The sequence below is a fragment of the Cyprinus carpio genome, chromosome A2, assembly GCF_018340385.1.
Source record: "Cyprinus carpio isolate SPL01 chromosome A2, ASM1834038v1, whole genome shotgun sequence".
In the NCBI taxonomy this organism is placed as follows: Eukaryota; Metazoa; Chordata; class Actinopteri; order Cypriniformes; family Cyprinidae; genus Cyprinus; species Cyprinus carpio.
In genome coordinates this window covers 17979256-18104423 of record NC_056573.1, presented here as the reverse complement: position 1 = coordinate 18104423, position 125168 = coordinate 17979256, and the positions used below count along the sequence as shown (strand labels likewise).

General features: G+C 32.9%; 1 protein-coding gene and 12 gene segments (V, D, J or C); 12 read left to right on the top strand and 1 right to left on the bottom strand.

Moving 5' to 3' along the window:
* The first annotated feature begins 4388 nt into the window (after positions 1-4388).
* On the top strand, positions 4389-4995 carry LOC122147031. The segment is given in 2 exon segments: positions 4389-4447; positions 4613-4995. Coding segments are annotated over 2 exon segments (426 nt in total).
* A 1936-nt stretch (positions 4996-6931) lies between these two features.
* LOC122146984 lies at positions 6932-7577 on the top strand. The segment is given in 2 exon segments: positions 6932-7055; positions 7200-7577. Coding segments are annotated over 2 exon segments (366 nt in total).
* Positions 7578-19421: 11844 nt separating this feature from the next.
* Positions 19422-20182, top strand: LOC109100160. The segment is given in 2 exon segments: positions 19422-19661; positions 19764-20182. Coding segments are annotated over 2 exon segments (489 nt in total).
* Positions 20183-22729: 2547 nt separating this feature from the next.
* On the top strand, positions 22730-23966 carry LOC122148778. The segment is given in 2 exon segments: positions 22730-23097; positions 23396-23966. Coding segments are annotated over 2 exon segments (414 nt in total).
* Positions 23967-35786: 11820 nt separating this feature from the next.
* On the top strand, positions 35787-37189 carry LOC109099462. The segment is given in 2 exon segments: positions 35787-35857; positions 35978-37189. Coding segments are annotated over 2 exon segments (399 nt in total).
* Positions 37190-38070: 881 nt separating this feature from the next.
* On the top strand, positions 38071-38870 carry LOC109099471. The segment is given in 3 exon segments: positions 38071-38256; positions 38437-38767; positions 38858-38870. Coding segments are annotated over 3 exon segments (387 nt in total).
* A 6011-nt stretch (positions 38871-44881) lies between these two features.
* LOC109099503 lies at positions 44882-45789 on the top strand. The segment is given in 2 exon segments: positions 44882-45271; positions 45408-45789. Coding segments are annotated over 2 exon segments (393 nt in total).
* Positions 45790-49882: 4093 nt separating this feature from the next.
* On the top strand, positions 49883-50578 carry LOC122147030. The segment is given in 2 exon segments: positions 49883-50031; positions 50181-50578. Coding segments are annotated over 2 exon segments (438 nt in total).
* A 1359-nt stretch (positions 50579-51937) lies between these two features.
* On the top strand, positions 51938-52638 carry LOC122148770. The segment is given in 2 exon segments: positions 51938-52015; positions 52119-52638. Coding segments are annotated over 2 exon segments (408 nt in total).
* A 12776-nt stretch (positions 52639-65414) lies between these two features.
* On the top strand, positions 65415-66297 carry LOC109106886. The segment is given in 2 exon segments: positions 65415-65815; positions 65915-66297. Coding segments are annotated over 2 exon segments (387 nt in total).
* Positions 66298-73209: 6912 nt separating this feature from the next.
* Positions 73210-73968, top strand: LOC109099549. The segment is given in 2 exon segments: positions 73210-73312; positions 73420-73968. Coding segments are annotated over 2 exon segments (471 nt in total).
* A 1048-nt stretch (positions 73969-75016) lies between these two features.
* LOC109099569 lies at positions 75017-76058 on the top strand. The segment is given in 2 exon segments: positions 75017-75138; positions 75249-76058. Coding segments are annotated over 2 exon segments (372 nt in total).
* A 16278-nt stretch (positions 76059-92336) lies between these two features.
* LOC109056711 lies at positions 92337-122179 on the bottom strand. Of its 2 annotated transcripts, none has more exons than XM_042776200.1 (5): positions 122092-122179; positions 93442-93606; positions 93297-93341; positions 93001-93108; positions 92337-92508 (listed from the first exon to the last, which is right to left on the bottom strand). In XM_042776200.1, exons 1-4 carry the CDS (start codon positions 122162-122164, stop codon positions 93002-93004), a joined length of 390 nt encoding a protein of 129 aa, XP_042632134.1. In that variant the 5' UTR covers positions 122165-122179; the 3' UTR covers positions 92337-92508; position 93001. The 2 variants fall into 2 exon arrangements, with proteins under 2 accessions (XP_042632134.1, XP_042632141.1); XM_042776207.1 differs by lacking the exon at positions 122092-122179 and adding an exon at positions 109569-109656.
* Positions 122180-125168: the final 2989 nt, after the last annotated feature.

Here is a 125168-nt window from a genome sequence, read left to right as displayed (position 1 = left end):
AAGGGATTTTCCAGTTTAGGTTCAAATTCCATATGTATAATGGATAAGAGAAAGATAAAATATAATGTACTTGTGATGGATCACCATTTTCTTTAAGTTTTTGCCAATTTAATCATTTATCTCAACAGTTATCTCACTATTTTTTTTTTTTTAACAGCCCTGTGGTGTAACAAATGAAATTTAAAAGTGGCAAATATGCCATGCCTCCCACTTAATATGGGTCATAAACACTGCATGCATAATTATGCCTTATTAAAGAGTTTTAGAACAGTATGGGCTGCATGTCCCCAATCCACTGGATGTGTTATATTCCCAAGTATACCATGGTCAAACTCCAGCTTTGTGTTTCACATGTTACATCAAATGATGTATTTTTTCCAGTTGATGGAAAAGATTTCCATAATATAACGTTGAATTGCTAACGGTTCTGTTGAAAAATAGGTCAACATTGTAAATTCTTGTTTGCATCCAAATGGTGGAATATTTTGTACAGTCCATGTATGTGCATAAAACAGAAGTCTTTGCCAGATTAAACAGTTGCTGGAGGCTTAAATTTTACCCCTGTTAAACTCAAAAGACTGGGATAAAAAACAACAGAATCTAATGTCAAAAACACTGTCTGCCCTCAGTCCAACTAGTATTAATAATTTGGGGAAAATAATTAGTAAAACAGTAACAAAAATGTACAGCAGATTATTTATTTTTATTTATTTATTTATTTTGCAGTGGGAATAAAGAAATGACAATTTTTCCCCCGATTTCTAAAACCGCAGCAAGGATCCCCAAACCCCTTTGGGGGGGACTTGTGAGAAGGTTACAACCCCGAAGGGAGTCCATGTTTTTTTCCCCTCTCATTTAGTATATATCTCCCATAGTCAAAATGATTTTTTTTTCCTTAATGTTTTGGGGCCCCCTAACAGGTATGCAAATTTTTTATTTACATTTTTTTCATATATTAATTTTTCTAGGAGACTATTACCCCTTTTAAAAACATATCAACGAACCCGATACAGTTTAAATGAAGGTGCACATTATTACTGTTTTTTCTGTTGTTATATTTTCCCCCAAAAAGTGTTTTTTTTCGAAAGCAAAAAACACCCCCCTTTACTGAAAGCATCTTTTGAAAGGGGGAAAAGGGGCTCTTTCAGGGAACTCCCCCGGGAAATAACATCAGGTTTTCATGGGGACAGACCAGTATCCCCAAAACCCGCCCCCAGAAATTTTTCTTGGCCCAAAAATTTTTTAAAGTTTGGGGGCCAGAGCAAAAGGGGGCCGTCATGTTGCTAAAACCAAAAGGACAAAAAACATCTGAACCCCGGGGGATCTCCGGGAAAACCAAAAGTGGGAGATGCGCAATATACACGGGCCCTGGTGGGCCCCCCGTAACAGGAAACCCCCTTTAACACGTAAATAAAACCTTTGGGTTTAGGAGGGGAAAAAAAAGAAAAAAGAAGAAAGAAAGAAAAAAAGAAAGAAAGAAAAAAGAAAGAAAGAAAGAAAGAAAAAAAGAAAAAGAAAAAAAGAAAAAAAGAAACCAATAACATAAAAGGCATGATAGCTGTGAAAGAGGACGATGTCAATTTCTTTCAGGTCTTTGTTTTTGAATTTTAAATTTTTATGCTTTAAATCAAGGTTCAAAGAGCGCAGACGACATCCACACCATACAGTGATTATCAGTTTGCTGATGGGGTGAGAGTGTGCCCATTTAGCTACACTGGTTCTGTTCAAGGTCTCAATGGTATCGGCAATAGGCAGGTTCACCACCCAAAGTTCTCAAATGGATTATTGCGGTTACTTTAAAAGCTGATCCCCAGTTGCGGAATCTAATCCATCACAGAATACACAGGGAGTAAGTGAGGCCACAGTACATACTGTGGAAAAGTGCACGGACCAAATTAGTGGAGTACTATCCAGATCTCATTTTGAATCTTGGTCTACAAGCAGAGAACACCCACTGAAACTGAATTATTAAAGCAGCCTTACTTCTGACAGATTCAGATCTCTTTTACTGTGCTCTTTTTTTGCAAGACCCAGTGATACAAAGTTTCTGAGAAGCTTTACAATAACAACACACCGACTTTCAACTCAAAAGCAGCAAATATCTGTTCCCAAACCATTACTGTCTGTGGGAAACACCTGCAACTGATACAGAGCCAAAACCAAGAGCTTCATATATTTTTTCACAAACGCGGCAATTGTGCAGTGTACAACAGAAAGCTGGGAAAATGCAGAACATGTATATATCCAGATATTGCTGTATATAATATCTGGATTAGGTAACTTAACCGCCAAGATACATAACAAACATCCATATAAATTACTCAGAAAGATACATTTACCTCTAAAGTGTCTATATACATTTCTATAACATAAATCCAAACGTTAAAATGGTTATAAAATAATTGTTTATTTAGCATTAGATATTAAAACCATATCTTTCAATATTTAGAATCTGTCCACCAAATTTAGCTACTTATGTGAATTTTATTCTAGTTTTGGTGATGGGTTTTGAGATAAGTCTGATTCTGTTGTATAATAAAATATAATATTCAATTTAATATTTCTTATGTTGATATGTTCTGTAAATAATTTGAGAGGCTGTTTTTTTTTTTTTTTTTTTTTTTTTTTTTGAAAGAACTGGACCCCCAACTCTAGACCTAAAACATTTGTTTGGGGTCAGTAGGAGGGGCTTCAGTGTTCTGAAACCATCTAAGCCGGAGGGTCACAACCAAAATACAAAACCATAACAAAAAGATATTACACTTTACAAATACTAATTTCGCTCTTTTTCAGCTGGCCGCTGTGGAGATGTCATCACTCCTGTCCAAACTGAGGTGCATGGGAAGAGTGGGGATAAAATAACACTGTCTTGTAACTACTCCCCAGCCCTTTCTTTGTACTGGTATCATCAATATCCAAGATCAGCTCCAGATTTCCTTGTTCTGATAAAACAGCGGGGAGTCTGAAACCATGCAGCCTGGAATGTCCCTGAAATTAAATGAAAAGAAAACCTCTGTGGATCTGCCGATCTCCTCTGAAAAAGTAACAGATTTGGCAGTTTACTACAGTGCATTGAAGCCCACAGTGAAACCCAGCAGCACCGTACAAAAACTTAAATCTGCCGTAACAAAGCACGTTAAAGTACTGAACAATATACTAAAACCATAAAAACACTGCATCCTCATGAATCTACAAGTTTCACATCTATTCTGATTCACACAGTAATTATACTGTTCAGGACATTATTATTATTATTAATGTACTGTATTCATTATTTAGTGTTGAACTACTGTATGGCTAACCAATCAAAGTAAATGAACTGCCATTATTTTATTAGATTAAAATGAGGTAGAGAATAATTTTTTAGAAGACGATGTATTATTATTAAAGAGAGTAAAATTATGTTCTTAAAAAAAAAATCATTGTTTATTTCAGAAAAACGGGATCCCTGTGAAAAAGGGTGAGTAAAGGTTAACGGGTAAATAAATCTGACAAATGAATTCCCTATCTCATATACATAAGAAGAGATTATAACAACAATACGCAAAATATTACACATTTTCATAGGATTCACATCATATCAAATTCATATGAAATCACCACCTTGTAAAATTGCTCAATTTTTTGATGCATGCAATTAATATCTAAATCCCCACTGCAGAATTTAGTCACCAATGACTTTAGTGCATAGCTCTTTAGAATTATACTGTAGGTGAAGACTAATTTTTGCATGTGCAGTTATTTTTTTTATTTTTTTTACATTTATTTTTTGTTTTTTTTTTTTTTTTACAAAATATATCGCAGTATATTGCATGTCTTTTAATTATATAAAGAGTGGATCAGGACTGGAATTTCTGCTCCTTGTCGTTGAGTCACCCAAGTAAAATTGTAGTATATGCAGATCCCCCTATTCCTAGACTGGAAGGGGAAATGAGTATGAAAGATGCATTTCAGAGATTGGAATGAAAAAAAAAAATATTGATAAACCATTAATTACTAAAGCATGAACTAATCTGTGATCTAATCACTTGTACTTTACCTCCTTAAGTTTGTTGTCAAAAGTTGCCATTTTGATATGATGCCAAATGTTATGATGATAAATCTACCAGCCTCTACCTTTTCTCATATGAAAAACTACATATTAATAATCAAGATGGGTTTTCACATGTACACTCTCCGGAAGAAAAAAAAGGTACAAAAGTCCTTACTGGGTCAGTATACTTTTAAAAGTTTTTATATGTATACCTTAGGCACTAATATGTACCTTCAAGGTTCTAATGGTGGCACCTCTTTTTTTTATGTAAACAAAATCACAGAGAGATAATGTGGGTGGGGCTTCAAGATACTGGGTTGGCATACATCTCTTATATGACTTCAGTTCTTCAGTTCTTCAGCAAAGCAAAAATGACTTCTCTTTTTTACTTGCTTGTAATTTTAGCCATACAGGGTAAGTAGGTTTCATTTAATTTAATTTAAATTCTTAAATAAATACATCTACAAAAAAATAGTATTTATGTAAATTACTTTATAAAAATTGCAATTTTTCATAACTTTTTACTGTAGACAATGGCTGAACATTCTATGCATTTTTTTTATGCTCTATTTTGCAGAGGTAAATCTTTTGCCCAGTCAATAGAACCATTGCAGACCACAGAACGTGCCACTGAGAGAGAGACAGTCATTCTTTCATGCAAATATGATAGCCAAGCACGTAATTTACAGTGGTATCAACAATATCCTGGATCCAGACCTGAATTTCTGCTTCTTGTTTATGAATCCAACAGCGTACTGCATGCAGAACCCCCTTTCCCAAGACTGAATGCCAGCGTGAACAAGGAGGGGAAGCAGGTTTATCTGGAGATATCCTCTGTTGCAGTCACAGATTCAGCTCTGTACTACTGTGCTCTGGAGCCCACAGTGACAGGAAACACAAGAACACTGTACAAAAACCTCTATGGGAAGTCCTTATCATTTGGGGGTAAGTGTCCTGTATGACAATATATAATTAAAACATACAATGTGTCCTTAAAACCTTTCTAATAGCATTGGTTTACCTTCACTTTGACAATATGCTTAAAGATTTAAAAAGATTTATGGTCAGTTTTATTCAATATTTGAATACATTATAATATATAACATAATATATATATTTATATATGTGTGTTATATTTTTATCTTATTACAGTGGTGGTGTGTGTGTGTGTGTGTGTGTGTGTGTGTGTGTGTGTGTGTGTGTGTGTGTGTGTGTTGTTTTTTGAAGGAAAACATTTTTTTCAATATTGAAAAAAAAAAAAAACATAAATTTGCAAAGCTTGGCATTGAATTCAGTTACAGAATTGTGTCCACAATTTTTTTTTTTTTTTTCATTTTTATCATATCATTCTTCAGTTAATAAAAATATTCAAACTGAATCTGACACACTGAAAATGATATCTCTCAATGTTTTCATTTATACATGCTATGGGTGCAGCTTTTAAAGGATCTCACAAAATTTCACATCTGTATGCAGTTTTCATTCGCTATTTGTGGTGCAAAGATGATGCTTCTGTGCTGTCTGCCTGTGTTTTCAGTAACAGAATGTAAGTGACATACAGTAGCATATAGCTTTGTTTAAAGATGTAATAGTTATTGTATTAACAAGCTTTTATAGTAATTAATTAAACATTTCATCATTTGCAATTTACATTTTATGAAATTTTTCATCTTGTTATTCTTTCTATTCTATGCAGATACATTTGCACAGTCAATAAGAGCACTGCAGAATGACATTCATGTCACTGAAAAGAAGCCGGTCATGCTCTCATGCAAATATGATGGAAGTGTAAACAGTCTGCAGTGGTATCGACAGTATCCTGGATCCAAACCTGAATTTGTGCTCCTTGTCATGGAGTCATCCAGAAACATGTAACATACGCAGATCACCGTATCCCTGGAATGGATGGAAAAATGAGTATGAACGATAAGCATGTGGATCTGGCAGGAAACACATCAACACCGTACAAGAACCTGAAGTGAAAAAAAAATACAACAACTACTGAATCTCCATTCTTTTTGTCATAGCCTCATGATTTCTGCTTGCAGATTGAACACATAATTGAAATTCAAACAATATATTTCATAAATGATGTAAACAAATATTGGATATTTCAACACAATTATTTATCAAATTGCCTTTAAAAGTGATTTCCATTTTAGGTTCAAATTCATATGTATAATGTATAAGAGAAAGATAAAATATAATGTACTGTGATGGATCACCATTTTCTTTAAGTTTTTTGCCAATTTAAATCACTAGTTAATCTCACTAGTTTTTTTTTAACAGCCCTGTGGTGTAACAAATGAAATTTAAAAGTGCAAATATTCCATGCCTCCCACTTAATATGGTCATAAACACTGCATGCATAATTATGCCTTATTAAATAGTTTTCAAAAGTATAGCATGTCCCATCACTGGATGTGTCATATTCCCAAGTATTCCATGTCAACTCCCCCTTTGTGTTTCATTTTACATCAATTATGTTATTTTTCCAGTTGATTGGAAAGATTTCCATAATATAAAGTTTAATTGCTAAAGGTTCTGTTGCAACATAGGTCAAAATTGTAAATTCTTTATTGCAGCCACATGGTGGCATTATTTCCAGTCATATGTCTCATAAAACAGAAGTCTTGCCAGATTAACAGTGATGATGCTTAAGTTTTACCCTGTATAAACTCAAATGACTGGTATAAAATCAACAGAATCTAATGTCAAATACACTGTCTGCATCAGTCCAACTAGTATTAATAGTAATGTAAAGTAATTAGTAAAGCAGTAACAAAAATGTACAGCAGATTATTTATTTTTATTTATTTATTTATTTTGCAGTGGGAATAAAGAAATGACAATTTCCTCAGATTTCTAAGCAGCAGGAGGGTATCACAATAATTTTTTTGGAGCTTGATGAGAATGGTTACAGCAGAAGGCAGTCCTATGTTTCTCCACATCTCATTTAGTATATGATCTCCCATAGTCATAATGATTTTGTTTTACCTTAATGTTTTGGCACTTCTAACAGGTATGCAAATTTTATATTTACATTTGTTCATATATCTATATTTGCTAGGAGACTATATACCCCTGTAAAAACATATCAACGAACAGATACAGTTACTGAAGGTGCACTATTATTACTGTTCTTCTGTTGTCTATATTTTCTCAGAGAGTGTTTTTGCGAATGCAATAACACCCCTCTTTACTGAAAAGCATGCTTTTGAAGGAGAAAAGGCGACTCTTTCATGCAACTACAGTGGAAGTAACATACAGGTTTTACAGTGGTACAGACAGTATCCCAACACTGCCCCCGAATTTCTCTTGCAAGCTTTTGAAAGTTTGGGTCCAGAGCAGAAGGACCGTCATGTTGCTAAAGCTCAAAAGGACAAAAAACATCTGAACCTGGAGATCTCCGAAACCAAAGTGGCAGATGCTGCAATATACTACTGTGCACTGGTGCCCACAGTAACAGGAAACCCTTCAACACTGTACTAAAACCTGAGATGAGGAGGAAAGAAAGAAAGAAAGAAAGAAAGAAAGAAAGAAAGAAAGAAAGAAAGAAAGAAAGAAAGAAAGAAAGAAAGAAAGAAAGAAAGAAAGAAAGAAAGAAAGAAAGAAAAAGAAAGAAAGAAACCAATAACATAATGGCCTTTTAATAGATGTGAAAGAGGATGTCAGTTTCTTTCAGGTCTTTGTTTTTGAATTTTAAATTTATGCTTTAAATGAAGGTTCAAGAGCGGCAGAAGACCTCACACTGTACAGTGATTATCAGTTTGCTGATGAGGGTGAGAATGTGACACTCTCTTGTAGCTACATTGGTTCTGTTCAAGGTCTTCACTGGTATCGGCAATATGCAGGTTCACCACCAAAGTTCCTCATACTGGATTATTGCGGTTGCTGATTATTATAGTTGATTTTCTGGTTTCTGGATTCTTAATCCATCACAGATAGTACAACAGTAGTGTGGATCTGAAGATCTCCTCTGCTGCTGTCATTGCTCTGTATACTGTGCTCTGGAGCCCACAGTGGAAGGAAATCCACTGTATGCTGTACAAAAAGCTGTTTAAATAAGACTGGCAGAAAGAAAGCGAGAGATGGGATGAGGTTTTATGTACGGTGAAAAATCACATAGAGACTAAGGATATTCTTATAAAGTTCTTATATTAGTAGATCTTTAAGAAACTGTCATACTGTGAAAATTCAATTCAATTCAGTTCAAGTTTATTTGTATAGCGCTTTTTGTGATACAAATCATTGCAAAGCAACTTTACAGAAAATGTTCTGTGACTGAAAGTGGAAGATTATCACTTCTATGAGGACATAAATCATTTATGCATAACATGTGTAAGCACAACCATCATGATTGTAAATATAAACAAATGTCAATAAAAATAACTCAAACATATTTACCATTTTAAAGCACACAGTAAAGCAACTGGATAAAACATGCTGTTTTGAGCTTCAACAGAAGGGGGCAACATTATCTCACAAGCTGTTTTATTCACACAAAACAAGCACCTGACATCTATAAGAGACACATTTAAAAGCACAGATCATGTTTCATATTTCACTAACCCACACCCACATTATTCATACACAACAGAAGTTCACTCAGTCTCAGTACTTTCATTCAACCATCAGCTACTCTCTTATTTTTATTCATTTTATAAAGCCACATTCAGCATAATTTGGAACTAATAAATCGGTATGTTAATAAATTTAATAAGTACTAGAAACTAAAAATCTGATCTCTTTAAAGTGGACTTCAGTTAAGATGGAGGAGAGGCAGATGATACTCATAATGCTCATCACAGTTTCAGGTAAATATACTTTTAATCACAATTACTTATATTTTGTGAATCAAATAATTCAATCAAATATAATGTTAATTTTTATTAAACACAAAATTAAATCATGGCATTTTAAAATATGATTCACATTTCAGGCGTTTTTGCTGATAGAATTGGACCAAGTGAAGGAGACACTAATATAATCAGAGAAGAAGGAGAGTCTGTGACACTGAGCTGCACATATGAAACAAACAGCAATGATATTTGACTCTACTGGCACAGACAATATCCAAACAGAGAACCAGAATATATACTGTATAAAGGCGCTCGATCACGGAGCAGTGAGAATATACCAGATGGGTTTCAGTCAACTACATCGCAGTCATCCACTGAACTTACTATTGTAAAAGCAGCTCTGTCAGATTCAGCTCTTTATTACTGTGCACTTGAAGTAGCCCAGTGGTACATAATACCAGAGAAGCTTTACAAAAACTTACATGAAATTAATGCTTTGAAGAGTCTTTAATCAATCAGTATCAAAACACATCCTGTTTTTATAAACCACAAACAGTGAATGTGGTAACAGCTGTGAATTTAGAAGGTTAAAAAGGTTGCATAAGTGCATGTGAATACAATTTAGCATGCATTACATGGTTCTCATGTCTCATGCCATCTCTTTTCTCATTTGTATACATTACTAAAGTGACAAAAAAGTGACGTGACATACAGCTAAGTATGGTGACCCATACTCAGAATTCGTGCTCTGCATTTAACCAATCCAAGTGCACACACACAGCAGTGAACACACACCCGGAGCAGTGAGCAGCCATTTATGCTGGTGACCCCGGGGAGCAGTTGGGGGTTCAGTGCCCCTTGCTCAAGGGCACCTCAGTCGTGGTATTGCCGGCCCGAGACTCGAACCCACAACCTAAGGGTTAGGAGTCAAACTCTCTAACCACTAGGCCACGACTTTCCCTGACTTCCCACGACTTCTAAGCATGTCATTAAAATGATCTATAATCAATTAAAGTCTCATGAAAAAAACAACAACAAAACACAAAACATGTTTACTTCAGTAACTGTTGGTGATGCAAATAAACTGAAACATCATCCTGGAAAATAATGTTTTTTTTTTTTGCTTTTGCTCTATTCTCTTGACTGTAAGTATTTAATATAAACTCTTTTTCTATTGTTTATTGAGGCAAAAGTTGTAGCCAGTGGTTTGTTAATAGCAGGAATTGGACCTTAAAATAAAGTGTGGCCGTAAGCTTTTCCTTCATGAGATTAAAAAATGATTTCATCTGCAGGTGTCAGTTTTGTTTAGGTAAGATTTTTATTCATCTTTTTTTTTTTTTGGATCAGTCCTTCAGAACACATATTCTACTCTCCAGTAGGCTCCACCACTATATTCATCTATCTATTGTAATATCTCACCAACATGGATGTTACTCGCCCTTTATGTCAATGTCCTTCTGAGGAGGCCATAACACTAGAACAGTATGTTCTCTTATGAATTACAAAAGCTGGGCTGCTTTTAAATTGAGTGTTACACTTGTCACTAACCACACCCACAATATTAGTACACAATGTACTGGATGCCACCAAAGAATCATTTACACTATAGCGATATTCAGGTAGTTTTCCAAATCTAACAGTAATAGAAATACATACTACATCTGGACTGCCTACATGGAGAAGCAGATGCTATTCATGATTCTCATTGTGCTTACAGGTAAATAATACTAAATCACACTAAACACAGATGTAGGCTGAACAAACTCTATCCCAATTTAATGCAAAGCCAACCTCATCATGATGTTTTTTGCTTTGTTTTGTTTTGTTTTTTTCTTTTTTTTTTATGTATTGAAAGGACACATTGGTGACATGTTTTATTGAAATAATCCTGATCAGAGATTTCAGAACATGATGTATAAGAAATGTATTTAATTTCAGGTGGATTGGCAGACAAAATTGGACCAAGAGAAGGAGATACTAATATAATCAAGGTTGAAGGAGAGTCTGTGACACTGAGCTGCACATATGATGTTAGCAGCAATAATGTTTGGCTTTACTGGTACAGAAAATATCCAAATGGAGAACCTCAGTATTTACTGCTCAAAGGTGCTCGATCAGAGATTGGTGCTGAGGATAAATCAGACCATCGGTTTCAATCAACTACATCCCAATCGTCCACTGTCCTCATTATTGAGAAAGCAGCTCTGTCAGATTCAGCTCTCTATTATTGTGCTCTAAGAGTAGCAGCCCAGTGATACAAAATGTCTGAGATGCTTTACAAAAACTCAAATGCACAACATGCTTTTAACAGTCTTTAATCAAATAGCATCAAACCACAATTGATTATTTTTTGTAAACCACAGCTCTGGAAATTAGAGTATGGCAACAGCTGTGAATTTTGGAGATTATGAAAGGTTATATAGGGGGCATGTGAAACTATTACTTAGCATCTTTTTTTAGAAATAAGTTATTTCAAATTAGTCTAGACTCTGTTATCTGTAGTTATCTGGCCATGATCCTTTAAAGACCAAATAAACCTGCATAGCTGTCATGTATATAATGGCAAGAGGAGGAGTTAAACAGACCCTAGCGTACATACAGTATACAGATAAGTAACAATCAAACTCTGTGTGAAGAAGCTTCTCTTTGTTTAGCCTGTTCCTGGCAATTTGTTGAGTGAACATATTCATCTATATTATCATACTGATGTCATCAACACAAGGTATATTTTCGAAAAAATACTGAAACATTTTAAGGAAATACACTGAAATGCATCACATAAAATGTAATTGTGCTCTTTTTAAATTGTTTTGTAAATTTACTATATAATATATTACTAATGTACTATACTTCATAATATTATATAATATACTACAGTATATAAAAGATTAATATATCAGTGTTATGTACTTACAAGATGTGTGCATGTTTGTGTGTTACAACTGATGTCACTTTCATCTGCAGGTTCCAGAACCTCAGAAGTCATCACTCCAAAAAGAGAGAAAGAATTTGCTCTTGAGGGTGACAATGTGACACTCTCCTGTAACTACAGCGGTTCTGCTCGTGGTGTTCACTGGTATTGTCAATATGCAGGATCACCACCACAGTTCCTCATACTGGAATATTCAGGGGTAACAACTCCAGCTAATCCACCCATTCCAGGAATAAGACACAGAAAGTGAATGAATTCCGTAAAGTCTGTCATTGCAGTGTCTCTTATTATTCCTGCAAACATGATTTGGCTTAAAACAAAATAAATTACTTGAAATATTAACATGGAAAGATGTCGACTGCTGATTCTCATGACAGGTCATTTTTTTAAGTGTCATTTATATACATACACTACCATTCAAAAGGTTTAAATCTTGATTTTTTTATTATTTATTTATTTATTTTTTTTGTTTGTTTGTTTAAAAAAATAATACTTAATTTATCAAAGATCAAAAGTGAAAGTAAAAACATTTATAATATTAGAATAGACTTCTATGTCAAATAACTGCTGTTTCTTGAGCACCAAATCAGCATATTAGAATAATTTCTGAAGTATCATGTAGCATTGATGACTGGAACTTTCATTGTAATTTTGATCATTCTACCATCATTTTTAAGCAAAATTAATTTCTGTAGGTATATATAAGCAAAAATAATGTTTTGCTTTATTGGTACAGACAGTATCCTAAAAGTTCTTGCTTGTCCCAATTTTGTTTGGTTGCTTAGATTTTGTGTGCGGACTAGTTTTAAAGCTGAGACTGCTTGTGTTGAAAAGCAACCATTCCACAAGACTACTAAATCAGCACATACTGGGGTTAGGTATTAACTGTAAATAAAAGCTCCATGATTTGTAAGATATATATCTGTTATCTAACTCCTGAATCCTAATTTAACCTAATTAAGAAAAACTAAGTGACAATAGTAACAGTAGCAATAGTATTCCTACAGTGAGATTAGATTGCCATCTGGTGGGCTGGTAAGATATGCGCTGTTAATGATTAACTTTAATGTTTTTTTCTTTCTTTCTGTTCTTTGTTTAATCGTGAAAATCTAGTTTCTGATTTCAAAAGTAGTCTGAATGATTCCTAGCTGGTGAATTTTGCTCTTTCAAGAGACAAATGTTATTGTAACTAATAGATTAAACAATGTACCTTACAGTTTATTGTTTTAGCTTGAAGTATAGAGCATTGATCAAAAATCATTCCATAAGAGTTTCTGGTTTTGTGTTGAAAAATTTCTGATATTTATAAAAGAATTATGTTAAGAGGCGGAGCTTAACACAGGCCTGTAGGACACAGACTCATTCAGTGAGGCGAGCAGAAGCCAGTTCATCATGTTCACTTGTGTGCTTATACTGCTGTCTTTAACTCAAGGTAAAATCTTACATGTACTCATAACATTACAATATTGTCATTTTAAATATGCTCAACAATCCTTATATTATTATTGTTATTGTTATTATTATTATTATTATTATTATTATTATTATTATTATTATTATTATTATTATTATTATTATTATCACCCCTTACCGTGATGCAGTATTTACCTGTGAGTGTGAGTGTGTGAATTTTCTGTTTTTGTTTTTATTGTTTTCTGTTGTATGGGATATGTGGGTTCTTCACCACAAATTTTTCTTTTTGTGTTTTTATGTGTCAACTACTCATGCTTATCCTCCAGTTTCTGGAATATCCATCATTCAAAGAAAAGGAGAGAACAGTATGGATCTGATCATCTCCTCTGCTGCAGTATCAGATTCTGCTCTCTACATACAGGCAGCAATTATGTCGATCTCTACTGGTACAGACAGTATCCTAATAGAGAACCATAATATTTACTGTTTAAAGGTGCCCGGATATGGAGCAGTCATTTAAACATACCAGACACCTGCTTTCAGACAATTACATCAGAAACACCCACTGATCTCACTATTACTAATTTAACTCTGTCAGATTCAGCTCTCTATTATTGTGCTCTAAGAGTAGGAGCCCAGTGATACAAAATGCCAGAGGAGCTTTAGTTTTTGCCTTTAAAATATGATAAAATAAAAAATAAGCCTCAATCATATCTAGTGTAAAACCACAACACATCACAAACACAATACTGTAACAAAAAAAAATGTGTGCTTAGGTGGAAGGTATACAGGAAGATGATAATTCATTGTTTTTGTCATGCCATAATAAACCTTCCTACAAAATAAACTCTGAAAATATTGTTTTCAATGGGGGATTTTTTTTTGTTTTTTTTTTGTTTTTTGCTGTCAGCAGAAAGTATGTAATGGAAAAAAGTATGGAACAACTAAAGTTTCAATGTCTCTTTAATACATTCAGACTGCAACAAACCTCAGGCTATTAGTGGTACTACAGACCTGCATGTTCATATCTGTCATATCTAGGCCTCAAATGTTATATTATCTATAATAGACTGCAACTTTAAGGAGATGAGTTAATCTGAGATGTCCTCCTTTACGTGCCAAAAAATTAATAATTTGTTGAACAACAGTCTGTGCTGAATACACTGTGCAAAATGATGCTCTGATTGCAAGTTTTGCTTTGTTGTTGTGTGTACTGTATATTTTCCAAATTAACCCCTTTTAACTGTGATAAATTAAAGTATAATTGTTTCATTAGGTAATTATTGGTATGAAAAAGGGTACATTAAAGTGCCCATTTATTTGACTGATTTTTTCCTGTCAGTTAATTTTTTTTTTTTGGATAAGACACGTTGATGTTTTTAGCACCTCAACGGACTAAACTATAGTGATATTTAAAGAAGGTGATAAATAAAACTTACTGATACTAAGAAAAAAAAATCATAAATTTCACTATTATAGTATATACTTGAATACGAAGACTGTTTCTTTAAGGGGAGGTGCTTGCTGAAGACATGCTCTGCTAGACAATGAATGAATCTAACTTCAGTAACAGTTTTTATTGCAGATGAACTAAAACATCACCCTGAAAAATGATGCTGCTTATTTGGGCTTTGTTCTGTTGTCTTTCAGGTAAGTATCCCATCTCATCCCTCTTTTGTCTGCTTATTTGTATGTCTTTGTTGTCAAAATATAGTCAAATGTTCATAATCTCATCTGCAGGTGTCAAAACTGACTGTCATCACACCAGTCCAAACAGAGGTGTTTGGGACAGAGGGGGTCAATATAACTCTGTCCTGTAACTACTCCTCAGCTATTAGTCTGCAGTGGTATCGCCAATATCCCGGTTCAGCTCCTGAATACCTTTTAGTCATATTCCATGCTACAGGGAAAGTTTCACAAAAGTCCAAAATTGTAGAACTAGATCCTTGATTCTCTGGAAAACTGAACGCAAAGAAAACTCATGTGGAACTGGACATCTCCTCTGCTAAAGTGACAGACTCTGCACTGTACTACTGTGCCCTGACGCCCACTGTGACATGAAACCACTACACATCATACAAAAACCTGACTGACTCTTAAAATGAGATGTTGCCAAAAACAACAGGATCCATACAAATGAATATGTCAGTTAGATTCTGATGTTTCAGATTCATATTTAACTACACATTTTCTGTCTGGTTAGTATTTCTGTACTTCTATGCATTTATTTAGTGAATTCTAATTACTGAATGAGATCATTTTAAATGAACAATGATGGCATATCAAATGTATATTTCATTTTCAATTTATCATTTTTTAGATTCACAAATGTTTCACTGTAATTAGAATTGTGGATGTTGTCAGTTGGAAAAAAATGTTATACCACCACTGTGGGGTGCTGTATACATTTCAGAGAGGATACCCAACTGAAAGCTAGCGGAGGCTTGTAACCAATGCAAGATAAAGCAAATTATAAATAACAAGTGGAGAAACATCACAGACGATTATGCTTAAACATCAGAAGAAACAGAAATCATGATCACAGTTAAAATATAGATCACTGTGCAGCCACACAAGACTACAAATACAATGCTACAAGCACAAACCTCACTATCAAATACTGAATATTTTAACTCCACTAAATAGCCTCTATTTTGTTTACCTTTGAATGATTTTATAGTAATATATTCATAAAACTGAATTAGTGGATGAAGATAATTCCTCAACAGTTACTCAAGTAATTTTGGATTTAAAAAGGTCCTATTATGCTTTTTCACTTTTTCAACTTAGTGTGTAATGTTGCTGTTTGAGCATAAAAAAGATCTGCAAAGTTCAAAGTCCAGTTCAAAATGAGATATTTTATTTAACAGAAATCACTTTTTAAAACTACAACAAATGACTTGTTTGGACTACAACGCATATTTTTCGGGATTTGCGATGTCACAAATACCAACGAATGAGACGACACCTGGATGAGCTGCACTAGAGAAGGCAACGAGGGTTATCACTATGTCAGAGATGCGCTAGCCTTCCAAAGCAGATGAACTTAGAGTGGTTACAATCATCCGGGTTTAAATCACGCTCAGATTGATTTGATTTTGACGCAATATTTAAACTGAAGCAGGCAGGCGGCTATGGTAAGGGGCATGACATTTCCCGAACCAGGCGCCGAGTGCTGCCAATCACAACAGACACTAGCCCAGCTAACCAATCACAGCACATTTCATATTTATTTGAGAGTGTGTGTGTTTTATTTAGGATATGTTAAATGTTTTAGTGGTTGATTTGTGAGAGAGATGTTGTAATAATGTAAAATACGTGAAAAATAATGTATGAGAGCCTGTCCTAGTACGACCCCAAAACAAAATCAAGATTTTGTAAAAGAGCATAATAGGACCCCTTTAATAATTAATTTTTGTATTATTAGTACAATGAAGGCACTGTCGTTTTAGTTTCTGATAATAATAAGGGATGGAGGTGTAGGTGGTCTAAATAAACAATGCAGTTTCTGGAGTTTATAGTAAAGATACTACAATCATACATTACTTTTTACTTCATTCCATAAAGCAAGTTTGTAAACCTTCCCAACATGGAGAGATGGTTTCTACTGATTCTAATATTCACACCAGGTATAAAACATGTAATCTGAGCAGACTCAAATGTAATGTTCAAATGTTTTGGCCATGCAAACTTTGTTTTAATATTACTCTTTTACAGTAACGACATCACATTTGTTGAAGAAACTGTTTTTATTATTGTCATTTTAATTTTAAATGTGTTGAATTTTTGGACAAGCCAGCTGACCTGTTATAAAATCGCTCCAATTCTCTTGCAGGTATATCATCTGACAGCATTCAACCAAAAGACAAGGAAACTACTATTTACAGAATAGAAGAAGAGCGTGTAACGCTGAGCTGCACTTATGATACAGGCAGCAATTATGTCTATCTCTACTGGTACAGACAGTATCTTAATAAAGAACTGGAATTTATACTGTATAAAGGTGCCCGATCATGGAGCGGTAATGATAATATACCAGACACTCGGTTTCAGTCGATTACCTCACAAACATCCACTGAACTCACTATTAAGAGTGTAAATCTGGCAGATTCGGCTCTCTATTATTGTGCTCTAAGAGTAGCAGCCCGGTGATACAAAATGCCTGAGAAGCTTTACAAAAACTCACATTTAGTTTTTGCCTTAAAAAAATGAATCAAATAAAATTTTAACCACAATCATATCTTGTGTAAAACCACAACGCTTCTTTCACAATATGATATTTGTAACACCTGCTGGAAGAAAAGGAAATGTCTGCTTAGGGGGAAACTATACAGGAAGATGATAATTCATTGTTTTTGTCATGCAATATTAAATCTTCCTACAAAAGAACTTCTGAAAATATAGTTTTTTTTAGGTCAGCACATAGGTCTACACCAACTTAAAGTAAGAGACCAAAATACAGAACATCAAACGTTTCCATGACTGTAATCTCAGGCTATTAGTGGTACTACAGTAAAATTTCTGACCTGTATGTTCATATCTGTCATATCTAGGCTTCAAATGCTATTTCATCTATTATAGTATGCAGATTTGAAAGGGAGGAGTAAATGTGAGACCTCCTCCTGTACCTGACAAGGAATGAATGATAGTTGAACAACAGTTTGTGCTGAATACAGCAGTGTGCAAAATGATGCTCTGCTTGCAAGTTTTGCTTTGTTGTAATTTGTTTATTTTTTCCTTGTTGAATTTGCTTTGTTGTTTTTTTTGTTTTTTTTTTTGTATATACAAAATTTTTTTGATGTTTCAATACATTTTACATTATTTTGCATGAATTTTGATTCTTGCAGGTGGCACTTTTGCAACTGACATCACTCCAGTCCAAAATGAGATGTTCCATTCAGAAGGAGCAAATATAACTCTGTCTTGTAACTTTTCATCTGCATATACTCTACAGTGGTATCGCCAGTATCCTGGGCAAGCTCCTAAATATCTTATAGTCATTCTATATTCTACTGGGAAAGTTTCACAAAGGTCAGAAATTGTGGATCAAGATCCTCGATTCTCTGGAAAACTGAATGACAAGAAAACCCATGTGGATCTGGAGATCTCCTCTGCTGCTGTATCAGACTCTGCTCTGTACTACTGTGCCCTGCAGCCCACAGTCAAAGGAAACACAACAACACTGTACAAAAACTAAGATAGATCACACATTACATCACTGTCAAAACAGTATCAAACAATTGCATTTGACAACTGGATTTGCAAGCCATAACATTCAGAAGCTTCTTTTATATCATAAGCTGCAAAAAGGTTTTAAATGTCATTTTTGCCAAAGTACATGCAAGTGTAAGTGCAACTGTTTTCCCGACAAAAAGTTGTCCTCAGTCCTTGATAAGTAAAGAGTCTCTTATGGAGTGTCATAAGCTTTAACTCAAGTTTTCTTGATCAGCTCTACGACAATTCTTCTGACCTGTGTGTTCATGTTGACTCCATACTTATACTATACTTTTGTTCATTCTATGTTTTACATTACTGTTTCAGTTACAGCTTTTAGGGGAGGAGTTTGCTTGACACATCTTTTGTGTGACAAGAAAAGAACAGAAATTTTAGTATAACAACAGCTTGTGCTGAGCTAGAACATCATCCTACTCAGCATCAACATGTTGCTCTGCTTAACTGGTTTGATTTGTTCTCTGCTATTCCTGGTTTGATTTTGTTATTTGTTCTATTTTATATGTAAGTTTTCCATTCTAGTTTTAATAAGTATTTTGTGTTAGTTTACTTTTATGTTAAATTTTATTTTTACTGTTATTTAGGTAGTTTTATGTTTTCTGAGGTTTATTATTTTGTCTAGTGCAGTGAGATTCAGTATCTAGCTCCTGAATTTCTTTTTTCAATCAGGTCACATAAAGTCAGAAATGATCAATAATTTTATCTGAATCATGGAAAAAAATGTGAATGGAGATATACTCTTAAACTGAAACTACTGAATGTGCTTTTTGAAAACAGCAACACTGTTCCAACAGTGAAATACAGTACCATATTTTGGACAAGTAAAAAAAAAAATAATGTGATATTTTAAATATATATTGGCAATTCAATAAATAATGAAAATAATTTTATCTGAATCATACAAAAGTATAACTATGATGTTTTTACAGTAAAATTATGGCTCATGCTGAAGTATATGAAGAAGTACATTGATATTTCATCGCCGACTGCTGGAAGTCTTAGAAACTGTTAACCCTTGAAAATTAGCTCTTTTTGGGACCTACAAGTCTCAGAGCAATGCAGATGTTGTGTGACAAGCAGTCAAGAGCAAATGTACTTCCTGTTTTTGTATCCACCCCCTGATATTTAAAGATCAACCTCTCAAGAAACTCAGCACATTAAGACTTATCTGATGTGATCATGGAAAAACTCCAAATGCTCAGTCAACAAATCGGAAAATATCTACTGCTGTTTTTACTTACAGCATCAGGTACAATCCACAAGTCTAATACATTTGTATGATTATTCAGATCTTTAAATATATACACCTTAATAGTGAAACTGTATCCTATTGAAAAACATTTCCTTCCAGGTGTTATCTGTCAAGATTGGATTCGACCAAGTGACCAGAGGACCAGTGTTTCCAGTACAGAAGGAGAATCTGTAACACTGGAGTGTTCATATGACACAAGCAGCAGCTATGTTATCCTTTATTGGTACAGGCAGTTTTCTAACACACAGCCAGAATTTGTGCTAGCAAAGGGTGGAAGATCACAGACATATGAGGATATACCAGACCCCGAACGATTTGGAACAACTACGTCCCAGAAATCCACTTCACTGACCATTAAAAGTGTAACTCTGTCAGATTCAGCTCTCTATTACTGTGCTCTAAGAGTAACAGCCCAGTGTTACAAAGTGCCTGAGAGGCTTTACAAAAACTCACTTAGAAAACTTGCTTTGAACAGCGAGTTATCAAATGAATATCAAACCACATTTGTGTCTTTATAAACCAGAGTCAAATTGAAGGATATGGCAACACCTGCAGCAAATAAATAAACAGCTACATATAGCCTACAGTAAACGAGAGCTGATGTAAACTGGTTAATTTTAGTGATTAAATAATTATTAAGCTTTATATATTATCAGCACATCTCTTTAGTATGGATTATTAACAGGACATTAATATTAAGTAACTTACATCTTAGACACAATATTTCCAGTTGTTTTTGATCTTTTGCTCTGCCAACTCAAATAGCTCCAACTGCGTCTCCCAGTAACACACAGTTAGGGGTGTTTGTGTTTTTGAACAATTCAATTGAGTGAATGATTCAGTTCATATTGAGTGTCTCAGTAACATAAAGTTATTGGTTTTTGTTTTTTCCTGAATAAATCCGAGCTTTTGAATGAATGAATCTAAAGAATGTAGCTCTAATGCTTTGCTCTTCTGGGGTAGGCTGATCACAGGACAGGCACCTGAGTTTCACAATTAGAGACACGGTTTCATCAAACAGATATGATTCCGCAACTTCAAAGACATGCACTTTTCTGTTTCTTTTAATTGGAAATCTAAAATTGTTGGTAATAGCTGTTTGTTATTGGAGATGTGTGTTAGAAGATGTATTTGTTAGGATGTATTTATTATGATATTCAAAACTGTGGTGTTTCAAACCACAAAATACTTCCTTCCCTGCAGTAAATAATATTCTTAGCAGCAGGAGATGCGGTTACACCTGGCAAATGAAGAATACAAATATAATATGTAAGGCAATATGTGACTGGCCGGCTACATTATTGTACAAATTCCATTCTGAGGAAAGAGGCGGAGCTTCCAGTGGAGACTTCAGTTTGTCACTTGTCATGATATATTATTTTGTACTGCCTAGTCTCACAATGTTGCTGTACATAGTTATTTGGATGTTAACCCTTGCAGGTGGGTATATTTTTCTTTAACAATTGTTTGTGACTGTATTACTGAAAACCGTTTTATACTTCAATATATTTCTCTTATTTTTCATTTTTAAGATATAACTCATGCAGAAGCTATTACTCCAGAATACACAGAAGTGCATGTATTTGAGACCAGGAACATAACACTATCTTGTAGTTATTCCTCAGCATACAGTCTCCTTTGGTATCGACAGCATCATACTTCAGCTGCTCAGTTCCTCATGCTCATCCTACAAAGCTCTGGAAAAGTAATACAGATTTCAGATGAGCACGTGTCAGGAAAACTGAAATCCACTCTTCCAGAGTTAAAGACTCTGAACTGTATTTCTGCACTCTGCAGACCACAGTGACAGGAAATTAAATGTTACTGCACAAAAAGCTGACAGCTTGAGATCTCATGGAGTTAGGAGGAGTTTCAAGCAGCTGTAAAAATCTCAAGTGCCATCATAGATGCACTATTTCAGCATGATGCTACTCATCACAATTATCCTGCTCTGTGCTGTTGGGAGTGAGTATAACTTAATATTACATAAAAGTCAAGTATATTTTTTTATTTTTACTATGGTGTCTTAATAATATACCATATTTGAATATAATTACACTGTAAACTTCCTAAATGACTTCCTAAATGGCTTAATTAAAACAAAATTTGTTATAGTTCAGGGTCTATCATTACAATATCTAATTATCTTTATCCAAATTTTCAGGTGGAAAGTTTGAGAGTCCCATTAGATCAGACCAAACTGAGGTCTTTGATGAGGAGGGTGCCAATATAACTTTGTTCTGTAGCTACTCAACTGCAATTAGTTTGTATTGGTACCGCCAATATCCAAGATCAGCTCCTGAAAATCTTTTATTAATTTTTCAAACCTCTGGACGGGTCCAGAGCGCAGAGAATCTGGATTCTCGGGTTTCTGCAAGACTGAATGAAAAGAAAAACCGTGTGGCTCTGATCATCTCCTCTGTCAAAGTGACAGATTCTGCTCTGTACTACTGTGCTCTGGAGCCCACAGTGACAGGAAACCTTTACGCACTGTACAAAAACTTGCCTATGAAAACATGTTCTCCTGGACACCTACCCTGTAAACTTCCTTCAACAAGTTAAGATACTGTAACAACTAAACAGTGTAACAGCCCTAATAAGAAAAATATATATGTCATTATAAAAAAAAAAGGAAAATATCATGACCTATCTTTTTGACTTTACTAGAATTAATCTGCCATCTAGTGGTCCTTTAGGCTCAGTACACTGGCTGTATTATTTGTGAAATATTTATAGTGACAATTTAATATAGCACTATTTTTTTTTTTTTTTTTTTTTTTTTTTAATAATAGACTGGGAATATAAGTATACAAGTTTTCTTTTGTCTGTTATTTTTGCATGTACTGTACATGTATATTTAATAATAATACATCTAACTGTTCTGGATTAACACAATTAATTTCCCTTGAAAAAAAAGATGAAAATAAACATTAAACTGAAAATCAAAACTAAAACTTTGCCATAGATCAAAACTTCTCTCTTTTGTCTTACCATTTTGAAATTAACATAACAATAAAAGAACAGAGGCCAGTGACACAATACAAACCTGACTCTGTCGCATTTGATTGTGATGTTTTGTTTTGCTGTATAGACAGCACTTTAAACTATAAAATGTTCTCAAACTGGTAAACATACAGTACATACAGTGGATTTTTAAGTCATTGAGCTGCATTGATTTACATAACATTTATTTAGATTACTGGAGATCACAAGAACATCCATTTATGAGTTTGTAACAGCCCCTCGAAGTCTATAGCATCTGTGACACCTGCCAGAGACATCACTGCATTGTGATTGGCTGTTGAAAACAGTGGCTGGGAGCTTCAGTTGTCTGTACAGAGGCTGTTATGATAGTTCTGCAAAAGCTCAGTGAGGAAAACATCATTTTAAACAATGGGCTTCTGTTTGCTACTAGTTTTAATGGCATTCATTGGTAAGATTTCAGTTCTATAGATGAATTTCCTTTCTTTACACATTAACAGTACATATCTGATGCTAATGTTTAGATGCTTTTCAACTTTAGAAAAGTTACTGAACAGAACTGATTCAACACTGAACTGACTCAAGCTGACACAAGTTGACAGTTTGACATGTCAAAACTGATTCATTATTGAACACTGTTATTTTTCTGTTTATTTCTGTTAAGCTGCTTTAAAACAATCTTTATTGTATACTGAGCTATACAAATAAATGTCAGATGATTAGACTTGCTAATTTAACATTCTTCTCAGGTGGCAGTATACAAGACAGCATTACCCCAACATCTCCTGCAATCCATGCAATGGTCAATGAAAAAGTTACGATCTCTTGTAAATACCAGTACACTCTGTCAATGAATAATCTTCAGTGGTATCGACGTTATCTCAACTCTGCGCCAGAATTCCTGGTTCTAATTATGGAGTCGGGACAAAATCAAACGGCTACACCTCCTCACCCTCGGCTGACAGCTTCAGTCAATAAAGAAAACAAGACTGTGAATCTGGAAATCTTTCCTGCAGATGTGAAGGATTCTGCAGCGTATCACTGCGCACTGCAGCCCACAGTGGGAGGAAATGCATGTACACCATACAAAAACCTTCTCAGAGCTAAACGGAGAAGAAAATGATTTAAATCAACCTATGAGACCAAAGAGTCTGCACACATGCCACAAGGAGGCAGCACTTTTTTACCCCACTCAACAACATCAGAAGCATGCACATATGTTGACATGTGACAATTAGTACTAGACTGCTCAGAAAAATAGCAACACCTTATGTTAAAGGAGTGTGAACAGAGGCATAGCTGATCAGTAAATTCAGGATGAGGAGATCAGTGTCATTAATTCTCATAGCTGCATCAGGTAGGCTATTTTTGTAAATTTATATGAATTTTTAATATGAATGTATAATTTATATATATATATATATAAACAGATTTTTTTATATATGTTTTATTATTTAAGTCTTCACATACCACTTTTTACTTCCTTTCCAGTTGCTCTTGGTGATCGCATTCAACCAGATCAAGCTGTTATTATTAGAGATGAAACTGACCGGGTGACACTGAGTTGCTCGTATGAAACAAGCAGTGAATATGTTGATCTTTATTGGTACAGACAGTACCCTAACAGTGAGCCACAGTACATACTGTGGAAAAGTGCACGACAAAGAAGTGGGAGTAATATACCAGATCCTCATTTTGAATCTTCTACAAGCAGAACATCCACTGAACTGATTATTAAAGCAGCTACTCTGAAAGATTCAGCTCTCTATTACTGTGCTCTTTGGAAAGACCCAGTGATACAAAGTTTCTGAGAAGCTTTACAAAAACACACATACTTTGAACTCAAAATCATCAAAGTATTAGCCAAACCAAAATGTATTATCTGCCAAAACCATTACTGTATGTGGGAACACCTGCAACTGATACAGTAGCCAAAGCCAAGAGATTCATAGATTTAATGAAGCAGCATTGTGAAGTGTACTGTGAACACAGAAGAGTAAAGTATGTAGATTATGTTTTATTATTTATTGATTTTTATTTTCTATATATGTATGTATATTCATTTTTATTACTTAGATACAAAACTGGTTAAAATGGTTAAAAAATTTTTTTTTATTAGCATTAGAGTTTAAAACCACACTTTCAAATATTTAGAGTCTGTCACAGAGTTTAGTCACATTATGTGAGATGTATTCTGTTTTGGTGATGAATTTGGGTTTTGAGTTAAGTCAGATTCTGTTGTATAATAAAATATAATATTCAACTTAAATTTATTATGGGTCAGAGGCAAGTTAAATACACATAAGTAAATACATACAGTAATACATAATTATTAATAAGAATTATTGTAATAATAATGAGACTTATTCATGTTTCTTTTTTCTTTATCTTTATTATAACAAATTTTATATTACATAAAAGGAAACAATGTGGTGCATGTGGAACATGTAACAAGAAATTTCATGTACTTGAAGTACATGGAAACACCTTCTGTGTGGGGTGTTATGTTTCAGAATGATCTTCATCCTCCTCCTGACGGGGTGATCGGGCGTTTATAGGGAGGTCTATCGGGTGTTTTTTTACTTTAAGAAGTGTGGCCCACGTGACGACCTGACGTGACGTCAGCGTCTTGAAATTTGCAGCTTTTTAACCATACAAGTATACAAGCTGATGTGTAAAGGCTATAAATGGACATGATAGGCACTAAATATGCCTACAGATGTTATACCTAAAATAATACTCAACCATTTCCTGCACTTCCCTGAATAAGCCTATTGTAGGCTAAGTGATGAACTGACCAAATTACCACCTGTAGGCTATATCATGACTTTCTGTGTATTTAATGACTCTAATGTTTCAAACACCAGACTCACCTATTGTAACTGTATAGGCTACAGTGGTAGGCTTTTAATTGATGTTGTTGTATTTTTCCTTTTTTTTTTTTTTTGTCAAACTGATTAATTGTATATTGTCTGATATGTTGTTTTACAAGTAAGAGTTAAAAGTTATAAGATAAAGGGTTTTTTAATTTCAAAGTCTTCAATGCCATGGAGCATGTTGTCATTAGTTGGCCATTGACTTTTCATGGTAATAACACACTGAGAAAGACACAGTTAATATTATCCAATATAATCTATTGCCTAGGCTACTTTGTTCATTTTTAACCATGATTTCATCTTCATTCTGAAATTTACTTTGCTGACTCCGCTGACTCTTTTTTACTCTGATGAACTCTGATATATAAATTCTGTCATAGAGAGAGGTCATGTAAACAGTAAACACTGTTTCTAACATGCATTTTCACTGTCTCTTGTGTTCTCATTTTGTAAACATATTATTAAATAAAGTGTTAAAGGGGCATAAAGGGGCGTTTTCTTATGTAGTAAATGCATCTTGATTTAAGAATGTTTAGATATTTTGAATGGATAAAAGGCTAAGTAAGAAAATCATTTTTTTTAAAGTAGGCCTACATTCATTTATTGCACTTTTTTTTTAAAATGTAACATCGGAGATGCAGAGCACATTAGTAAGGCAACTGTATCAGAGCAGGAAGGAAAGTGTGCAATTGCTCTCACGCTCTTTTGGAGAGTTTTTGTGTTGTTTCCTGAACACAAACCAGTGAGATCCATCAAAGAGGAGATTCACAGAGTGCAGGTCAGTGGTTGAGAAATCGGTTTAAATTAGGAAATTCCAGTGTGGTTGGATGCATCGATGACACACATAATCCCATCATCGCACCTTCCGAAAATGAACCAGATACTGGATGCCTGGATTAATGGGAGGATGCCAGATGGAAGGGTAGAGATATATAAGGACCGCAGCTGTTAAATTAACACAAATTATTCACAATGTATTTGGTCATTTTTATTTACTACAAATACAAAAGCAAAATTACAAAAGCCATTTTAATATTCTTCCAATATTGAGTGGTGGGACAGGTCCAACCTCTGTTAGAAGTCAAATGTTAATTTAACTAACCTGATTAAAACATTTAACAGGTTGAAGAGAGCATTTAATTGTGTGAAAATAGATATAGGCTACTACATAGAAACAGCGAGGCACATTGAAATAGAAACTGAATTATATTTATTTAATATGTGAAATGTTTGTAAAGTCATGTAGTCTAGTCATGTAACTGATTGAGTTATCTGATTTAATTTGATGAGTATAAGTCCACTAACTTACCTTTATGTGCAATAATAATAATAATAAAAAAAAAAATTATAATAATAATAAAGGAAAATTGTTAAAATTGAAAGTAGATTACATCTGGTCTAGGCTATTTTTTTTAATTTGGCTTTGTTATTTATTTTATTCATGTCGGTGAGGTCATCTAATTTGTAACTTTCTTAATATAAGAATGGGGTAGGAGTTTATAAGTTTTTTTTTTCTTCATCCTACTCCTGTTCTTCTTGTCATGGAATGTATTTTTTGTTGTGTTTGTGGATTGTTGTTGTGGGCATTTTGTGTTGCATTACCATGAAAAGAGAATAAATAAATGAAATGAACAATGAAATGAAATGAACTGAACTGTCAGTTTTCACCTGATAATATAACAGTGATTAAGAATAATACTTGTGTATTGACTCGGAAGTATGCAGACATCTTTTTGTCTGTGTTGACAGCTCCGTAAAAAAAAATAATTCACAATTTAATCTTCAAAGAATGTGGTGGTCTTAACTTTCTACTTGCTTGTGATTTTAAATGTACAAAACTCCTAAACAAAGTGGTCTAACTTTCACACACAAGCTTTGAATGCATGGAAAATATTTTACAAACACAATTTCTCTCCCTTTGTGGTCCGATATATATGTAATTCCTAATAAAGTCAAAGAAACTCACTTTAAAATAATAAACAGATACTATCCATGTAATGACTTTATTAGTAGCCTAAGTTTAAAGAAGGGTTCTCGCCATTATGTGGTTTCTGTGAAGAAGAAAATGAAACAATTGTACACTTATTTTTCAGTTGCAAGTATACTAAATTATTTTGGTCCCAAGTTCTTGGTTTCTTTTTTGAGTTATTTTATAAGTTTGTAACAATAACTGATGTAATGGTCTTGTTTATGGATTGTGATTCTGGCTTATTGGAAATGGATAATATAAATTACATTTCTTAAACTATTTGGAAAATACCATATACATAAACCAAAGTGTATATCGACTGTACCAAATGGTATTTCCCACTGATCTGAAGATTTTTATGACATAACTTCAATACCGGAACAATCGAAAAGCTCTAAAAGGATACTGAATGTAATAGAAACATGATTGATTTGTGATATAGAATGTAGAAGTTTGTTATTTGTGTTTGTGTTGGATTCAAATGTCTCTGTATTCCCCTTTGTTTTGTTATTTTGTAAAAAAAAAAAAAAAAAAAAAAAAAAAAACTCCGTAAAATAGACTCTGGGCCGCTTATATCGGATAACCCGATGTGATTGGTGCAGCTCAGATAGAGGGGCATATTTAATAAGCATTATACCAGAGCCCGTCTGATTATACCATAGGGATTGTACCAGGATTGTACACGACTGTCAATCATAGGCGGAGTTTCACTTTTATGTTTGGGGGGGCACCCACTGGCAGACGAGCCACGAACACATTTTTTTTTATTTGTTCTATATTTCATATATTTATATAATATATATTCGACAGTAAAATACATAATAAATAAATAAATAAATAAATAAAATTTTTTTTCCCGAGGGTGTTTGACGATTTTTTTTTTTTTATTTATTTTTTATTTTATCCTATTTAAAAAAAAAAAAAAATTATCCATTCAGCAAATGCTTTAAAAACAGCTTTAAAAACACTTTATTGCATTCCAGATGCTTTTAAAGCACTTTTCACTATAAATTTTATGGGCAGCTTGAATTTTAAATATTGTCATGAATTATTTGTATTCCAATTTGTAAAATAGCCAACAAATTAATTGTTGCGGGCTAACCCGATCTCATGATGAAATATAGCACGGTTTTCTGCTTCTATTTGGCGTAATATGTATATGAAGAAACTTACTTTGGCATGCAAATGACTGATAAATTCATAATTAATGGCATGTTCAGTCGACAGAAATGCGGGACACACGGGCCTATAATAACTGCTGAAATGTTTGCGGGGCAAATCTCAGGTCAGTCTGAGCGCTCATGGTATGCAAAATCATCTTTAAGTTTCTAAAGAGTAATCGACGATGCGATCGCACATTTCACAAGATCCACTTCAGCTGTCACTAGCCAAGGGTGAATAAGCTCGTGTGTATGTGGTTTAACTAAATACTGAATCACGCGCCACACTCAAGGCCATCGCTTCAATCGCCTGTCCAATTCAGACAGAAAATGACTCAGTCCACCACATTTTTATTAGCGAGTTTATAAAGAAAACAACGAATATTTGTTAACTTGCTAAAGCTGGAAAATAACGAAAAGAGAGTCCTCTCATGTCCTCTCAAGTTAAGAACCATCCGCGACTCGGGAGGATATGGGACTTAAATAATTCATTTAACCCAAAACGTACTTATTCTAACCACTAAAAATAATAAAATAATACAAATAAAATGAGAAAATGTTAATTATTTAATTTTTATATTTTATTCATAGCTCAGACAAAATCATTCCAACCTAAACTCCGCATATGCTGTCAATGGATTATACTCGACACCAGAACAACTCGCAACTTGTGCTCTCGTGAGAGCTTTGGATTCCAGGGTGCTCACTGACTACATAGATTTTAATTTCGCCAACAAAAATCCAATCAAAATGAACCAATCCAGTTCATCAGGGTAAGTTTTGTTACTTGTTTGGCGCAATTATTCGTCATTACCTGATACGATTATTCCTAATATTCCTTGTTCAAGTTGTTATGAGTGATCCCCAGCTGCAAAGTTTGGACCAGCTTAAACCCTTCATAAAAAATCCCATACTGTTAAATTGTGTGTGTGTGTGTGTGTGTGTGTTTGTGTGTGTGTGTGTGTGTGTGTGTGTGTGTGTGTGTGTGTGTGTGTGTTCTAGGATTATTATTTTGCATTCATTTTTGCCCCTTCGTTTCTATGTTCTATGTTCATTTCCTATTATTTTTATATTTAGGTAAAGCAGATGGGATACTGATTGCAGTTTTTGCTGCATTTGAATACGCTACAGCGTATTTCTATTCAATAAGATCTATTCCCGATTTAATGGGAGATGGAGAAAAATTATGTGGAATATCGTGCTTTTCCAAAATAACCGTTTAAGCATGTCAGGTTTGTCAATAATATTTAGCCTCTGCTATATTTAACTTTAATAATACACCATACATAACTTTCTAAATCACTTTCTAAATCAGTCATTGATTGCAGTAATCAAATGTGGACTAGTTAGAGGATACAACCGAAGAATAAGAAGTTAAACTAAGGTATATAAAAAAACGTGTTACAACGTGTCTTCACACGTAAACAACACGTTGGGAAGACGATCAGTTACTTGCGCTTCCGACCGGTCGCCATGGGAACGCGTTAACAACACGTAAGCACATGTAGGAACGTGTTACATATGATTTTATTTAAATATTTCACCAACAAGTTTTACTTGCTTGGAAACTGTGTTATGTGCACAATTTTTCTCTCCCCCCATAAAGAAATTCTGTGGAATAATTTGAACATTTTAATCCGAAACAAATCAGTTTTTATGGCTAAGTGGTATGATAGAGGTATTGTTTTTTGTTTTGGGTTTATTTAGAAATGATGGCAGCATATTGGAATATGAAGAATTTATGACTTTGTATAATTTTCCTCTGCCTGCTAGAACTTTCAATTTCTGTCATCAAAGCTTTGTCTCCAAGTTATGTGCATTTATTTAAAACACACCTTTTCTTTAATGAGAGAAAAACTATTTTGCCCAAACTTTTATTGGATGGAGTTAGTATTCTTGATAAAAAATGTAATAGTAAACTTTCATAGATGTAGAGTTATTGTTACATTACACTGTTTACACATTCCCTCGATGTAAATTTTTCTGGAATAATTTTTTGACTGTATTCACTGGAAGAAAGCGTGGTTACTCCCTGAGAAATATTTTATGTCCAATAAAATAAGAGAGGTACACTTTAAGATTCTTCATAATGTTTACCCAACTAACTCACAAATTTCCTCTTTTGTTGATATCTCTGACCTTTGTGTATTCTGTAAAGTTGAGAAAGAATCTTTGTTTCATTTATTCTACCACTGTAATCAGGTTAAGCCTCTTTGGCAGAGCTTGGGTCTTTATCTTTCTCATTTTGTCAAATGTGATTTAAACTTTTCATTGAAGGATTTATTCCTCTATTTTTCTGGGAATGACTGTGCTATTGATAGTGTTGTTAATTTCTTTGTGTTGCATTGTAAATTTTTTATTCACAAAAACAAATTTCTCAAGACTTTGCCTAGATTTGAGGCCTTTATTGCTGAGATTTCCCTTGTTGTTAGATCTCTTAAACCCATTGATAATAGTAAGAACAAGAAGTTTCTTAAGTACTATGTACAGTTTTTTCCTATTTGAGGAGGCTGTTGTCTTCTTTTCTTTTTTTTATTATTATTATTAATGTTTTCATTGCAGTGCTGTATGTTGTATTTCTTTGTTAAAGGAATATCAATAAAAAAAAAGAAAAAAAAAGATTTTATTTAAATGATCATTACATTTTTTTTGGCTCATTGTTTATAAGTTGCAGACATAAAAATCAACGAACCTTTGATATATTCAGCTGATCTTGTCTAAATATAAATATGTTTTTAATAAACCTTTCCACTTTAACATTTATGATGATTATTTGTAAAAGATTATGATAATTTAGTATTCAGCTGATCTTGCCGTAAGGGTTGAGATCTCTAAGTTCTTGAAACAAAAAAATCATGCTTGATTAGATTTACTTTTTATTAGGCCTACTTTATTTGTTTGATATTATGTATAAAAAATAATGCATGTTTTTAATCTATAGGACAGTTTTCCTGAATTGCTAAAATACATTTCTTGGAACCATTACCCACTTTCTCAAAAATTTAAATACAAAACCAAATCTTCAAACTACATTCAGAGACCATCTGACGCTTTTCAAATAAAGAAATTTACTCAACATACACAGCTCAATATCATAAACACTGCAGAGCATTCATTAGATCATTCAGTCCAAATATATAAATCTAATATGAAAACCTTCTGGATCAAAAAATAAAAAATAAAATAATAGACTACATTTATTTTGAGTGTTTTTTTATGGACTGTGGGAACATTGTACATTGGGCAATAAAAATTGACAATAAAAACTAGTTAAAATGATTATACTGGTCAAGACTATTTGAATGTCTGTAGCCTATATACTATAGGTAGTATTTCTGCTCTTTGAAAGTAAAACACATAGCCCCACAAGCACAGGATTCAGGAAAGTTGTTTTTGGGGTACAATATTTAGGCTATATGTATTGCCTATCATGTCCATTAATAGCCTTTAAACATCAGCTTGTATACTTGTATGGTTAAAAAGCTGCAAATTTCAAGACGCTGACGTCACGTCAGGTCGTCACGTGGGTCAGCCGTTTGAAAGTTCAAGACGTTCGGATAGACGTTCGGATAGACGTTCGATCGGTCGGTCGGTCGTTCGGATGTTTGATTTTGGCACGGAGTACCCGCCATACGGATGTTTGATTTTGGCACGGAGTACCCGCCATATTTGGCACGGAGTACCCGCCATACCTTCATGTTAAACGCTAGGAAACACCTTCATGTTAAACGCTAGGAAACACCTTCATGTTAAATACATGAGGTAAAGTACTTCATGTATTTAACATGAAGGCGTTTCCTAGTGTTTCTTACATCCAGAATTATAATTGTAAGTAGCAGACTTTGATAAAGTTTGAAATCGCGGATGTGCCCCTTTGTGCCTCCACAGCGCGATTGTGCCTTTGGGATTTATTGTGCTGCGTTACGTCGTTTTTCCCACCGTGTCTGATACTGAAATCAGTGCGACATAGCCTACTTTGCAAAAAGCGTGGGAATTGTCGATGCTGCTTCGTGATAAGAAATGAAATTCTTCTGACCAGCTGTTGTTATATTTGCAGCTATATTAAGTTTTTTTTTCTCCATAGCACCACCTGAGCTTTCTAATGCCATTTTTAGTGACGCTTGATTCAAATTCCCCCGTCTACCTGCGCAGATATCAACTGCGCAACAGTGCTGTAGGTTGGCAGGTTGAGGTCACAAATGGGTTCAAAATTGTATGATGTATCTATTGTGTGAGTAGGATGCGTTTCATACAAGATCTGGCAACTGGACAATCTTGGAATAATGTATTGATGTGATTATTCATATAACGAGGTAGGGCCATACAAATTACGGGAGTTTCCCGGGAGAAATAGCCTAACAGAACGGGAGGTGGGCGGGAGATCGGTGTGAAATACGGGAGACTCCCGGGAAAAACGGGAGTGTTGACAGGTATGGCTCCTCACTGCATAATTTAGTCACCAATGACTTTAGTGCATAGCTCTTTAGAACTATAGGTGAAGACTAATTTCTGCATGTGCAGTTTTTTTTTTTTTTTTTTACATTGATCTCTGATTCTTGTTCGCTTACACAAAATATATTGCAGTATATTGCATGTCTTTTAATTATATAAAGAGTGGATATTTTTAGTGCTTAGTCACTAAATGGTTTACTCTCATGCCATGTCATGTCAAAGCCATATTGACCCAGAACAGTGTCGGTGCATCAACTGTCAGAGTATCAACCAACATGTGCCTTCCTGTCTTTCTCATTTTGGTTCTTCATATAGGTGAGTTTTGATTCGTTTTTCTTAGAATTCATGACTTAAATTAAAGAGTAGATTGTGATTAGTGAAAATACTTTTATTGTCTGATTCAATGTCTTTTTCTTGTTTATTTAATTTATTCATTTTTGATTCTCATAGGTAACATCCTGACAAACATGATAACGTCCCATGACTCCCAAAAACAAGTTTTAGAAGGTAAAAATGTAACACTCACTTGTAACTACAGTGGAGTACCTGATAATCTCCATTGGTACCATCAGTATTCCAGATCTACACCAAAGTTCCTACTCTACATCTATGAAAGTAGGCTGATGAGTTACAACATACCACAGCGTTTAACTCCAAGAGTTAATAAAAACACAAAACAAGTGGATCTGGAGATGTCTTCTGCTGGAGTATCAGACTCTGCTATGTACTACTGTGCTCTGAGGCCCACGGTCACAGGAAATAAAGCTACGCTGAACAAAAACATGAAGCAGAGAGAAATGTATAACAAGTGAGGTGCTGTGAATATATATTAAGATATATGTTTCTCAACTTCTTTTATACATCACAATTTTAAGTATTGCATATACTCACTAACCACTGTGCTGAATCAGTTCAGTTGAATTTGTGTATTGCTGCGCTAATTTCATTGTACAAAGTAAAATGTTGTTAAGCCACAGCTTCTCATTTTACTAAGCTTAGGTTGTCACTGTGATTTGATGTCCAAGAATAACTAATTTCTAGCATTGTTCTGGTTTAATCTGATATTCATCTCTGTCTGTAATAGATAAAAAATAGCACTACTGTAAAAAACAAATACAGAATGTTTAAAGAAGAACTTCAGCATGATTTTACAATGTGTAATCACACCCAGATAAAATCATGCATTCTTTTGTCTTTCTTTATCTGCTGTTCATTCATTCTGGCCAAATTCATTTAAACATTTAAAAATCAGATAAAAAGATGTGTGCACCAAATAAATAAATAAATAAATAAATAAATAAATAAATAATAATGATTATGGACATTATCCATTATTTTAATGGACATTGTGCTAAAACACAATGCAATGCAGTGTAAAATACAAAATAAAGTTTTATTTTTTTAAATATGGAAAGTTTCTTAATTTTAATACAGAACATTGCTCTATTTTTACAGATTTTTCTAGATTGTGGGTGGAGCTTTGAAAGGGATTCAACAAAGACATTCATTTCTCAATTATGAGCTTCATTTGTTTATTACAGTGCAGTCATGATGTTCCTGTGCACTCTGCTTCTGCTGTCAATAATTCAACGTAAGCAAAAGACAAGTTTATCATATATGTATGTGTGTGTGTGTGTGTGTGTGTGTGTGTATACACGTTAATATCTGTCTGATTTTGCGATAATTCAACAGTATTTATTCCTGCTTATGATACTGTAGAAATTTTCATACTTTTTTATCAATATGTTCTAAACATTTTGCAGATGGATGCTTTGCACAGACAATAACACCACTGCAGGACAGAACACAAGTTACTGAAGGGAATCCAGTTAATCTGTCATGCAAATATGATGTCAGTGTACAGAATTTACTTTGGTATCGACAGTATCCGGGATCAGGACTGGAATTTCTGCTCCTTGTCGTTGAGTCACCCAAGAAAAATGTAGTATATGCAGATCCCCCTATTCCTAGACTGGATGGTGAATTGAGTATGAAAGATAAACAAGTGGATCTGGAGATCTCTTCTGCTGAAGTGACAGACTCTGCTCTGTACTACTGCGCTCTGAGGCCCACAGTGACAGAAAACATGACAACACTGTACAAAAACCTCCAATCGGTGGTCATAAAAGTATATATATATATATATATATATATATATATATATATATATATATATATATATATATATATATATACAATCGGTGGTCATAAAAGAATCGGTGGTCATAAAAATAAAGACACATCATGCAGAGGTGTGTTAGTAAACACAGAGGTATTTTTTTAAGGATAGATTTATCTAGGCTTAAATAAAAACATAAAATTTAATATAATATTAAGCTAAACAACACCATTATAAACTTGCTCAAAAAAAAAAAAAAAACAAGGTGGCACATTTTCCTGTTTTGAGTGTTTACTGTAAAATGTAATACAAACTACAGCCAGCTGATTTTCTTGTTCCTTAAGAAAGGAAAGTTAAAATATTCACAATTATCCTCGATGGATTTGATTCTATTTGACTATTTTACTGAAACGTGTTTCCCCTGGCCAGTGTATGGACACAGACACTTGTGATGTGATGGCTAAAATTATCCACAAGAGGGAGTTCTTCACTTAAAAAATTCTTTAAACGGCTAATAAGGGGAGGAGATACAAGGCAATTCATTCAGGCATGCAGAGGTTTCAAACAGTTGCTCATCTGTTCCTTGTCAGTAATGCTATTCCTATTTTGTCTGTGGTTTATCTCCCTCTTAACAGGTAAGATCAATGCAATTAATCAAACAAACTTAAGAAAAAAAACAATATAACATACTTTACTTCTGTAGTTCTGTTCATCTCCATTCATTATTCCCATCGTTCTTCCTCTCTTTCTCTTAGGTGATGCCTCTAGTGAGGGAATAGCACCAGTCTCTCCTAAGGAATTTGTCTCAGAAGGGAACGCAATCACCCTGTCCTGCAATTACAATGGATCAGCTAATATAGATGCTCTTCATTGGTATCGTCAGTACCCGAGATCCAGACCAGACTTCCTGTTTCTAGTTAATGAAGCTGCATTTATGCAAACAGCTGATCCTCCAATTGCTGGAATATCTGCTAGATTAAATGAGGAGAAAAATCGTGTGCATCTGGAGATCACTGGCACTGCATTAACTGATTCTGCTCTGTACTACTGTGCCCTGCAGCCCACAGTGACAGGAAACACATGTGCACTGTACAAAAATCAGACACATTAAAATAGAAGCTGTAATCTGTTTTCAGTGTCTGTGGTCAGTGGATGATTATGCATGTTTAAGTTTAAGCTTTTTGATCCAGCATTTGGGAGCCAATGATTAAGCTTGAGATTTTTAGTTTCAGTTGTCTTATGATTGTCTCGTTAGCAACTGACCTCAAGAAAACAGAATACTGAAATACATATAATCAGAATTTAAGGACATGTCATGCATTTAGTAAACCACTCTTAACAGTTCTCACTGGTATACAGTGTACATTTTGACACAATTTAGTCCTAATTTTGTCAGCACATCTAGCGCATTGCTAATATGTTATGCTGCACAATGATGACATTTTTCTTATTCTTCTCTTTACTGCATTTCAGAGATTGTCCTGGAGTATAAATACAAACATATTGATAAATCATTAATTAGTAAAGCATGAACTAATCTGTGATCTAATCACTTGTACTTTACCTAATCAAGTTTGTCAAAAGTTGCCATTTTAATATGATGCCAAATGTTATGATGATAAATCTACCAGCCTCTACCTTTTCTCATATGAAAACTACATATTAATAGTCATGATGGATTTTCACATATAGACTTTCCGGAAGAAAATAAAAAGGTACACTGGGTCAGTATCCTTTTAAAGGTTTTTATATGTATACCTTAGGCACTAATATGTACCTTCAAGGTCCTAATATGCACCCTTGTTTCCGAGAATATGACATTTTATGTAATTAAAATCACACAGAGATAATGTGGGTGGGGCTTCAAGATACTGGGTTGGCATTCATCTCTTATTTGACTTCAATCAGTTCTTCAGCAATGCAAAAATGACTTCTCTTTTTTACTTGCTTGTAATTTTAGCCATACAGGGTAAGTAGGTTTAATTTAATTTAATTTAATTTAATTTAATTTAATTTATATAATTATTTATTATAATAATTATTTTAGATCCTATATAGATTCTGACACATTTACATAGAAAAAATACTATTTATGTAAATTACTTGATAAAAAAATGTATCATAACTTTTTACTGTAGACAATGGCTGAACATTGTGTATTTTTTCATGCCCTATTTGCAGGTAAATCATTTGCCCAGTCAATAGCACCATTGCAGACCACAGAACGTGCCACTGAGAGAGAGACAGTCATTCTGTCATTCAAATATGATAGCCAAGCACGTAATTTACAGTGGTTTCGACAATATCCTGGATCCAGACCTGAATTTCTGCTTCTTGTTTATGAATCAAACAGCGTAATACATGCAGAACCCCCTTTCCAAAGTCTGAATGCCAGCGTGAATAAGGAGGAGAAGCGGGTTCGTCTGAAGATCTCCTCTGTTGCAGTCACAGATTCAGCACTGTATTACTGTGCTCTGGAGCCCACAGTGTCAGGAAACACAAGAACACTGTACAAAAACCACTATAGGAAATAATACACGTGTTCTTAAAACTTTCTAATAGCTTTGGTTTACCTTCACTGTGATATGCTTAAAGATGAAAAAATATATTTGAATACCTTATAATATATAACATTATATATATTTTTTATATTTGTGTTATATTTTTCTCTTATATATATTTTGTTGTTGTTGTTTTGGTTGTTTTTGAAGGGAAAAAAATCAACATAGGAAAAAAAAAGCATAAATTTGCAACGCTTGGCACTGAATTCAGTTACAAAATTGTAGTCAATTTTTTTTTATTTTATTTTATTTTTTTACATTTTTGTCATCTTCAGTTAAAGAAACAGTATTCAAACTGAATCTGACACACTGACAATGTGATACTGTATATCTGAATGTTTTCATTCATACATGCTATGGGTGGAGCTTTTAAAGGATCTCACAAAAAAATCACATCTGTTAGTTTTTATTCTCTGTTTGTGGTGCAAAGATGATGCTTCTGAGCTGCCTGCTTGTGTTTTCAGTAACAGAATGTAAGTGACATACAGTACTATTTAGCTTTGTTTAAAGATGTAATAGTAATTGTATTAACAAGCTTTTATGCCAGATCATAGTAATTAATTAAACATTTCATTATTTGCTATGCAATTTAGATTTTGTGAAAGTTTTCATCTTGGTATTCTTTCTTACTGAAAGCTTTCTATTCTATGCAGATACATTTGCACAGTCAATAAGACCACAGCAGAAAGACATTTATGCCACTGAAAAGAAGTCGGTCATGCTCTCATGCAAATATGATGTTAGTGTAAACAGTCTGCATTGGTATCGACAGTATCCTGGATCCAAACCTGAATTTGTTCTCCTTGTCATGGAGTCATCCACAAAACATGTAACATATGCAGATCCCCGTATCCCTGGAATGGATGGAAAAATGAGTATGAACGATAAGCAAGTGGATCTGGAGATCTCCTCTGCTGAAGTGACAGACTCTGCACTGTACTACTGTGCCCTGCAGCCCACGGTGACAGGAAACACATCATCACTGTACAAAAACCTCTATGAAATGAAAAAAAAAATAAAAAAAACTACTGCTTCTCCGTACTTTTGTTATAGCCTCATGATTTCTGCTTGCAGATTGAACAAGTAATTGAAATTCAAACAAAATGCTTAAGATATTTCATAAATAAAGAATTTAAATATATTGGATATTTTAACACAAATATGTTCAAATTGACTTTGAAACTGAATAGGCATGACTTTTGGGGCAAGATTATAGGTTCAAATTCATATGAATGTACAGTATAAGGGAAAGATAAAATGTAATGTACTGTGATGGATCACCATTTTCTTTCATTTTTTTGCCAATTTAAATCACCCTTTTTGACCTCACTATAGTTTATTTTAAACAGTGGTGTAACACATTAAATATAAAAGTGCAAATATTCCATGCCTCCCACTTAATATGGTCATAAATGCTGCATGCATAATAATGCCATATTAAATAGTTTTCAACACAGTATAGCATGTCCCATCATTGGATGTGTCATACTCCCAAGTGTTCCATGTCAACTCCCATTTTGTGTTTCATGTTACATCAATGATGTTATTTTTCCATTTGATTTGAAAGATTTCCATAATGAAAAGTTTAACTGCTAAAGGTTCCGTTGCAATAACAGAGGACAAAATTGTAAATTCTTTATTGCAGCCACATGGTGGCATTATTTCCAGTCGTACTGTATGTCTCATAAAACAGAAGCCTTGCCAGATGAACAGATTAACAGTGAAGATGCTTGGGTTTCATCCTGTATAAACTCAAATGACTGGTATAAAATCACCAGAATCTAAAGTCAAGTGTACTGTCTGCATCAGTCCAACTACTTGTCCTTAAATAGCTACTGCAATTAGTAATGCTAATTAATTAGTGAAGCAATAACAAAAACGTTCAGCAGATGATTTCTTTTTTCTTTTTTTTCTTTTTGCAGTGGCAATAAAGAAATGACAGACAATTTCCTCAGATTTCACTTGTGAGAAATATCACTGGTAATTCTAAGAAGCAGCAGAGGATCCCACAATCCTTTGGGTGGAGCTTGATGAGAATGGTTACAGCAGAAGGCAGTCCTGTGTTTCTCCACATCTCATTTTGTATATGATCTCCCACAGTCATAATGATTTTGTTTTACCTTAATGTTTTGGCAATTCTAACAGGTATGTTAATTTGATATTTACATTTGTTCATATATCGATATTTACTAGGAGACTATATACCCCTATAAAAACATTTCAACGAACAGATACAGTTACTGAAGGTGCCGATTATTACTGTTCTTCTGTTGTCTATATTTTCTCAGAGAGTGTTTTTGCGAATGCAATTACACCCCTCTTTACTGAAAAGCATGCTTTTGAAGGAGAAAAGGCGACTCTTTCATGCAACTACAGTGGAAGTAACATACAGAGTTGGCAGTGGTACAGACAGTATCCCAACACTGCCCCCGAATTTCTCTTGCTAGCTTTTGAAAATATGGGTCCAAAGCAGAAGGACCGTCATGTTGCTGAAGCTCAAAAGGACAAAAAACATCTGAATCTGGAGATCTCCAAAATTGAAGTAGCAGATGCTGCTCTGTACTACTGTGCACTGGTGCCCACAGTAACAGAAAACCCTTCAGCACTGTACAAAAACCTGAGATGAGGAGGAATACACAGAAAGAAGAAAGAAAGAAAGAAAGAAAGAAGGGAAGGAAGAGGAAGAAAGAAAGAAAGAAAGAAAGAAAGAAAGAAAGAAAGAAAGAAAGAAAGAAAGAAAGAAAGAAAGAAAGAAAGAAAGAAAGAAAGAAAGAAAAGAAAAAAAGAAGGAAGGAAGAAAAAGAAAGAAAGAAAGAAAGAAAGAAAGAAAGAAAGAAAGAAAGAAAGAAAGAAAGAAAGAAAGAAAGAAAGAAAGAAAATCTCCATAGATGTTGAATTTTCTTTATGGAACCATCAATGCCAATAAAGAACCTTTAAAATGTCCAACTAAATATTCTGTATTATGAATAATTACATTGTTATCTCATGGCTGATTGATTCAAATTAATTACTGCAGACACATGGTGGCATTATTATTATCTCTTAACACACTGTAGCTTTGTCAGCAGTGATGCTTATGTTTAATCTACTGACAAAAACTGGTATAAAATCAGCAGGATCTAAAATCAAGCATATCTTCTACATCATTCAGACTACTTGTCCCTAAATAACTGCTGCAATTAGTAATATAAACTAATTAGTAATCTGTGAAGTAATGGCATGAAATGTACAGAAGATGGCAGTGTTCACTCAGATTACAGAAGATTTAAATCTTCAGTTGGTGTAACAGTTCAAAAAAGGAAATGTGCACAAATTCAGTCAGAGTCTGTGAGTTAAAAAGTTTGAGCTGCTTGTGATGATCCATGATGTTTCTATGCAGTGTCTGGTTCATTCTTCTCTTTTCAGGTAAGATATGTGACACTCAACTGTAATCCTTTTAATTGAACTTCCCAAATATACTCTAAGTCATCAGACATTAATGATTTGTGTTGAATTGGTATTAAACTGCAATGCTCTGGCTGTTTCAGGTGATGCATGTGGAGAAGGAATAGCTCCTCTCTCCTCATCTGAGCTTGTTACCGATGGTGACTCCATTACTTTGGCCTGCAATTACAATGGGACTTACAATAGTGATTCTCTCCTCTGGTATCGTCAATTCAGCAGCTCCAACCCAGAGTTTTTGTTTCTGGTTAGTGAAGCCAAACTTGAGCAGCCAGCTGACCCTCCAATACCTGGAGTGTTTGCTAAATTAAATGAGGAGAAAAACCGTGTGGTTCTGAAGATCTCCTCTGCTTCAGTATCAGACTCTGCTCTGTACTACTGTGCCCTGCAGCCCACACTGACAGGAAACACAAGAACACTGTACCAAATTAAAGAGAAAACAACTAAACGAACAACCTGATGAACTACACAAAATATTGAATTAAACCTCTATATGACTGTGTCTTTGTTGCATGATGTTCTAAAAATATATTTAAATAATGGTGCAACCACAAAATGTACATAACCAGAAAGCTTAGCAGAAAGTCAAGAAGTTTTAAGTTATGCTTAAGCGGTTTCAGGTAAAAACATATAGATTTCACTATGATGTATTTCTTGAGGTTAGACTGTTATTTGTTAATCTAGTGGCAATACTGATGCTTTTTCATCTATTTGCAAAAGCTACTGTACAAAAGAAAAACATGTTGATAAATATCTACTATAGTGAAAAGACAGACCCTGGTCTCAAAGATACTAGGACAAGGAAATACTGTACTACAGACATTCATCTGACTCTTTGTCTCTTAATGGATCTCACAAAAGTGGAGGTGAAACAGACATCTTGATTTTGGCATCCAACATATCAACCATTATGTTTATCTTCACACTTATTAGTTTATGGATTCACCTGGGTGAGATTAACTCATGCAAACATATTTTACATGCATTTAAAATGAATATAAATCATTTTGAATTGAACCACGTATCATTTTATTTCGTTACTCCTGCTGAGCTGCTTCCCTAATCAAGCTGTTTGATTTTGTTAGGTGACACAGAGGCAAATGCAATCTTCCCACTATCACCTATTATTAGCACTGTTGTAGGTGGAAATGTAACCCTATCCTGTAGTTACAAAGGCTTCACTGGAAGAGTGCTAAATGTGCAGTGGTGCAGACAATATGCTGGATCAAAACCTGAGTTCTTTATCACAGTCTATCAACATACCATAAGAGCGTTGGGAGTGCTAACTCTAAACCTTGTGCCACACTTTTCAGGCAAAGTTGATCAAGACCTCCAACAAGTGGATCTAAAGTTCTGCGAAGTTGTTTGGAAATATTCAGCTGTGTACTACTGTGCCCTGGTGCCTCATACAAATATTTTATTTTATTTAATATTTATGTAATGTATTGTCACAGTTAAAAAAAAAAAAAAAAAAAAAAAAATCTCTTCTCTTTTTGGGGATTAAATATATTCTCTTGAACTCAATAGTCTTACAAATGTCTTACATAACAAATAGAGCAAAATAAATTAAATTTGTCCCAATTAAAGTAACAGCTCAAACTAAGTCATAAATGACATCAATAACATTTTCTTTTACAAACTAAGCAGGCAGACCATCCACACACTTCTCCTCAATTTACAGGAGCCCTTAAACCATATTTAATGGATACCTTTACTTGTTTAATAAGTTGAACAATAAACTAAGAAAATAAAATGTATAATTTCAAACAATATATAGAAAAATGTTTATTTAGTTTTGCTTCATTGTTTTGGTAATTCATAAAGATATCTAAATTTGTTAAAATTACAATTTTTGATAAATTATGAACAACACACATCTTAATTCAAATATGCCCTTACGACACATTTAAGATGCATATTGTGCAGATGTCTTTACTTGTTCATTTTAGTTGTTTTCAATGTCCAGTAAATATAAGAACATTTTCTAATCAAATATTATTTTAAAGAATTGCACAAGCTATATATGCATTTTGTGTGAAATATCTGTGTCCACTATTAATTTCTAAGAGTCAACAGATTCCCACAATCCTTTGGGTGGAGTTTGGTGAGAATGGGGGTACAGCAGTGGGAGGCCCTGTATCCCCAAAATCTCATTTTGTATATGATCTCTAACAGTCATAATGGTATTGTTTTATCTCACAGTTTTGGCACTTCTTACAGGTATTTACATTTGATATTTATATTTGTTAATATATCTATATATGTCTTTAAAAGTATATTAATGAAGATACAATTACTGAACATGCACTAATTGTTCTGTTGTGATTTTTTTCCCCAGAGAGTGTTTTTGCGAATGCAATAACAGCCCTGTCTTCTGAAAATAACGCTTTTGAAGGAGAAAAGGCAACTCTTTCATGCAACTACAGTGGAAGTAACATAAAGAGTTGGCAATGGTACAGACAGTATCCCAACATTGCCCCCGAATTTCTCTTGCAAGCTTTAGAAAGTTTTGATCCAGAGCAGAAGGACCGTCATGTTGCTGAAGCTCAAAAGGACAAAAAACATCTGAAACTGGAGATCTCCAAAACTGAAGTAGCAGATGCTGCAATATACTACTGTGCACTGGTGCCCACAGTAACAGAAAACCCTTCAGCACTGTACAAAAACCTGAGATGAGGAGGAATACATTATTTACATCTTTAGCAAACTTTCTAAAACTTTTAATGATATCATAATGATATTCTTCTAATGTCTTCTAACATCAGACAAAGTGTTCGCTACATAGAGACAGTATTTATCAGAGAATATGAAGACTCAGAGGGCGGAGCTCTCTCACTAAGATGCTGATTCAAAGTCTCTCTACTTTCACTGACTTTGTCATCGGTCCTTTTCTGAAGATCATCCATCATGTTTCTCTTTTGTTGGATACTTTCATTATTCTTCGGTAAGAGACATTCTAATTTTCAGGGTATCGTCCCCAGTACATGTGAACAAACTTAATTTTAGAGCAAATAATGCATGAGTTTTTGATGCTACATCTGTTTTTTGTTTTTTTATTAATAAAGATGCTTTTCTTTGTTTTTTGTTTTTTTTTTACAGGTATTTCTTTTGCAAACACAATACAACCATTGTCCTCTGAAAAGCATGTTTTCAGAGGTGAAAAAGTGATTCTTACTTGTAACTACAGTGGCGATGTAAACAATCTGCAGTGGTTTCGTCAATATCCTGGATCTCGACCAGAGTACCTCATTCTTGTCACAGAATATTCAGAACCTGATCTTTCACGTCGTCTGTCAGCAAAAGCAACAAAAGACCTAAAACAAGTGAATCTTACAATCTCCTCTGCTGAAGAAACAGATTCTGCTCTGTACTGCTGCGCCCTGCAGCCCACAGTGACAGGAAACCTGAGAACACTGTACAAAAACCTGGCATGTAACACATCAATTTGTTAACGTCGGCATGAAATAGTTAAGGTCATGTCATCATAGACAAAAAATATCTTTCCAAACCCTGGTAATCCAAAAAAAGAAAAAAAAAAAAAAAAGAAAGAAAAAATAATGTATTTTTTTTGTCTTATGTAAATTAATTTGCTTTGAAGAGGGTGCTGTGCACTAAGAACTGTTATGGTCCTCATGCACATAATGATCTCAAAATTCACCACACAACTTTCTGAATAATATACAGTACAGTAGATATTTTTAGTTGATACTACAGAAGTAAGTCAGCCTCAGTGCACAGCATGATGGATAATTAACACAGAAATCAAAATGCTGATCTATTCATTACGTTTTCTTGTTTTTGCTTCATTTATCCTACCACTGCAAGAACGTTGTATTTAAATGTGGTGCTGTTTATTTTCTTTCAATTAAAAAAAAGTGAATTAGATTTGAGAACAAGGAAGTCTCCTGCACAGAGCAGGGAGTCGTTCTTAGGGTGGGACTACAAAAGAAATACAGAAGGCACTTAAGTGAGGACTGCTTTTGCTCTTCCTGTGTCTCAGTATAACAATGCTGTTCTTTTACTTTACAGTCATGGCACTTCTTACAGGTGATTGATTTATATTTATATCATAGCTATATGTTGTTGCTGTTTTTTTTTTTTTTTTTGAGAATATATAAATACATTGCATAAATACATACTCATTCTGAATTAATGTAATCTTCTTCTCTTATTGTCTTTCCAGATACTGTTCTTGCAAATGCAATAACATCCCGCTCTACTAAACAGCATGTTTTAGAAGGAGGAAACATTACTATTTCTTGCAACTACAGTGGAAGCAATATTAACAGTCTTCAGTGGTACAGACAGTCTTCCAACACTGCACCTGAATTTATCTTGCAAGCTTTTGAAAGTGCGGGAGCACAGCAGAAGGATCGTTATGTTGCTAAAGTTCAAATGAATGAAAAACAACTACATCTGGAGATCTCCAAAACTGAGATGGCAGACGCTGCAATATACTACTGTGCCCTGGTGCCCACAGTAACAGGAAACCCTTCAACACTGTACAAAAACCTGAGATATGACTCTCACATTTGACTACAGTGCACTCTGATCCTGGTGCTAGATGTGAATTATTATTATTTTTTATTTTTTTTATTTTTTTATGTTGCACAGAATGATGGGTATTAATAGTTATTAATTCATTAATTCATATTCATGGTCATTAACACTGATAAAAATGTGATTTAAAAAAAATCAAAGCAAAAAGAGTAAGATTAGCCTCAGTCGTGGTAATGAGGGTGGAGAGAGCACTGTACATTCACTCCCCCCACCTACAATCCCTGCCGGCTCCAGACTTGAACTCGCAATCCAAAGGTTGCTAGTTCCCGACTCTCTACCATTAGGCCACGCTTCCCCCTTGTAGTGCCAGCTAGTCGCCCTCTTCCGCATATGTCCACTAGCATCCATAATACCAAAACGTGTGGATCTTATGCCTTTTCTTTAATATACACTGCCGGAGACTTTGAACCACAGATCACATTAACTGGTTTAAAGACTAAGGTATAAGAACTAAACAACTTTCCCATATGGCAGAGCTTAATATAAAAATGTAGAAGCATTTTAATCTGAGGGAGGATGTCAGAATTCAAAGACATCCAGTCTGAATGATACTCAAGTCTCTCAGAGTCTTCTTCAAATTTCTGCTGTCATGATTATTTTTACTCTCCTCACTTTTTTTTGGATGTGTATGGGTAAGATAAAGTTGTATTTTTTCTCTTTCCAATTAAGACCTGCTACTTTTGACTTATTTACTACTACTTTTTACCAGTGGTTTACTGTTTGATTTATTAATTAGGATTTTTACTCTCCATTACCAGGTCACACACAGAGGCAGACACATAATAAAACCCTTGTCACTGAATGAAAATAAACGTGTTGGTGACAGTGTTACTTGGTCCTGTAGCTATAAAGACTATACAGGTGCTGTAAATAATTTACAATGGTACAGACAATATCCCAGATCCAAACCGGAGTTCCTCCTTTACATCTTCCAACATGGTGCTATGAGTGAAGACAGACCACCCAGATTTACTGCTGCAGTTCATAAAGACAACAGACAAGTGGATCTGAAGATCTCTCCTGCTGAAGAGACAGACTCTGCCATGAAAAACCTGAAATGAGGAGGAATACATTATTTACATCTGTAGCAATCTTTCTAAAACTTTTAATGATATCAAAATGATATTCTTCTAACATCCAACAAAGTGTTTGCTACATAGAGACGGTATTTATCAGAGAATATGAAGACTCAGTGGGCGGAGCTCTCTCACTAAGATGCTGATGCAAAGTCTCTCTACTTTCACTGACTTTGTCATCGGCCCTTTTCTAAAGATCATCCATCATGTTTCTCTTTTGCTGGACACTTTCATTATTCTTCGGTAAGAGACATTCTAATTTTCAGGGTATCGTCCCCAATAAATGTGGACAAACTTAATTTTAGAGCAAATAATGCATGAATTTTTGATGCTAAATCTGTTTTCTTTTTTATTAATAAAGATGCGTTTCTTTTTTTTACAGGTATTTCTTTTGCAAACACAATACAACCACTATCCTCTGAAAAGCATGTTTTCAGAGGTGAAAAAGTGATTCTTTCTTGTAACTACAGTGGCAAAGTAAATAATCTGCAGTGGTATCATCAATATCCTGGATCTCGACCAGAGCACCTCATTCTTGTCACAGAATATTCAGAACAAGATCTTTCACGTCGTCTGTCAGCAAAAGCAACAAAAGACCTAAAACAAGTGAATCTTACAATCTCCTCTGCTGAAGAAACAGATTCTGCTCTGTACTACTGCGCCCTGCAGCCCACAGTGACAGGAAACCTGAGAACACTGTACAAAAACCTGGCATGTAACACATCAATTATTTAACGTCGGCAGAAATAGTTAAGTTCATGTCATCTTTCCAAACCCTGGTAATCCAAAAAAAAAAAAAAAAAAGAAAAGAAAAGAAAGAAAATTTTATGCATTTGTTGTGTCACAAATAACTCACTTTGCCCAGAAGAGGGTGCTGTGCACTAAGAACTGTTATGGTCCTCATGCACATAATGATCTCAAAATTTACCACACAACTTTCTGAATAATATACAGAACAGTAGATATTTTTAGTCGATACTACAGAAGTAAGTCAGCCTCAGTGCATAGCATGATGGATAATTAACACAGAAATCTAAATGCTGATCTATTCATTACACGTTTTCTTGTTTTTGCTTCATTTATTCTACCACTGCAAGCATGTCATATTTAAATGTGGTGCTGTTTAATTTTCTTGCAATTAAAAAAAAAGTTTGAGAACAAGGAAGTCTCCTGCACAGAGCAGGGAGTTGTTCTTAGGGTGGGACTACAAAAGAAATACAGGCACTTAAGTCAGGACTGCTTTTGCTCTTCCTGTGTCTCAGTATGACGATGCTGCTCTTTTACTTTACAGTCATGGCACTTCTTACAGGTGATTGATTTATATTTATATATCATAGCTATATGTTGTGTGTGTTTTTTTGAGAATATATAAATACATTGCATAAATACATACTCATGCTGAATTAATGTAATCTTCTTCTCTTATTGTCTTTCCAGATACCGTTCTTGCAAATGCAATAACATCCCGCTCTACTAAACAGCATGTATTAGAAGGAGGAAAGGTTACTATTTCTTGCAACTACAGTGGAAGCAATATTTACAGTCTTCAGTGGTACAGACAGTCTTCCAACACTGCACCTGAATTTATCTTGCAAGCTTTTGAAAGTGCAGGACCACAGCAGAAGGATCGTTATGTTTCTCAAGTTCAAATGAATGAAAAACAACTAGATCTGGAGATCTCCAAAACTGAGATGGCAGATGCTGCAATATACTACTGTGCCCTGGTGCCCACATTTATCATATGTATCTTCTATTCTTGTCAAATCCACTATAGTAATGTCCATCTTTTAAAACTTACAAGGTTTTTAAATACGTTTCCATAAGAGGTGCACCTTAAAAAAATGAATTTAAAAAAACATATATTGCAGACACAATGACCATTATCTATTAATGAACTTCTAATAAACTTTACATCTAAAAAATTTAAAATATTAAGATATTGTCATGTAGAGACAAGTCCAGTCATTATGAGAAAATAAGAAGACTGGGAAGAGAGGGTGGTGCTCTTCCTGACATACTGACAGTGCAAGAGGCTGCTCAGAGTCACTTTACTTTGGCATTACTCCTTCTCTGCAGACCATCCATCATGTGTTCTCCTTTGTTGGATGTCATTTTTTATTATTGATAGGTAAGATGTTTTGGATTTTTAGAGTCTTGATAAAGGTTAAACAATGGAAAAAAACAAAATGGGGCATGTGGCTGAAGTGAGAGCAGAGATGCTAAAATATTTAGTTTAATAATAAAAATTAATATCTTTTTTTTTTCAGGAAATTCCTTTGCAAACACAATACAAACATTATACTCTGAAAAGCATCTTACAATCTCCTCTGCTGAAGAAACAGATTCTGCTCTGTACTACTGCGCCCTGCAGCCCACAGTGACAGGAAACCTGCGAACACTGTACCGAAACCTTTGATATAACATAAATCTGAACTGACATGTATTTGTAAACCTCAGTAATGAAAGCTTGATGCAGCATTAAATAAAATACTAAATTAAATTTTACAAATGTAAACATTTGTCCAGTGTCTTTCAATCAAACAGCAGCAACAAAGTGAACAAAGTACAGTATTAACTTCACATCAAAGAAACTGATATACAGCTAATTCTTTTCATCAACATACACTGAGGTTCAAAAGTCTGAGATCACTACTAAAAATGCAATTTTTCATATTTGTTTAACATAGTTTAATAGTTTTCATTACATATATATTCATTCACTCATTCCATGTTTAAATTACATAATAAGTACCTGATTTTGTGACTTTTTGGACCTCACAGTATCATGAAGCTGAAAAGTTTTTGAAACAGTCATTCAAGTTTGACCCCCACAAGAAGGTGCTCTTCTGAGCTGAGAAGCTGCTTCACTGTATTACAGCACTAAACTCTTATAAAGATCTTATATTTAGTCATTGATGATAAGCTACATCTTTCATTACAGAAAATGTAATTATGAAAGTATGAATATAACATGAACATAACACTGTAACCTCAACACAAAGATATCTGCTGTTGCCCACTTCTTTGCCACAGGGTGGAGCTCTGCAGTCTGACGCTCAAGCTCAAGCTAAATGTGACTGACTCAAGGTTGAGTTTAACACTTCAAGCTTTCTGTCTGCTGAGCAGTGACCATGTTTACTGTTGTCTTTATTGAATTTTTACTGCTTATGGGTAAGTAATAATTTAATGCTCACTATTGCATTAACGTCAGTACCAGTCGACTGAACACGTTACAGTAACTCTCTTCTGCATCACTTAGATTTAACAGTTCTGTTGAACAAAAATTACTTTAAAACATTTTCTCTTCTCTTCTTTTACAGAGAGTGCTGGTGCAAATACAATAGAATCTCTCTTACCAGAAAAGCATGTTGTAGTTGGACAAAGTGCTGTTATCTCTTGCAAATACAGTGGCATTGGGCCCAGCTTTCAGTGGTATCGCCAATATCCAAGATCCAGACCAGAGTATCTTATTTTTAACACAGAGACTGCGGTTTCATCCGAATCCACTTTACGTCTCAAAGCGATGGCTAAAAAAGAAATCACAGAAGTGGAGCTGGAGATCTCATCTACTGAAATCAAAGACTCTGCTGTGTATTACTGTGCCCTGGTGCCCACAGTGACAGGAAACCCACCTGCTCTGTACAAAAACTTAATACATGAACACATCTTGCATTACACAAACATTGTGACACACCCAGCTTCCAATCACGCACAATAGATCAATGATGCAACTGTTTCTTATTTTTCCAAATTTATGAAACACTGTTAGGTCTTCTGATGATTTTAAGAAAAGGACAACCCATCATCCAAGATAAAGCCTCAGCCAGGGGGTGGAGCAAAATTCACAAAGTCTTTGAATGTGTGAAAGGCTGGTTCGTTTAGAGTCACCCTGGTTTGATAGTTTTACAATCATTCATCATCAGAAACCATGATGTTTCTTTTTTGTTGGATACCACTGACAATACTCATAGGTAAATAATTGAATTCATGATTTAATTCTTGTTTACTAAAAATTACTTTATTTTGATGTGCTATATTATATATAAATTTGTGCACAAGTTTCTTACCTTCAGTGTTATTTTAATTAATACAGTTGCATTTTATCCATTCAGGAAATTCCTTTGCTGACACAATACAGCCATTGTTCTTCTGAAAGGCATATTTTCAAAGGCGACAATGTGACTCTGTCCTGTAACTACAGCGGTTTTGTAAACAATATTCATGGTATCGGCAATATGTGGGATCTAGACTGGAGTTTCTGATACTTGTAAATGAAAATTCAGAGGCATCTGAGCATTCTCTTCGTCTGTCAGCAAAAGACTCAAAAGAGAAGAAACAAGTGATTCTTAAAATCTCTTCTGCTGAAGTGACTGATTATGCTCTGTACTACTGCGCTCTGAGGCCCACAGTGACAGAAAGCCCAGAAGCACTGTACAAAAACTCTGATTTCAGTCGGATGATTTTGTATTTCGGCATAACTTTTTTTTTTATTATTACATCATTCTTTCTACTTCAAAATGTCATGTTATTTGCTTCATCTTTGTAATTAATTTTGAGTTTTTTAGTGTGTGTGTTACTAAATTTATACTTAAATGTAAAATTTCCATTAATAATCCAACCCTATTCCATTATACAGAAGGCTTTAATTTTCTGTTTGATTTCAATTTCTTAAAATGGAATAAATATTCAATATATGTTCACATTATGAGGTGCTCCAGTAATTCCCATGTGCACAACAAAAATTTTAGTTTGTTACTTTAGTATGAAATTTTCAGTAACTTAATGTTTTCTATTTTTTTATTTTATTTTATTACATTTTTCTATAAACTAATGTCCAAGTATAAACCTTGAGAACTGCTTTAAGAGGAATTCCTTCTAACTTGGCAGAAGTCATTATCAAAGGGTAAAAATACAAATACTGTCCAAGTCCTCAGTGATTTGTGAAAGTCTAAATGTGTTTGTTTTCACCCAGAAGAGGGCGTTCTTCTGTTATCTGTGTCCCTCAACACTCGTCATGGAAGGTCAAATCTTGCCACAGGGTGGAGCTCCAGGCTTAAATCACTGTGTTCCAGTCAGGAAAAAAAAACACATCTGAGTTTGTCATTTCATTCCATCATGCTGCTCTGTGCACTTGGAATATTTTCAGTACTTGCAGGTGAGACTCGTTTATTTTATCACCACCTCTTTTTAATTAAAAATGTTAGTATTGCATTTATCTGATCACAATAGGGAATTTAGCATGTCTTTTGTTTTTTCAGGAGACTCTCTTGGTGATCTAATAACATCTCATGGTTCTGAAAAACAAGCTCAAGATGGTAACAATGTTACTCTCTCCTGCAACTACACTGGTACTGTTTATAATCTACTGTGGTATCGTCAGTATCAAAGATCCAAACCAGAACTGCTTCTGTTCATGACTGAATCTGGAGATCCAGTTAAAGAAGATCCATCAGCCGACTGGTTATCTGCTAAAGTTGACAAACACAGAAAGCTCATGGAACTGGAAATCAGCCCTGCTAAAGTATCAGACTCTGTACAGTATTACTGTGCCCTGAAGCCCACAGTGACAGGAAACCCTTTTCCTCTGTACATAATCTTTCTGTATATAAGTCATGCTTTTAATTGATGCTTAACAAACACATACTCTACAGTATGTATTATTTCTGTGATTGAATCAGCCATCAGTAACACAAGCATCTGTTAATGAATCCACAAGGATCAATACAACACATATTTCCATAGACAGGCAGAGCTTATAGATCTTATAGATCATTAAATTCAAACCACATACAACAATGATCATCATCATCTGCTCTTCTTTAACATTTGTCTTGAGTTATGGTAAGCCACAGACTTTTGACACCTTTAAATAATTGTATATTATATTAAGTAAAGCTTTATGATTTTGGAAACACTGGATTGTTCATCTACTTTGCAGGTTAAGCTAATAAGATTCCTGTCAGTTCAGATAAAGCATGTGTCTTTTTAAATGAAGGCAGTAATGCTACTCTGTCCTGTACCTTTGACGAATCAGCTTACCGTCTCCACTGGTTTTGACAGAAGACCGGATCAAAGTTAGAGTTTTTGCTGCTAGTTGATAAATCCACCAAATTTGTAGTGCCAGCTAGTTGACCTCTTCCGCATCCATTAGCATCCATAATACCAAACATGTGGATCTGGAGATCTCCTCTGCTGCTGTATCAGCTAAAGTTTAAGTATTACAAACTTCTTATGCCTTTTCTTTAATATATACTGCCGGAGACTTTGAACCACAGATCACATTAACTGGTTTAAAGACTAAGGTATAAAAACTAAACAACTTTCCCATAGGGCGGAGCTTAATATTATGATGTTGTAGAAGCATTTTAATCTGAGGGAGGATGTCAGAATTCAAAGACATCCAGTCTGAATGATACTCAAGTCTCTCAGATTCTTCTTCAGATTTCTGCTGTCATGATTATTTTTTCTCCTCACTTTTTTGTGGATGTGTATGGGTAAGATAAAGTTGTATTTTTTCTCTTTCCAATTAAGACCTGCTACTTTTTACTTATTTACTACTACTTTTTACCAGTGGTTACTGTTTGATTTATTAATTAGGATTTTACTCTCCATTACCAGGTCACACAGAGGCAGACACAATAAAACCCTTGTCACTGAATGTAAATAGACATGTTGGTGATGGTGTTAATTTGTCCTGTAGCTATAAAGACTATACAGGTGCTGTAAATAATTTACAATGGTACAGACAATATCCCAGATCCAAACCGGAGTTCCTCCTTTACATCTTACAAAATGGAGATATGAGTAAAGACAGACCACCCAGATTTACTGCTGCAGTTAATCAAGACAACAAACAAGTGGATCTGAAGATCTCTCCTGCTGAAGAGACAGACTCTGCCATGTACTACTGTGCCCTGGTGCCCACAGTGACAGGAAACCCAACTGCATCATACAAAAACCTCCCATTTCATCATTAAAGAAAGATGAAGCCTCAAACACTTACTTCATCCTGTCCCAAAGGCCAGTGCATCATCACCACTATAGTCTGCAATTTTGCTAAAACAACTCATAACATACAATCCAGTCATATAGTGAAAAGTTTGCATTTCCCAATATGACTGAAATAGTACTTTTATGCCAGAAGGTGGGCGCTGTATGTATATTGTGAGTTTTTCAGTCAATTCAGTTTGCATCTTCAGCTGTATACAAGTTCCATTTTTAACATTATTATTAGATTAATTGTCTGTCATTTTTGTTATTTCACAGGTCAGATTTTGCCCCTGTATTGGTGATCATTTGTGTTTTAAAGTCAGAGTCTGACATGCTTGATCTGCAAAATATTGTCAGTTTGTTTCAGATTACATTAGTTAATCTAATTGGTTGTTCCCAAGGTTACTATAAAAAGAGAGCTTGCATCAAAGCTGCAGTGTTTTTGCTTGCAAGATTTTTTTTAAAGGTAAATGTTATTGATAATATTCCAGGAATTGCTGAACTACATATTCCAGTATACTAGTCATTCTGACACCTTGCCGTCAAGTATTTTATGGATATTTTATCATATGTTAATTTTTACTTTAGACTCATCCCGAACTGTCTGAGATTTATTCTTCTTATACATATTCTGTCAGAGGGAGGAGCTATAGGATTCAAGTTTTTCATTACCCAGCTCCAGCTATACTGAGTTTTAGGAGGAAATTGATTCTCATAGTCATTTTTGTCTCTTTATTAGAAAGATGTTGTTCCTGATTTTAATCATCATTTCTCTGCTCAAAGGTCAGTTATTGATATTTTTTTTTTTTTACATTTTATCCTATTATTACAGTATATATTCAGGGTGAACTACATTTATGCATCTTAATTTAATTTAGCCCAAGGGAATAATTTATCATATTTGATTCTTCTTCTACACAGAGAATGCTGATGCAAATACAATAAACCCGCTGGTCCCAGAGAAGCACATCACAGCAGGAGACAATGTTACCCTCTCCTGTGATTACAGTGGAGAGGTGTTAATACACTGCAGTGGTATCGACAATATCCAGGATCTCAAATAGAGTTCCTTATATTTGTCACTGAGCTCAATGGCCGGTCAGATCCTGCACTTCGACTTTCATCTGTGGCTGATGTACGTAATAAACGCATTAATCTCAGTATCTTTCAGGCAGAAATGGAAGATTCTGCACTGTACTACTGTGCCCTGGTGCCCACAGTGATGGGAAACACTGCAACACTGTGCAAAAACATCATTAGCAGCAGACATAGATCCAACATCAGATTTCAACCAATTTTTCAAAACATTTCAACAAATCAAAGTGTCATGACTTCATTTGTATCAGTTAAGTAAAATGAAGCACAAAGGTGATGTTTCAGATAATGTTTATGCATTAATAAAGCTAGAATCTTCATAACATTATGAAAAATTGTTTACCTCTGAGTATGCAGTGACTGCTAAATGTCATGTTACTGGTTTGAATATAAAGACACCATAAAAAAGCAGGCTAAACTAAATAACTTTCCCATAGGGCGGAGCTCAATATCAAGATGTAGAAGCATTTTAATCTGAGGGAGGATGTCAGAATGCAAAGACATCCAGTCTGAATGATACTCAAGTCTCTCAGATTCTTCTTCAGATTTCTGCTGTCATGATTATTTTTACTCTCCTCACTTTTTTGTGGATGTGTATTGGTAAGATAAAGTTGTAAAATTTTTACTCCAATCTAGGCTGTTACTTTTTTACTTATTTGCTACTGTTTTACCATTTAATTGCTGTCTAATAAGGCTTTTACTCTCCATTACCAGGGCACACAGAGGCAGATGCAATAAAACCCTTGTCACTGAATGTAAATAGACGTGTTGGTGACAGTGTTAATTTGTCCTGTAGCTATAAAGACTATACAGCTACTGTACAAAATTTACAATGGTACAGACAATATCCCAGATCCAAACCGGAGTTCCTCCTTTATATCTTAGAAAATGGAGCTATGAGTGAAGACAGACCACCCAGATTTACTGCTGCAGTTAAAAAAGACAACAAACAAGTGGATCTGAAGATCTCTCCTGCTGAAGAGACAGACTCTGCCATGTACTACTGTGCCCTGGTGCCCACAGTGACAGGAAACCCACATGCTCTGTACAAAAACTTAATACCTTAACACATCTTACATTAAACCAAAAAATGTGACACCAACTTCTAATCATGCACAATAAATCATTGTTGCAACGGTTGTTCTTTTTTTCTCTAAATCTAATGAAACATTGTCAGGTATTTTCATTTTTAGAGAAAAACAGCCCATCAAGAAAGAAGACAAAGCCTCAGCCAGAGGGTGGAGCAAATTCACAAAGTTGAATGTTTGAAAGGCTGATTCATTTAGAGTCATCCTGCTTTCATAGTTTTACAATCACTATACATCAGAAACCATCATGTTTCTGTTTTGTTGGATACCACTGACATTACTCATAGGTAAAAACATTTTTTTATTGTTTATTTTATTAAAAATATATATTTTATGTATTAAATTGTATCACATTGTGAACAAGTTACTTAGTATCAATTTAATTAATACAATTGCATGCATTTATTCCATACAGGAAATTCCTTTGCTGACACAATACAGCCATTGTCTTCTGAAAAACACATTTCAGAGGTGACAATGTGACTCTGTCCTGTAACTACAGTGGTTTTGTATATGACCTGCAATGGTATCGAAATTTTGGGGGATTTAGACCAGAATTCCTGATACTTGTAAATGAAAATTCAGAGGCATCTGAGCATTCTCTTCGTCTGTCAGCAAAAGACTCAAAAGAGAAGAAACAAGTGATTCTTAAAATCTCTTCTGCTGAAGTGACTGATTATGCTCTGTACTACTGCGCTCTGAGGCCCACAGTGACAGAAAGCCCAGAAGCACTGTACAAAAACTCTGATTTCAGTCATTTTGTACTGTTACTGATTTTATACTTCAGTTTGTGACACCTCAATGAATGGATCCAACCCCATTGTTTAAGATATATGGAAATCTTTCATCTAATGTTTCATTTCAATTAAAATGGATAGGAAATGTGGAATATATGTTCAGATTATGTTACAGTAATTTCCATGTGCATAACACATTTTAGTTTGTCTTTTTAGTATGAAAGCTTCAATAGTTTGTTGAAATTTTTTTTTCTATTTTTTATCTCACTGCATTTTCCACAAACTAATGCCTAAATATAAATCTAGAGAACAGATTTAAGAGAGATGCACATAAAAACATTCATTCTTGACAGAAGTCATCATCAGAGGGTAAAAATATAAATACTGTCATTTTTATCTGTGATCCTCTATGAAGGTCTAAATGTGTGTGTGTGTTTTGTTTGTTTGTTTGTGTGTTTTTTTTTCACCCAGAAGAGGGCGTTCTTCTGTTATCTGTGTCCCTCAACACTCGTCATGGAAGGTCAAATCTTGCCACAGGGTGGAGCTCCAGGCTTAAATCACTGTGTTCCAGTCAGGAAAAAACACATCTGAGTTTGTCATTTCATTCCATCATGCTGCTCTGTGCACTTGTAATATTTTCAGTGCTTGCAGGTGAGACTCATTTATTTTCTCACCACCTCTTTTAGTTTAAAAATGTTAGTATTGCATTTATCAGATCACAACAGTGAATTTAGCATGTCTTTTTTCTTTTAGGAGACTCTCTTGGTGATCTAAAAACATCTCATGGTTCTGAAAAACAAGCTCAAGATGGTAACAATGTTACTCTCTCCTGCAACTACACTGGTACTGTTTATAATCTACTGTGGTATCGTCAGTATCAAAGATCCAAACCAGAACTCCTTCTGTTCATGACTGAATCTGGAGATCCAGTTAAAGAAGATCCATCAGCCCACTGGTTATCTGCTGAAGTTGACAAACACAGAAAGCTCATGGAACTGGAAATCAGCCCTGCTAAAGTATCAGACTCTGTACAGTATTACTGTGCCCTGAAGCCCACAGTGACAGGAATCTCTTTTCCTCTGCACAAAATGTTTTCTGTATATTAGTCATGCTTTTAATTGATGCTTAACAAACACATGTATTCTACAGTATGTAATATTTCTGTGACTTAATCAGCCATCAGTAACACAAGCATCTCTTAATGAATCCACAAGGATCGATACAACTTAAATCAGTTGTGATGCTACCTGGTATATTTGTATAATATAAATATAAGTATAATATAAAAGTTCAATAAAAATGGTGAAAAAAGAAATGATGACCACTTGGGTGTTATCATGAACATGAAAAAAATGAAATAAGAAAAATGCCATTAAGAATGTAAAAATAAGCAACTAGATCTCCAATATTCCGTTTGTTCTGTATCATTATTGTGATTTTGCAATAAAAAAAACAGATATGTGAGAGAGAAATAACTCCACCAATTAATGTTTTCAGCTAAAGTTTAAAAAACTATTACAGTCTTCTTATGTCTTTTCTTTAATACACATTGGCAGAGACTTTGAATCGCAGGTCACATGAACTGGTTTAAGTATGAAGACTTCATTAGAGAAATACAAACAAAACAAGATTTTTCCAGCAGGTGGGGCTTAATATCAGGATGAAGAAGCATTTTAATCTGAGGGAGGATGTCAGAATTCAAAGACATCCAGTCTGAATGATACTCAAGTCTCTCAGAGTCTTCTTCAAATATCTGCTGTCATGATTATTTTCACTCTCCTCTGTTTTTTGTGGATGTGTTTTGGTAAGATAAAGTTTTATTTTTCTCTCCAGTCTATACCTTTTACTTATTTTCTACTTCCTACTTTTTACCATTTAATTACTGTCTAATTAGGCTTTACTCTCCATTACTAGGGCGCACAGAGGCAGAAATTGAACCCTTGTCACTGAATGAAAATAAACGTGTTGGTGACAGTATTACTCTGTCCTGCAGTTATAAAGACTATTCAGGTACTGTAAATAATTTACAATGGTACAGACAATATCCCAGATCCAAACCGGAGTTCCTCCTTTACATCTTCCAACATGGAGCTATGAGTGAAGACAGACCACCCAGATTTACTGCTGCAGTTAATAAAGACAACAAACAAGTGGATCTAAATATCTCTTCTGCTGTAGAGACAGACTCTGCCATGTACTACTGTGCCCTGAGGCCCACAGTGACAGGAAACCCAACTGCATCATACAAAAACCTCCCATTTCATCATTAAAGAAAGATGAAGCCTCAAACACTTACTTCATCCTGTCCCAAAGGCCAGTGCATCATCACCACTATAGTCTGTAATTTTGCTAAAACAACTCATAACATAATACATAATACAGTCATATAGTGAAAAGTTTGCATTTCCCAATATGACTGAAATAGTACTTTTATGCCAGAAGGTGGCGCTGTATGTATATTGTGAGTTTTTCAGTCAATTCAGTTTGCATCTTCAGCTGCATATGAGTTCCATTTTTATTATTATTATTAGATTAATTGTCTGTCTTTTTTGTTATTTCACAGGTCAGATTTTGCCCCTGTATTGATGATCATTTGTATGTTTTAAAGTCAGAGTCTGACATGCTTGATCTGCAAGATACTGTCAGTTTGTTTCAGATTACGTTGGTTAACCAAATTGGTTACTCCTAAGGTTACTATAAAAAGAGAGCTTGCATCAATGCTGCAGTGTTCTTGCTTGCAATATTTTTTCAGGTAAAGCATCTTTCAGGTAAATGTTATTGATAATATTCCAGGAATTGCTGAACTACATATTCCAGTATATTTTATTTTATGGATATTTTAGCATATGCTAATTTTTACTTTAGACTCATCCTGAACTGTCTGAGATAGCTAAAATATTTCCGTAAAGATCATTTCACCTATTGCTGACTTAAATAATCATAATTTATCCTTCTTATACATATTCTGCCAGAGGAAGGAGCTATAGGATTCAAGTTTTTCATTACCCAGCTCCAGCTATACTGAGTTTTAGGAGGAAACTGATTCTCATAGTCATTTTTGTCTTTTTTTTTTTTTTTACATTTTATCCTATTATTATATATTCAATGTGAACTGCATCTTAATTTAATTTAGCCCAAAGGAATGATTTATCATATTTGATTCTTCTTCTACACAGAAAATGCTGATGCAAATACAATAAACCCACTGGTCCCAGAGAAGCACATCACAGCAGGAGACAATGTTACCCTCTCCTGTGATTACAGTGGAGGTGTTAATACACTGCAGTGGTATCGACAATATCCAGGATCTCAAATAGAGTTCCTTATATTTGTCACTGCGCTCAATGGCCGGTCAGATCCTGCACTTCGACTTTCATCTGTGGCTGATGAACGTAATAAATGCATGAATCTTAGCGTTTTTCAGGCAGAAATGGAAGATTCTGTGCTGTACTACTGTGCCCTGGTGCCCATAGTGATGGGAAACACTGCAACACTGTGCAAAAACATCATTAGCAGCAGACATAGATCATACATCAGATTTCAACCAATTTTTCAAAACATTGTGATGACTCCAGTTGGATCAGTTAAGTAAAATGAAGCATGAAGGTGATGTTTTAGAGAATATATATATTAATTTATGCATTGATAAAGCTAGAATCTTTATAACATTATAAAAAATTGTTTACCTCTGAGTATGCAGTGACTGCTAAATGTCATGTTAACAGGTTTGAATATAAAGACACCATAAAAAAGCAGGCTAAACTAAATAACTTTCCCATAGGGCGGAGCTTAATATAAAGATGTAGAAGCATTTTAATCTGAGGGAGGATGTCAGAATTCAAAGACATCCAGTCTGAATGATACTCAAGTCTCTCAGATTCTTCTTCAGATTTCTGCTGTCATGATTATTTTTACTCTCCTCACTTTTTTGTGGATGTGTATTGGTAAGATAAAGTTGCACAATTTTTACTCCAATCTAGGCTGTTACTTTTTTACTTATTTGCTACTATGTTTTACAATTTAATTACTGTCTAATAGGTCTTTTAATCTCCATTACCAGGGCACACAGAGGCAGATGCAATAAAACCCTTGTCACTGAATATAAAGAGATGTGTTGGTGACAGTGTTACTTTGTCCTGTAGCTATAAAGACTATACAGCTACTGTACAAAATTTACAATGGTACAGACAATATCCCAGATCCAAACCGGAGTTCCTCCTTTACATCTTCCAAAATGGAGATATGAGTGAAGACAGACCACCCAGATTTACTGCTGCAGTTAATCAAGACAACAAACAAGTGGATCTAAATATCTCTTCTGCTGAAGAGACAGATTCTGCTGTGTACTACTGTGCCCTGTTGCCCACAGTGACATGAAATCTAACTGCATCATACAAAAACCTCCCATGTCATCATTAAAGAAAGATGAAGCTTCAGTTACATACAGTACTTCATCCTGTCTCAAATACCAAATGCATCACCACAATAGCCCATCCTTTCACTGGAACAAATCACATCATGCTTATTCACTCCAAAGGTACACATCTCCCCATGACTAAAATTGTACAGAAAACATTACACTTAACCGTATTTGCCAGGAGGTGGCGCTATATGACTAACCTCCCAGCCCCTTTGCTTTTGTAAGCGAGTTTATCGTACAAAATAATTGGTTTTATTCTATGGTGATTTTTATTTATTTTTTTTACACAGATTTTGACCATATAATTGATTATACTTTGCTTAATGGTCAATGATTTAAATATCTGATGTGCAAGATATTGTCAGTTAGTTCAGCATTCTTAAAAACAAAGGTTCCAAAAGGAGTTTTTCACAGCATAGAAAAATCATTTTTAGTTCACCCTTTCAGTGAACAGTTCTTAAAATAACTTTTTTTTGTTATTATTTTTGTAAAGAGCATTTTTAATAATCCAAAGAAACTTTTTCTTAATAAATAAATAAATAAATAAATAAAATCAGTGAAATTGAAATGGGATATCAATGTTTTTTATGGATCATCAATTCAAGGATCTTTTTTTAAGATATATTAATTAATTTAATTCAGTTTCAAATGCATTTGTTTTAAATGTAGATTTTAATTGTTCATAAAAAAAAAATAAAAAATAAAAACTTACTTTAGCTATCTAAAAGCACTGAGTAACTCATATTCAGTTTAGCCAGTATTCTAGTAATATGATATTTGTTCTAAGTTACTATAAAAATACAACATTAATATATGGCTTTTTCCTTTTTTTGCTTGCAAGATGTGAATATGTATTTAAACATTTGTTATTGATAATATTATTTCAGTATATTCTAAACTAGAATTGGTTTGATGTTGCCTAATATTTCATATTTAAGATATTGTTAAACTCATTCCAAATGGTTCTGAGATCAACAATGTTCTTTAAACCCATATTCTGCTGGAGGGAGGAGTTACACGATTCATGTTTTTCATTAGCCAGCTCCTGCTATACGAGTTAGTTACTTAGGAAGATATGTTCAGCATTGATTCTCATTGTCTTTTTTGTTCCTTCATTGGTGAAATGTTGTCCCTGGTCTTGATCATTATTTCTCTGCTCAAAGGTTCAGTTAATCATATTTTTTTATTGATTTATTTTTTTTTTTTTTTTTTTTAATCCAAAGGTTATGAGAAATTCTGTATCAACAACACATTAACATCTTAATTTAAGGAATAATCTAAATAGCATTGTTGTTTCTTCTTCTACAGGGGACAATGTTACCCTCTCCTGTGATTACAGTGGAGATGTTAATACACTGCAGTGATACTGACAATATCCAAGATATCAAATTGAGTTTCTTATATTTGTCACTGAGCTCAATGGCCGGTCAGAGCCTGCACTTCGACTTTCATCTACAGCTGAAAAAGCAAACAAACGGATGCATCTGAACATCTTTTTAACAGAAATGGAAGATTCTGCGCTGTACTACTGTGCCCTGGTGCCCACACAGATGGGAAACACTGCAACACTGTAAAAAACCTGAAACCAGTACTAGCATCAGATTTCAACAGACACACTTAAATCAAGTAATAAATAATATGAAACATGAAACGGGTGTTTCAAAATATACATTTCAATTTATAAATGAAGTCAAATTAAGTACCTCCGAGTATTAAATGACTGACAATAGGCAATGGCTGAAAAAAAGTTGCAAAAATAATAGATATCAATATTTTGGGAAGGTCATATTTATTGATGAATTAATTACAAGGTAAAATTTACTCTCAATTATCAAATCATTTTTTAATACTGACTTAAAGAAAAGGAGTGTGTCTAAGCTTGTTAGTCAATGGGGTTTGCAAACCGAGAAATGACACTTCTTTCGAACTGGTTCGTTTAAAAGTCAAGTCCAGTCTGGTTCAGTCTGGTCCGGTCCGGTCAGTCGGCTTGGTCCGGTCCAGTCCGGTCCGGTCGGTCGGTCTGTCTGACAGAACAGGTATTATATATTTAGATTAAAGAACAAATAACTCTTATGAGCTGGTTCTTTCTAGTGAATCAAAAAATGCACAATCAGTGTAGTCTGATTGCTGGATGAATTAGTCAGTTTTTTTGTAGTGAAACAATCACATAGTTACATCTAAATTACTGAGAGATAAATTTGAAAAGCTGCTGTTGAATTCTTTTTGATTCCCACCCCTGCTGTTGGGGGAAGAATAAAACTTCTTATGTAATCCTTCAAAGATGTCAGAAGGAGGAGCTCCTTGAGAGTGTTTTCATTTCTGACATCTAAGTGTGCTGTCACTCTGTAAGTTAAAACAACATTATGTGGGTCTATTTACCTTTGCTCCTTTCAGCACTTGCAGGTTAGAATGTTTTTCTTTCCATATTAATTCTTCATATAAATTTGTCATTCATTAACATTTTAAATTATTTACAGTTTAAATATAAATTAATACATTTTTTTGTTTGACAGGAGACTCTCTTAGTGATCTAATAACATCTCATGATTCTGAAAAACAAGCTCAAGATGGAAACAATGTTACTCTCTCCTGCAACTACACTGGTGCAGTTTTTAATCTACTGTGGTATCGTCAGTATCAAAGATCCAAACCAGAACTCCTTCTGTTCATGACTGAATCTGGAGATCCAGTTAAAGAAGATCCATCAGCCGACTGGTTATCTGCTAAAGTTGACAAACTCAGAAAGCTCATGGAACTGGAAATCAGCCCTGCTAAAGTATCAGACTCTGCACAGTATTACTGTGCCCTGAAGCCCACAGTGACAGGAAACTCTTTTCTCCTGTACAAAATCTTGCCAAAGAGCTTAAAATCTAAAAGCTGATAGACTGGGTGACAGCGTATTTGACTTTTATTCAACTTCTTTCATTTTAGTTAATTTTTTTTTTTTTTTTTTTTTTTTTGTCAGAAATCTGTAGCTTTGACAAAATTATTACTATATTGTGGGGACCCGAGTTGGTCTGATATAAAAATGTGAAAAAATAAAAACATGCTATGACAGTACTCATCTATACACATTTAAATAGGTACAATGTAGAAACTATTCCTTTCCTTTTGCCCAAAATGAGCAATGACAGGACATACAGTGAGCATAGAAAAGAATAACCCCCCTTAAAATAAATACATTCTGTTGCTTTGCAGCCTGAAATAAAGACAGACACAGTTTTTGTTTTATCCAGCTGCATTAACTCAGTGCAACTCATAACATCCAAGTGAAAGATATAACAAACATAATCACTGAGTTGGAAAAAGGATCACTTGTAATAAAAATGACTTGTAATCTCAGTCAGGAGAGGGGTGATCCTTTTTCCAACTCAGTGATTCTGTTTGTTTATTTCTTTATTTTTTCTGGAGTTATCTCTTTCACTTGGATGTAATTACAGCTGGATAAAGCTAAAACTGTGTCCGTCTTCATTTCAGGCTGCAAAGCAACAAAATGTGATTATTTTAAAGGGGGTGATTCTTTTCTATACCCACCGTACTATGTGGGAGGAGCTCAGTGTTTGGTAGACTCCAGCAGAACAAATCAAAGAAACAACACAGACGTTCCTTCAATCAGATTCTGATAGAAACTTGAACTAAAATGTTTCTAATCTATTCTGTTTTAATATTTCTCCTAAGCTATGGTAAGTAATATTATTTATATATTCTACATCTTAAACTACTGAAAGAATAAACTATTTATCAAAGAGGTCTAAATTTAATTTAAAATTTAAAGCTACAATTAAAATGACTTTTTTTGCAGATGGAATATGTGGGAATGTCATCAGACCAAACCAACCATCTGTAGTTTTAACTGAAGGAAGCAGCACCACTCTGTCCTGTACATATGATGGATCAGCTTACAGTCTCCACTGGTATCGGCAGAAGCCTGGATCAAAACCAGAGTTTCTGCTGCTGATCATGAAGTCTTCTAAAACTGTAGTTCCAGCTTCTCCACCTCACCCACATATGGCCATCAGACTCCGTAATAATAATGATGTGGATCTGGAGATCTCCTCTGCTGCTGTATCAGACTCTGCTCTGTACTACTGTGCTCTGGAGCCCACAGTGTCAGGAAAACAAACTACACTGTACAAAAACTGTTTCCTTTTCTTTGCTATACAGTCAGATTTCTAAGAACCCTTAATCTACTAGAATAGTGAATTCCTTTGAAATTTTTTTTTTTTTTTTTTTTTTTTTTTTTGGATTGAACTAAAAGGCTTATGGTTATTTTTGGAAATAGACATGCAATCTAATGAAAACATTGTTTTCATCATGTTACTGTAAAATAACTTTGCAATATAGTTAACAAATATAATCAATACATCTTTACCTACTTTTGTAGTTATAGAAACATCCAGGAAAAAAGCTGTTAATGTTTAAAATGTGTTTAATTTGCCTGATTTAAACTAGTGAGCACCAATTTAACATGCAGGTTGCCAGAAGGTGGAGCTCTAGGTTCAGTCATTTCAAAACAGAGCACACAGACATAAATTGAGTTAGTTGAGGAAAGTCACAAAAGTCTTTTTGTTTCTTGCTGGTGTAGATGTTTCTCCTGGTCCTCTTGATACTTTCTCCTCTTAAGGGTAAGTAATTTATAAGAATAACTTCCAAATTGAAAAATACTCATTTTGAATGGTAATGTGTAAAAAAACCCGACCTGTTTACACTTTTATTTCAAACAGAGAATGCTGATGCTGAAGTGATAACCTCATTCTTCACAGAGCAGCATGTTTTGGCAGGGAAAGATATTACTCTTTCCTGCAATTACAGTGGCTTTGTTCAAAACTTGCAGTGGTATCGTCAGTATCCCGGATCCAAACCTGAGAATATAATTTTTTATACTGAGACCAGCAGTCAGTCAAAGCTTCGTCTGTATGCTGTGGCAGATAAAGGAATCAAACTTATGAATTTGAGCATATCTTCTACTCAAATGGATGATTCTGCCATGTACTACTGTGCCCTGCAGCCCACAGTGACAGGAAATACAACTGCACTGTACAAAAACTTTCTTATGGGCTATTCTTACTAGAAGGCACTTTCACACCAGTTTTTCCTAATTGTCTTTCCTGACTGATATGATGTGATGCACTGAACAATTTGTCACATATTACTGACATAAACAAATATAATTCTAAACTCTTGGTGTCACTATCAATCACGGAAAGTCTCATAGGATATCATCTCTTCTGCTGCATTAGTTGATTATCTTTTGCCAGCTTCACAATGTTATTAACAAAAATTTGCAGAATTCAAATTTAACTGACAATGAGCCTCATTAATACAACGATGAGTGTGTCCTTTGAATGCAGCAAAGTCTAATGCTGTGGTCATGTTCTTATACTTGTATAAATGTTCCAATAACGTACATTGCACATAATGCATAAATCTGTGTTTTTTTTTGTAAAAATGGGCATGCCGAGTGCCTGTGGTCCTGATTAATGTTAATAAACATTGCTTCATAACATGATACAGTAACCCCAATGACCATTTTACTGTGTTACTGCTGATGCCCAATGTACAGTTATGCACCATTTGCGCATTGTAAATTTTACTGTGTTACTGTTTTTGTGTGTTACTGCTGATGCCCATAATAAATATCCACTTTACCTATATACACAAAATGTGGAATCATTTGTGTTACTGCTGATGCCCAATGTACAGTAATGCACCATTTGCAGGTGGCCCATGACATGTTGGAGACTTAAATAGTTTAAATGCTAATAATTACCAGAAATTTCAGATCAATTTCAGATTAAAGCACTCCATTTATTTATATATATATATATATATATACACATTTATATATATGTTTTTTTTTATCGATTTGAAAGTTCCCATGTGTAACAATCATTAATTTTATGTGCATTATTCTGCCAGAAGATGGAGCTCTAGGAATCTTTTCACTCTGCGTTCAGTTTAAAACAGAGAAGACATACATAGAGTAAGTCAAATTTAGTTTTATGTGCATTATTAGATGTTGCTCCTAGTATTCATTATATTTTCTCTTCTAAAAGGTGAGTGAATTACAACAATTACTGTGGAAGTGTTCTTTCCATGTTCTGTTAACAGTCTAAATTAGTCCATTACAAATAACGAATTACATTTTTTTTTTTTAAAAACAGAGAATGCTTCTGCTGAGGTCATAAAACCAGTCTACACACAGAAGCAGGTTTTGGCAGGAAAAGATGTTACACTGATCAAATAATTCATTACATTTTTTTAGTTTACAGTGATTGCCATTTACATTGTTATGTTTGTAGTTATGTTTGATGAATCAGAGCCCACTCTCAGTCTGACCGCTGCGGCTGATAAGATAAATGCATGAATTTTACGATCTCTTCTACAGAAGTGAAAGACTCTGCCATGTACTACTGTGCCCTGGTGAAAAAACTGAACGAGTAATGATATTAAACAGCAGATCATGATTTAAAAACATATACAACATTTGCAATGTACAACTATCAAATGTTTCAAGCATCAATTTGCTGCTCATAATAAAGAGTGTAATATTAGATAAATTAGACTAACACAAGATTATTTTTAAGTAGTAGACTACAGTACATCCCTCTATACAGTATTAGGGTGAGATGAGCATGTAGGTCTGTGTGGGAGGAGCTCAATATTTTTAGATTTTAGAATAATGAATAATAGATCAGAGACTTAATATTGATACTGATAATTATGAGTTTGAACTATAGATTTATGTTATTGTTATTTTTCTTTTTAATTTTAATATTCATCCACAGTTACTGTAAGTAGTATTACTCATATACATTTTGTACTGTATTCCAGAACATCACAAAAATACCTGTATGTAAAAAAATACCTGTTTGTTTTGTACATTTATTCCATTACATTGCTTGATTCTTTAATGTGTTTGCAGGTAAAGTGAATGGGAATGTCATCAGACCAAACCAACCGCCTGTAGTTTTAACTGAAGGAAGCAGCACCACTCTGTCCTGTACATATGATGGATCAGCTTACAGTCTCCACTGGTATCGGCAGAAGCCTGGATCAAAACCAGAGTTTCTGCTGCTAATTGATGAATCTACTAAAACTGAAGTTCCAGCTTCTCCACCTCATCCACATATGTCCATCAGACTCCATGACAATAGAAGTGTGGATCTGGAGATCTCCTCTGCTGCTGTATCAGACTCTGCAATGTATTACTGTGCCCTGCAGCCCACAGTGACAGGAAAAAAAAACTACACTGTACAAAAACCTTCTTGTCATTTGTCGGTTGCATAGTCATGTTTCTCTACCATGATTTCTGTGATATTCCATTATGCTTCTGATCTAATATAGCATTTAAACATACTGGCCATTGGAAATGACTGACCATTATCAGATGTATCATTGGATGTTTTTTGTGATTTTCAGTTGTGTTTATTTTTTATTTTTTTATCAAGGACATTTATCTTGGAATAAATTCAAAAGTTGTTTAAGACAAATTTCTCTCTGATAAATTACTAGAATGTTCAAATAGGTAATTGCTATTGGGTTGCTATATACAAGAGGTTTCAAGAGCCATTATTACCCACAGAATTATTTTAGATTCACAGTTAAGACCACACCTAGACTACTGAATTTATAGTAACTTTTGTAGATAGATGTGTAATCTGCTTATTATGTTGCTGTAGAATAACTTTGGTTGTTTTAGTTACATTCAAAAAAAGAATGACATACTTAACCAGTGGTTACCACACACATTCTACACAGTCTCTCATTTTTGTTTAGTTTTGTTTTTTAACATATACAGTATTAATAAGCTTTACATCAGAGAGACCCAGTTATGCATGTCTTTTGCCAGAAGGTGGAGCTCACATTTACATTATTTCAAAACAGAGTGCAAATACAAACTGAGTCAGTTAGGAGGAAACTGTAAGTCTTGAAGTCTGCAGGCTTTTTGTCTCATTGATGATGTTGCTCCTGCTGGCCCTGATGATATTTTCCATTTTTAAGGGTGAGGAATCCATGAGAACAATTTCCAGATTATTGATTTTGACTGGCTTAATGTATTAATAAACCAACTATTTTATTCTCTTAATTAGATCATTAATTTTAATGTTTTTTAATTGATTTTTCTTAAACAGAGAATGCTGATGCTGAAGTGATAACACCTTTCTTCACAAAGCAGCATGTTTTGGCAGGAAGAAATGTTACACTTTCCTGCAACTACAGTGGCAATGTTCGCAATTTGCAATGGTATCGTCAGTATCCCGGATCCAAACCTGAGAATATCATTTTTTACACTGAGAGCAGCAATCAGTCAGAGCCCAAGCTTCGTCTGTACGCTGTGGCTGATAAAGGAATCAAACGTATGAATCTAAGCATATATTCTACGGAGCTGGATGATTCTGCTCTGTACTACTGTGCCCTGGAGCCCACAGTGACAGGAAATACAACTGCACTGTACAAAAACAGACAATCAGGACACACTGTAATTACCAAACATTACCAAAATGTACCACTGTGTACAATAAGGTAAATGAAAGAAAAATTAAGAACGCTGATATCAACTAGTTTAAAGATCTTTGAAACTTGTGGTTACAGTAATTTAAAACTGTATATTTTCTACATACCTTTACAGATGATTGTCCAAATGTAACATTTTATTTTTTATGAAATCGTTATGTATGATTAAACAACAGCCATACTGTATTAACAAAACATTCTTTTTAATTAGAGAGTAAACTAAAGTGTATTCACATACAGTCAGTATTTGTAGGGGTAAGATGAACAAGGAGGTATGTGTGGGAGGAGCTCAAGGTTTAGTCAGCTTCGGCAGAAGAAATCATTGAGACAACACTGACTTTGCTTCATTGAGAAGTCTGTACTCAAGCTACAGAATCATGTTACTCATCTCTTCTGTTCTCATTTTTATCCTTAGTTACTGTAAGTACTGTTAGTCATACACATATCATACCATATTTCAGAATATCACTAGAATATATAAATGAAAAATACACACATTTTAGTTCATTCTAAACGTAATCCATTATATTGCTTGATTCTATATCATCTTTGCAGGTAAAGCGAATGGTAATGTCATCAGACCAAAACAACCATCTGTAGTTTTACCTGAAGGAAGCAGCACCACTCTGTCCTGTACATATGATGGATCAGCTTACAGTCTCCACTGGTATCGGCAGAAGCCTGGATCAAAACCAGAGTTTCTGCTGCTGATTGATGAGTCTTCTAAGTATGTCACAAAAGCTGACCAACCTCATCCACATATGTCCATCAGACTTCATGAAGATAAACGTGTGGATCTGGAGATCTCCTCAGCTGCTGTATCAGACTCTGCCATGTACTACTGTGCCCTGCAGCCCACAGTGACAGGAAAACCAACTACACTGTACAAAAACTTGTTTCTTGCATATTGTAGTCATATATCTAAGCTTGCCCTCATGCAGTGTCTCAACTTTCTGTTCCTTATAAGGTGGTTTTCTCTGAGAATTACTGTTCCATTTTAGCAAATGTTATGCACCATTTACTTATTTATTGGTCATTTAAGGCGAGACACTGCAGGATAAGGGTTAAAAAGAGGGAATTTTGGATATCTCATTTTTGTCACTCCATAATTCAGAAAATACTTAGAACAGAAAGAAAACACTATATTTTCAAAATTTTGGGGGGGAGAAAATGTTTATATATGCAAATTATATATGAACAAATCCCTCTGTAAAAACCTTCAGGATATAGATAGGAATAAAAATGTACAGTTTGGTGTGTGTAAGTGCTACTGAAGTAGAGATTTATGGCTCAGTGTAGCAGAAAAAACTCATTTTGCAAAAACGGCCTTTTAAAATATCTATTATAATTGAAATCTATTGACACGAATAGATAAAGTGCTATAAAAGAAACAATTAACAGTGTCTTTTGGTTATTTTCTTCCCTCTAGTCAGAAAAAAAAACACTTTATGAAAAACCAAAAAGTCCAAAATCTCAAACTTGACAGGTGCATGAAAAAACATTGTTTTTGCCTGCAGTGTCTCCCCTTAAAGCCACTATTACAAGACAAAACATACTATAATTTACAATACACCAAGTTAACCAGTACACCATAGTATGAACCCACATGCTAGAAAACATTATGTAAAATTTGGAAGAAAAAAAAACTGCATGCAAGCATGAAACTAAATTTGTATTAATTATACAAAAATCAATAAAACAAAACAAAAGTTCATTAACGCTTTAGTTTAGGGAACAATTCTCACTATTAACTAGTTGCTTAATAGCAAGCATGCATTCTGCTGCCAGAAGGTGGCGCTCAGGAACCATCCTACTTCAGTCTCGGTTCAGTTGTTTAAAAACAGAGCAGACATAAATAGAGTCAGTCATACTCTAGAAGGGAACTGTAAGTCTTGACTCTCAAAGTCATTGTCTCTCATTAGTGTAGATGTTGCTCCTGGTGTTCATTATATTTTCTCTTCTAAAAGGTGAGTGATCCATAATTACTGTGGAAATGCTTTTTTCCTGATTTTTATACTGTTGATAATCTGAATTAGTCCACTAGAAATTATTAATTAAAAGCTGTTTGTTTTTAACAGAGAATGATGCTGCTGATGTCATAAAACCAGTCTTCACAGAGAAGCAGGTTTTGGCAGGAAAAGATGTTACACTGATCTGCGACTACACTAAATGTTCAGAGTTTACAGTGGTACCGTCAGCATCCCGGATCCAAACTCGAGCACCTCATTGTGTTCTTTGAAACCAGCCCTAAACCAGAGCCTGCTCTCCGTCTGACTGCTGCGGCTGATAAAGCAGCCAAAAGTATGAATCTGACCATCTCTTCTACAGAAGTGAAAGACTCTGCCATGTACTACTGTGCCCTGCAGCCCACAGTGACAGGAAACACAACTAGACTGTACAAAAACTGAATGAGAAATGATATATAAAGACAGAAGATCATGATGCACAATGCAGATTAAACTACAAACATTATAAAGTGAACAATCAATTGCTACTTTTTGGAATAATTTTTAAACACATGTCCAATTGGTACTGTCCTGACCATTACCATAAATAGACTACTTCTTAATAATGATATGAAAAGCAAAATAATGTTTGAAACATTTAATATCTGTACAGTGCCACTGCAGTGTTTGTATAATATCAGCTTATTTATATACTGTCTGTGCTTGTAGGGTAAAATGAGAGAGTAGGTACAGTATGTGCGGGAGAAGAGCTCAAAGCTTTGTCAGCTTCAGTAGAAGAAATCAAAAAGGCAACATTGCCTTTCCTTCATACAGATCTTGAGAGAAGTCAGAACTCAAACTACAGAAACATGTTACTCATCTCATCTGTTTTCATTTTTATTCTCAGTTACTGTAAGTACTGTTAGTCTTACAATGTGTTTTCATACACATTTTGCAACAGAACATCACTAAAAATAAATAAAAAACATGCAGTTTTTAATTCTAAATGTAATCCATTACTGTACATTAATGTGTTTGCAGGTAAAGTGAATGGGAATGTCATCAGACCAAACCAACCATCTGTAGTTTTAACTGAAGGAAGCAGCACCACTCTGTCCTGTACATATGATGGATCAGCTTACAGTCTCCACTGGTATCGGCAGAAGCCTGGATCAAAACCAGAGTTTCTGCTGCTGATTGTTAAGTCTTCTAAGTATGTCAATAAAGCTGGTCAACCTCATCCACATATGTCCATCAGACTTCATGAAGATAAACATGTGGATCTGGAGATCTCCTTTGCTGCTGTAGTCTCGCGTAGCCTTATTACTTACAAAAAATGATTACATTCACATATTTCTTGAAATATTTGTTCAATTCATCATTTTCAATTTTCTTGTATAATTTACTAGGCCAAAAATGCTTTGGTAAGCTCTTATTTTTTAAGATGAGGAGATATAGTAGCAAAAGTGATCTCTCATGCATTCTGCCAGAAGATGGAGCTCTAGTGACTATTCTAGTTCAGTTGTTTAAAAACAGAGCAGACATAAATAGAGTCAGTCATACTCTAGAAGAGAGCTGTAGGTCTTGACTCTCAAAGTCATTGTCTCTCATTAGTGTAGATGTTGCTCCTGGTGATCATTATATTTTCTTTCCTAAAAGGTGAGTGATTCATAGTTACTGTGGAAATACTTTTTTCTCCTTTTTATACTGTTGATAATCTGAATTAGTACTCTAGAAATGATTAATTAAACATGTATTTTAAGCAGAGAATGCTGCTGCTGATGTCATAAAACCAGTCTTCACAGAGAAGCAGGTTTTGGCAGGAAAAAATGTTACACTGATCTGCAACTACACTGGAAATGTTCAGAATTTACAGTGGTACCGTCAGTATCCTGGATCCAAACCTGAGCACCTCATTATGTTCTTTGAAACCAGCCCTAAACCAGAGCCTGCTCTCCGTCTGACCGCTGCGGCTGATAAAGCAGCCAAAAGTATGACTCTGACCATCTCTTCTACAGAAGTGAAAGACTCTGCCATGTACTACTGTGCCCTGGTGCCCACAGTGGCAGGAAACACAGCTACACTGTACAAAAACTTGTTTCTTGTATATTATATAATCATGCTTATAGGAGAGAGGAGCTTCTTCCCATGCAGAGTCTCTTTTCCCACTTTCCTTGCATTTGCTGTAGGGCCATAATGTTGTCTTTCTGAGTACTTTACTATTTTAGCAAATTTTCATAGTGGTGGGCTATATAGGTAGACACGATTAACTGGTAGAAATTCGTCAAGTGGTAGAGATTTTAGAGTATGGTCTCTTTTACGTTTACACGCTTATGTGACTTTGCTGTGCTACATGGTCACGAAAACTTGTTTACACATGTTTTAAGCATTGGATTTTAAAAACAATAGATTTTAAGCCATTGAAATGCAATCAGCAGTACCAGAGAACTCCTTTCACTATATGCGCGTGCTGTCAGAGAGGCGCAGTGTTGAATTATGCTATTTTTGCTGCTTTATACACACACTTGTATGTGTCAAAATGCCCGTCTTTGCAAGTGTCCTTGTAAACACAGTACTTTAGGTCTTAAGTAAAGGCAAACAGCTGAGAAAGAAAATGTGTAATTAAAGACCTTATTTAAAGCAAAAACAACTACATTGTTAGTGTATATATTGTTACTGTGAAATAAAATTACTTATATCATGCAAGATTTTGGTCATATCGCCCACCCCTTAATGTTAGAATACCATTTACTTGTTAATTGCTTCTCATTTAATTGCATAATTACAAGACAAACACACTATAATTTACAATACTCTAAGTCAACCACATAGTATAAACCCATATACTAGAACATTTACATTAAAATTCTGCAAAATCAGGTGGTCCCTGACAACAGGTTGTTAAAAAAGGTTGTAAGCATGAACCTTACTTAGTATTACTTATACGAAAATTAATACCACAAAACAAATAAGCAAAAGTTCCTTATAGGTCTCTAGACAGGACAAATTCCTGCAGATGAGACTTTGCTTGACTGTCATAATTTTGCCACTTGATTTCTTTGCACAGAAAACATACATTTTACAATCAATTGGAACTGTCTGGACAGTGACAGTCTCATAACTTAATAAAAGGTTCCATTCAAATATTTAAAATATTTGCTCAATTAATAATTTCATTCTTCTTACTGTAAAATTTACTAGGCCAAATGATTTCAGTAAGCTCTTATTTGTTGTTGCTGATACATCCCATTAAAAAAAAAAACAATGAGATATTGTAGCAAAAGTCACCTCTTATGCATTCTGCTGCCAGAAGGTGGAGCTCAGGAACCATTTTAGTTCAATCTCAGTTCAGTTGTTTAAAAACAGATCAGACATAGAGTGAGTTATACTCTAGAAGAGAACTGCGAGTCTTGACTCTCAAAGTCATTGTCTCTCATTAGTGTAAATGTTGCTCCTGGTGTTCTTTATATTTTCTCTTCTAAAAGGTGAGTGATCCATAATTACTGTGGAAATGTTTTTTTCTGATTTTTATACTGTTGATAATCTGAATTAGTCCACTAGAAATTATTAATTAAAAGCTGTTTGTTTTTAACAGAGAATGATGCTGCTGATGTCATAAAACCAGTCTTCACAGAGAAGCAGGTTTTGGCAGGAAAAAATGTTACACTGATCTGCAACTACACTGGAAATGTTCAGAATTTACAGTGGTACCGTCAATATCCTGGATCCGAACCCGAGCACCTCATTATGTTCTTTGAAACCAGCCCTAAACCAGAGCCTGCTCTCCGTCTGACCGCTGCAGCTGATAAAGAAGCCAAAAGTATGAATCTGACCATCTCTTCTACAGAAGTGAAAGACTCTGCCATGTACTACTGTGCCCTGGAGCCCACAGTGACAGGAAACACAACTAGACTGTACAAAAACTGAATGAGAAATATATTTACAGAAGATGATGATGCACAATAAATAGTTTAAAACTATACTCTTTATAAAATGGACACTCAACTGCTACATATTGGAATAAATTTTAAACACGTGTACAAGTGGTAGTGCATCCTGATTCTCAGAAATATTAAGACTACATTTTATGGATATGAAAAGCAACTTAATGCTTGAAACTTTTGACATCTGTACACTGCAATTTTTGTATAATATCATAAATTAGAGAGACAAAATGTCATTTTAGCTTGTAGACTACAGTTTATTCATGTACTGACCATACATGTAGGGTGAGATGAGTGAGTAGGTATGTGTGGGAGGAGCTCAATGTGTTGTCAACTTCAGCAGAAGAACTCAAGAGGTTCAATCTTAGTTTAGTTCTTGACTTTCAAAGTCACCGGCTCTCATTAGTGTAGATGTTGCTCCTCATATTCATTATATTTTCTCTCCTAAAAGGTGAGTGATTTATAACAATTACTGTGGAAATGCTGTTTTTCTCCTTTTTATACTGTTGAGATTGTCAATGAATTAGTCCATTAGAAATTATTAATTAAAACGTTGTTTGTTATATACAGAGAATGCTGGTGAAGATGTCATAAAACCAGTCTACACACAGAAGCAGGTTTTGGCAGGAAAAGATGTTACACTGATCTGCAACTACACTGGCACTGTTCGCAGTTTACAGTGGTACCGTCAGCATCCCGGATCCAAACCCAATCACCTCATTATGTTCATTGAGACCAAGCCTAAATCAGAGCCCACTCTCCGTCTGAGTGCTGCGGCTGATAAAGCAGCCAAAAGCATGAATCTGACCATCTCTTCTACAGAAGTGAAAGACTCTGCCATATACTACTGTGCCCTGGAGCCCACAGTAACAGGAAACACAACTTCACTGTGCAAAAACTGAATGTGGAATGACATTCAGGATGATGCTCAGTTTAAAAACTTCATATATAACCGTTAGAATGAGCTAATAAATAATATACAGTAATAAAACACACTCAGTCAGCACGTATGTACTACATACGCAGCAATAGTACTTAACATTTTTCTATGAAAAGTTACCAGCTCTGAAAGTTTTGTACATTTATAAACATTTAACAGAGAGATTCAATGTGTTCCAATCCCTGTTTAAATACAAGAGACATCATGTGACTTCTAGATACAGAAAATGTATTCTCAGCAGAACCAATCTTTACCAAGAACAGTGACTATGCTGTATTCCAAAGATGATTCTCAGCATACCCAATGAAAGACCTCCTGATACACTGTATGCAGACTATTAAATGGTAAAGCTTTGTACCAAACTCTCCATGAAGGAAGAACATGGTGAACTTCTGAAGTATGTGTGAAAGTAATATACTGTATGAGTTGTGGGGGGTGGAGCTAGCTGAGGGGAAAGTCACTGCAAAACAAAACAACGGCACAATGTCTCCTAAGACAGAAGAGGACTTTCAGTGATCTTGAGAAATCTTCACAAAAACGATGTTGTTGCTCTGTCTGTTCATACTTTTCAATTACTTTGGTAAGAAATTATCTTTAATTGGTTTTTGTTTTGGGGTAAAATGACAAACTACTTACAGTTTTTTTCTTTTAATACCAAATATTATGTGCTAAATATATATGTCTTTACAGGTGAAACTACTGGGTATTCAATCAAACCGGACAAAAACACAACAGAGTTAATAGAGGATACAAACATAACACTATCATGCATTTATGAAGGCTCAATAGACAGTTTGCACTGGTACCAACAAACACCTGGATCAAGACCAGAGTTTCTAATAATGATTGATGAAGCTTCTGAATATTTGACAAAAGCCAATCCACCTTTCCCACGTCTGTCAACCAAACTTGATAAAGTACAGAAACGTGTTCATCTGGAAATCTCCTCTGCAGCAGTTACGGATTCTGCTATGTATTACTGTGCTTTGAGGCCCACAGTAACAGGAAACACACGTACACTGTACAAAAACCCTTACTGTATGTAGCAATTCAGAGTGACTGTGCATTTGAAATGTAAACATTTCAGTGTGAAATGTGAAGTGCTCTGTTTATTTTGTGATGCTGTCTTCGGTCTTTTCAGTGCCTGTAATTGTGCGATTTCCAAGATGCACTACTTTGGTGTCCAGAGGGGATCTTCAGCACGGAAGACACATTTCATGGATGAATAAGACCAACAATACAACCTCAATCTCAACCGCCACATCTTCAAATCTTAACATCCTGGAAAGTCCTGTAAGCAGTAGCCTATATGTGGCAGCAGCTACAATGAGTGCACCAAAGTGTCCACCATTTTGGCAAATGATTTAGAACCACATGGGGGAAGGGGAATTATTATTAATCCAAGCTTACACCCCTAGTCTTTCCAAAAAGAACCCTGAGGTTTTTACTAACCACAAAGTATGCATTTAGCACTATGCAGAACCCACACAGATCACAGGATGAGCATCCTCTGGCTGATGAATGGGTGACCAAACATCTAAGTTTTTGGGGACAGTCACAGTTTTTGATGACCTGTCCCTGGAAATGTCCCCATTTTACAGCATGTTCAAATCACTGCGCAAACTTGACCAACATAGGCCGCTAGTTAGCAGAGCAATCGTGTAGGGAATATTTTCACTAATAGAGGGGGCTGAAAGCTATATGGACAGATTGATCGCACGCTGCTACTTTAGCCATGAAGAATTTAACCTGAATGAGAGCAAAACACTAATACAGCCAATTACCAAAAGAGACACCATTATCAATTTCAATGTAGTCAAATAAATTAAAGTAATACTGTTTGTATGCACTATATAAAAAGGACCTGAACAGGGTGCAGGATTTTGTATACAGTTTTAAACATTCCCGAAAGTTAATTTCCAAACACACATAACAATACCACGTGGGTGAAATATTAAGAAAATATTAAAAAATAAATAAACAATTAAACTTTCAACAGTTATACTTGAAGAAAGCATATCATAATTTGTGCTGAAAGTGAGCCTAAAATGCAAAAACAATAAGCCTAAATTCAGGATAGTAAAGATTTTCTAAAACACAGAAAAAACAACAACAACAACAACAAAAAACAAAAAAAAAAACACATTAGAACTGTACACAGTACATTCACAGTTTGTGACAATTCCAACATTAAATAGAAAATGTTAGAAATATTTGTTAAATACAGCTTTATTTATATCATTTGTTTTATCACTTTGTTTTATTTTTGTAATGTGTTTTTGCAAATCATAATTTTGTGATAATATAATGCTGTTTTGTTCTTTTTGCTACTAATATTAGTATATGGCAGCCACAATAATAATATTGATAATAAATAGCCTGCAAATATTTGATTAATAGATAATAGCAAGTGAGATTTCAATAACATTTTGACCACTGAACTAGGAAATGTCCCCAATTTAAATTTCAGAAATCTAGTCAGCCTACACTTACCTTCTCCATGAGGGCTTCCATCCATCCCTGTGCTGTCCAGGCTAAACGCTCTTAACTTTTTCAGTGGGTATGCAGGTAAAGGCCCAAACACCTCTGGCCCATTTTCAGTTATCCAGTCTTCTATAATCTTCCATGAAATATAAAATGATTTGACTGAGAACAAAAAAAAAAAACCGTGCCCATGTTGTTCTTGCCCCCTCGTTGCTCATATCAACTATGGTGTGCATAAAGGGACATTTTGTATTGTGCTTAAGTAAACACTTGTCGAGTAAAGATGGCAAGATAATTTATTTCACTGAAAAAACTAATTTAATTTAAGTTTACGTGATTACACGCACTTGAGAAATTAACCTACAGCTGTGGATAGTGTTTAGCATCTCAAAGGCGCCGACTGCAAAACTGACGTGATCAGCTCCACTGGAAGACGTGACAGAAACCAAAACCTTGAGATGACACCGACCAAGCTCATATCTCCATCTCTGCAACCGGGATAACCTGACTATTGAAGCTGAATATTTAGTCTTACAGCACCACCTAGCGTTCAGAATGCTTAGGTGCAAGGTTATTTCTCAAATTGCCAATAAACAAATTATATATTCTGTTCTTTTCACAGAAATGGGTGATGCATTGCAGTCAGCACAATAATAGAAGTACATAGTTTACTCTTTTTGTGTGATGTTACGACTGTTTTTCTTTTGTTTGTTTGTTTTTTTAAGATAAAATAATGTTTACTTCACCTGGCCACAACAAAAGAACAAACAATAGCATACAGGTATAACATGTAACTTAATATAACATTGCAAAATACCATGCACTTTGATGCACTTTGATAATACTATATTGGCTTATGATCCTTTCAGTTTTCCTAATTTGTGCACAACAGGTGATCAGACAAAAGACCAGTGTGTTTCTCTGAATTTGTTAAAGCAAAGTGAAGGAGCTCTGGTTCATTTAAATCTATCTATCTATCTATCTATCTATCTATCTATCTATCTATCTATCTATCTATCTATCTATCTATCTATCTATCTATCTATCTATCTATCTATCTATCTATCTATCTATCTATCTATCTATCTGTCTGTCTGTCTGTCTGTCTGTCTGTCTATCTATCTATCTATCTATCTATATATCTATATATCTGTCTATCTGTCTGTCTGTCTGTCTGTCTGTCTCTCTGTCTGTCTATCTATCTATCCATCTATCTATCTATCTATCTATCTATCTATCTATCTATCTATCTATCTATCTATCTATCTATCTATCTATCTATCTATCTATCTATCTATCTATCTGTCTGTATGTCTGTCTGTCTGTCTGTCTGTCTGTCTGTCTATCTACTGATGTTCTGTTCGTGAGATAAACTTGTACATTCAGGATCATGTCATACCATATCCTCAGCTCTCAATCTCATCTCACTCTACTAAATCTGTATGCTGCCTTCCGCACAGCAAATTACCAGATCTTTTCTGTATATTTAATCTGTATGTGATTTTTTATACAAAATATATATGATATATATCCTTTATTTTTTTACCTACAATAATTAGCTTACTTATCAAATTATTATTATCTGTCTCCCTGCACTGGCTTTCAGCCTAGCTGCCTGCATCAACTTCACTCACACTTATCGATCTTTATGTAAGCCTCACATATAGAGCTGTCACTGCATTTGAACTTACTAACTAAACCTCCTGCAAGTCTGCAAGTCTATCATAGTGCTGCTGTGACTTTGGTTTTAGATGGAGTTGCTAGCAAGACACAGTCTGATTCATCAAGCATACAAACTCATATTCTTGTGATATCTGAAGTGCTTTTTTTATTAATTTAGCAAAACTAAAACAATTTTTTTAATGACTTAGATATAATTGTGTGTAATATACTGTATGTTGTAGAACAAAATGTGAAAGTCACTTTTATGATGTTAACTACACACTTTATTTTACTTACAAATTACAAACTTATTCTAAATAATAATAATAATCTGATAAATGTAAATGAGTTCATGTGTGTACATTGTATATGTATACATTATATTTTTTTATTTAATAATGTTAATTTGTTGTATGTATGTGGATTTGTGTAATATATAGAGGGTGATTTAAACAATACTAATCATAAAAAGCAGCAAGCAATTGCATTTTACATCAATAAATTGTTATATTAAATAATTGAAACTATAAGACTGAATAAGAACATTAAGAGCATTTTCCCACAATGCCAATATCAATTGTAAGCCAAAGCAAATCTCTCAGGAAAACCAAGCGACTTTAACACACAGGTATGATTAATGGTGCAATGGCGTCATCTAGTGTGTATTTTTAAGCACAACATGTAGTTGTAAGTACAGAACTGCAGATTACAATAATGACAATAGGTGGCAGTAGGTACTTAGTTTTGGCTGAGAGGATTCTCTTGCTGTAGGCCCTCTGTTGGAGGCTTCTGTCACTGTCTTAACATCAGGAGTCCTGCAGATTTGCTGAGGAATTAGTCCAAACCACTGACGCCTGATGGCAGTTTAGAGGTCTGGTGATCTGTACAAGGCTTCATGAAAGTATTTTGCTCATGAATGCGCATGCACATACGCATATCATGACATACTGATGCATATATTACATACTAATTATTAAAAAAATACAAACTAAAAGATATCTTTAAAATACAGACTATTATTTTTGTAAAAGACACAATGTGAAATACAATGCAAAATTGTAATAAATATATAATTAATATAAAACCGTAACACTGTTTCTTTTTTATTCACACTTCTCCATGTGTACAGTACATCTTATACCTTTAGTACTTATTTAACTAAAATGAGCAAAATGTTGATCATGAATCACACTTTCAAGAAAAGCATAAAGGTTAAGCGTTGGAAAAAAATCATTCACGGAAATGATAAATCATTCTTTCTGTTTTGCAGCGTCTTTTATATGTGAAGTACATTTTATGTACTTTTATGACTAATCACACCCCCTGTTTCAGTTATCATGATGGTAATGAACAGTACACGGAATCTATATGGTAGGTGCAACTGTGTAAAAGCTTTAATGACAGAGGAAATGTGTATTTTAACTAAATATTTGGAGGTAAACTAGGCCTACATGATTGCAGATTATAAGGTTCATATTATAGACTAAAGTCATGCATGTGCTACATTTCTCCTCTGCAAGCTGCAAAATGTGCAAAATGTGCATGCATCAGTCTTCCTGTCCTCATTTCTGTCACCCACCCACACACACATGCGCAAACACACACACATCCTGTCTTGCTTGTCTCACAGAAGAGAAAAACAACCACATACATCTGTGACGTATAGGCAGGAAGTTAGGCATCATGTTTTATTTCTGCACAGCACCCACTTCCTGTGGAAAATAATACTAACCCTTGATTCAAATCATCCTACTTACCTACTTTCAAAATGATGCCAAGGTTAGCTTTAGTTAACTTACTATAATAATACTGAAATTGTTGTTTTTTTATTACTTTATTTCTACACAATTTATAGCTTGAGTTTTTGCATTACAGCACCATCGTCATGAACAAAATATGTATGTGCATAGTAAAATAATCATGATGTGAACTGCACAATGAAAACAAGATTATATCAAGTGCTGCAGTTTTAAACAGTTCATTGCAGTCCTTTAAAATGAGCTTACAGCAATGACATTCATACATTTCATAATACATTCCATGCATTTCATAGTGCAATTCGTTTCTAGAGGCATTCAGTTCAAAACAACATGAATGCAATTATCAAAGACACATCTAAAAATAAACATATGAAATGCATATTTAAAACAGTCAACTTTTGTTCTGATGTTTTACAACAGTTAGGGGTAGATAGTATCAGGACACAAATTTCAATTTAGCATTTCTCTGTAACTTTTGGAAAAAGATTGTGAGATTTTTCCATGTCTTTATTCACTAACTGCATTTTTTTTTTCATTGCTTTGTTCAATGCCCTTTTCATATATATCATTCTGGTTGCTGGAATTCACCTACAGTACTTGAGAGTTTCATACTTTAACTGTTTTCAACTTTAAAACAATGCTGTATATGCATGTAAAAGGAAGCAGTACCACTATATAATAATATAATATTGCTTTTAAAAAAAGGTAACAAATAAATAAATAAAAATACTAAAATACAAATCCTTTATAATCTTTTTACCTACTTTCAAAATGGTGCAAGAAGTATCTTAAGTGTGTTTAAGGTAACATCTAAAAAGAATTATAATTTTGCTGTTTATCACTTTTATTTTGCATTATTTCTAGCTGCATTATTACAGCACTATCATTATGAAAAAGGACTACACATATATTTTTTTATCCTTTTACCTACTTTCAAAATGGTGCAAGAAGTATCTACACATTTTTCAATTAGAGTTTCATATTAATCTAAATATTCTATTTTCAAACAAACAAAACCTTTTGCCCAGTCTTAATTAAGACTGACCTGTCAAAAATAGCTAAAAGGGTCAAAAGACCAGAATAACCTAGTTATTGAGCTAGTTCTGTGTGATTTATATTTTCCATGAACAAACACTACAGTGCTAAATGTTGTAATATTAATGCTAAAAAAGTGTTTCTGTTGTGATAAATAAATAAATAAATAAATAAATACATTTTTATGATTGTTTTGATTTATATCTAGTAAGTAGTGCTGTTGTTGTCATTTGTGCCAAAACTTTGAATTACCAGCAAATTCCTGACAAATGACACATTTCTAAATCCATCACATAAGAACTACAGTGTACAGGTAAACATTTTTCACAACTGTTTACAACTTGTTCCTTTCAATTTGCATATTAACTTGCAATTACTTTGAAATCCTTTCTAGATGTTAAAATTTTTTTAGTACGTGTTTAATAAGGGTCCTTCCCCAGATCTGAAAAAATGCCAGTCGAGGGGCTTACAGCAGTATTATTTATTTTGATTAAAGCTTGCAATTAAAGAGATGTCGGTTTGCTCAAAGTCGAACAAAATGAGGATACGTTGTTGTGAATAATTTGTCACTTGATCAAAGGTGGTGCTTGGTCTGAAGTTTGACAGCCACTGCTTCAGAATCATCATTGTCCTGCCCATAAAATGTCAACATGTTTTTTTTTTTTTTGCAAAAGATGTAATGAGCTCATCCTGACCTCATGTACTGTATTTAAGGTCACAAGGCTGTAGTGCTCGCCTTTCTATGTGCTAATTGGACAGACCTTACAAAACAGAATGACAACAGACACACTCTCCTTGATGACAATGAGAATAACGGAAATTGAGTTACAATGCGGGTCTGTCTTTATTCTGACAATCTTTTCTTAATATGCTACATTTTGTTACTGAAAATAGCCTATGAAAAATAGCTGGACTTTAATAATAATAATAATAATAATAATTTTAAAAATAATATTTGACATTACATAGACTGCGACATTAATAAAATTGTATTCTCATAAACTAATTTTTAAAAGGCAGCACATCTTTTAGACTGCTGCACAATGCAGATAAACATAACAAAGCATAAGATTAAATAAACGGCTTTACCAACCTTTAACTGCATGCTTATATCTTCCATTGTAAGATACTAATGTATTTACATTCAAATTTTAGTATTTATTTTGTAACCTTGAATAAGGATGACACAGAAAAACATCAACAGGAAGTGTGAGTGATTTTGTTTGCGTCAAAACAGGTGCTGTGGATGTGGGCTTAATGTCTGTGTGGGGTATACAGGCATAGATCTGACAGCTGGTCTATCTCGAGAGCTCGGTTTTCCGCTTCACACAGCTCTGGTTTAAAACCATGGAAAACACAACACACTTCCCGGATGATGTGGACAAGTTAAGAAATTTGGGCGTGTACGTTTTTTTGCCCGTTATTAACAGATGTTGCTTTTTCAAATTTGTTTAGCATATACTGTATGCTTAGTTTTACGTAACTAATTTACTTGTGTATTTCAACACTCCAAAAGTTGTGATGTCTTTAACATTTTTATATTTTTAAAAGCATCAACACTAACTCTATAGCGTACTTTTGCATGTAACATGCTGTATACAGTGTGTATAAATGTTAACACTATTCCAGCTATGCATTATACTGAAATTTTCAAGCTTTTTTATAGTGCAGTAAAATTCAAACTGAATCGGAATCTGAATCTGAAACCTGTTCTCAACACACCAATATATCAGAGCACAGATCTCAGAATATTGAGAACATAAATAATATAGATTTGTCTGTTTTACATGTGTCCTTATATATTTTTTTATTCTCATTATTCATAAAAACTGTGCATTTAGGAAGTTTTCCCATGTTGCATGCTATTCTATTTTACATTTTAAAGTTTTGTTCACAAATATGCAAGACTCAAGGTTTTATGTCCAAAAACAATCTTACAAAATGAAATATAATTTTCAATCTGAATACAAATATTATATTTTAAAACAGTCAAAATTTGCTAGCTAGCCTTAACTCAAATGAACCTTTCAAAAACCTTTCATTAACATCCTAGTTAATGTTCTGTTTAATTTGTATCACTACAACTTCACAATCTTTTTTGTGATATTATCACTGCGCATTTATTTCTGTTGTGATTATGAAACATTTACCCATTTAGACTAACAGATGCATGCATTCAAAAGTACCATAGATGTATGAGAAAGCACACGCATGTGAGCGAGTGACCTGTGAGTGACAGGTTTGTGTATGAGGCATCGGTCCAGGGGCTCAGCATGATAACCATCTGCTCCCCTCGGTCATCAGATCACAGAGCAAGTCAACTTCACTTACTGACATGCTGCCAGTCCTGTGTCATGGAAACATGCAAATTAAGAAATCAAATGTAATATACCATTTTATTTAATGACTGACTGCTCAGTAATGAAAAGAATAAACAACAGACTAATGAAAGAAATTAAAATACAAACCTTTGTATTTTGGCCTAAAATTGTATATGTTTTGTATGGCAATGCAACCTGTCCATATTTGTTACAATAGGTCTCATGTAGACACCTATAATCATCATCATGTAGCCAAACAGGGGAGGCCCCACCACTAGTCCCATGTGAAGGGACTCTTGAAGCGACCTCAAGTCACCTTTCGACAGTTATCAGTGCTGCTGTGTAATACACTGCTCACTGTGAGCCACAATTGGGTCATTTAAAAATATGGCACCAAACATGTCACTTGACTTCTCTGTTAAGAAAATGATTTCAAATATTCAATAATAATAATAATAAAACATTTTCTAAAACAATATAAAATTATTTGAATTATTTGAAATTCTTTTTAAATGTCTGACATGTATTTAATGTATTTGTAGTCCTTTAGTGCTAACTAATTAGTGGACAAAGAGTAATATATAACTTTTAGTATAAACTTTTTATAGTATAGTAAACTTTTTTTTTTTTTTTTTTTACTTTTTCTTGTGTGTTAACATGTTTGTTCACAATTATTACCACATAGATCACCAAATTTTACAATCTCACATAACAAAATCAAAAATTGCACAATACACTACAGAAAACAAAAAAAAAAAAAAAACATATTTCTTGTTCGTGGAGTTTCATGCCTTATTCAATTCTAGAACAACTTGATACACAAAAGAGTGTTTTAGTCTCACTCAATTAAATCTTGGGACCTTAGCACCGATTAGATAGTAAAAGTACAAATTCATTATGCAGCACATAATCTGAGTCAGAAATAATGTTATTAGCCAGACTTCAGAGGTTCTTATAAAAAGGTTATTCATATACCATTTCAAGAGGCTGCCCTTTGACCTTTAAGCAATTTTTTATCTGGTTCAACAGCTTCGATTTTACCTATCAGACAAGCTCAAACTGATCACAGTCATAAAGATTGGTAAAATAATTCTTCTTGCTCCAAAGGACCTAAGATGGCAAAGAAAACATACTGTCTAGATTGGTCTCTCCACAACAACATATATATCATAACTCCTAGATACTTTTTATGTTCCTACCTGTCCAATATTTTTATTATTAAAGCAAAACTTAATAAGTAATTAGTAATAAAAATAATTTAAAAAGAATGTTTGTCCTTCCATGTAATTAAAAAGTGATAGAAATGTTAAAAACCAAAATGCACTTCCAAGGTCAAAGTTTAAAGGAAGAAAAGACAAATGTGCATTTGAATTGGACTTTTGATTGGATTGGATTTTTTTTTATTATTATTTGACTGACCCAGTTAAATCATTCCACAAGCAAAAGTGTTTAAAAGGCTTTTTAAAAACTTTTATTTTGACAAATCAAGATCTGTAACTTCATCCCAGACTGAGATACAGTACATATGAGTGGAGCAGGTGCAATAATTAGATGCATGGACTGAGTGAAGTGAATCGAAAGAGAAATTAATCCAACTTAGTGTCTGAATTGACCACTCAAATTCAAAAAGTGTGCATGAGGGTAACTGAGATAAAGTGAGTAGTGTTTGGTTGGTAATGTGATGTAAACATGTCAACATGTGAGTTCCCTATAGAGTGGCCCACAGCTTTTATTAGACTGCTAAAATGATGAATAAATCGTGAAAATATATGAAACATTTTTAAAAAGTACTATTTTTGGAAAAATTACTCTGTGAAACAAAGTCCTTCAAATACAAACAAAATGTCAGGCAATTGATGTTGAAAAGAAAAAGAAGTCAAAAAACATCAAATATGCAAATCAAACTGACATCAAAAACTTGACATGAGGATTTTATGTAAATTGAATGTCAAACATATTGGCCTAATACTGTACATATACATTAAACCAATTTCAGTGTGGGATTAACTTACTATTTTCACCTAATTACCACTGAAGAAATTGCCATCCAAATTAAATTTAAAATGATGTTACAGCATCTTGATCAAGTCTTGACTAATGTTTGACATCAAACTGATATCAAGGTGTCAGCTGGGAAGGTTTCAAAGACATTCAACAACAGGTTGTTTATGTTTTTGACCACTGAATAAAGTCATAAGAGCCTGTATTGAGTATCTCAAACCTAAACACTCAACAGTTTCATTATAAATTAAAACAGTACATACAGCAGCACACATGACTAAACAGTCAGCATAAGTTCTTAGATGTAACAAAAGACAAGGTAAAAAGTGTCCTTGTTTATATCAGTTATGGCTTGGAGGAAGAAGCAATAAAGGTGTCAGGTGGCCAGGGTGTGTGGTTTTCACTTCTTCCCATCCCAGATGTATGTAGGTCTGAGAGGTCATATATGTGTAGTTTTCATTGTGAGTGTCATGAACTAGGGCTTAACCAAAATAAGAAAGTGCATGGAACTAGACCACGAGCACTGTTTCGGAAAGTACAAGTAAGCTATTGTTAGGCCTTCCTGATAACTGGAATCAAATTCCTGTCCTATTCATTATCCTGTTAATAACTGAAAAATGTTACACTCTTAGTAAGCTGTCTCTGGGGCAGTACCTTTTTAAAGTACCTTTGTGGTACTAATATGAACCCGTTAAGGGTAAATAAGTTGTACCTTTTGAAAATGTACCAAGCCAGTGACAGCTTTTGAACCTTTTTTTTTCTGTTAGAGCAGGATCTAAAAATCCCCTGCTCTCCTGTCTGTCGGCCCATGTATTTCTAGAGTTGAATGTTTTGTAGAAGTCCAAAATCATTTTTATATTTAACATTGTTGACTCCAGGCAGCTTGCTTCCTCTCAGCATGTGGTTTTGCAAGCATTTGAAACTAGTAACCAGAGTGATCTTGTCTGCAAAGATGCACAGTCATTTGTATAAATTGGGGCATGCTTGAGACAGAGAGATACATGTCTCTGTGCCGCATCAATAATAAGATGGTGGCTTTTCACAACTAATATTTGCTAAAACTACATAAATATGTATGTGAGAGCTCCAGGAGTGTAACAAGGATGATCTTTATTAGTGCTGTCAGAGCTTGGTCTGTGTACTACTTAGCAGCTTGCATAGACCATGTTGCAAATGTGTTGCAATACCTTGTGACATTATCATTATGTTGAGCAGCAATATTATAATATACTCAGTAGCAAAAAGACTGGCTAGAAGCCAAGGACCTGATTTTTTTTTTTTTTTTTTTTTTTTTTTTTTGGTGTTTTTGTGCATCACCAAATACTTAGTCCTGAATAATAGCAATAGCTTGCAAATAAGGTCAATAGGAGCAATCAAACAAATCAGACAAAAGAGCAACAATATTTAAGTGCTGTGATAAATAAAAAGAATAAATAAAATAAAAAGAATAAAAAGTACATTAGATAGAACAGAATAGAGAGAGCTATAGAGGGTCAAGTTATTTTTTATAATAAATAAAAAGACTAAGATTGGAAAAACAATAGAGAACACTAGTGTTCAAAGGTCAAGGTTTTTTTAATAAATAAAAAGAAAACAAGTAGATAGAATAGAAATAGAATAGAGAGTGCAAGTGTTAGAGGGTCCGTGGTCAGGAAGTGTGTTGCATAAAATTTAAATGTTGTTGCATTTTGCATTACGTTGTGTTTATTTCTGGTAAGATTTAAAAATATGTTTGTTCAATGTATTTCACCTCAACGAGTTAAACTTTTCTACACACCTATTTTAGGTTTGTACAACAAGAATAAGTCCATGTAAACAAATACTGTTTTGTTTAATAAATTTTAAACATATAGCCTAGGTTCTTGTGTCAGATAACCACACTGAAAAATGATTTTTGAATCTTGTTCAATATAATTAAAAAGAGAAAAAGCGACACAATTCTTAGACATTTGTCACAATTTCAGTCCACTTAAATTTGGAAAATGAGTGTAAATGTTAATCATTTTGTGTTGGGCCTGCATGAATCATTTTTTGATTTCCTTTTTTGAATCATTTCTGCCTATGAGTTGCCTTTGCATGATAGGGGTAATGTTAAGAGTCAAATGTGTTTTTGAGTAGAGGAAAGACTCATTAATGTACATGTTTACTGGAGATTTAGAAGACACTATGTTATTACTATTATGTGGTTACCATTCTGCCGAAGAGCTGAGCGTATGCTTAGGTTATGGACAGCTACATTTGCAGCTGTGGCACATATTGGTTTACTCAAAGCACAAAGGCTGTGTCAACACTAGTTCAGGAACCAGGCTTATCATATTTGCTCATACCCCATGGTCAATTTAATAGAAAGATAAACTATATTTAGCATGTTGTCATGTTTTAGTACCAGCTAGTCCACTCAAAACAGTTGTTTGGCTTCACCTGTGGACACTGCAAATGCGTTACTTAACAAAAAACTACCATATAAATTAAACTCAATTATCAAATAATACATAAAATAAAATCACAAATCAAATACTATTTTCAGTACACCTAGTACGTGTTTCATAAATACACTTCAAGTCATTGCCTTTCATAATGCAGTTAACATAAAAATGTTCATTTTAATCTGTTCTCATTCATTATAATACACATGACTCTGATTTAATCCGTCTGATTATGATGGTAAATACTCAATCCTTTTAGTATGCCTATACATTTTCCACTTTGTGAAGTATTGGAGCCTTTGTATTGCTGCCAGTTACCCAACATGCTTTGTGACTGGTCGCAACCAAAAGATTGTGGAGTCTGGGGACAAGATGTCAGATGTTGTGATGTCTATATGTACAGTACAATAAATGTTTGAGAAAAACAATCAGTGGCTTTGTCTGTAAGATACCTTATAGACAATGTAAAAGTAGTGTAGACATTTATATCACAGTTTTGATTTTCTCTGTTTCAATACATGAAATTTTGAAATGTGATTATAAAGAATGGAGTGAATTGTCTGCCATCACATAGCGCACTTTTAAATAAGGTTATGAAGATTATAGCTAGTACAGTGAAAGACATGTGAAAGGGCAATACAAGTAAAGTTATTCCTTGCATGTACTTCCTCAGTTGAATTACAAGATAAACTATACCTTATTTACTCTTCAGCAGCCATTTTATTTTTAATGGCCTGCACAAGTCTAAGTCAGGGCTGGGCAACTTCAGTCATAGAGGGCTACTGTCTTGCAGAGTTTAGCTCCAACCCTAATCAAACACACCTGAACAAGCCAATCAATCAGTCTTCAAGATCACATGGGCTGCGTTCCACTTCACTTTTAGATATGCACTCATGAACTTCCCTAAGCACTTTCTCCTCGGGGGAATCCCCACTGCCATTTTTGAAGTGCATTCTACTTCACAAAGTGGACGAGGGAAGTTTATATGGACAGATCCTCGGTCTTGACCCCTCGATTTTGAACGGGATTTACATGAGTTGTTATATTTTTTAGTTTTGGGGTTACCATCGTGCTTATGTTTATGTACAGTAGCTGGTGCATGCTGTAACGAGCAGTTATTATGCAAAAGCTAGTATGTTGGCTAATCTTCTAATCCCCAACAAATAATGAAAATGGCATTTTTTTTTTTTTAAAGTTTTTTTTATTTTTTGTTTTTTTTAATACAAAAATATAATTTTTAATAAATAAACACAACACATTTAATCTTAAATTCAATTTTAAGTCATTAGTTGCATCCCAAATGACGCACTATACATTTATACACTGTGTACTTATGCACTGTACTCATGTACTCAGCCGTATAGTATATGAATTTTCTAAGGTTTTGTCATTCAACATCAGTGTCTGATAGCACTCCGCCCCCCCCCCCTGAATTTTCTAAGGTTTTGTCATTCAAAATGTGTTTATAATGTGACAGTTGAGTGCACGAAGTGTCCAACATTCCACACTTTTTTTTTTTTCGGTTAAATGCATTTTTTTGGGTATGTAAAGTGCACCTTTCAGTGTGAACGCATTAATCACACTATTAAAACTACAAAACGGCATACAAAGTGCGCAAGTACACCTAATGTCTTTCATAATGCACTAAAAACTTTTAATTTGAATCTGTTCTTATTCACTGTAATACATTTGATTATCAATTAATCCAACATTAATTAACAGAGTATACCGATATAATAAAAAAAAACGCAAAGTTGGTCATTTATGCAATTTATTTTCATATTTTTTCATACGACAATACACAGTCATTACTGAAAGTCATTACTGATTCTTGTCTAAAAGAAGCAAAAGTCAATGTGATTGTGGAAACAAATATGTTGCAAAAAACAAAAGCTATATAGACACAATTTTTCAGATGTAATCCATCTTCAAAGTAATTTTTTTTTTTTTTTTTATATGTAGAAATCATTAAAATACAGATAAATGAGCTATGCCTAAATTAGAAACAATTAAGTGGTGTTATACTATACTTCTACTGTATCCTAAACTAGAATAGCTGGGCCAATAATATAAAAGCCTATATAAGCACAACATTCAAATGACATTCAAATAGAGTAAATAATTCTTAAAACCATAAGCAATATAGCATAACTGAGAGAGGTTTCATAATCCCTTGATCATTGTGTAACAACAACAGTATCATTCTGATGGCTCTCGAATGTGATGTTTTGTCTTTGCTGATAAATCCAACTGATGAAAAATGATGGGGATTTTTGCAACATCTGAAAAACAAATAATGCATTGTAATCCTTCACAAAAAAACAACAACACATAATTTGTAAAGTTTGCTAATGAAACATTGGGTCTCATTCACTAATAAATTCATACAAGTTGCATACTTACTGTATGTTTGTAGAAAAAAATTCTGAGAGCATTTGCGGCAAAATCTTCAAGTAAAGCCAAGTGTGCCATTCACAACCAGGTTGATACTCATCAAATACCTTTTAAATAGACCTAGACTACATGTGAGTGACCATTTTTAGAACCTATTGCAAACCATTTTTGTTAAATGATTGTAAAACAGTCTGCTAGGAGTCTTTTTTTTTTTTTTTTTTTTTTTTTTTTGTATGTGTGGTTTCAGTTGGTTCTAAATGTTACCCTGCCAACCTATTAATAAATCTTGATTTCTGTATGAAAATGTTTTTACACACAAATGTGTTAACACGCAGTTAGTGAATGAGACCCATTGTCACAAGATATAACATTTCACTCACGTTAGCTCATCCATGCTTTGAAAGTCATCAGGACATTGAACACAACAGTCTTCAGAAAGAGAATTCTCAGCCAATAGAGACCCAGTGACATGTAGTTGGTTTTTTCATCTGCAGAATAAAAATGCAATTAGTATGTCTGTTGGTTTTACCATGGATTTTGGTATAATCCAGCACTTTCATGTACTTTTTAAATGTTTATTTATTTATTTTTTTTTGAAGCTAGTAGTCTCACAATCTAAAATCTATGAAATGAAATGCACACCAGACTATAAATGTTCAAATAAAAGCACACTTACCTGGTTCAAAATCATCATTTTGACTGGATGATCCTTGCTGACAGTCTGAAAGTGGAATAAATATGATTAATATAATATAATATAGTATAATTATTTGAAGAATTAATCTGGAAATGCTTTTTTTATGGTAACTGATAATTCCTACCTTTCTGCGGGCAGTCTGAAACATTAAAGGCGTAGCTGCTGTAATAACTTCGTTCTGCATATCGCACTGGTGTAACGTTTTGGAATTTTACAGCATCATATTTTGTGAAGTCGGTTGCCAAACATGACTCATCGAATTTGTAATAGACAGGCGGTTCTTCTTTTTCTGTAAAATATAATTAAAAAAAAAACCCAAATACATTAGTTTCATAAACAAAAAGTATACAGTATGTGTTTAATGCAGATGAAATTAGCTAATTACATTTTGTATTATGCAGTTAGCTTTTATGGAATAGCAAGTACATTCACAGACAAGAAATCTTATGTATATCCAAATAATACTCAAGATAATTCAAAGGCATTTAAAAAAAAAAAAAAATTCCAGACAGACATTTTAAATTAAAATTCTCGAATATAACATGATTGATCTTAGAAAATATTTGGCTCAGATCAATGACACCTACCCTACTTCAAAAGTAACTGATTTTTCTAGGCCCACAGGCTGATACCTCATCTCAAAAACTCATTCACACTTTCACTATGTCAATTTTCCAGAGCAATGCAATCATTTATAATATTATGAAACTTAATTGTTATGTTTGCAATGTAACATGGGGGAAACAGATATTTTCATAAGATTTCATTAGTTTTTCCAATCTCTACGGTACTAAGGGACACTATATATTTATTAGCTTTCTGTTAGTTGTATTTATACCACAATATTCACAAGTTCATTATAAAGCAACTTAAACATAGAAAAGTTTCTATATTGAATGTTATTCGAGATTCCTTTTAGCAATTATGCTGAGAATAATATAGCTTTTAATTACTGCAACTACATCAATACAATTTGCCTAATTCAAAACGGTTTATTCTACATCTTTTAGCATATACATTAGTTACATTAAACCAAAATGAATACAGTTTTTTAGACTTAAAATGTTACATTGCTTGTATGCATTTTGATTATACAGTATTTCTGTACGATTTATTTGTTGTAATGGGTAACGATTACAATTACTAGTCCCAGTTTCACAGTTCCAAGAGTTTATTATATAATCTGCTGACATGTCAGAATGCACAAATAAATGTCATTAATGTAACACTTGTTTATATTGGAAAGTCCATGTCAATACATCTGTATACATATCTATGAATCTAAATGAAATGCTATGGGCAAAATTATACATATGTTTGGATATAACACTAGAAGTTAAATTATAAAAATCATAGGTTTAATTATACAAAAAATATATACGATTTATATTATAACACAGATTCTTACCTATCTGTTGCTACTTACTTGGGTGCACAGATAAGTGCGTCCCTTTCCCAAATACGATTTTGTTAGCATTGTTAGTCACACAATGATTTGCACACATATAATAATACTCTACATGTGGCCGATATTACACACGTTCAATGTTCCGTACTATAGTTTTTAACGAAATCAAGATATATCAATATCAAATTTTATTTCATTTAGAATACAAAAAAAACTTGACATTTGGCCATATTTAGACACTTATCAAATTAACCAACTTGAAAAATGGTTGGTATTCAATGGTGCTAAACATAAATAAATTGACTATTACCTGTTATATAATTTATAACACTAGGAATGAAATATGAGCTATCAGTATTGCTTTTAACTTATTACAAGGTGAATTATTATGTAAAATTAATTATTTTTGGTGAATCTAGTCAAAATTGCAGCAGATCGATTATAATGCAAACAATGCTGACAAGTTTTCAATTTCTCAGAGTTACTACCAAAGGATACTTGGTAAAATATTAATTATTGTTGTTTATTCAAACATTACTTGATATTTAACCAGTATATTTGTTTGTGCAGATTATTTTTTAAATGTTGTTTGAAGGAGTGGCCTGACAAATTTTGGTAGAATATGAATTTAGGAGTAAAGTCAAACATTTCTTTATGTACTTCATCCATCACTTTCTAATCAGTCTAGACAAATACAAAACATTAAAATGAATTCTCTTACTTGATTGTACTGTTAATTTTGTCCCTCCTCCAAAGTTAATTGTAACACTAGAAGTCACACAGACTAATATAGCAGTACAAGAAACATTTGGATGGTACCTATATACAATGATAAGAATAGATGATACATTTAAGTAATTGTACATTTCTATTAAATTGTATCTGTCGGCAAGAGTCAACCTTGCACATCATAAGATATGGACTTATTTTGACAGTTATTCTTGAATTAACAATTCTTACTACTGTACCATCTTTCTAACAGAAGTAAACTGCAATTTACCAGTTGTTTCTTTGTTCACTTTTTTTATATAAAATAAAATTCTTGCATTATTTAGTTATAAAATCTGATGTTAAAATCTTTACATAATTATTACATATTTATTTGAACTACTGTGTAACAAAGGTGGACAGTCCTAGTTCTACTTAAAGCTCATTTCCTTTTGTTTTTATTTTTATTTGATTTTCAGATTAATTATTTCCTAATGTAATTAAGGTTTTACTTACTTGTCTGTACAAACAAATGAGTTCCCTTCGCAAATAAAAGTTTTCCAAAGTTGTCAGTCACACAATGACTGTCAGTGTTATAAATACTTAGTCAAAACTTCAGTTTGCATTTTGATGTTAGAGCCACTCAACAATGCAGTTCAAATATTTATGTCAATTTAATAATATAGATAAACATTTTAGAAAACTACATAAATTACAGTGATATCAATTAGAGTAAACTTCAGACAAATGAAACCACAACTTACTCGATAGCACAATGAGCTGAGTCCCCTGACCAAATATCAGTTTGTTTCTATTTTGAGTCACACAATTACAAACCCCAATACAGAAATACAAAGGACAATCTTTCCTATGACAGGTGTAAATGACACGAGTGGTAAATTCTATTAATAATTAGATTAATCACTAAATTCTGTGACATTACCTGTGACAATTAGTTATATGTTTTTAAACTTCTGAAAAATTCCGATATTTGATGGTACAGAAATTTTTATAGTAAATGACATGTTTCTAAAATTAGATACCGAATTTTATGAAAATTATATGTAATACTAATTAAACGGTTTTACTCACTTGGTTGTACATACAGTTTTGTCCCCTTCCCAAATATTATTTTACCAGTATTTGTATTCACACAGTGGTTCGTGGTGGGATAATAACTTCCATGAGTACCAATGGCACATTCCAGCATGTTAGATTTAACACATAATGATTTAAAAACTTCAAATTTCAATATAATGATTAATTACAGTTATAATGATTTTCTTCTATATTAAAAGGGAGTTTTCATGGAAAAAAATATGGACAGGTAGCACAAGTGCAACTTTGATATAAATGTACATTAAAGTAGTTTAGATACACATACACTTCTGTCGCAACATTTTTGTCAGCAGCCATCTTGTATATATTGAACAGCTAAAGATTAAGATAAAACAACTTACTGAAATGTATTATTGTTTTGGTGCCTGCCCCAAATATGACTTTGTTGTTGAACGCAGTATTCACACAATGGTTTTGTTTGGCACTTTATCCTTTATACTCAAGGCCTTTACATTTGTCAGGTTTTTTTTTTTTTTTTTTTTTTTTTTTTTAGTTTAGTTACTCCAAAGTCCAAAATCACTGAACAGAATTTTTGGCAACAAATTTACTAGTTGGTGGGTTGTCCAAATGACTAGTCATCTTAAAGGTATATAGTTCACCAAATGTTGTGGTTATTAATAGTTAGTAAAGTAGTTGTTAAGTTTAGGTATTGGGTAGGGTTATGGATGTAGAATAAGGTCATGTAGAAAAAGGCATTAATATGTGCTTAATTACTACTAATAAATGGCTAATATTCCAGTAATATGCATGCTAATAAGCAACTAGGTAAAAGACCCTAAAATAAAGTGTTGCCGAATTTTTACATGATAAATAGTTTGCACGATTATATATATATATATATATATATATATATATATATATATGCATGCCATTTTGTTTTCATTGTGAAAAAAGTAACTCCCACCTTACAATATAATCATAGTCACAGTTGGTTGATGAAATTATGGGTTTATCACAGAATAAACACAATACTAAGATTAAAATACAACTTACTGATTTGTACAAGAAGTTTTGTCCCCTTCCCAAAGATAATTTTACTTCCAGTATTCACACAGCCATCGGAATTATGTTATTTATTATATTTTGAATGTTAATTGTTGTGTTTGAAGCGCTTCTATCAGAATCCATTTTAAATAAGATGCAGCGTGAACATTTTAAAGCAGAAATAACATGTTCATCCATTTATATTAAAGTTTAGGGGTTAGAATTAAAAGTTTTAGCTGTTATGATTCTAAAACAAAATAGTTGTTGTTGTTCGTCTATAAAAGCTTTTCAAAATCACTTAATCCACTGAAACGTAAGAAAAACTTTAGCTTTTATAAACTCAAAACTTCTTGTAGTACTATACCCTTCAAATCTTTTTAGTAAAAAATTACTTGATTCATTGCTCTGATAATTATTGTTCTGATGATCATCATTAAAAGTGCATATTTTAAAAAGTATGTAATATTTGTGAGAACTGAGCCGCACTTACTTGAAAACACATTTAGCTTAGTGCCTTTTCCAAATATAACTTTGTATCCACTTTGTGTCACACAGCTGTTGACCATATACACATAACTGCGGCTGAACATATAATGATTCCAGATAAAGAATGTTTTCATTTCTTCAGTTGGGATAAAGGTTATTATTATCACCTAAATTCTAGTTTAGAAAATGTTATAACTTATCAGTTAAACATCAATTATATGTAATTATTACAAAGATTTTATTGATGTTTGTGGATGTACTACAAAAAATGATGATTGATGATCCAAGATTCAAAATTTCGTATTGGAGTTAAGCTGATGGAAATCCTAAGAACTAGTTAATTTGTTCATTTTACCCAGCTAGTAATTCTTCTTTTTACACAGTCTGAGTTGATTCTTAAAAATAACAACGATAATAAATCTCTCAAATTGGCATCTTTTCCAAAGCCTTGCACATCAGTAACTACTACCATTCAGGAATGGTAATTTTCTATTATACTCTATTTAAAATACAGGACAGAATATTATATGACGATAATGTCTGTAAAAATTTTTAGAAAAACTGTCATCATCCATACATAATATTCTGTATATTGCTTACAATGTAAGTTTTTCAATACAGCAGTTGAATAATCTATTTTAAGTTAAATATATGAGTGAATGAGTATTAAAATTTTAAAGATATGACTTACTGTCTTGTACTCTAAGTTTGGTTCCCTCGCCAAAGACAATCTTAAATTGATTATTCACACAGTTATTGACTCTGTACCAAATACCAACATCCTACCAGTCTGTACATGGATTTCAGTCTTCTAAAAAAAGAACTAAAACCATCACAATTTTAAACTTTTATCATGAACCTAAGAACTAAATTTGCAGTCTTTCTGCACTAAATCTGCATATGATGATGCAATCAATCAAATAAACAAACATTTTAGAAAGTTTAGTCTAAGGTTAGTCAAAGTATTAAATACTAACAACTTGTTAGTGAATGCTTGCAAACAGTTTTTATTTTGTGATAGCTGACCATTACAGCTCAATTCGAGAGCTAAGTAAATAAAATATCACATTAAATTAACAAATATTCATTTACATGTTAAATTACATTCTAAATAAACTTAAAGAAAATGGTCCTACGGTCATTTGAAAAATACAAAACTCACTTGAATTAACTGTTAGTTGGGTGCCTGTCCCAAATATGATCTTGTTGCCCCCAGGATTCACACATTAGTACAGCACAGTACATTTATTGCGAGGACAGCTCAAGCCAATATGAACAGTAGGGTTCAATACTGAAATATATTCAATATTAAAAAAAATTTACAGAATATTTAGGGTATTTTTTTTGTTTACTATCACAAAAGGTATTTTGATGACTAAGAATCTATCAGTGTATAACTTTTTATACAATTAGAATAAAAAAAAGTTACAACTGTAAAATAGACTTGACATCTCGCCATGATATATTATAAAGTGATTATATAAAGGGCCATATTGACTGTACAGCTGTTACATTTTAGACTACTAATAGCACATTTCTTTTGGTCAATTTCATCAATTTAGTTCATTCAGAACATTTTTCCTGTTTTTATTAATTTTTTTTTTGGCACTTAACAAGGAGCATAGTTTTTTATGTTGTGGTGTCATATTCATTTGTAATTATGTTAAGTAAGGAAAGGTTTTTTTTGTTGTTTAAATTTAAAAAGACACAATCAGAAAAATAAGTTTGATCTACACTTACTTGAAAGGACAGTGAGTTGGGTCCCTTTCCCAAAGATAATTTTGTTAACCCCTTGAGTCACACAGTGGTTGATGTGACCACATAAACATAGACTTTCCTCACTGTGAAGCCCAACACTGAGTACTATTATGTATTAATTAATTCATTATGAATAGTTTATTTGGGATCTGTTTCAGTATCGAAATAAATAAATAGTTATCTATAATTACAATATATAAGGATATTGTTAGTTTTAGTGTTTTTCTCTGAAGTCAACAGTTCATTTAAAGAGAGTTGTTGAAGTGGCAATGATATTTTAAGTTATAGTTATTTTTAGGTCATATATATAAAAGGTTCTTATTTTTCAGGCAAAACATAAGTTTTAGCTACTGTATATCAAATTGAGGTCTAAAGCCATTTTGCATTACTACTAGTTATCAAGTACTTGTTTGGTTTGATAAAAATATCAGAATTGCAAAACTTTTTAAGGTTTAAAAAGGTTTACACCTTTCTGTCTTAGTTTACTGTAAGAAGCAGCAAACTTACTTGAATAAATTGTTAGTCTGGTGCCTTTTGCAAATATGATCTTGTCATAGCCTGCTTTCACACATTAGTACAGCATGGTACATTTACCCAGAATATAACTTTAGCCAAACTCTTTTTTTTGGTTTATGACATATTTCATAGTGCATTTTAGACATGATTGTACAAAATTACATTTTGTAAATGGTTTCATAATAGTAATGAATATTATATTATATATCGTAATGACCTTCACTAGCAATTTTTTCAGCCAAACTGCATAAAATTAATTAATTAACAGTAAGATTTGGAAAAACGTTAACTTACTTGATTGTACTATGACTTTGGTCCCTTTACCAAAGAAAATCTTATATCCATCATTCACACAGTCATTTATCATACACCAAAAACTTGTAGCTGTCTGGTAACACTCAAAGAATTGAATGCATCAATTCACAAAACACTTAAAATCCTATTATAATAGTATAGAGTATATTAATATTATTACTGTAGCCGGTATGACCTTTATATTTGTAAAATTTATGGCATACTTTTCAAATACGTATACTTAAGTGAAAGTTACCACTAAACTGTTGAATTATTGAATACTCTAAACATCAGTTTGATTTACGCAAATATTGGTTATGGAGTTTTGTGCTTGTGTATGATGAACCTTTATCTTCATCTGTTTTTAGGTTTTAAAGAAATATTTTGAGGATCATACTTTTTATTACAACAATTATTTTTTTATGAGGAAATATCTTACTTGAAGTAATAATGAGACTGGTGCCAGTTCCAAATATGATCTTGTTGTCCGCTCTATTCACACATCAGTATAGTATGGTACATTTACCCTAAGTACATGTTAGGCTGATAAGGTCTCTATTTCATTATATTGTATTTTAAGATACTACTTCTTTGATAAGATTGGAACATTTTGTAAGATAGAAAATAACGTAAGTGATTAAGATAATGATAAGCAATAACTAATCACCTATACATATTATATAATTGATACATTGTAACTTTTTTGTTTATGCACCAGTTTAATACAATATTTTAAGTAAAATAAATGAGAGTATTAAAATTTTTAAAATAAAACTTACTTGCTTGTACTCTAAGATTGGTTCCCTCACCAAAGATGATCTTAAATTGATCATTCACACAGTTATAGACTCTGTACCAAATATCAGCAGCATCGTACCAGTCTGTAAATGATTGTATGTCTTTTAGTCTTTAAAAAAAAAAAAAAAAAAAAAAAAAAAAAACATGACTTTTAGACTTGAAAAGTTTAGATTTTTTTTGCTACTATTTTCATGAACCAAAGAATAAAACCTAAATTTGCTCACCAGTGTTTGTTTTTTGTGGAATTGTTTTTATGGTATTAATTATACAATAAATCAATGAAACTATGACTTTAGTAAGCTAAGTCTAGTTTAGTCTAAAAGTATTAAACACCTTTGGATACTATATTTGGATAATTTAGATACTAATAATACATTACAAGTAGTAAAACCATATTTTGCTACAGGATACATACTAAAAGCATCACTCTTTACAGGTTTTGTATGAACGTTGGCAAACAGATGTTCAGACTATCCTGTTATTATTTTGTGGTAGCTGACCCAATACAGCTCATTTTGAGAGCTATGTGAATAAAATATCACATTATTTTAACAATACTCATTTCAAGTAACATCTAATACTATACTCATCTGTTACTTTCTCTAGTATTACATTTTAAATATCTAAATTAATATGTAAAGCAATACCAGCCATTAAATGCAAAATAAACTCCCTTGAAGAATATGGTACCATGGTTATTATAAAAAGCAACAAACTCACTTGAATTTACTGTTAGTTTGGTGCCTGTCCCAAATATGATCTTGGTGCCCCCAGGATTCACACATTAATACAGCACAGTACATTTATTCTAAGGACAGCTCTAACCAATATATAATAAGATGTTGATTTAACATTGAGATATTTCTCATTTTTTACAATTAAATAATTGAATAAATGAAGGCTTTTTTTTTTTTAAAAAATTATTATAATCTTTTGTGTTGTTTTTTTTATTTTATATTATGTTGACAGCATGTTTTTGGTTATTGTTGTCAGTTTGTTTGTATTTGTTTGTTTTTGCATAAGAAAAATGACAAAGCATTAGTTGTGCTCAGCAGTAGTATTATCAGAAACACATCTACATGACATTATTAGCTAAATATTGGTATGAATATTGGAAACTGCAACTTACTTGACTGTATAATGAGTCTTGTTCCTTTGCCAAATGATATTCTAATTTGATCATTCACACAGTCATTCACCATGTATAAAAAAGTATTGACATCCTGATAGTGCTGAACAGCATTGAGAAGCTAGCATTTTACAACACTGGAATGAAAAGTCACTTTAAAATGTAAATAACAGATTGTTGTTCATATTTCAACACAATATTTAGAATATTTTTTCTTTACGGTCACAAAAAGTATTTTGATGACTATAAATATAAGTGTATAACTAGCATAACAAGTACCATAAAAAAAGAAGTGGTGCCAAAGTCACCTGTATGTTAAAACTGTAAAATAGACTTCATATCTTGGCATTATATATTTTAAGGTGATCTTTTAAAGAGCCACATTGACTGTGTACAACTATTACATTTTAGACTACTAATAGCACATTTCTTTTAGTCAATTTATCAATTTAGTTGAATCAAAAAAAAATATATATTCCTGTTCAAATACATGTCCTAGGAATATTACGTACATGATAACCATTTAATAATGGCATCAAATTCATATAAAAGCTTGTAACCTCTTTTTTGGTGTACAACTTTCATAGTGCATTTTAAACATGATTGTGCAAAATGAAATTTTTAATATAGTTTCATAATAGTATTGAAATTGAAGGTATACACCTCCACAGCCAAATCTTTTCATTCAACAATAAAGATAATACATATTACACTATTTAATTTAATTAATTTACACAACTATTTGGTACTATTTGAACTGCTTAATATTTGTAGAAAATTAAATGGATAAGATTTCATAGCCAAATAATTTAATCCAATAATATGGTTAATTGATAACCATTCTATTTATTGTGATGAATTTCTCTAGCATTTTTTTCCAGCTAAACTGAATCAAATTAAGTAATTAACTGTAAGATTTGGAAAACATTAACTTACTTGATTGCACTATGACTTTGGTCCCTTTACCAAAGAAAATCTTCCGTGCATCATTCACACAGTCATTTATCATACACCGAAAACTAGTAGCAGTCTGGTAAAATTTAAAGATTTGAATGCATCTTAAACAATTCATGAAACCCTATTATAATAGTATGTAATATATTAATATTATTACTCTGACTGGTATGACCTTTATATTTGTAAAATTTTTTGTATACTTTTCAAATACGTATACAGTACTTAAGTGAAAGTCACCACTAAACTGTCGAATTTATGAATACTTTGAATATCACTTTGATTTTTTTATGCAAATATTATGGAGTTTTGTGCTTGTGTATGATGAACCTTTATCTTCATCTGTTTTTAGGTTTAAAAGAAATATTTTAAGAATCACATTCAGTTTTTATTATACTAAACATCTTTTGTAGTGACGAAATATCTTACTTGAAGTAATAATGAGACTGGTGCCAGTTCCAAATATGATCGTGTTGTCCGTTCTTTTCACACATCAGTATAGTATGGTACATTTACCCTCAGTACATGTTTGGCCAATAAGGTCTCATCGCTTCGTTATATTACATTTTTTTATATTACTTAATTGAATGGATTGAAACATTTTGTAAGATAGAAAATAATAACGTATGTGATTAAGATAATGATAAGCAATAACTTAAAATTATAACTAATCATTAGCAAATGTATTTTTGTGAAATTTAAAGAATTCCTGATCTTTGTCAACATCACAGATACTTATTTTTTTTCAAAGTTTGGTGAATGATACCATTAAATTTTAAATATGTGTAAATATCACAACAAAAGTTTTTATTTTTTTTGGACATCAGTATGATCAGATCTCTAAGAGGTTAGTATTTGTTAATGTTGACTCTGTCAGAAATGTATTACTTACTTGTTTGAACAACAAGTTTGGTTCCTTTGGCGAAGATAATCTTATTCACATTCACACACTCTTGGAGCATGTGTCAAAAACTAATGCCTTCCAGCTATTTCACATACTTTATGGAGTTATAGGCTACCTTCTCTACAGATTACAGTATAGCAAGTCATATATATAAGTTTCATATATACATTTAATTATAATGAACATATTGATAAAGTGCTTATGAAAGTGTCAGGGTAATGGTAACCAAGATGAAATTTTGATTAGAATTAGATAAAGCTATTGTATAAAGTTATTTTAGTTGTGATGTAATTGTACGTTTTAAATTCAGAACATTTGACATAAATTTCAATGTAACATTAGCAGTAACATTGATAATATGAGCTTACTTGTTTGTGTTATTAGTCTTGTTCCACTTCCAAATATAATCTTGTTGCCAGCATTCACACAAGTGCTGACTCCATCACAAAAACCTCACTGTCTAATCGTGACTTACTTAATATTGAAAATATAAAGAGCTAAATGTTTCTTGCATTGCATTGTATGTTAGGATTAGGGTTATGTATTATATATAAAAAAGAAATATTTTAAGAATTTGTATGGTTTTGATGTTCAGAGAGAAAGGGTTCATTTAATCTCTCTATTCTTTAAAATTACATTGGTTTTAATTTGCTATAAATGTATTCAATTGTTTCAAGTGTAAGTGTAAGTCTTATGTCACACAATGACAAATTACATAATGTATTATGATGAATGATATATATGAAGATACATATACAATAATTTAACACGGCAAGTTTTAAACAAGCTAAATTTAAAGGATAAAGTGAAATATATCTCAGGTAACTTACTGTTTTCGACGATAAGCTCTGTTCCTGTTGCAAATATCATTTTATTTGCCATAGTCACACATAGACAGACTTGGTTACAAAAACTTTTGCCATAATCTTTCTTGTGAGACTGACATGAAATGAGAAATAACTGGTCTGATAATGTAACATTTCTTTCTATATTCTTTTAACACTGCATATTCTCATTCTAATTACAGTCAGTTTAGTCATAAATTGTATTTTCATATTAGTGTCCAACAAAAAAACAGACCATAAAACTCAGGTATTTGTATGACAAGTTTGGTCCCCTTTCCAAAGAATATTTTGTACCCAACATTCACACAGCCATCTACCATGAATTAAAAACTTTACACAAGTCTTACTCTACAAGTCCAATACACACATTTAAAGTTTCACTTAAGTATCTGTCCATTTAGAACTCCTTGTTGAGTGTTTAATTATATGTCAGTAATGAAAATTATATGTCAGATTTAATCAAAATATCCTGTGAATAAACTGCAATGTGAAACTATATACTGTAGCACTTATTACAAAACATTATTGAGCATAACATCAAGTTCTTTTGCATTTGTCAGTTTTGATATTCAGTGTTTTTCTTTTTTTATTTTAAAGGGTTTTAATTGATTTAGAAATGCAAACTTACTTGTTTCTACTGTGAGTACCGTCCCCATCCCAAAGATTATCTTTTGAGTATTAGTCACACATATGTTGGATCCGTAACAAAAACCTTGTTTGTAGTGTGATGAGTTTTAAATTTGTTTGTTTTATGAAATAAATAAATGCAAGTAGTTGTTGTTGTTTTGTCTATCTAATTTCAAACTGACTTGTTTTTAATTTAGTTCATTCTCTAAACACACAGTTTCATATATGCATATAATTATAATGAACATATTGATGAAGAGCTTATGAAAGTGTCAGGGTAATGCCAAGGTGAAGTTTAGATTAGGACTAAATAAAGCTATTGTATTAAGCTAATTCAGTTGCAATAGTTGTGATTTAAGCGTAAGGTTCAAATTCTTACACTATAGTACAGCTACTTTAAAAAGTTCAACAATACATACAGTTAAGGATTCACTTTAGGATGAACAATATAGAGTTTTCAATTACATTTCAGTAATGGAAATTATTTGTTTTTAGAAGGATGTCAAAATGTTTAGAATTTAAATAAGATTTAATCAAAATATCCTGTTATTAAACTGTAATGTGAAACTATATGGCACTTATTACAGAACACTGAGTTAAATATTTCATCAAGCACATTTGCATTTGTCCATTTTTATTTTGTGTTTTTCTTTTTTACTTTAAAAGCTATTTATTGATCTAGAAATGCAAACTTACTTGTTTCTACAGTGAGTACTGTCCCCATCCCAAATATTATCTTTTGAGCATTAGTCACACATAAGTTGGATCTGTAACAAAAACCCTCTAGCCTTGTTTGTAGAGTTGTATTAGTATTATTTCTGTTTGTTTGTTTAAATGTTTTACTAAATAAATTAATTAAATGCAAATACTTTAACAATCTTTTGTTGATTTTGTTGTTGTTCTGTCTAAATAATTTCATACTGAACTATTTCAAATGTCAATTTAGTTCCTTTTCTAAAAAACACTGTTTTATATATGCATTTAACTATAATGAACATATTAAGAGATTATTATTTAAGAAATGCAAACTTACTTGTTTCTACAGTGAGTACTGTCCCTGTCCCAAATATTATCTTGTCATTATTAGTCACACATGTGCTAATTCCATAACAAAAACCATCTAGCCTTGTTCTACCATCTAGTGAGGTGAGTTTTAAGTTATTTTTTATTTTATAAATTAAATCCAAGTACTTTATGTTAGATGTAATTGCATTGGCGGTTTTATTTTTTCTGCAATAATATTTCAGTTTTAAAAGAGTTTTCTGTTAAACAGTGACTATTTGGTAAAATTTGGACTATTTAATACTTGGAGAAAATAAGACTCCATAGCCAAATATTTTCATCCAACAATACAGATAATGAATATTATACTATTTATTGTGATGAACTTCACTCACATTTTTTTTTATTCAGTCAAATTGCATAAAATTAACAGTAAGATTTGGAAAAATGTTAACTTACTTGATTGTACTATGACTTTGGTCCCTTCACCAAAGAAAATCTTATATCCAGCATTCACACAGTCATTTACCGAACACCGAAAACTAGTAGCAGTCAATTAACACTTAAAGAACTGTATGAATCATAAACAATTCATAAAACACTTTAAACCCTATAATTACAGTATAATTTAATATATTAATATTATTACTGTGGCTGGCATGACCTTTATTCTTGTGCAATTTATATTATACTTGTGAAAATTAACACTAAATGGTGGAATTATTGAACATCTACATTTGGGAAGCAATACATGTTTTGGGATTTAGGCAAAAAAATGATCATGGATTTTTTTTGATGATAAACATTTGTCTTCATCTTTTTTAAGTTTAAAATAAATGTGTTAACAATAATATTTTTTACACAACAACATTTTTTTTTCTTTGATAAAAAAAAAAAATCTTACTTGAAGTAACAATGAGAATGGTGCCCGTTCCAAATATGATCTTGTTGCCCGCTCTATTCACACATCAGTATAGTATGGTACATTTACCCTCAGTTCATGTTTCGCCAATAATCATCTTTTTTGTGGGTCATTATATTTTATTTTTATGTATGACTTATTTGATTCGCTTGGAAAGTTTTGTTGGCTGGGAAATAACAACACAAGTGATCATAATAATTATCACTAAACTTTAGCAAATTTCTGATCTTGGCAGTTTTTCAACAACAAATACACTTTTACAATATCACAAACAGTTTTTACAGTTTGTTGAATGATTCTGTTCAATTTTAAATAAGTGAAAACATGTAAATATCACAACACAGCTTTTATATATGATCAGATCTCTAAGAGGTTAGTATTTGTTAATGTTGACTCTGTCAGAAATGTATTACTCACTTGTTTGAACAACAAGTTTGGTTCCTTTGGCGAAGATAATCTTATTCATATTCACACACTCTTGAAGCAAGTGCCAAAAACTAATGCCTTCCAGCTATTTCACATACTTTATGGAGTTATAGGCTAGTATTAATTGTAATACATTTGACCTATTGTATATTTCAATGTTACATTAACCCTGACAGTGACATTGATAATGTAAGCTTACTTGTTTGTGTTATTAGTCTTGTTCCACTTCCAAATATAATCTTGTTGCCAGCATTCACACAAGTGCTGACTCCATCACAAAAACCTCATTGTCTAATTGACTTAATCTGTGAAGGGGTCTAATTATATTTCGATAATGGGAATGGTTTGCTTTTAGAAGGATGTCAAATTGTTTACAAATCACATTAGATTTCATCCAAAATATGTGGTTAAACTGCAATGAGAAACTTTATAACACTAATGACAAAAGATCAAGCACTTTTGCATTTGTCAGTTTTATTAAGTATTTATCTTTTTTTTATTATAAAGGGTTTTAATTGATTTAGAAATGCAAACTTACTTATTTCTACAGTGAGTACGGTCCCCATCCCAAAAATTATCTTTTGAGCATTATTCACACATACGTTGGCTCCATAACAAAAACCATATAGCCATGTTTGGAGTGTTGTGAGCTTTAAGTTATTTATCTTATTTTATTAAATAAATGAAATAAATGCAAATACTTTAACAATCTTTGTTAGCTGTAAGAACAATGGAGGTTTTGTTGTAGTTTTGCAATAATATTTAACTTTTAAAACAGTTCTCTGCTAAACAGTGACTATTTTCTTTAGTACTATTTGTATTAAAGTGTAATATAAAATAATGGTGACAAAAAGAACTCACTTGAATTTACAGTTAATTTCGTCCCAGAACCAAATGTCAGCTTGTCATATCCTTGATTCATTGAGTTTATAAAGTATATAAAGTAACTTGTGTATGTTGTTTATGATTATTGTTGTTGGTGTTTAATTATATTTATGTAATACTGTTTTTTATAATCTTACGACTGTGCAGTTTGTGCAATAAGCTACTTTTCCCTCAGTACAAAATAATTTAACTAGCAATAATATATAAACATGAAAGATTAACTATTACATTAATGTTTTTGTAAAGAATGACAGTATAATTTTGCAATAACTATGATTATCTGCAGTAACAGGATATATTATTCAATATTCATTTATATTACACTGCAAAATAAATGTTTCAAATATCTTCACTGTAGAATTTTTTTTTTTTTTTTTTTTTTTTTAGTAATGCTGAACATATTATATTAGGGGAAGGAACAAAAGGTGATTATTATGGTGTTATTATTATTATTATTATTATTATTATTATATAAATTCTACTTACTTGATTGAATGACAAGATAGGTTCCACTGCCAAAGAAAATCTTATACCCAGTATTCACACAGCCTTTAGACATGCACTAAAAACTCTTGAATTTTTGGTTGCTTAATAGTCTTAATAGTCTGCTTAAATTCTGACAAAATTGTATTAATCTAAAAGTAATCACAAAACTGCTGATCAGATATGACAATGCCAAACTACATCTCAAATAAAGTCGGTATCTAAAAGATAAAATCCTATTAATTTTTGTTTATAAATACTGCAATAGTTGACAGCTCAGTGCTCACAAACTCACATAAAACTAACATATTTCAATAATATTTAATCTAATTTAAAGCGAGAGCCAAGAAAAACATAAATTAATAATTTTTTTGATGTTTTGATTAATACTCACTTTGTTCAACTCTCAGTTTAATTCCTGAACCAAAAATGACCTTCCAGGTTGTTGTCACACAATGAAAGCATTGTGCACAAAAACTGTACTATTAAATTAAATATCAAAACATGGCAGAAAAATGTATAGCCTGAATGCACTGTAAGTCGCTTTGGATAAAAGCGTCAGCCAAATGCATAAATGTAAATGTAAATTGCCATGTAAATAATTTTCTTGAAATGTATTTTCTTTCTGCTTTGATTTTTTGATTGATTGGAAAAAGAATTAAGATACTTTTTTTTTTTTTTTTAATCTTCAAAAGAATGTATATATTAAAAAAAATCTATTGATAGATTGCAAAATGGACATAATTTGTTTGAAAATGTTAACTTTTAGTTGGAAAAATTCAAACTTACTCTCTTGTATTTTGAGGTCTGTTCCTTTGCCAAATATTATTCTAACTCCATCATTCACACATAATCTGATCCCATTACAAATAGCTAATGCTAACTTTGTCATTTTTTCATTAATAGAAAAATAAATAAATTAGAAATATTCTTACACTAAATATGATTTATGATAATAAGAAGAATTGAATATATAATATATATATAATAGAAAGAATAATACATTTTTAAAAAGCTTTTAAAAAGATTTTAAAGTAGTTCAGCAATTGAATATTATAAAAAAATATTTTCATATTAGTGGTAGTAAAAAGGCTGTATAAAAGATGATGAAATAACTTACTTGACTGAACAATAAAAAATGGATTTGTTTTCCCTTTTATTGGATATATTCTAGATTCTGTTTTGGCTTTTGTAGTCATGTTTGATTATTTCTTTAATGGACCCTGAGAAACTACAAATTAAGAGTTGGATATCTGAAGACAAAAAAATATAACTTACGTGCAGTAACAACTAATTGTGTCCCTCTTCCAAATATAATCTTATTGCCGCTATACACACAGCACTTAATCACAGAACAAAAACCAAATGGGCTATGAATGTGCTATTGAGCCAGCAATGTCAAAACCATACAACAGAAATACTTTGCACATTATGTGTAGGTAAACATAATACAAACATGTATCATAATACTTGATATGGGTGTACTTTTAAAATATCAAACATACTGTGCATAATTTTTGCTATACTGAGTGATTTTTCAGTGATTCTATATTAGATTCTATATGTGTAGTGATTCTGTATTAGTGATTATATATTAAATTATTAGTAATTCGACGTAACAAATTAAATTATTTACAAAAATAATAAGCAGTATGGTAATAACTTAAATTTAAATTTAGCTGCTAAGTTAATTTGATGGAGAAACAATTATGCTTCTTACTGGATTCCACTGATAGCAAAGTTCCACTTCCAAATATGACTTTGTATGTCCCGTCAAACACACATTGCTGAAGTTCTCAACAAAAAGGGCATCCCAAGAGTCCAAAAACCCCCCCCTTTTAAAGTTCCAAACCTATCGTGTTATATACAGGGATGGATTATATTAGCAGGCTTAAACATTTAATGGGGTAAAGTGTGTCATTTCTGAATTTCAATTCAATAATGACTATTTCCAAACAGGTTTCATAAACATTCCCCATCATTTGCCGTTGTTCAACAAAGTGTGTTACTAAATGTTTCACCTGTAGATATAAACAAAAATTTGTATTTCTTTGAGTTCATTGTTTCTAAAACAACAAACAAAGAAAACAAATGGACATTATTTTCAACTAAAAAAGTAGTAGTTAAAATATATGTGTACAATGCCAACAATCTTTTATGATGAGATTTCGCCCAAAATGTAGATGGGTTGGATACATTGTTGTTTTTTATGTTCTCTCCAAAGACTCTCTATAGAAATCTCTATAGATTTCCTGCTCAAACAGTAGAGCATTTCGCATAAGTTTATCGTCCAAATGCATATGCATATATAAGAGATTCAAGCCAACTTAATTGTTTTTCTTTTTTTTTAATCATGCAACAGTATAATATGTATTATATAGTAATGGTAAGTCTGTATCACTCACTTGCTTCAATATGCACTTGTGTTCCTCTTCCAAAGATTAACTTGTAATTATTATTCACACAGACAGTAACTACATATCAAAAACTTCCACAACTAACCGCAAATAACTGCACTCACAAGTGCAGGTCCACTATGGCCTTTTCTCAGTTTTTCCACTTAAATTAATAATATGATAATGCACTTCCCTGACTAATGTGTAAATGCAATTAATAAAACCTCTGTGTAATTAAAGGGACTATAACAGTCATAAATGGAACATAATAATTATGACTGAAATATGTGAATACTCACTGGCTACGACTGTAAGTTTAGTTCCTTCTCCAAAAATGATTTTTCTTGCTGCATTTGTCACACATTGCTATAACCTTAGGGAATAACCTGTCCATCCCGAGTTAATGTAATACATGGTGTGTGTTTTTGGAATCTGATATCAAGTACAGCTCCTAATGCAATTTTACGATTATAGTTCAGTTTCAATTAGTGTCTTAACATCCCTAAATAGTACTAACACTGAAATTTAAACATACATGTTGGATTGTCTTAATAAAATATAAATTAATCAAATTCTTTTTTTGATTGTTTACGTCATCAAACTGAAAGTATAAAAATAAGTTAAAAAGCTGAAAGAGTTTGATTAAATAAATTCACTTACTTGACTCAACAATAAGGTGTGTACCACTTCCAAATACTATCTTTACTCCAGATGTCACACACTTATCTGGTTAACTACAAAAACGTGGTACATAACTTGGAAATGGTTTTGTGTTACTTCTTAGAACATTACTACTATAAATGATGTCAAATTACTTTTAATTATAAGATTTAATGCTGCATCAATTATTGTACTAATAAGATGAATTCATAGAAAGAAATTGTTTGGTCTTACGAGATTCCACAATTAGCCTTGTTCCAGCTCCAAAAACGATCTTGTTATAATTCACACACTAACAAAAGCCTCAGCAAAAACTCTTTAAGCTCATTAAAATAGCTGTGATATGGTCAGTTTTGATTATCTTACTGATAAACTTCTAAACTGCGCAAATTATGATTCGTTAGATTCACTAATAAAGTTTTTTAATTATTTATTTATGACCTTGAGTATAGAATGTGACTTACAGCAGAGCACATCACAAACAGTAATGGATGTTATTCATACTTTTAGTAAAGACACTATAATAGTCACTCAGATAGAAATGCCATTTGCTTTTTAAATTATTTTACACTTCACTGTTTTAAGCTGCAGTTATTTATACAAATAAAAAAATTATATATTTTTTTATAATTATACATTTATTAATATACATTTATCTTATCACTCAAAAAATTGCACTGTACTTACTGGAGTAAACATGAAGCTGCGTTCCCTGACCAAATATGATCTTGTTGCCAAAATTCACACTGTGCTGAAAACCAGGGCAAAAACGTCTGGATTCAACTGCAATATCTAGGCACTCATTATTTGTATTAATATTCTTGCCTTTAAATCTGATATCGTATGAATTAATTTACAATCTACAAATCATAATCAAAACAGAAATGTAAAGTAAGAAATCGTGATCAGCCTCTTACTTGTTTCTACATGTAACATCGTCCCTTCTCCAAAGATGATCTTATTTGCACCAAAAGTCACACAATATAAAGAGCCCTCACAAAAACTACGTTTGTTATGGTCTGGCTAATTACTGTATATCAAATAGAAAATAGCTCCTTCAAAACTTAAATTAATCTTCAATTACATGCTCAAATGTTTTAATTGTAAAAACAATATTATTAAATATTTATTTGATCAGTGTTTACATGTTATCAGTGTTAACATGTTAGTAAAAGGCCTACTACTTTCAACTGTAAGTTAACTGGAAAATATAATAATATTTATGTAATTTGCAAAACATTACTTGTACATTACATATTTCATTTAATACAGGTAGGATGTGTATTCTAACATTTTTTAATTCATTACTTTGACTTAAGGTAAGACAGTGGTAAACTAAGACATTATTCTAATAAAAGTAACTGATGAGGAATCTATATTCTGTTTTGCACATCTATGATGTACTGATTAATAAAAATTTTCTTACGAGATTCAACAGTCAGTGTTGTTCCACTTCCAAAAATGATCTTGTTGTTCCCATAATTTACACAGTAACAAACACACAAAATGTTATTGGATAGGCCTTTCATTAAGTACACTACAGTATCGTACAATTATGTGTTTGTGTGTGTGATGAAAGACTTGATTACGTCTTGACAGCCTAATAACAATTGAATATAATTTTAGGATTTTTTTTTTTAAGTTTATACTATTTCAACGTTAATGTTTCAATGGCAGTATTTTATATATATATATATATATATATATTTTTTTTTATTAACACGTGGTATTAATTGCATTCATTATTGCTGAATTTATGTTTTAAAAAACAACAATTTAAAGACTCTTACTTGATTGAACTATTACAGTTGTTCCTTGACCAAAAATGATCTTTCTCCCTCCAGCATCATTCACACAACAGAAACGATCACAACAAAAATGGAACCAGTTTACCAGGATTTGGGGCTAATATATGTATTATGATGTAGGTGCTGATAACAAACTGTAAAACATTTTTTATTTTAATTATATTTTAGGGAATGAGATTTATTTCTGCGCTATACAGGATACTCAAAAATATTAATAATGCAATATTAATCAATATCCAATAAATGTACATGTATCTGTTCCCTGACCAAATATGATTTGTCATACGATTTGCCAATTTGTTTGTCATACTTCATACTGCATCAAATACCAAAGTAATAACCTTGCTAGGCTACCTAAAAACAATATTAATGGGAATCTTACTTGCTTCTACATGTAGCATTGTCCCTTCTCCAAACAAGATTCTGGCAGCCCCCATATTCACACAATATTAATATCCCTCACAAAAACAAACTCATTGAATCCTCAGTAATATTTAACTTTCTATCTACAATCATTGCTGTTCTATTAGTTAAGACTACATAACAGCAATCATCTAAATAGAAAAAAATCAAGATACAGTAGATGTTTGTACTCACTGGTTTCAACAATTAACTTTGTCCCTGTTCCGAATATGATCTTAAGATTTGATTTCACACACTGCTTAGACCCTCAACAAATTCAAGTTCCCCATTTTGGACTGCTGCCATGGCCATTGTTTTATTATGTAAGTATATTATTTAGAAATTGCTGTGAAATATTTAAAGAGTACTGTAAAAGTATATAACACAGAGTAAAAGATTGTCCTACTTGGTTCTACGAATAGTTTTGTCCCTGATCCAAAGACAATCTTTCGTGTTCCATCATTCACACAGTAACAAACAACTCTTCAAAAAACTCTTCCTCATAGGCAACAAGGACTCTGTTGTACTGTACATCATTTTCGCAACAAAATTTGAATCTTTGATCAACTGCACATTTCGATTTTTTTAAAATAATCTATCGCTGTTGTTTTTACTTTAAAAGCCTTTTTGTCAATGGTCAAATTGTGTTGCTATAAATGTTGCCATCTATGTACATGTGATGAAAAGACTTATTGATAAAGACTTGATCCAAATGTCATTTTGGATTGTGTTAATAAAATAGAAATGGACCAAATTAGGTTAAAAGGTAGAACGAGTTTGATGAAATACATTCACTTACTTGACTCAACAATAAGGTGTGTACCACTTCCAAATACTATCTTTACTCCAGTTGTCACACAGTTATCTGGTTATCTACAAAAACGAGGCACATGACTTGGAAAAGGTTCTGTATTACTTATGGGAACATTATTGCTATAAATGATGTCAAAATAATTTTAATTATAAATAAAACCTACAGATTATATTAGTGTTTATTAATCAACATGACTAAAACATACAAATTTAAATGTTAAATTACAAAAGATGTTTTGCTATTCCATTGTGTCATACATGACAGCCATGGACTTTTTACTATCACTCCGTTCTGTCTGTTATTATTTATTCTGTTGCTAAGTTGTCTTGTTTAAGAGAATATGCAATACTTTTTAAGTTTTATTTTTGGACTGTTTATACATTTCAGCTTTTAAGTTAAATCCAAAGCAAAAATAGATTTTGAGAAGAGTAAACATTGTTTTAATTACTTTATGACTTAATACTGTATCAATTATTGTATTAATAAGATGAATTCATAGAAAGAAATTGTTTGGTCTTACGAGATTCCACAGTTAGCCTTGTTCCAGCTCCAAAAATAATCTTGTCATAATTCACACACTAACAAAAACCTCAGCAGAAACTCTCTATGCACATGTTGTGATATGGTCAGTTTTGATTATCTTACTGATAAACTTATCAAATTCGTAAATAATTTTGTTTTGTTTCTTCTTTATGGTTTGTCAGATTCAATTATATTTTTTTATTGTTTATTTCTTTGACACAGAATGTGACATAATTCAGATTGGACATCACAAACAGTAATGTATGTTATTCATACTTTTAGTTAAAACACTATAAATACCATTTGATTTTTAAATCATTTCACACTTCACTGTTTTAAGCTTCCATGATATTTAAAAATATTTTTGAATTATACATAAATTAATATAACAACAAACAATTTTTAATTTCTTATCATTTGAAAAATTGCACTGTACTTACTGGAGTAAACATAAAGCTGCCTTTCCTGACCAGCAACAATGTCTGGATTTAACTGCAATGTCTGGGTAATCATTATTTCTACTTATATTTTTGCTTTAAAATCTCATATGTAATAGTGATCATAGTAATCATAATCAGCCTCTTACTTGTTTCTACATGTAACATCGTCCCTTCTCCAAAGATGATCTTTTTTGCACCAGTAGTCACACATTATAAAGAGCCCTCACAAAAACTACCTTTGTTATGGTTTGGCTAAATTGATTATAAACAGCTCCTTAGTGAAAACTTCAATTACATGTTCAATTGCTTATCAGTGTTTTCATACCAACACAAGTTAGTAAAGGCCTACTATTTTCAATCGCTGGTTAAGCAGAAAATATAATAATATTTAACATTATTTTCATATTTAACTTAATACAGGTGGCTTTTTTATTCTAACTATTTGTACTTTTTTTCTCTTTTTACTTACTTTGGCTTAAGGTAAGACAGATATTTAATGGTAAACTAAAACATAATTGTAATAATGGTAATTGATTAAGAATTTAGGGTCTGTTTTGCACATCTATGATATACTGATGAATAAAATTTGTCTTACGAGATTCAACAGTCAGTGTTGTTCCACGTCCAAAAATGATCTTGTTGTTCCCATAATTCACACAGGAACAAACACTCAGACAAAATGTTCTTGGGGAGGCCTTGCATTAAGTACAGTACAGTACACTACAATTATGTGTATGTGATAAAAGACTTGATTATCTTGATGACCTATTAAGAAATTAATATCATTTTATGAATTTTTTTAAGTTTATACTGTGTCAGTGTCAATGGTTCAATGGCACTATTCTTTTTTATTTATTTATTTTCATTAAACCGTTGTTAATCGCATCTCATTATCGTAAAATGTACATAAAAAGCAATTTAAAGACTCTTACTTGATTGAACTATTAAAGTTGTTCCTTGACCAAAAATGATCTTTGTCCCTCCAGCAGCATTCACACAACAGAAACAGTCACAACAAAAATGGGAACAGTTTACCAGGAAAATATGTATTTTATGAATGAGATCTATTTTAAGAGTATTTATTTCATAATTTTAGCTAAAATTATCTTGTTTACTACTGAGTAAACAGTCAAAAACATGTCTGTTTGGATGTTTATTTGAATGTCAACTTCTGCTCATATTTTGAATGTGACTAAAACTGCAACATTACATTTTCCTGTAAATTAAATATGAATGTATTTTCAACTGCAACATGATACTCATAAATACTGAGAAAGCCAATAATCAATATTAAATAAACGTACAGTACTCAATACTCAAATAGACGTATATCTAGACATGTATCTGTGTTCCCTGACCAAACACGAGTTTGTCATACATCATACCGTATCATATACCAAAGTAATAACTTTTGTTAGGCTACCTAAAAACAATATTAATGGGAATCTTACTTTCTTCTACATGTAGCATTGTCCCTTCTCCAAACATGATCCTGGCAGCCCCCATATTCACACAATATTAATATCCCTCACAAAAACAAACTCACTGAAGCCTCAGCAATATTTATCTTTCTATCTACAATCATTGCTGTTCCATTGGTACAGACTACATAGCAACAATCATCTAAATAGAAAAAAAATCAAGATAGATGTTTGTACTCACTGGTTTCAACAGTTAACTTTGTCCCTGTTCCGAATATGATCTTAACGTTTGATTTCACACACTGCTTAGACCCTCAACAAATTCATCGTCCCCATTTTGAACTGCTGCCATGGACATTGTTTTATTATTGAACTGCACCAATTAAAAATGTATTTGTTCACATTAAAGAGTACTATAAAAGTATATAATACAGAACAAAAGATTGTCCTACTTGGTTCTACGAATAGTTTTGTCCCTGATCCAAAGACGATCTTTTGTGTTCCATCATTCACACAGTAACAAACATCTCTTCAAAAAACTCTTCCTCAGAGGCAACAAGGACTCTGTTGTACATCATTATTTTCGCAACAAAATTTAAAGCATTGATCAGTTGCACATTTTGATTTTTTTTTTTTTCACTTATCTATCACTGTTTACATTACTATAAAAGCCTTAGATTTGTTTAGTTGTGATAGTCTTGGAGGTCAAATTGTGTTGCTATAAATGTTGCCATCTATATACAGGTGAGGACTTGATGATAAAGTCTTTTTATTAAACTGGTCTCTGAGGAAATTAAAAAAGTGGTTTTAAAAACAGAATCTAAAAGTCTCTTACTTGATTCAACTGTTAAGGTTGTTCCTTTACCAAAAATGATCTTTATCCCAGAACCATCCACACAACAGAAACCATCACAACAAAAACACGGCCAGTTTACCATGAACTGCAACTAATGTGTTTGATTTGTATGTTGATTATAAATAGAAGAATATATTTAATAGAAGAACATATATTTTATATATATTACTTTTAGTAATTTTTAGTTACTTTTAAACATTTAGCCTATTACTGTTAAGTCTTAAAAGTTTTGTTTTAAAGTTATTTAAACTATTATATTGTATTTTATAGAATATTTCTCTACTTAAAAAAGCAATAAGTTTCTTACTTGAATTTACATACAAAGTTGTCCCTTTTCCAAAATGAATCTTCCAAGTCCCATCATTCACACAGTACCCGACCTCACAGCAAAAACAGTTTCATTCTCAAAACCTTATTTATATATTTATTTTTTTTACCCTAGAAATATATATAGTTTTAGACAATGATATTACAATATTAAATGTCAGCAATGATAAATGTGTAATGCAGAACATATAAATATGTCATGATTTAAATACTCACTGTAATCAACATTCAGCATTGTGTCTTGACCAAATGTAATTTTGTAAGGGAGTGTCACAGCTTTGGCTATATAATAAGGCCTTTTAATTTAATTTGACACAATTATGTTACAAACAATTTATATTTGAAATCTTGTTTGAAATCTTGATCTTCCAATGCATACAAAGCAGCCAAAAATTCCGTAAAGTGTTTTACTGTCCTAGAATAACTACATATAGTACTTTGGTAACATTTTTCGACCTCAGGGTCCGAATCACATTGTGGAAAGATGCAGAGAGCAAATTTACTTTTATAAACTTGACTATGGGACAAATAAAGCTTTTTACTTTGTCAGTTAATTGTAATAGCTTCTGTACACTTACTTGAATGAACAGTCAATGATGTTCCAGAGGCAAAGATTATTTTGTCCCCTGAATAAGTCACACAGTAGCTAATGCCCCAGCAATTACTTAGAGTGGTTTAGAATTATTCAAATCTATAGTAAAATATCTATACATAGCCCAAACAGTGCCAAAAGTCATGGGTTCGGTTCTCAGAGGATGCAAGAACTGATTTATATATATTATATATTCAATACAATGTCAATCCCTTTGAATAAATATGCTTGCTAACATTTTTTATGAAATACTAAATGTTTAAGTAGAAATGTGTCAAAAATGTTAATGTTTATTTTTCATCTATACACAAAGCAAGTAATGTAAAAATTAAATGAAAAAAAAATTTTTTTTGAAACTGTAAATAAAACAAAGAGTAGGAACACATTTTACAGGAAACTACTATTTTAGTATTTTCACTTCTTTATATTTTTGTGACGTTTACCAGCAATTTCTTTCAGTGGTTTAGTGTGTGCCAAAGATTAACATAACTTTAAAAATAATGAAATACTAAATGTTTAAGTAAAGTTTTTTCTCTAACTTGCCTCAATTAGTAATTGTGTGCCTTTTCCAAAAATGATCTTGTCCAATCCCACATTCACAGAGCAGGAAAAATCATTTCAAAAAAGAGAATGGTTTTCAGAGATTGAATATACTATCTAAAACTAATCCTAGTCTCAAAACGTAATCTAAGTCCAAAGTCAGATTTATCAAACAAAACCCATTAGTAGGCAATAAACTTACGTGAATTTACTATCAATTTTGTTCCTGTTCCAAAGATAATCTTGTCAAATCCTCCAGTTTTCACACAACCAGTAACTTCATAACAATAACTATCAGGAATGAGGATGTAGAAATTTGTTAAGATGACAAAGTGTGGTTATTTGATTTTTTTGGAAATTTAACTGAAATGCTGAAATCCTTGGGTTATATAAAGCTTTTTATGTTGTTGTTGTTATGAAAATTAAGCACTACCTGAGTTGATGGTAAGTTTTGTTCCTTTTCCAAATATTACTTTCCATCCTGCATCAGTCACACAGTTTTACATGGCAGCACTAAAACACACTAACTACTATTGGGAAACATTCTAAAGTTTAGATATCATATGGGTTAATGCTTTACTGAGTCCTTCATATCAGGACAAATGTTTTTTTTTTTTTTTTTTTACTTTTTTTAAACAGAAATTAAAACAAACTTACTTTTTTCAATGATTAATTTTGTTCCAGTAGCAAAGATAATTTTGTTTGCTCCACTTCCATAAGTCACACATTATTACACTGCACAACAAAATCTATCAGACCTGACAAACAGGTCTTACAGAACTTTAAAGATCCACAGCTGAATTATTTTACAAAACCATGACAATATTATAATTATTTTGAATGGCTTAAAGATGTATAAAGATTATTTTGAAAGGTTTAAATGTGTGAAAATGAAAACAGACTATATAAATCAGATGATAAATGAATAATTCAAATTGGTTTGATTCTACTTACTTGAATTTATGATGACCTTTGTTCCTTGACCAAAGATTATCTTATCAGAATATGACACACAGTGTAAGCAACCATACAAATTACCTCTTTTGATTATTTCTACATTGTACTTCCGGCGTAAAGGATTATTTTTAAATTTTACAATCAAAATAAAATGATTTTTAACTTTGCAATATTGCAATTGAGTTTGTTTAGCTGCTAGTTGTTTTTTTATTCTCAGAATTGTAACTAAAGTACAACATTCTTTGGCAAGTTTTAAATGTTTAAGTATTTGAATTTTTATCTACAAACATGCTACAAAACTACTTATGTGAAACTTATTAAACTTCAGACATCATGCATTCTACTTAGAACCTAAAGTATGATATCTTAAATAATATTGTGATGAAATGGACTTTGAGCCGGTCTCCAAGATAATTTTGTTAATTACACTTCTGTGTTTGTTAATGTAATTAAAACTTACTTGTTTCAACGTGAAGTTGAGTTCCAGAACCAAAATAGATTCTGTAGTTTCCACCAGCAGTCACACACTGCAGTTCCCCATAGCAATTACTAACCCACAAAATACTTAATGTATATTCTAATCGACTGTGAGGATTCTACGTTTTTGTAATAACAAATTTTGTATTTTATTTTATATAAATAAGATGACTGCTAGATTATGAAAAAACTTTCAGAAGAAAAACAGCTGAAAGTATTTTTTGTTTCTTACAGTGTTTCTAAGTACCACTGAATTTGTACAACTTGTCTCATTTCAATTTAGAAATTCATCACAAGAATTATTACTGACTTACTTGTTTCAACAGTAAGTCTGGTTCCAGATCCAAAAATGATTTTACGGTTTCCAGTTGCAGTCACACACTGCATTTCCTCTTAGCAATTACTCTACTTGCTCACAATTTTTTCAAACATTTGTACTACGATATTCAAAATTTTATTAAAAATCTTTAACAATCAGTATAATTTATATAAAATGAATAGATCTGCAATTGCACCTAATTTTCCAAGTGCAATTGCAGATATATTCATTTTATATAAATTATCCTGATTGTTAAAGATTTTTAATAGAACAAAAATAATAAGTCTTATAATATAGATTAAAAACATGACACAAAAAAAAGTTTGAAACAACATATAAATTTCAAATAGATCTGGATCTGGATACTCACTTGTGTGAATTTCTAATTTTGTGCCAGACCCAAAGATTAGCTTTCCATATGAACTTCCAGAATTCACACAGTGCTAAACCTGATAACTAGAACTATCTACAGTGTTTGAATCTTACTAAAATATTTACTACTTCCATCATGAACTTTTAAAATGCATTCTATATGTATATTCATATCAAATATGGAATATATTAACATTGCAATCCTTAAAAACAAAACCACTTACTTGTATCAACATGCAGAATTGTACCTTGACCAAAAATTAGTTTCCCTCCATAGTTATTAGACACACAGTGCTAAACTTCATAACATTTTCTGGCTGCTCTTCCACTGTTCTCTCAACCACCAAGACCAGAGGTCAGTATCCAACTACACTGAGCTTTAAAAGGACAGTTTCACAATACAGCTTTATCTGGGAAATAGTGGATGATAATTAATCAACTTTATGGCTCTCACAAAAATATGCTTGTATATACTGTATCAGATGATGCACAGTCAAAACTAGATGTAGTCACATAATAAAAACTCCTCAACAAAAGTTCAATCTACACAACTAAACTACACCTGATATCCGAACTAACTGAACATTTCGATTACTATCACACCCAGTATAAGAAGCATTTCTAAACACATCTCTCACATCAGTGTAGAATATATATTTAATCTGATTTGAGGAGTGGGATTGTAGCTACTTACTAGAGTAAACATGTAATTGTGTGCCAGACCCAAAAATCAGCTTTCCAAATCCAGCATCCACACACTGCTTAACTTCATACTTCTAACTCTCTTTCTCTCTATGCAGTTTGCCAGAGCATTTGTATTAAGATTATGCATCATTTTTTATATATATATATTTTTGACAATGAATATATATCCACAATATCTATTATTGAGAATCACAATTTAACAAAATTACAGGTTTTACACTAAGTTCCATATTATTGACATTCTTAAAACAGGTACTTACTTGTTTTAACAACTAGGTTTGTGCCTTCGGCAAGTACAAATTTCCCTCCATAATTTGTTGACACAGTGCTGAGCTTCATAATATTTTCACCCTGCCATTCTGTTTCCTCACCTAAAGTTCTGCTAATAGTTTTTATTTAATTAACAGATTGTTTTTAAATATGTATATTTATTTGCATTAACAATCGGTTTAATAGAATTTTTTAATTTTTTGGTTATTTTTTATGATTATATTTTTAAAATTTTAATCCTGAAACCAGCATATCTAACGGGATATTTTAGAAATAATATATTATTGTGCCATACCTGACTGTACTGTGAGCTTTGTTCCAGTCCCAAATATCATTTTAAAACCTCCAGTGTTAGTCACACAGGATTATACAGCTGCATAAAAACATCTCTGACTTCAAATCTTTGTAAAAACATGTATTTTTATTATTATAATTATTATTGTATTACTATTTTTTTGTTTTATTAAATTATTATTTTAAGACTCGTAGGGAATTATGTGCACTATTATTTGTAGATTTACCCATTAGGTTTAAAAATCATTAACTTTCAGAATACACTTGAATAAAATTAAATAGGCTTGTTTTCTTTCTTACTTGTTCCGATGATCAATTTTGTGCCTGTCCCGAAGAATAGTTTATTGATATTAGCTCCCGAAGCCACACAGTATGTGACCACATAGCAAAAACTACGTAGCCTTAGAAACACAAGACTATTAAGGTTATTCATCACTCTTTGTGCCTAACTCTAAAGATATTTTGCAGATAAATATACACTAAATATGGGTTTGTTGAATTAACATTGATAATACAATTCAATGTTCTTCAGTTAAATTAAAAATGAGATGGAAAAAATTGATTTGAAAATTGGGAGGTTTTTGGGGGCATTTTTAAGTTTTTTTTGTGGGGGTGCCAGAAACTACTATGCTGGACCACAGAAAATAAATCATAACTATCTCCTTGAATGTGGTCCAACATCATTTAATTTGAGACACATGTACCTTGAGAAGCTTTCCAGCAAAAAAGACTAGCAATAATTTTTCAATGATAAACAACTGTGCGATAAATAAAGCTTTTTACTTTGTTAATTAATTCGTAAAATATATACACTTACTTGAATGAACAGTCAATGATGTTCCAGAGGCAAATGTTATTTTGCCCCCTGCATAAGTCACACAGTAGCTAATGCCTCAGCAATTACTTGAGAGTGCTTGAGAATTATTAAAATCTATAGTCAAACATCTATACATAGCCCAAACAGTGCCAAAAGTCATGGGTTCGGTTCTCTGGGGGTGCAAGAACTGATGTATACAGTATATATTTTATTCAATACAATGTCAATCCCTTTGAATATATGTGCTTACTAACTTTTTTTATGAAATACTAAATGTTTAACTAAATGTTTTATATTTGGAACAGGATACTATGCATGTTGATCTACATTAATTGATGTGTATTTCTGCAGTAGACGTCATTAAAGCTCTAAAAGTTTAAGAATATCTTATGTTATTAATTTAATTTTGTATTTTGGTTCAAATCAGACAACATGGATCCAGTACACTTACTTGACTCAATTAGTAATTGTGTGCCTTTTCCAAAAATGATCTTTTGCACTCCCACATTCACACAGCAGGAAACATAATTTCAAAAATCTCAAGAGAAAGGTTTTCAGAGATTGAATATACTATCTAAAACTAATCCTAATCTCCAAACCTATGTCAGAGACCA

Coding starts and splice junctions, on each gene's coding strand:
- LOC109056711 (XM_042776200.1), bottom strand. CDS start 122,164: ATGCAGTGTGTGACTGCAACTGGAAACCGTAAAATCATTTTTGGATCT. Junction 93,607..122,091: donor CAGACTTACTGTTGAAACAA/GTAAGTCAGTAA, acceptor TATATTTTACAG/AAAAAGAAGAACCGCCTGTC. Junction 93,342..93,441: donor TTCAGACTGCCCGCAGAAAG/GTAGGAATTATC, acceptor TTCCACTTTCAG/ACTGTCAGCAAGGATCATCC.